General features: G+C 41.8%; 4 protein-coding genes across 18 annotated transcripts in view; 2 read left to right on the top strand and 2 right to left on the bottom strand.

Annotated features, from left to right (window-relative positions):
* Positions 1-14320: 14320 nt before the first annotated feature.
* On the bottom strand, positions 14321-57188 carry LOC112248888 (SEC14-like protein 2). 11 transcript variants are annotated; one of them, XM_024418288.2, is made up of 13 exons: positions 56666-57188; positions 56507-56586; positions 55719-55794; positions 44305-44348; positions 39605-39667; positions 39224-39412; positions 36369-36464; positions 34729-34789; positions 33756-33839; positions 33354-33460; positions 20087-20226; positions 17112-17281; positions 14321-16183 (listed from the first exon to the last, which is right to left on the bottom strand). In XM_024418288.2, exons 2-13 carry the CDS (start codon positions 56579-56581, stop codon positions 15999-16001), a joined length of 1290 nt encoding a protein of 429 aa, XP_024274056.1. In that variant the 5' UTR covers positions 56582-56586; positions 56666-57188; the 3' UTR covers positions 14321-15998. The 11 variants fall into 11 exon arrangements, with proteins under 11 accessions (XP_024274056.1, XP_024274058.1, XP_024274055.1 ...); XM_024418290.2 differs by having other exon boundaries at positions 56528-56586; XM_024418287.2 differs by having other exon boundaries at positions 56507-57188.
* Positions 57189-57527: 339 nt separating this feature from the next.
* rnf215 (ring finger protein 215) lies at positions 57528-65724 on the top strand. Of its 3 annotated transcripts, none has more exons than XM_024418284.2 (10): positions 57528-57922; positions 58197-58358; positions 59649-59720; positions 59972-60057; positions 60418-60472; positions 60631-60735; positions 60978-61091; positions 61261-61398; positions 62943-63045; positions 63241-65724. In XM_024418284.2, the coding sequence occupies exons 1-10, from the start codon at positions 57686-57688 to the stop codon at positions 63261-63263; spliced, it is 1095 nt and encodes a 364-aa protein (XP_024274052.1). In that variant the 5' UTR covers positions 57528-57685; the 3' UTR covers positions 63264-65724. The 3 variants fall into 3 exon arrangements, with proteins under 3 accessions (XP_024274052.1, XP_024274053.1, XP_024274051.1); XM_024418283.2 differs by having other exon boundaries at positions 57530-57922; positions 60975-61091; XM_024418285.2 differs by lacking the exon at positions 59649-59720 and having other exon boundaries at positions 57529-57922; positions 60975-61091.
* On the bottom strand, positions 64224-79611 carry ascc2 (activating signal cointegrator 1 complex subunit 2). 2 transcript variants are annotated; one of them, XM_024418281.2, is made up of 19 exons: positions 79469-79611; positions 78892-79032; positions 78397-78555; positions 78117-78290; positions 77711-77840; positions 77532-77599; positions 77208-77321; positions 76846-76958; positions 76566-76640; positions 74495-74599; positions 74248-74316; positions 73945-74019; positions 73494-73734; positions 70077-70273; positions 69763-69882; positions 69322-69549; positions 68987-69071; positions 66410-66504; positions 64224-66292 (listed from the first exon to the last, which is right to left on the bottom strand). In XM_024418281.2, the coding sequence occupies exons 2-19, from the start codon at positions 78976-78978 to the stop codon at positions 66115-66117; spliced, it is 2313 nt and encodes a 770-aa protein (XP_024274049.1). In that variant the 5' UTR covers positions 78979-79032; positions 79469-79611; the 3' UTR covers positions 64224-66114. The 2 variants fall into 2 exon arrangements, with proteins under 2 accessions (XP_024274049.1, XP_024274050.1); XM_024418282.2 differs by having other exon boundaries at positions 78892-79015; positions 79469-79552.
* A 9713-nt stretch (positions 79612-89324) lies between these two features.
* LOC112248885 (protein prenyltransferase alpha subunit repeat-containing protein 1) overlaps positions 89325-134871 on the top strand; it is a 115341-nt gene continuing 69794 nt past the window's right edge. The window contains exons 1-4 of one of the 2 annotated variants that reach the window (XM_024418280.2): positions 89325-89643; positions 92152-92321; positions 98834-98900; positions 104735-104839. In XM_024418280.2, coding sequence (XP_024274048.1) covers positions 89561-89643; positions 92152-92321; positions 98834-98900; positions 104735-104839 — 425 coding nt within the window. In that variant the 5' untranslated portion in view covers positions 89325-89560. The remainder of the gene's footprint in view (positions 89644-92151; positions 92322-98833; positions 98901-104734; positions 104840-134871) is intronic. The other variant, XM_042320813.1, reaches the window with a different exon arrangement.

Here is a 134871-nt window from a genome sequence, read left to right as displayed (position 1 = left end):
CAGCTTTTTTTGCAGACATATTCTAACTTAAACGGGTTAAATCTGCAGTTACAAGGAGGGAAACAGTCGCAGACAAGGTGGAGAAATGTGAGGCCTTTACTAGGAAGCTTGAGTTGTTCAATTTGGACTTGTCATCTGAAAGGCTACTGTACTTCAGCACACTGAAGAAAGAGGGACCAGGCATTGTCACAGAGGTGATGGAAGATTTCATCAAGCAGCTGAGGGACAACTTACCCACCAGATTTGAAGACTACAGCATGCCCAAGGATATCATTGTGTTGTACATGATCCTCTCACAGTACGCCCAGGTGGAGAATTCTCCTCCCATGCTAAGAAAACGATACCCTCGCTAGGTGAGGTTTTTAAAATGTAAATATAAACTTTATTTAACAAAATGCCTCCAGTTGCACATCAATACTGTAAATAAAAACACAGAATGTCTAAGGGGCTTTTATATAATTATAATGCAGGGTTAATAATAATAATACTTTTCACCCTTCCACTTGTTGAAGTTTTTTCTATCAATTGTATATTTGAGTTTAACAACAATGTTTGTTGTATTATTTGTTGTATGAGGTCTTGAGTTAGAAATGGAACACGTTAGAGTACTTAAGCATCGAATACATTGCAAATTGGGGGATTTTCACACCTGGCTATGAACAGTCTATTGTCCTGATAATAGGAAACATTGTTTGCATGATGGGCAACACCTGCTACACTCCCCTATGAAAACCTGTTTTCAAAATGCCTCCAGCTGTCCATCACTTCTGTAAATAAAAACACAGAATGTTTACATTCTTTATTGTAACCACAATGTCACAAATCATTTGTATCTACCGTTCCAATTACTTTTAGAATTTGGGATTTACAAATGTGCGCTGTGAGAATATCTAATAATAATAATCACTTTGTAAATAAGGATGCATTATGAAAGGAAAATGACATGCGCAAGAGACAGTGGTAATGTTTCCTTTTAGAGTCTATAATACTGTACATGGCGTCCAGGTCATTTTTGTTTCTCTCAGAATAACAACCTTAGTATAACAACAGTTTTAGTAAGTAATATGCTACAGTCCAGTTACAGCTTGTTCTGATCAAATAGAAAAAATAAATAAAAATGTTTCCATTGTTTATTTAGTGGCACCACAAATGTGAATTCATATTTACAAAACAATTTACCAAACAAAACACATTACAAAATTGTTTTGTTTTTATTTAAATAGGCAAGTCAGTTAAGAAGAAATTCTTATTTACAATGACGGCCTACCCTGGCAAAACCCAGATGATGCTGGGCCAATTGTGCACCGCCATATAGGACTCCCAATCACAGTCGGATGTGATACAGCCTGGATTCGAACCAGCGACTATAGTCTCTTACACTGAGATGCGGTACATTAGACCGCCTCGCCACAATATACTGTATATATTTGCGTCCTGCAGGCCCAGGCATGGATCAAAGCTGGAGAGTATTTGTATCTTTATTTTATTAAAGAAAGCATAAAGATGTTGATGAAGAAACCACATTTGCCTCGGGATCCATCCCAGTTGGTACTCTACGGAACCATGCATTTTTTCTCTGCAGCCTGTTGTTGTCCACTGATCTCCACGGATGGTTGTCGGCATGGTTGTATGCTCTGCAAAAACACATTCACGTTTTTAGTACACAATTAGCAATTCTATTACACAGTATGCCTGCACATTGATAGGCTATATAAAACCTTTTTTAAAGAAAATGCACTGAAACCAAAATACCTTTAGTTTTGGTGATCCTCTCAGCTCCTGCTCAATAATGGGTGGATGAATGGTTAATGTTGTATTCCAATGTATTGAATGAATGTATTAATTAGTCATTTACCATTCTCGGACGGGAAATGTTGTTCGCAGAGCTCACAATTCCATTTTCAAGTCCTTGTTTAAAAAATAACGATATTTTTGAGATTTAGTTTTCAAATATCCTAAACTCAGAGGTTGTAATCTGAATAAAGGAAAAAGTTGATTGTCCTGCCAATAGCCCATCATAGAAATGTTGTTTGCAGAATTCACAGCCTGCAACGCTTGTTTTCTCTCCCTGTTTTATCAAAATACTAAAATACTACTAATTTGACTTATTTATTTATATTTCACCTTTATTTAACCGGTAGGCTAGTTGAGAACAAGTTTTCAGTTACAACTGCGACCTGGCCAAGATCAAGCAAAGCAGTGTGACAAAAACAACAACACAGAGTTACACATGGAATAAACAAACATTCAGTCAATAATACAATAGAGAAAGTCTATATACAGTGTGTGCAAATGAGGTAGGATAAGGGGGGTGAGGCAATAAATAGGTCATCGTGGCGAAATTATTACAGTATGGCAAATTAGACACAGGGGTGGTAGATGTGCAGAAGATGAGTGTGCAAGTAGTGGTACTGGGGTTCAAAGGAGCAAAATAAATAAAATAAATAAAATATGGTGATTGGAAGTTGGATGGGCTATTTACAGATTGGCTATGTACAGGTGCAGTGATCTGTGATCTGCTCTGACAGCTGGTGCTTAAAACTAGTGAGGGAGATATGAGTTTCCAGCTTCAGTGATTTTTGCAGTTCGTTCCAGTCATTGGCAGCAGAGAACTGGAAGGAAATGCGGCCGAAGGAGGAATTGGCTTTGGGGGTGACCAGTGAAATATACCTTCTGGAGCGCGTGCTGCAGATGGGTGCTGCTATGGTGACCAGTGAGCTGATATAAGTCGGGGCTTTACCTAGCAATGACTTATAGATGACCTGGAGCCAGTGGGTTTGGCGACGAGTATGAAGCGAGGGCCAGCCAATGAGAGCATACAAGTCGCAGTGGTGGGTAGTATATGGGGCATTGGTGACAAAATGGATGGCACTGTGATAGACTGCATCCAATTTGCTGAGTAGAGTGTTGGAGGCTATTTTGTAAATGAAATCGCTGAAGTCAAAGATCGGTAGGATAGTCAGTTTTACAAGGGTATGTTTAGCAGCATGAGTGAAGGATGCTTTGTTACGAAATAGGAAGCCGATTGTAGATTTAATTTTGGATTGAAGATGCTTAATGTGAGTCTGGAAGGAGAGTTTACAGTCTAACCAGACACCTAGGTATTTATAGTTGTGCACGTATTCTAAGTCAGAGCCGTCCAGAGTAGTGATGCTGGACGGCCGGGCAGCGATCAGTTGAAGAGCATGCATTTAGTTTTGCTTGCATTTAAGAGCAGTTGGAGGCCACGGAAGGAGAGTTGTATGGCATTGAAGCTTGTCTGGATGTTAGTTAACACAGTGTCCAAAGAAGGGCCAGAAGTATACAGAATGGTGTCGTCTGCGTAGAGGTGGATCAGAGAATCACCAGCAGCAAGAGTGACATTATTGATGTATACAGAGAAAAGAGTCGGCCCGAGGATTGAGACCTGTGGCACCCCCATAGAGACTGCCAGAGGTCCGGACAACAGGCCCTCCGATTTGACACACTGAACTCTGTCTGAGAAGTAGTTGGTGAACCAAGCGAGGCAGTCATTTGAGAAAACAAAGCTGTTGAGTCTGCCGACAAGAATGTGGTGATTGACAGAGTCAAAAGCCTTGGCCAGGTCGATGAATACAGCTGCACAGTATTGTCTAGTATCGATGGCGGTTATGATGTCGTTTAGTACCTTGACCGTGGCTTAGGTGCACCCATGACCAGCTCGGAAACCGGATTGCATAGCGGAGAAGGTACGGTGGGATTCGAAATGGTCCGTGATCTGTTTGTTCATTTGGCTTTCAAAGACCTTAGAAAGGCAGGGTAGGATAGATATAGGTCTGTAGCAGTTTGGGTCTAGAGTGTCTCCCCCTTTGAAGAGGGGGATGACCGTGGCAGATTTTCAATCTTTGGGGATCTCAGACGACACGAAAGAGAGGTTGAACAAGCTAGTAATAGGGGTTGCTGATAATTTTAGGAAGAGAGGGTACAGATTGTCTAGCCCTGCTGATTTGTAGGGGTCCAGATTTTGCAGCTCTTTCAGAACATCAGCTATCTGGATTTGGGTGAAGGAGAAATGGGGAGGCTTGGGCAAGTTGCAGTGAGGGGTGCAGGGCTGTTAACCGGGGTAGGGGTAGCCATGTGGAAAGCAAGGCCAGCTGTAGAAATATGCCTATTGAAATTCTCAATTATCGCAGATTTATTGGTGGTGACAGTGTTTCCTAGACTTAGTGCAGTGGGCAGCAGGGAGGAGGTGCTGTTATCCTCCATGGACTCCATGGACTACAGTGTCCCAGAACTTTTTGGAGTTAGTGCTACAGGATGCAAATTTCTGTTTGAAAATCTAGCCTTAGATTTCCTAACTGCCTGTGTATATTGGTTCTTAACTTCCCTGAAAGTTGCATATCGTGGGGGCTATTCGATGCTAATGCAGTACGCCACAGGATGTTTTCGTTCTGGTCAAGGGCAGTCAGGTCTGGAGTGAACCAAGGGCAATATCTGTCCCTGGTTCAACATTATTTGAATGGGGCATGTTTATTTAAGATGGTGAGGAAATAACTTTTAAAGAATAACCAGCCATCCTCTTCTGACGGAATGAGGTCAATATCATTCCAGGATACCAAGGCCAGGTCAATTAGAAAGGCCTGCTTGCTGAAGTGTTTTAGGGAGTGTTTGACAGTGATGAGGGGTGGTCGCTTGACCGCAGACCCATTACGGACGCAGGCAATGAGGCAGTGATCGCTGAGATCCTGGTTGAAGACAGCAGAGGTGTATTTAGAGGGCAGGTTGGTTAGGATGATATCTATGAGGGTGCCCGTTTTTACAGATTTGGGGTTGTACCTGGTGGGTTCATTGATAATTTGTGTGAGATTGAGAGCATAAAACTTAGATTGTAGGATGGGACCGGGGTGTTAAGCATGTCCCAGTTTAGGTCACCTAACAGCTCTGAAGATAGATGGGGGCAATGAATTCGCATATGGTGTCCAGGGCTCAGCTGGGGGCAGAAGGTGGTCTATAGAAAGCGGCAACGGTAAGAGACTTGTTTCTGGAGAGGTGGATTTTTAAAAGTAGAAGCTCAAATTGTTTGGGCGCAGACCTGGATAGTTAGACAGAACTCTGCAGGTAATCCCTGCAGTAGATTGCAACTCTGCCCCCTTTGGCAGTTCTATCTTGTCGGAAAATTTCATAGTTAGGGACGGAAATTTCAGGGTTTTGGTGGTCTTCCTAAACCAGGATTCAGACACAGCTAGGACATCCGGGTTGGCAGAGTGTTCTAGGGCAGTGAATAGAACAAACTTAGGGAGGAGGCTTCTAATGTTAACATGCATGAAACCAAGGCTTTTACAGTTACAGAAGTCAACAAATGAGAGCGCCTGAGGAATGGGATTGGAGCTAGGCACTGCAGGGCCTGGATTAACCTCCACATCACCAGAGGAACAGAGGAGGAGTAGGATAAGGGTACGGCTAAAGGCTAAAAGAACTGGCTTGTACGTTCAGAACAGAGAGTAAAAGGAGCAGATTTCTGGGCACGGTAGAATAGATTCAAGGCATAATGTACAGACAAAGGTATGGTAGGATGTGAAACAGTGGGGGTAAACCTGTGTATAGTGACGATGAAAGAGATATTGTCTCTAAAATTATCATTTAAACCAGGTGATGTCACCGCTTGTGTGGGAGGTGGAAATAAAGTGTTAACTAAGACGTATTGAGCAAGGCTAGAGGCTCTACAGTGAAATAAGGCAATAATTACTAACCAAAACAGCAATGGACAAGGCATATTGACGTTAGGGAGAGGCATGCGTAGCCAAGTGATCGCAGGAGTCCAGTGAGTGGCTTCAGGCAGCTAGCCGGCCAGGACAAGCAAGCTAGCAGAAGGGCCTTTGAGGGACATCGCAACAGAAGAAAGTCTGTTGTGGCGCCCTCTTGCTGTGACGTCGGGAGACGGATCAGGAGGGCTCTGTGTGGTAAATGGGCCTAGCAAGGATAGCTCCAGGCTGATTGGTTCTTGCTTCAGGACAGAGACGTTAGCCACGAGTGGCCACTCGGACAGCAGCTAGCTAGTTGCGATGATCCAGGTGAGGGAAAAAAATTATTTAAAAAAAGGTTCAGCGCTTGCGGTAGGAATCCGGAGATATGGGGAAAATAGGTCTGATTTGCTCTGATTTGAGTCGTGCTGTGCAGACTGGCGAGAGTTGTCCGGGCTAAAGGTAGCTGATGACCGCTAGCAGTGGCTAGCTGACTACTAGTTAGTAGCTAGTTAGCTGGCTAGCTTCTGTTGGGGGGTTCCGGTTCAGAGGACGGATCAGCAGGGTTCCGTGTGGTAAACCAGGCCAATTGGCAAAATAGGTATAGTGGCCAAAGAATTTGTCCGATGGGCCTCTTAAGCTAACAGTCCGATGTGCTCTAGACAGCTAGCGGGCCACGGCTTGCAGGCTAGCGGGTGGGCATTCATGGGACGTCGCGACGGAGGAGTCAGTTGAAAAAACCCCTCGGGCGGAATTACATCGGTAGTCCAGTCGTGATGGGTCGGCAGGGGTCCAGGTAATGTAGCCCAAGGAGTGGCTCATGGGCCTCTTCGGCTAGCCGGGAGATGGCTAACTGATTACTAGCTAGTAGCCAGTTTGCTGGCTAGCTTTTGATGGGGTTTCTGGTTCTTAATTAAAATATAGAAATAGCACATCCGTACCACAATGTGTGAGGCGGGTTGCAGGAGAGTATATTCAGTCCATAGATGGAAAGTGATATTAAAATATATAAGGAAAAAACAATATTTACACGGGACAAGACAAAACACACATCTGACTGCTATGCCATCTTGGTTTGGTTACTTAAACAGGACTCTTAAAGAATTTAACTTAAATGTGAACTTCATTTTTTTTATCACAGAAACAATGAGAAAATATGTAAACATCTATAAATAATGAAATGTTAATTATATAAAGCGGACCGTGTCAGCCCGAGCCCGATCATCATCAAGAGATATGCTGGACCCTATGTCAGAGAAGGTGTTTTTAATGGACCACATGTCTATTGTCCTGCTAAGAAAACATGTTTTCAAAAGGCCTCCAGGGGGGCGGACAGAAGTTCCTTACATTTCCCCCCTTGTTAAAAAAAAAATGAGATTTTGGAGATTTCAAATAACCAAAAGTGAGCAATTGTAATCTGAAAAAGGCCAAAATAATAATTTATAAAGGCCAAAATATTTATTTTTGTTTTTAGAGGGGGAGAAACCAAAAGCCCAACGTGTCTATTTAGCAGGACAATATATATATATTTGTCATGGCTCGCAAGTGGCGCTGTGGTTTAAAGCACTGAATCTCATTGCAAGAGGCATCACTAGGTTTTTGTGAAACTTCCTCACACCGGACACTCTGAGTAGCTCGCTGATCAGTTGACTCTTGAAGTTTGCCCCTTGGTCTCTATGAATTCTCTCAGGAAATCCATGAACACATGAATATCTGTCCCACAGGATTCTTGCCACTTGCTTAGCTGATTGGTCTTTTGTGCAGGCGAACGCTTGAGCCATTCATCTAAAGTGGTCTGTTACCAACAACACGTCGATGGACTTGTTGCTTGAATCTTCGGCTGACCAAAAGTCAATGCAAACCAGCTGTTACGGTATAGTAGAGGTGATACTTTCTAGGGGGGACCCTACCCTCAGGCTCAACAGTTTGCTGACGATGCAAGGCTGGCAACCACAGACATAGTTCCTAGCATCAAGGTGCAGCCAGAATAATCTGTCTTGCTAAACTTAGGCTTCTGAACTGATCCTGATGACTGGTGTGGTTGTGGACACCCTTCAGGACTCCGGAATGACATATTGGAACCGTTTGGTCTTTGCAATCTGATCTCGAGACTCTATATAGTGTGCCGTTACTGACAATAAGCTATTTCCCAGCTTTTCAAATATCTGACGACTGTGACTAATTCCTTTGCTCTTTCTCTTCTGGAGGGTCTGCGGCATTTCTCCACATAGAACCAAACATGAGAGAGTGTCCTGTCATTGAGCTGCTCATCACAAGGCTCCTTCTCTGAGTAGGCAGTTAAGGTGCTTTGACCAGGAGGTATTAGTTGAGGCAGGTGTTGCACCATTTCCACAGCCCGTGTTCTGGCTCCAGATTCCCACTCATTGTGACTGACCACCCAAAGGCATCTTGGACTGAGGCGATTGACACTGCATGAACGTCGCTGAGGATATTCTCGTAGGACTCATGGAGCAGTCTGTGGCCAACACCTTTATGAAAGGGCATTTGACTCAGGGCATCAGAAACTACATTCTGAGGACCTGGTATATACTTGATGCCTAACTCCTAACCACACAACACTGCTCGCAACAGTTCAGTTTAGGCTTGGTTATTATGCGAGTAAGCGGATTGACGTCAATCCAAACAGTAAAGACATGGCCTCCACACACTCCACAAACCAACCTTCACAACATCCCTAACTTTACCCATCAACCTCTTCGTGATATCCTTCGCCTGATCAGGCTCATCACATCTTTGTTTTTTCAGGTATGCTTTTGTGATTTCAACCGACTCTTGAACTGTGAATCTGTCAGAGCTGTGACCTCTGAATACTTTGGTTTCTCTCTCAGACTTGACATGGACAGTCACTTGTGGAACTTCCTGGCTCACTGAACCAGCGACTGCTGTGTCTCTTGGTGATGTACTGTGGCGCTCACCACTCTTATCAATGGCTCCAACTGACATCAGTCTGGCTACTATGGAGACACCTATCTGCACTCCTAACTGGCCTACCATGTCACGGTATGGTGTTTGTGTCACTACTGGATGTGGACGTGTGTGGACCTCCCCTCAAAAACGTACCCATATTAGAACAACCTGGGCTCTGACCTAGCCCTGCACTCTTAGCACTATCAGATAATGACTGAGAAGTCCCCACTCTGCAACTGTGAAACCAACTGGACATTGCATTGCTCTCAGCATGCTCACCAAACCAAATACCCCTCCCTCTGACAATAGGAGTAGTGGAGTAATCATCTGACTCACTATCAGGTGTGAATTTGTAAGCCATGACATCAATATGAGATTAAACAAATCAAATGTAAAAGTTTTTTATTTTATTTAAAAAATAACCTCAATACTGTTGAAATGTATACAGGATGTGGGTCCCTATACCGGAATGGTTGAGCTAACGTGCACTAATGTGATCAGCATGACAGTTGTAAGTAACAGCAAACTTTCTAGGACATAGACATGTCTTAGATGGGCAGAAAGCTTAAATTATTGTTAATCTAACTGCACTGTCCAATTTACAGTAGCTATTACAGTGAAAAATACCATGCTATTGTTTGAGGAGAGTGCACAACAACAACTTTTATCACGGCAAGTGGTTTGATACATTCACCTCTGAAGGTAAATAATGTACTTACATTCAGTAATCTTGCTCTGATTTTTCATCCCGAGGGTCCCAGAGATAAAATGTAGCATAGTTTTGTTTGATAAAATCTATTTTTATACTCAAATGTAGGAACTGGGTTCTACAGTTTGAACCCCTGCTGTCTCTGGCTCCGCACCCACCCCACCCAGCCATCTAGATGTGTGAAAGTTAGTGTATAAGCTAATGATCCATAAATGTATGACATTCCTGGTAGTGTGTAAACTTAAATTTTGTATTACCATATCATTTTTTTAATGTTCTCTATAGTTATGTACTTGGAAATGTATCAATTGGCCAATTCGGCACATTTGGGCAGACTTGATACAAAATATTGTCCAGTATTGACATGCTTCACTGGATAAACTTTGCACACACACAGCTGCCATCATTAAAACCTGTTATGGCTGCAATCTCGATATCGGGATCGATATGACAACTACCAGTGAAAATAGAGGGCGCCAAATTCAAACCACAGAAATCTCATATTTACAATTCGTAAAACATACATGTGTCTTATATCATTTTAAAGCTATTCTCGTTGTTAATCCCACCAAAGTGTCTGATTTCAAATAGGCTTTTCAGCGAAAGCACTACAAACGATTATGTTAGGTCTCCACCAAACCACAATAAGCACAGCCATTTTCCAGCAAAATATAGAATTCACAAAAAGCATAAATAAAGATAAAATGAATCACTAAACTTGAAATATCTTCATCAGATGACACTCATAGGACTTCATGTTACACAATAAATGCATGTTTTGTTTGATAAAGTTCATATTTATATAAAAAAATCGGAGTTTACATTGGCGCGTTAGATTCACTAGTTCCAAAAACATCAAGTGATTTTGCAAAGCCACATCGTTTCAACAGAAATACTCATCATAAATGTAGATGATAATACAAGTTAAACACATGGAATTATAGATATACCTCTCCTTAATGCAACCGCTGTGTCAGATTTTTTTTTAAGTTCACGGAAAAATTAACCCATGCAATAATCTGAGACGGCACTCAGAACAGCAGCCAAATTAGCCTCCATGTTGGAGTCAACTGAAACCAGAAAATACATGATAAATGTTTCCTTACCTTTGATGAACTTCATCAGAATGCAGTCCTAGAAATCCCAAATCCACAATAAATGCTTGATTTGTTCGAAAATGTCCGTTATTTATGTCCAATTCGCTACTTTGGTTAGTGCGTTTGGTAAACAATTCCAAAGTCACAAAGCGCGTCCACTATAACGTGACGAAATGTCCAAAAGTTCCGTAACAGTCAGTAGAAACATGTCAAACGATGTACTGAATCAATCTTTAGAATGTTGTTTACATATATCTTGGATAACGTTCCAACCGGAGAATTAGAATGACTTCAGATGAGCGGTGGAACGCAAGTCCTTCCCCCCGCGAACGCGCCTGGTGAAAGCATGGTCCACTCATGGCTGTGGTGACTATTTCCTGTGTCAATCGACCCACCTTCACATTAGTGCCATCAGACAAAGTTCTATTGACTGCTGACATCTAGTGGAAGGCATAGGAAGTGAAAACTCATCCATATCTTTCTGTAATTTCAATGAGACCTTGGTTGAAAATCTGCCACCTCCAGAAAAAAAACAGAAAGTGGAATTTCTCAGATTTTTGCCTGCTAAATGAGTTCTGTTATACTCACATACATAATTCAAACAATTTTAGAAACTTCAGAGTGTTTTCTATCCAATACTAATAATAATATGCAAATATTAGCAACTATGACTGAGGAGCAGGCCGTTTGATATGGGCACCTTTCATCCAAGCTACTCAATACTGCCCCTGCAGCCATAAAAAGTTAATGGCGCCGCTGTTTAACGATCCCGTAACTAATTGTGCTATTGTGTGTGTTTTTTGGGGTTATTTGTAACTAAATTTGTACATAATGTTTCTGTCACAGTGTCTTATGTTCGAAAATAACTTATTGATATCAGGGCAGTGATTACTCACCCCGTTCTGAAGGAATTCCTCTTCTTCAATGAGTCGGACGGGAAGTATTTACTCCAGACACCCGACAAGGCCCTCATCCCTGTCAACGTACAATTCATCGATAATAAAATAGACAACCTACGAGCACGTATATCCTACCAACGGGACATTAAAAACTGTAATATCTTATGTTTCACCGAGTCATGGCTGAACAACAACATGATTAACATACAGTTGGCAGGTTTTATGCTTTTTCAGCAGGACAGAACAGCGGCCTCTGGTAACACAAGGGGCGGCGGACTATGTATATTTGTAAACAATAGCTGGTGCACAAAATCTAAGGAAATCTTGAGTTTTTGTTCACCTGAGGTAGAGTATCTAAGTTGTAGACCACATTATTTAACAAGAGAGTTTACATCTATATTTTTCGTAGCTGTCTATATACCACCGCAGACCGATGCTGGCACTAAGACCGCACTCAATGAGCTGTATACAGCCATAAGCAAACAGGAAAACGCTCATCAAGACGCGGAGCTGCTAGTGGCGGGGACTTTAATGCAGGGAAACTCAAATCAGCTTGCCCTAATTTCTTTCAGCATGTTAAATGTGCAACAAGAGGGAAAAAAACTCTAGACCACCTTGACTCCACACACAGAGACAGATACAAAGCTCTCCCTCGCGCTCCATTTGTCAAATCTGACCATAATTCTATCCTCCTGATTCCTGCTTACAAGCAAAAACTAAAGCAGGAAGCACCAGTGACTCGGTCAATAAGAAAGTGGTCAGATGAAGCAGATGCTAAACTACAGGACTATTTTGCTAGCACAGACTGGAATATGTTCCGGGATTCTTTCAATGGCATTGAGGAGTACACCACATAAGTCACTGGCTTCATCAATAAGTGCATTGATGACATCGTCCCCACAGTGACCGTACGTACATACACCAACCAGAAGCCATGGATTACAGGCAACATCTGCACTGAGCTCAAGGGTAGAACTGCTGCTTTCAAGGAGCGGGACAATAACACGGAATCTTATCAAAAATCCCGCTATGCCCTCCGATGAACCATCAAACAGGCAAAAGCGTCAATACAGGACTAAGATTGAATTGTACTAAACTGGCTCCGACACTAGTCGGATGTGGCAGGGCTTGCAAACTATTACGGACTACAAAGGGAAGCACAGCCGAGAGCTGCCCGGTGACACGACCTACCAGACAAGCAAAATTGCTTCTACGCTCGCTTCGAGGCCAGTAACAATGAAACATGCATGACAGCACCAGCTGTTCCTGGCGACTGTGTGATCACTCTCTCTGTAGCCGATGTAAGACCTTTAAACAGGTCAACATTCGCAAGGCCGCAGGGCCAGACGGATTACCAGGACGTGTACTACAAGCATGCGCTGACCAACTACAGTATCTTCACTGACATTATCAACCTGTCCCTGACTGAGTCTGTAATACCACCATAGTCCCTGTGCCCAATAACACTAAGGTAACCTGCCTAAATGACTACCAACCCATAGCACTCATGTCTGTAGCTATGAAATGCTTTGAAAGGCTGGTCATGGCTCACCTCAACACCATTATCCCAGAAACCCTAGACCCAATCAAATTTGCATACTGCCCCAACAGATCCACAGATAATGCAATCTCTATTGCACTCAACACTGCCCTTTCCCACCTGGACAAAAGGAACACCTACAGTTGAAGTCTACATACACCTTAGCCAAATACATTTAAACTCAGTTTTTCACAATTCCTGACATTTAATTCTAGTAATAATTCCCTGTCTTAGGTCAGTTAGTATCACCACTTTATTTTATGAATGTTAAATGTCAGAATAATAGTAAAGAAAATGATTAATTTTGAATTTATTTATTTCATCACATTCCCAGTGGGTCAGAGGTTTATAGACAACTCAATTAGCATTTGGTAGCATTACCATTAAATTGTTTAACTTGGGTCAAACATTTCGGGTAGCCTTCCACAAACTTCCCACAATAAGATGGGTGGATTTTGGCCCATTCCTCCTGACAGAGCTGGTGTAACGGAGTCAGGTTTGTAGGCCTCCTTGCTCGCACACGCCTTTTCAATTCTGCCTAAAAATGTTATATTGGATTGAGGTCAGGGTTTTGTGATGGCCACTCCAATACCTTGACTTTGTTGTCCTTAAGCCATTTTGCAACAAATTTAGAAGTATGCTTGGGGTCATTGTTCATTTGGAAGACCCATTGCAACCAAGCTTTAACTTCCTCACTGATGTCTTGAGATGTTACTTCAATATATCCACATAATTTTCCTCCCTCATGATGCCATCTATTTTGTGAAGTACAGCAAAGCACACCCACAAAATTATGCTGCCACCCCCGTAATTCACAGTTGGGATGGTGTTCTTCGCCTTGCAAGCATCCCCCTTTTTCCTCCAAACATAACAATGGTCATTATGGCCAAACAGTTCTATTTTTGTTTCATCAGACCAGAGGACTTTGCTCCAAAAAGTATGTGCAGTTGCAAACCATAGTCTGGCTTCTTTATGGCGGTTTTTGAGCAGTGGCTTCTTCCTTGCTGAGCGGCCTTTCAGGTTATGTCGATATAGGACTCGTTTTACTGTGAATATAGATACTTTTTTACTTGTTTCCTCCAGCATCTTCACAGAAGCGTCTAAAGCCATTACATAATTTTCTGAAATTTTCCAAGCTATTTAAAAGACAGTCAATTTAGTGTATGTAAACTTCCGACTTCAACTGTATATGTTCCTAATAAAAAAAATGCTTAGAAAACTAACTGTTAGACAATAGATACAACTACTGGAGAAAGACACAGACATACCTTTTACTTTTGTAGACTCAGGTACTGTCATGGCTCTAAAGTGCGATCATTTTGTACCATACTGTACGTCCAAGTACTTGTTTAGTTAGTATACTGTATATTCAGTCTCCAGGCTTAATTGTTACCACATCTGCATATAGGTTAGACAGAGAAAGAGAGACGGCTTGTGGACGAGATTCATTCAAGTTGATTCAAACATGTATATTATTTCCCCAATAGATTGGAACAGCTCAGATTGGTTTCTGTTACATTAGATATGCACTGACTACATGAATTCTACAAAAATAAATGACATGTTTCCAATTTTAACTAAAGAAAACATTGACAAATGTTCACAAAAAGATAACAATTTAAATGTTTCGGAGTGGGTACTGTTCCCCCTACTCATTACTAAAATACATAAAAGGTAACATAAATTATCTATTGAACAGTGAGCACAAACCAACGTCGAATAAAGCTATAATAGCTATCTACATTCCATGATTTTCACTGTGCAAAATACTTTATCCAGATGCTGGCAGAAGACGACTTCAATCAATAAGTACAGTTTACAGATGACATATAATAGAGCTTTTTGAGTGTTTCAACTGCCCATAAGGGCCAGTTCGTTGAGTGCTGCACATTCTTTAAACACACTGACGTATTTAAGGCAAGCATTTACACCATGTATGTCTTTTGTTGTTACATATAGATATACATGAAAAGGTTTGCAAAATTCCGGTAATTTGCCCAAAATTCCTAGGTTTTCTGGATTTCTCAGTTGGAGAATTCCCGGAATCAGGAGGGAATAAGCAGGAAATCCAGACCACTAACCAGGATTTCTGGAAATCCTGGGAATTTTGGGAAAGTTACTGGAATTTTGCAAATTGCAACACTATACAGGAAAACACTGGAGCTGAAGATTACACAACAAAATGGAATGTCATTCTACTGCAATAATGCTTAATGATACAGATTTTGGACAGTGGATATTAGCATTCTCAAAGATTTCTTGCCTTTTATGTTCTAACAATGAAAAGACAAAATATAGATTTGTTTTCCCTGAAAATAAAACTACCAGTATGTCAACATATTCATTTGAACAGAACTGTGTTGATTTTGAAAAGTAAAGGCATACTCAAAATGGCCTAATTTTGTCATGACTCATAAATCATGACAGAAAGAAGAAAGATTTAGAGCGAGAGGGTACATCTCAAAAGTATTTCCTTATTCCTTGCCTTTTGTGAAGAAGGTGAGGAATCAAGGACATGAGAAATCAAGGGAAAAACCTTGAAATTCACCCAGTGCTTGAGAGAGAAAAAGACAGGGTGATGCCCATAATGCGTTGTTGCCACGGAAAAGGGATTGTACTTGAACAGATGGTTATATAGAGGAGTGTTGACGAAATAAATATCTCCTGAGGTCTTGCTGCTCTGCTCTCAGCATTGCAAAATAATACACCCTGGACCATCAATGACATTCAGATATAATATACTTCCTGGTCTTAAAAATAAAATAGATTTTTAAAAGCCATATACTTATTGTAGAAAGTAAACCAGTTGTTTCAGTCTGTGTTTGAATACATCTCCTCTACTCCAGGAACCCTGAGTTGTGGACTTGTTTCTCTTCATTGTACATTCTAACTCTGGCCCAGAGCATTGCGTGTGGCTTGCAGATGTAGAAGTCTCAGCATCAGCAAGCTGCATGTAATGCACTGGACCAGAGCTACATACCTTCATTCGTGAGCAGCACAATGGCCCATTGTCAGATGAAGTACCTCAGTGCTGATCATTGGAGTCTATTTCAGTGGTTTCAGGTCTGACTTCACTGACCATGGCCGGGGCTGAGACTAGCTCTAGCTCAGTAACGTCTGTCACAATTAGCTGCTGGCCCCAGATTCTGACCCACCCTGGTTATTCGGAGACTGCGATTGGTTGCTGGCCTCCACTTGTGAGCCAGCCCGTTTTTTCGGAGACTGAGATTGGCCTGGGAGCAAGACCTCGATGGTGAAGCTGATGCGTTTGGACTGGAAGATACTGTAGGTGTTGTCGAACCGCAGCACATCTGAAGAAGAAAGAAAACAACATGGATGTCACCCCTTGTCCTCTTTGTGTGCTTGTATGCAAGGCCTGGTTCTTAATTGCCCAGTTTCTAGACCTGAGTGGAACCTGGGTCTAGCTTTATAACATGCACCCACCTTGCTAGTTATTTGCTGACCGTTCCTATGCTTGTTTGGTGACAATTTTCCCACGACCGAGCTTACATCCGCAATCGGTAGACAGTTGTCGTTTGCATCTCTGAGCAGTGCCCAAGTAAGAATTCAATCTAATTGATATCTGATACCCCCCTCCAAATCAAAATCAAACATGAATTCCATGTTGTGTTCTCACTTTGCACGCACACATCTGTGTTTCACATCTTTTTGTCTAGCTAATCAGCCTTGCAGACAGGAAGCAGACAAGAAGTAGAATAGAGTGTGTGCGCACAAACATTGGTTTTGATTTTGAGGTGGGGTGGTAGTATCTTACAATTTGAATAAATTATTTCCTGGACAACACTTGGAGATGCAAACAACGCATTCCTTATCAGAACGATCCACTGACCACGGATATACCCTCAGAAGTAGGAAAAGCGTCACCCAACAGGCAAAGACACAGGTCTGTAAAGTAGTCACACGGTGGGCTAGTGTTATACTGGTAGGCCGAGATCCAATCTCTGTCTAGTACCACTGGACTAGGTTCTTATGTGCCCCTACCCAAGTCTTCATGTGTCATTGTACCTCTGTTCTAGCCCACTGTAGGGCTTTTCACACTACTGAGACTAATCAAACCAAGCATTAAAGTTGATGGAACCATGAAAAAAAGGCAATGTGAAAAGAAAATACCCAAGCCAGCAGTTTGGTTTGGTTTGGGTTGGGATGGCACGATAGTGTGAAAGGGGTATAACGTTTAAAAATCGCTTATGTGTCTCTGTCTAGCTGTCCTGTACTCACAGACCCCAGGCTCGCTGCAGGTGAGAGAGCCGTCTTCGGGCACCAGGTGTGCGTTGTATCTCTGGCTGGGAACCACCTCCTGCATCTGCCCTGCATTCTGCCTCTCTCCTATCTTCCCCTTCATAAACACCCCAAAGCCGATGTCTGCCCCATCACTAGAAAACTGCCACCTGCATGGGGGGGAGATATTATATTACATAATTATATATCCCGACACACAGGATATAGAATTGTTCCGAGAGCCGATCCGTGACCCGCCAAATAACATTAATTTATTTAATCGTTTTTATGACTATTCATAGGCTACAGTGACTAGTCATAGGCTATTATTCCCCTCCCTGCATGAGTTAATGTATATGCATGTCTAATCAACATTTAGATAAAAGGAAACTATGCCATGAAACCATGCCAGAACGACATAATACATTTTTTTTACAATGAGATGTGGCACATTGACAACAAAAATTGCTCTGAAAAAGGGTCTTCTCATTAGCCTTCTTACCTGATGAAAGCCTATAGCCGACATAATAAAACAAGACCTTTACATTCAATATTGTTTAGATAATAAAACTGTTTAATTGAAAATCATATAAACAATTCCCAGAATCTAATATAGGATGCAAAACTACATTTAATTAGTAGGCTATAACCTAGGCCTGCTCAAACTTTCACCAACGCACTGGTTTAAACTTGATATAGCCAGCGTTATGGTCTAAATCAGAGGTTCTTAAACCTTTTCAGCCTGGGACCCAAATGAGAAATTCTGTGTTTTCCTGGGACCCAAGCTTAGCAAAATATGCAACTATACATAAATATTGGTATATTTCATTGCCCTTATGCCTAAAACAAATGCAATATAGACAAAAACAAATAACAATGAAATTAAATATACATATACATATATATTAATGTTTATTTTCCCCCTTTAAAAACACTCTTACTTATCTGTCTAGTTTGGAACTGTTTGCTGTTAAAATACAATAAATCATTTTCATTCTGAGCTGGAATAAACTGATTGATCACATCACACATATGAATAACAGAACACACACACACACAGGCTTTTTGATAGTGCAACTCTAAGCATCAGTACAGATGAACAATGATCAGGCCTACTGTACATCTTGCTGTAGAAATTGTTGAAAGAAAGTTTAGGTTGGAACTGTTGCTGTTAAAATATGTATTGTATGTTTTATTTTGAACTGGAATAAACTGATTGATCACATCACACAGACGTAGACCAGAAAACACACACACACAGTCCTATTGAGAGCATGTCTATTCTGGGCTCCGTTCTTGACAGTGCAATACTCAGGTCATGCTCAACCTTGAAACTGTTTCTGTACTTGTTTTAAGTGTGTCAGAGTTGAGAAACCTGACTCGCATAGGTATGTGGTGCCAAACTGGACCAGAACATCTACTGCTTTCTCAGTCAGGCAGGAGACAGCTGTGTTTGCCTCAAAAAGCATCTTGCTTCAATCAGTTTATTCCAGTTAAGAATACAAAAAATATGATTGTATTTTAACAGCAACAATTCCAACAGAGACCAGTTTTCAACAATCATTTATACAGTAAGATGTACATTTTTCATCTTCATTTGTACTGTTACTAGGGTTGCACTAGTAGCTAGCTTGCTTTGGCAAATGATAGCTATTAGCTGTGTACAAGGCCAGGGGATAGTTTGAAAGATAAACTCACATCTACTACTATGGAAGTTAGTTATTGCTCCCTTATTTCTACTTATCATCACCTGTTATAAAATGACAATGCCATGCTAGCTGACTTACTTTTCCACTGTCGTAGCACTGTTTCCTGAAGCATGCTACCCTGTTCTGAAAGAACTCCCTTGGTTTACCATCATGCTGTGGATGTTTGGTCAGGACGTGTCGTTTCATCACTAGGCACTTCTCCGCACAAAACACATTGTGGGCGCTCTTCGTTTTAAATTTCTATGAAAGAGAAACGCTCTCTGTATATGCGTTTCATGACAATTGAGCTCAGTCCGAACTTGTGGCTAGCATGAATCCATCTGATGACAGCGGTGAGTGATGGCGAATGGAAATGACAAGTCAGTGGCAGACAGCGCATCATCTGCTGCTGAACGACAGCGCTGCATCGCCTGTGTCGCGGAGTAATCTTCAATAAAACTGCAGAAAAAAAGATCAGGTAAACCGCGAAGCACACGGGCATCTCACTCTCACTCTAACGCAGCTGCCAAACTGAGCAGAGACCGCTGCTAAGCAGAGCGCGCACTTGGCCAAATCAATTCCAGTAATTAATGAAATAATTAGAAATTTACTCTGACACATCGCGATCCACCATTAACCTGTCCGCGACCCGACCCATAATTTAAGAAAGGCTGCAAATGAATGCCTGGAGTAGCTTAATAGTTAACTGATAATTGAATAAACTCAATTAGCCTATCGTAAACAAATACCTACGTTGGCCATTTTCACATGAGCTAAGCTAGCCAGGGAAAGTACACTTGGCAAAGTATTCTCGTGTGGGAGGACGAAACATACATTTCAGCACCACACAAATAATGGACAGTTCCCTGATCCACAGCGTGGTAGCGTCTGCCTCATCGCTCACAGAATGGAATTCGCAACACAACAAGTCCTGGGTCTGTAAACCATTTTTTATATTGATTTAAAATGTTTCGATCCGGATTATAATTGTTCTGAATCGCGAGCCGACCCGTGGGTTGAAAGAACGTTTTCATTTCACCCACCAACTGACATTTTTCCGGGTCAACCACGGGGAACCGTGGGTATCGGACTCGATGCAGGGCCACCCTGCACTGGAGTTAAGGAGGGTAATAAAGAGATAGAGAGAGAGAGAGGAAAATAAAGGTGGAGGGAGGTAAGGGAGGCCGAGATAGAACAGGACAAGTAGTGGGGTTACAGAGAGGTAAGACAGAGAAAGAGGGAGGGATAGAAAGAAAGAAATAGCGGTAGTAATATCGGTCCACTCACCTGAGCACACAGCCAGGGAAGAGGATCTCATATTCTAGCTGCTGTGAGGAGCCACGGCTGACTGTTAGACACTGTTCATAGTCCACCTTCACTGACTCACGAACATAGTAGGACGTAGGCACTGTCCCAGCATAGTGGATCTTGAATACACACATATAGACAGAGTAAGAGGATGGATGTTGTGGGGTTACAGTGGCTTGCGAAAGTATTCACCCCCCCTTGGCATTTTTCCTATTTTGTTGCCTTACAACCTGGAATTAGAATGGATTTTTTTTGTGGGGGGGGTTGTATCATTTGATTTACACAACACTTTGAAGATGCAAAATATTTGTTTTATTATGAATCAACCAAGAAATAAGACAAATAAAACGGAAAACTTGACTGTGCATAACTATTCACCCCCAAAGTCAATACTTTGTAGAGCCACCTTTTAGCAGCAATTACAGCTGTAATTCTCTTTGGATATGTCTCTATAAGCTTGGCACAACTAGCCACAGGGATTTCTGCCCATTCTTCAAGGCAAAACTGCTCCAGCTCCTTCAATTTGGATGGGTTTCGCTGGTGTACAGCAATCTTTAAGTCATACCACAAATTCTCAATTGGATTGAGGTCTGGGCTTTGACTAGGCCATTCCGATACATTTAAATGTTCCCCTTAAACCACTCAAGTGTTGCTTTAGCAGTATACTTAGGGTTATTGTCCTGCTGGAAGGTGAACCTCTGTCCCAGTCTCAAATTTCTGGAAGACTGAAACAGGTTTCCCTTAAGAATTTCCCTGTATTTAGCGCCATTCATCATTCCTTCAATTCTGACTAGTAGTTACCTAGTCCCTGTTGATGAAAAACATCCCCACAGCATGATGCTGCCACCACCATGCTTCACTGTGAAATGGTGTTCTCGGGGTGATGAGAGGTGTTGGGTCTGCGCCAGACATAGCGTTTTCCTTGATGGCCAAAAAGCTCAATTTTTGTCTCATCTGACCAGAGTACCTTGTTCCATATGTTTGGGGAGTCTCCCACGTGCCTTTTTAAGCAATGGATTTTTTTCTGGACACTCTTCCGTAAAGCCCAGCTCTTAGTGGTCCTATGGACAGATCCTCCAATCCCCACTGTGGAGCTTTGCAGCTCCTTCAGGGTTAACTTTGGTCTCTTTGTTGCCTCTCTGATTAATGCCCTCCTTGCCTGGCCTGTGAGTTTTGGTGGGCGGCCCTCTATTTGCAGGTTTGTTGTGGTGCCATATTCTTTCAATTTTTTTAATAATGGATTTAATGGTGCTCCATGGGATGTTCAAAGTTTCTGATATTTTTCATAACCCAACCCTGATCTATACTTCTCCACAACTTTGTCCCTGACCTGTTTGGAGAGCTCCTTGTTCTTCATGGTGCCGCTTGCTTGGTGGTGTTCCTTGCTTAGTGGTGTTGCAGACTCTGGGGCCTTTCAGAACAGGTGTGTGTATATATATATATATATATATATATATATATATACTGAGATCATGTGACACTTAAATAAAGTTCACCTATGTGCAATCTAACTAATTATGTGACTTCTGAAGGTAATTGGTTGCACCAGATCTTATTTAGGGGCTTCATAGCAAAGGGGGTGAATACATATGCACGCACCACTTTTCCATTACATTTTTGAATTTTTTGAAACAAGTAATTTCATTTCACTTCACCAATTTGGACTGTTTTGTGCATGTCCATTACATAAAATCCAAATAAAAATCTATTTAAATTACAGGTTGTATTTCAACAAAATAGGAAAAATACCATGGGGGTGAATACTTTTGCAAGGTACTGTAGCTGATAAAAATGCTATGAAAGTCAGCAGGACATTTTTTTTAGGGAAGAACTTACGAGGAAATAAAAAAGAAAGCTTTACTTTCTACAACTACGAATCTGCTGCGGTTACATGTTTTATCATAGGCTTTTTGAGCTTCACATACTTTCAGCTGAGAAATAAAAGTCCAGAGTATCAGCCTCAGAGTTTAATTTTGTAATTTATTTGCTATAACAACAACAAGACCAACCATTTTCTTTAGACCACCTTACTGGCTAATGATCTCATCTTCCTAAACAGTCTGAGCCCTCAGCTCAAGAAAACCAAGGATTTGAGAAATACTGACACACCAAACACAGACGGAAGTTAAAAATGCTGCTTGCAGCAGTAATTGAGAACCACCGGGGGGCAATAAGGGGTGATGTATTCCATTTGTGAGTGAAGGGAGAGAGAGATGGGATGGTTCACCTCAACCATAAGCAGAGGGCAATTAGCATTGGTCCACAGTCAAATCACACAAGACCATTCATTACATGTCTAGCATAACACAGCAAGCCATGGGAAATGTTGAGCTGAGGACAGCTGTAGACACAAACAGGACCTTGATCCAAATGCATTTGTGGCACTGTCAGCGGTAAAGGTGTTAAAAATGATCTTTAAAACTTGACTGACTGTTACATAATCTGCCTGTAGTTTACACACAGACCCAGTCAGATCTCCCTCTACAGCAAATAAGCTATAAATGTCAGATGAAACAGATCATTTTTTAATGTAATATCTACAGAGGCCCATTATCAGCAACCATCACTCCTGTGTTCCAATGACATGTTGTGTAGGCTAATCCAAGTTTATCGTTTTAAAAGGCTAATTGATCATTAGAAAACCCTTTTGCAATTATGTTAGCCCAGCTGAAAACTGTTGTTCTGATTAAAAAAAGCAATAAAACTGGCCTTCTTTAGACTAGTTGTGTATCTGGAGCATCAGTATTTGTAGGTTCGATTACAGGCTCAAAATGGCCAGAAACAAATAACTTTCTTCTGAAACTCGTCAGTCTATTCTGGTTCAGAGAAATTAAGGTTATTCCTCTAGCGCCTCTTCAACCTCAGGAGGCTGAAGAAATTTGGCTTGTCACCAAAACTCTTGACAAACTTTTACAGATACACAATCGAGAGCATCCTGTCGGGCCGTATCACAGCTTGTACGGAACTGCACCGCCCTCAACCGCAAGGCTCTCCAGAGGGTGCTGCGGTCTGCACAACGCATCACCGGGGGCAAACTACCTGCCCTCCATGACACCTACAGCACCCGATGTCACAGGAAGGCCATAAAGATCATCAAGGACACCAACCACCCGAGCCACTGCATGTTCACAACGCTACCATCCAGAAGGCGAGGTCAGTACAAGGTGCATCAAAGCTGGGACCGAGAGACAGAAGCTGTTTTTCAATCCCAAGCCCATCAGACTGCTAAACAGCAATCACTAACTCAGAGGCTGCTACCTACATTGAGACCCAATCACTGGCCACTTTAATAAATAGTTCACTAGTCACTTTAAACAATGGCACTTTAAATAATGCCACTAAAAATGTTTACATATCTTACATTACTCATATCACATGTATATACTGTATTTTATACCTTCTACTGCACCTTGCCTATGCCGCTCGGCCATCGCTCATCCATATACTTACAGTTGAAGTCGGAAGTTTATATACACCTTAGCCAAATACATTTAATCTCAGATTTTCCACAATTCCTGACATTAAATCCTAGTCAAATTTCCTGTCTTAGGCCAGTTAGGATCACCACTTTATTTTAAGAATGTGACATGTCAGAATAATAGTAGAGATAATGATTTCTTTCAGCTTTTATTTCTTTCATCACATTCCCAGTGGGTCAGAACTTTACATACACTCAATTAGTATTTGGTAGCATTGCTTTTAAATGGTTTAACTTGGGTCAAACGTAGCCTTTCACAAGCTTCCCACAATAAATTGGGTGAATTTTGGCCCATTCCTCCTGACACATCTAGTGTAATGGAGCCAGGTGTGTAGGCCTCCTTGCTCGCACACACTTTTTTCAGTTCTGCCCACACATTTTATATAGGATTGAGGTCAGGGCTTTGTGATGGCTACTTCAATACCTTGACTTTGTTGTCCTTAAGCCATTTTGCCACAACTTAGGAAGTATGCTTGTGGTCATTGTCCATTTGGAGACTCATTTGCGACCAAGCTTTAACTGGCCAGAAACAAATAACTTTCTTTTGAAACTCGTCAGTCTATTCTGGTTCGGAGAAATTAAGGTTATTCCTCTAGCGCCTCTTCAACCTCAGGAGGCTGAAGAAATGTCTGATGTCTTGAGATGTTGCTTCAATATATCCATATAATTATCATTCCTCCTGATGCCATCTATTTTGTGAAGTGCACCAGTCCCTCCTGCAACAAAGCACCCCCACAACATGATGCTGCCACCCCCGTGCTTCACAGTTGGGATGGTGTTCGTCGGCTTGCAAGCCTCCCCCCTTTTCCGCCAAACATAATGATGGTCATTATGGCCAAACAGTTTCATCAGACCAGAGGACATTTCTCCAAAAAGTACAATCTTTGTCCTTATGTGCAGTTGCAAACTGTAGTCTGTTTTTTTTATGGCGTTTTGGAGCAGTGGCTTCTTCCTTGCTGAGCACCTTTCAGGTTATGTCGATATAGGACTCGTTTTACTGTGGATATAGATACTTTTGTGCCTGTTTCCTCCAGCATCTTGACAAGGTCCTTTGCTGTTGCTCTGGGATTGATTTGCACTTTTTGCACCAAAGTACATTCATCTCTAGAAGACAGAACGTGTCTCCTTCCTGAACGGTATGATGTCTGCGTGGTCCCATGGTGTTTATACTTGCGTACTACTGTTTGGAAATTGCTCCCAAGGATGAACAAGACTTGTGGAGGTCTACAATTTTTTTTCTGAGGTCTTGGCTCATCACTTTTGTTTTTTCCATGATGTCAAGCAAAGAGACACTGGGTTTGAAGGTAGGCCTTGAAATACATCCACAGGTTTACCTCCAATTGACTCAAATTATGTCAATTAGCCTATCAGAAGCTTCTAAAGCCATGACAGCATTTTCTGGAATTTTCCAAGCTGTTTAAGGCACAGTCAACTTAGTGTTTGTAAACTTCTGATCCACTGGAATTGTGATACAATAACCTGTCTGTAAAGAATTGTTGGAAAAATTACTTGTGTCATGCACAAAGTAGATATCCTAACCGAGTTTGTTAACAAGAAATTTGTGGAGTGGTTGAAAAACGAGTTTTAATGACTCAAACCTAAGTGTGTGTAAACTTCCGACTTCAACTGTATACAATGAGTGTACAAAACACAAGGAACACAGGAGTTTTGCCCGCAGAACAGCCTCAATTCATCAGGGCATGGATTCTATAAGGTGTCAAAAGCATTTCACAGCATTTCGCTGGCCAATGTTGACTCCAATGCTTCCCACAGTTGTGTCAAGTTGGCTGGGTGTCCTTTGGGTGGTGGACCACACACACAGGAAACTGTTGAGTGAAAAACCCAGCAGCATTGCAGTTCTTGACAAATCGACACTGGCACCTACTACCATACCCCATTCAAAGGCACCTAAATCTTTTGTCTTGCCCATTCACCCTCTGAATGGTACACAAGTCATAGCTCAATTGTCTCAAGGCTTGAAAATCCTTCTTTAACCCATCTCCTCCCCTTCATCTACACTGATTGAAATGGATTTAACATGTGACATCAATAAGGGAGCATAACCTTCACCTGAATTCACCTGGTCAGTCTATGTCACAGAAAGAGGTGTTCCTAATGTTTTGTACACTCAGTGTATATTCAAAGTTTTGTCACAGACTGTATTTAACACCAAGGATTTATTTTACAATGAAATTGGCCCCAACTCCCAACTGTTCACCGTGTACCCTAAATCAGGTAGTCACATTCTTTCATATGATGTGGGAGTGCCCTGCTGCAGTTAAATGCTTCTGGCAAAAAAGTTACACAATTCATTTTGAAGTGCATGAATGTAAATATTCAATGCTTTCCATCTACTATGTTACTTAACGATGATAGCTCCTTGAATCTCTTAATCAATCAGAGATGATTACCGTTGGCAGGTGACACTGCCACAAAAAAAAGTTGTTGGCTCATAGATGGCAATCACCTCACTCTCTCCCAATTCACCAGTGGATACAGTTACTATTAGAAGTTGTAACATTAGAAATATCAACAGGGAGAATGAATGGTGCTAGTCAAGGAACAATTGAGGCCTGGACAAATATACTTAAATCTGTAAAGAATAACCTAAGCTAAAGCCCAACATATAGAAATAAACAATCTATAAAGCCCAACAAATACACACATACAAATATACACTCTACATGACCAAAAGTACGTGGACACCTGCTCGTCAATCATCTTATTCCAAAATCATGTGCATTATTATGGAGTTGGTCCCCTCTTTGCTGCTATAACAGCCTCTACTCTTCTGGGAAGGCTTTCCACTAGATGTTGGAACATTGTGGCAGGGATTTGCTTCAATTCAGCCACATTAGTGATGTCGGGCACTGATGTTGGGCGATTAGGCCTGGCTCGCAATTCATCCCAAAGGTGTTCGATGGAGTTGAGGTCAGGGCTCTTTGTAGGCCAGGCAAGTTCTTCCACACCAATCTCGACAAACCATTTCTGTATGGACCTCATTTCGTGCACGGGGAGCATTGTCATGCTGAAAAAGGAAAGGGCCTTCCCCAAACTGATGGCAAAAAGTTATAAGCACAGACTTGTCTAGAATGTCATTCTATGCTGTAGCGTAAAACTTTTCCTTAACTGGAACAAAGGGGCCTAGGCCGAACCATGAAAAACAGCCCCAGAACATTATTCCTCATCCACCAAACTTTACACTTGGCACTATGCATTCGGGCAGGTAGCGTTCTCCTGGCATCCGCCAAACCCAGATTGTCTGTTGGACTGCCAGATGGTGAAGTGTGATTCAGAACTCCAGAAAATGTTTCCACTGCTCCAGAGTCCAATGGGAACGAACTATACACCACTCTAGCCGACGCTTGGCATTGCGCATGGTGAATTTAGGCTTATGTGCGGCTACTCGGCCATGGATACCCATTTCACGAAGCTCCCGAAGAACAGTTATTGCGCTGACATTGCTTCCAGAGGAAGTTTGGAACTTGGTAGTGAGTGTTGCAACCGAGTTAATATTGTGAGTAATTGTTCAGAGTTAAAGAAACAATTGTAAAGTAAAAAAAAAAAAAGTTTGTTCATGGGCATGGTGGTTACGCAAATTCATGGGGGGAAAAGAGAGACCAGTCATAATACTGGAGTAAATGGTTGGGCTCCCGAGAGGCACAGCGGTCTAAGACACTGCATCTCAGTGCAAGAGGTGTCATTACAGCCCTTGGTTCAAATCCAGGTTGTATCCCATAGGGTGGCGAACAATTGGCCTAGGGTCATCCGGGTTTGGCCGAGGTAAGCCGTCATTGTAAATAAGAATTTGTTCTTAACTGACTTGCCTAGTTACAGTTAAAAAATTGTTAGACTTGGCAAGAGGAATGCCGTCGTGTCTATGTGCAGTGCAGGCGAGAGAACACTGCTTTGATTACAATGGGCCAAAATTAGACCTGTCTCTTTAGTGAATATTAATCTTAAAATAGTAGACATTAATGAGTGTGAAGCAAATAGTGAATATCCAATGGATATTGGTTATAGTATATGCAGTAAAGGTTGGGGTGGATTACAACACAAGTGATTCAAAGAGTGGAGGACAGTAGACTCTCTGTAAACAGAAATTATCATGTTTTGTTTTGTCTGTAATTAAAACTTTGTGTTGCTGATTAAGATTTAGCATACTGAAAACTAACGAAATGTACATTTTCTCTTCCAGGATAGGATAGGGTGTTCATATCTCTCCCTTTGAAATATTTCCGAGGCTGTTGTCTTGGGAGAGCAGTTAGTGAAATTCTGCACTTCTATTAAGTATAAAGTTACCTGGATCCGGCCGTAAAAGGAGATCACAATTAAGTAGGTCTGGCCATTTGTTTGTTTTTGCCCAACGTTTTACCACGCACACCAGCACACAAACCACCTGTTATGAATATTTTTTTGTGGTGTTGCGTGGGGTCTTATTATTTGGTTTTAGTTGGTATTTCACTAGTTAGTAAGGATGCACCTTAAAGGGCACACAAAGAACATTTTCTACAGTGGTTCGTCCTTTAACTTCTTGGATATAGGGGGCGCTCTTTTAATTTATGGATAAAAAAACGTGCCCGTTTTAAGCGCAATATTTTGTCACGAAAAGATGCTCGACTATGCATATAATTGGCAGCTTTGGAAAGAAAACACTCTAAGGTTTCCAAAACTGCAAAGATATTATCTGTGAGTGCCACAGAACTCATTCTACAGGCGAAACCAAGATGATACTTTAACCAGGAAATGGGCAGAATTTTCGAAGCTCTGTTTTCTATTGTCTCCTTATATGGCTGTGAATGCGCCGGGAATGAGCCTGCCCTTCCTATCGTTTCTCCAAGGTGTCTGCAGCATTGTGACGTATTTGTAGGCATATCATTGGAAGATTGGCCATAAGAGACTACATTTACCACGGGTCCGCCCGGTGTCCTTTGTGTAAATTGGTGCGTAATCTTCAGCTGCAGGCATTTTCTCCTGGGATTCAGAGGGGAAAGCACACTTCCACGAACGATATATCATCGAAGAGATATGTGAAAAACATCTTGAGGATTGGTTCTAAACAACGTTTGCCATGTTTGTCGATATTATGGAGTTAATTTGGAAAAAAGTTCTGCGTTTTGAAGACTGAATTTTCGTTTTTTTTTGGTAGCCAAACGTGACGCACCAAACGGAGCAATTTCTCCTAAACAAATAATCTTTCAGGAAAAACGGAGCATTTGCTATCTAACTGAGAGTCTCCTCATTGAAAACATCTGAAGTTCTTCAAAGGTAATGATTTTATTTGAATGATTTTCTGGTTTTTGTAAAAATGTTGTCTGCTGATGCTAACGCTAAATGCTACGCTAGCCGCGCTAGCTGTTACACAAATGCTTATTTTGCAATGGTTGAGAAGCATATTTTGAAAATCTGAGATGACAGTGTTGTTAACAAAAGGCTAAGCTTGAGAGCTAGCATATTAATTTCATTTCATTTGCGATTTTCATGAATAGTTAACGTTGTGTTATGCTAATGAGCTGCGGGGATAATTACACTCCTGGATACAGGTTTTTTTCGTAGCTAAATGTGACGCACCAAACGGAGCGATTTCTCTTAAACAAATAATCTTTCAGGAAAAACTGAGCATTTGCTATCTAACTGAGGGTCTCCTCATTGAAAACATCTGAAGTTCTTCAAAGGTAATGATTTTATTTGAATGATTTTCTGGTTTTTGTAAAATTGTTGTCTGCTGATGCTAACGCTAAATGCTACGCTAGCCGCGCTAGCTGTTACACAAATGCTTATTTTGCAATGGTTGAGAAGCATATTTTGAAAATCTGAGATGACAGTGTTGTTAACAAAAGGCTAAGCTTGAGAGCTAGCATATTAATTTCATTTCATTTGCGATTTTCATGAATAGTTAACGTTGCGTTATGGTAATGAGCTTGAGGCTGTATTCACGATCCCGGATCCGGGATGGCTTGACGCAACAGGTTAAAAGTTGCAGCGTACTGCGGCATAGGTTGCATGGTGCCGCATAGTTCTATGGCACGTTATTTAAGTGCCAAACACTAGTATCATTAATGCTAGTTAGTGCAAGTTTGACCACCAGAGGGCATCTTTGAGAAGCATTTGATAGGATTCATTAGCGGCTGTACTAGAGAATTTTAAACCTTGTTTTGTAAGAACATAGTATATGGGACTAATTTTAAGAAATTTTGCTTAATTAATTTTATTAATATTATGGTGTTTCTATTAAAACGAAAAACCTGGGTTTCTGTTAGGATGGAACGAAAAATATGGATGGAATGTGACGGTCGGGAGTAGGCTACAGTACTGGGCTATTTAGCTAAAGAATCCCCGTGCCGTGCATTGAAGATGAAACGTGGCTGGGTCTTTCAGCATGACAATGATCCCAAACACACCGCCCGGGCAACGAAGGAGTGGCTTCGTAAGAAGCATTTCAAGGTCCTGGAGTGGCCTAGCCAGTCTCCAGATCTCAACCCCATAGAAAATCTTTGGAGGGAGTTGAAAGTCTGTGTGGCCCAGCAACAGCGCCAAAACATCACTGCTCTAGAGGAGCTCTGCATGGAGGAATGGGCCAAAATACCAGCAACAGTGTGTGAAAACCTTGTGAAGACTTACAGAAAACGTTTGACCTCTGTCATTGCCAACAAAGGGTATATAACAAAGTATTGAGAAACTTTTGTTATTGACCAAATACTTATTTTCCACCATAATTTGCAAATAATTTCATTAAAAATCCTACAATGTGATTTTCCAGAGAAAAAAAACAAACATTTTATCTGTCATAGTTGAAGTGTACCTATGATTAAAATTACAGGCCTCTCTCATCTTTTTAAGTGGGAGAACTTGCACAATTGGTGGCTGACTAAATACTTTTTTGCCCCACTGTAAGTGGTCTAGCAGTAGTAATGAGTGTGTTATGGTTTAGATGGAATGATCTATGTGCAAATGTATTTGTGGCCGGAGGCAAAGTACAACGATGGCCTGTCTCAGAGACAGAATGTTCCCATAAGGGAGATAGGAGTCATATGATAGCGCTTATACCATAGATTGTGAACTATTGCCCTATAATACTGTCTTCTAGCTTTCATGATATTCACTTGAGTAGAAATGGGTCGCTTATTCTCAAATAGCTGTTTGTTTATGAGTCCAGGTAATTAACAATGGACTGAGGCAAAGTGCAATAATCTATACTACTGATAAGAAGACCGGGAGATGTGTGGAGGAGTACGAAAGGTTCTGGACTCAGGATGGGAGGATAACGCCACCTGCCTAGACACAGAGATTCATTGTACATCCTAGACAATGGAGGGGGGCTTGTCTGGGGAAACAGAGGGCCAAAGTGAGGATGACATCGCGTGGGAACACCTCCTGTAAAACCTGCAGCCTGATGGGGGAAGTCTGGGTACAAGCATGAGGAGGTATTTTGAGCCTTCATTTTTGTGGACCCCAGCAGAACAGTATCCAAAGGTACAGTTTTTGCCATATATGATTATGCATAGCTTAACGCATTACTAACACTTGTCATATATTGTGTTTTCTTTTCAAGTATTTTGCTTTCAATCTCTTAGGAACCGGAAGGAGGAAGAGAAAGTCAAAATCTCCAGCTGAAATGTCATTATCAGTTGTACAACAGGAGGGGTAATGGCAGACAGGGGGGAGTAAAAGTGTGCATAGTGTGATTATAGGTTTGAGGCCAGGGCTTTATGCCATGAAAGCAGATTACATAGTCAGAGGCCATAAGTCTGAGGTGTAAACATCCAAATCAACTGAGAATATGAATTATGTTTTCTTTTCTGTTTATTTCTAAGTCATTTCTAAGTTTTTTTTTTAATTTTTATTATTTATCTTTTTACCTTTATTTTACTAGGTAAGTCAGTTAAGAGTTAATTCTTATTTTCAATGACGGCCTAGGAACAGTGGGTTAACTGCCTGTTCAGGGGCAGAACAACAGATTTGTACCTTGTCAGCTCGGGGATATGAACTTGCAACCTTTCGGTTACTAGTCCAACGCTCTAACCACTAGGCTACCCTAATTGTTGAACAGTATGGAGATACTATTAAAAAAAGAGGGACTGTTGGATTGTAGCTTGAAATATACTTATTCCTGTTACCATAATAGAACTTATTGATTATTTGTCATGTATAAGGAATGTATATGTTGGGGTCAATGAAGGGTGGATAAGAATTTGGTTTATGGAAATTTACTGAGTGAGACAAGGGGGAAGTGCAGAAAGTTCATTATTTGTTCGTAAGGAGGGAGGCAAAGGGCAACAGTCTAGTTAGTCTCTGATAAGGCAGGCCGGCTGTGGAACAAGGGACGAGTGAGGAATTCGACTCGAGGTCAAGTCAACAGATGAAGTGAGAAGAAACCTTGGGGAGGGGGACCCACCACAATGACTCTCCTACTACAGTCCTACCTCATATACATACACTTCCACACCCACGAAGGTTCTAGCATCAGGCAGGGCCATGACTACCCCAGTGAGAGGAACCAATAAGTTCCTGCCTAGCAACAGGGATGTATTGGCTGTCTAGATGTGTAAGGAGTTGACCCTGCCTAGTAGGAGGTTATATGTGCTTGTGTACCTTGCAGCTGTATGACCCAGTGGGTGAATAAACTAGGGTTTGAGCTTTTTCTAGTCGTCCGTTTGAGTTTTTCTCTGTTTGTTCAGAACCTAACAGATGGCATCTGACCAAATTACGCAATAATTTAGTTCTGGGTTAACCGAGATTACCAACTAAGTCCCTGATCTAAACACTCCATAGAACCCCATAGGATAGCTACTGATAAAAGCTGAAGTTCCTGTTCAATCCTGTGTTGAAAGACTAAATTACTCAGTTGAGTAAAATGGAATCATGAAGTTAGGGAGAATTTCAGTCCGTGGAATCTTAGTCTTCCGGAAGATTTCAAAAGGTCATTTCCTGGGTCTCATTTGGGATGACAAAGACCTGTCCTCCTACTCCTCCTGCTCCTCTCCAGGTTAGGAAGACATCTCTACCTATGCATCTACAGAGACATCAGAGCAAGGGTCAGTTTCCTAGGTAAGAACATTTCAAATGCATCTAGACTCAACTGTCATGGTATTTACTGGCAGGTAGATGACTACAGAGCCATTGAGAGGTTGTAGCTGGCTGGCAGCAAGGTCATTTGTGGCAAGGCAGAATTGAACTGAAGAGCAAAAATAAGCAGATCCATGATATATCCATGCGGCATTGTCTTCGAAAAATACCCAATCAGCAGACTGTAACTGTTGAAGCAGACTCTAAGGAAGCCATCTGGAACTCCTATAACATCTCAATGACGAGAAGGAATAAAAAGACTCGAGACTCATTGTGAATTGTTTCATGGTAATATATAGCCCAATCTCAATGTATCACACATACAAAGTCCAACAGTCTGACAGAGAATCCTCATCTAATTCCACTGGCCCCACTAGTAGCAGGATGTATCTTAGGAACGTTATTAGCCCTGCCTGCAGCATCTTGTGGTTGCAGGCAGCAAAGAAAAGCTGCTCTCATCTCACAGCATGGCTTCAATATTGCAGCATGTTGAGTCCTTCCTACTGCAAAAGCCCCTAGGCAGATGTGGAGCAACTAGTAATAGGTGGCACTGCAAGCCCTAAATGTTGTCGCCATGTATAATTTAATTTTTCTCCTAAATCTACTGAAGAGCAGCAATGACTACAGCATTGGACATCTCTCGTCTCATTTCGGGGGGGGGTCATGAAAAAAGCAACCCACTTCCTGGTGGTGTGAGCTCACCTTGGTCCTACAGCGAGAGTCCCCGTCTGGGTCGGTGAGTTTCCCTCCGTACGCAGCAGGAAGCTGCTCTGGGTCTATGTAGTTCAGCAACACCTCCTGCCAGTTGGCTGCAGAACAGACAGGTAAAGAGAGAGAGACTGATATTGCCATTTTACGTTTGAGTTATTTAGCAGACACTCTTATCCAGAGCGACTTATAGTGAGTGCATTCATTACCTTTACTGACCTGAAGGGTTAAACTGGGTAGAGTTAGAGACGATGCAACCATATACTGTATGTATTCACAGCGTATGGAATGTTCCTACTGTAATAGAAATGCCATGCATAGAGCTGACATGATTCAGCATTCTGGAACAGTATATTTTTATGGGAACATTCAAATGGAAATACGGAAGTGTCTTACCACCCAGGACAATGATCTTGTTGCGGGTGATCTCACTAAGGAAGTGCTTGACGAGGTTGTAGGCCACGGGGAAGAGCTTGGGGGCTAAGGAGTGGGAAAAGAGAGAACAAGTGTGATACAATGCTGTCTAAATAATGTTTGAGAGATGTGAGACACACAACATAAGTAAGTTTACTACTGTCACGCCCTGACCGTAGATTGCTTTGTATGTTTCTATTTTTAGTTTGGTCAGGGTGTGATATGGGTGGGTATTCTATGTTTGTATTTCTATGTGTTTGGCCTGGTATGGTTCCCAATCAGAGGCAGCTGTCAATCGTTGTCTCTGATTGAGAACCATACTTAGGCAGCCTGGTTTCACCGTTGAGTTGTGGGTAGTTTGTTTTCTGTTTTGTGTGTATCACCTGACAGAACTGTTTCGTTCTCGTTATTTTGTTTAGTGTTCAGTTTTGATTAAATTAACAACATGAACACTTACCAAGCTGCGTTTTGGTCTACTCCTTCTTCCACCTACGACGATCGTTACAACTACTGGGATACTAAGGGGTAACATGTCCCTCTGGAATCCTTAATTGGTGAAATTGCCACCTCCGTTTGGGATATTACAACAACAAAGAATTTACTGCAAACATGATGATGGTTCTTTTCCCTCGGACATCATTGCACGCGTAGTAAAACAGCAGAATATGTACTGCATTTTTTATATATTTTTTTTATAAATACTGCCGGACGTTCCTCTTCTCCGTTTCATCAACAAAACCAAAATAATAACAAAGGTGGTGGGGCAAACAGTGGCTCTGTTTCCCCAAATGCAGATTCGATGTTTAAAGAGTTGTGTCCATTATTCATGGTTTCTTTAGGATCTATCTTTTTCAAATGTACAAAGAAACGATAGCATGGTTGGTCTTCTCCAGATCATTTCTCCACATCCAAATATAATAGATTGATATGACAAAAAAGTGGTGGTGAAACTTACCTTTAATGACAAATAGTCTCTTGAGGCCCTCAGGGTAGTTGTCCTCAAACATGGTCAGGATCTGTAAGGATACAACACTTTGATCACACAGTATCATCTCAGATCACCCCCCTCTATTGATTCAACAGAACTCTCTCTGTGTGTGTGTGTGTTGTCATGACGTTGGCCTCTTTGGGTATAGCAACCCCATCCCCCTCTCCCTGCCTCCCCCTTGCCTCCTTCAACTAGGCTGCTGTGGTCCGAGGTAGTAAATTGCTGAAAGGATCTCATGGACACATAGTAGAGAGAGAGTAAACTTTCATAGAGGACAAAGGAAATCCTTCCACCTCACAGAACATGAGGTACGAACAAATTTCATGTTCCAGGGAGAGTATATAAGATCGGTGAAGAATCCAGCTACGAACTGGTTCGTTTGTCACAACTTGGGAAAGCTCATGGGAGACTGTGTAGCCACATTACCGTAACGCTGTTTGTATAATAGCCTCAGATATGAGGTTTACATCTATTTGTTGTATAAGATGAATGAGTGCGTATGATACTGTTTGTATAATTGTGTAATATGATTTTGGACTGTTTAATGAAGAAAAATACAATTCCCTTTTGATTTGAACTAAATCAGAGGACCGCCCCTGAGCCCAGTTAGGGTCAGACATCCTGGGACAGCCTTTTCTGCCATTCCCAATAAAAACCCCACTCGGGTTTTCGATCAGCAGACCGAGCTTACCTCAATTACGAGATGGCTAAAGGTTGCAGACCATGTTTTTCTCCATTAGGAGGGGAACAAAGGTTGTAGACCATTGCTGAATCTTTTAACCATACCACGTGGTTAAACTCTTAAGACTATCGATACCGACAGAATAAGAACAAGTCTTTGATATTGATTACTAGTCTGCAGCTAGGAATTCGGCATCATTGAACGCTTAGAACGACAACCACCGAAACATCCATCCTATAACGAATGTCACTCTGAACAATCCCCTCTAACCACAACCGAGAGAGAGAGGGAGAGAGACAGACAATTCTACAAAAGAAATTAACTTTTCACCAGTGATCAAGACGACACAGAGCGTAAATATATATATTGATTGCAATTGTTCCCGACTGAGTGAGCGTTCATGTGCAAAGGATTAGCATTTCAATTGTTATAGTTATCACTTTGTAGTGACTTCTTAGTCGACCCCCAGTTCCCCTTTTATTTAACAAGCCGCCATGCCGGTTTAGCCCACTAGGGCTTTATTTTCCTATCATTACATTTACCTTGTTTGTTTGTTTATGCATTTCTGTGAATTATTTAGTTAGTAATAAATAAATGATTTAAGACAATTGATGTATGGATGACTCATAGTGAAGACTGGGTTCGTGCAGATAACCAACAATTTACGACGTTTGGAATGAGATTAACGTGAGGTAAAGTAAATAATTCATTCATTCAAAAACTAATTGATCAGATAAAATATCTGAAAAGTTATTTTAGGAAATGATAACTTTGTAATCTGAAAATTTTTCCTTGGTGCCCCGACTTCCTAATTAATTAGTTACGTGATTAATCAGTTGATCGCGTAGTAACTAATTACAGAGAATCTTTGATAAAAACTATCAGTCTTCAGTTCATGATAGTAAAGCCACGACATTTAGTATACCTCTCCGTAAGTCTCGATGGCAGGCTTCCACAAATGTTTGAGACCCAGCCCCTCACAGTCATAGATCATAGTGATGGCTTCCACATGCCTCCCGAGCTGGAGGAGAGAGCGAGACAGATGGACATGGAGAGACAAAGAGAGAGGGAGGAAAAGAGAGAGAGCGATGAGAAGGAAGGCAGAAAACAAAGTGAAAAAGTGGAAGGGAGAGGAAAAGTGTTAATAAATGTACACTACATGACCAAAAGTACATGGACAAAAAAAGATGTTGGCTCTTGAAGATGATGGCAATCACCTCACTCTCTCCCAATTCACCAGTGGATACCTTTACTATTAGAAGGTATAACATTGGAAACATCGACAGTGAGAGAGAATGGTGCTAGTCAAGGAACAACTGAGCCTAGACAAATATACTTGACTCTAAAGGATAACCTAAGCTAAAGCCCAATAGATACAAATAAACAATATATAAATCCCAACAAATACAAACATAAAACAAATATATATATACAGTTGAAGTCAGAAGTCAGATTATTTCACTTGTAATTCACTGTATCACAATTCCAGTGGGTCAGAAGTTTACAAATACTAAGTTGACTGTGCCTTTAAACAGCTTGGAAAATTCCAGAAAAGGATGTCATGGCTTTAGGAGCTTCTGATAGGCTAATTGACATCATTTGAGTCAATTGGAGGTGTACCTGTGGATGTATTTCAAGACCTACCTTCAAACTCAGTGCCTCTTTGCTTTGACATCATGGGAAAAACAAAAGAAATGAGCCAAGAACTCAGAAAAAACATTGTGGACCTCCACAAGTCTGGATCATCCTTAGGAGCAATTTCCAAACGGCTGAAGGTACCATGTTCATCTGTACAAACAATAGCATGCAAGTATAAACACAGTGGGACCTCGCAGCCATCATACCGCTCAGGAAGAAGACGCGTTCTGTCTCCTAGAGATACGTACTTTGGAGTGAATAGAGCAAATCAATCCCAAAACAACAGCAAAGGGCCGTGGGAAGATGCTGGAGTTAAACAATTTAAAGACAATGCTACCAAATACTAATTGAGTGTATGTAAACTTCTGACCCACTGGGAATGTGATGAAAGAAATAAAAGCTGAAATAAATCATTCTCTATACTATTATTCTGACATTCCATATTCTTAAAATAAGGTGGTGATCCTAACTGACCTAAGACAGGGAATGTTTACTAGGATTAAATGTCAGGAATTGTGAAAAACTGAGTTTAAATGTAAAAACCCTTTTGCAATTATGTTAGCACAGCTGAAAACTGTTGTAGTGATTAAAGAAGCAATACAACTAGCCATCTTCAGACTAGTTCAGTATCTGGAGCATCAGCATTTGTGGGTTTGATTACAGGCTCAAAATGGCCAGAAACAAATAACTTTCTTATATTGTTCTGAGAAATGAAGGCTATTCCATGCGAGAAATTGCCAAGAAACTGAAGATCTTGTTCAACGCTATGTACTACTCCCTTCAGAACAGCGCAAACTGGCTCTAATCAGAATAGAAAGAGGAATGGGAGGCCCCAGTGCACAACTGAGCAAGAGGACAAGTACATTAGAGTGTCTAGTTTGAGAAACAGACGCCTCACAAGTTCTCAACTGGCAGCTTCATTAAATGGTACCCGCAAAACACCAGTCTCAACATCAACAGTGAAGAGGCGACTCCAGGGTGCTGGCCTTCTAGGCAGAGTTGCAAAGAAAAAGCCATATCAGATGTTTTGTGCACGGGGGCATTGTCATGCTGAAACAGGAAAGGGCCTTCCCCAAACTGATGGCACAAAGTTATAAGCACAGACTTGTCTAGAATGTCATTGTATGCTGTAGCGTAAAAAAATCCCTTAACTTGAACAAAGGGGCCTAGCCCGAACCATGACAAACAGCCCCAGACCATTATTCCTCCTCCACCAAACTTTACAGTTGGCACTATGCATTCGGACAGGTACCGTTCTCCTGGCATCCGCCAAACCCAGATTTGTCCTTCGGACTGCCAGATGGTGAAGCATTATTCATCACTCCAGAGAACGTGTTTCCACTGCTCCAGAGTCCAATGGCGGCGAGCTTTACACCACTCCAGCCGCTGCTTGGCATTGCGCATGGTGATCCTATGCTTGTGTGTGGCTGCTCAGCCATGAAAACCCATTTCATAAAGCTCCCTACAAACAGTTATTGTGCTGATGTTGCTTCCAGAGGCAGTTTGGAACTCTGTAGTGAGTGTTGCAAAAGAGGACAGACGATTTTTATGAGTTACGTGCTTCAGCACTCGGCGGCCCCGTTCTGTGAGCTTGTGTAGCCTACCACTTCACGGCTGAGCTGTTGTTGCTCCAAGACGTTTCCACTTCACAATAACAGCACTTACAGTTGACCGGGGCAGCTCTAGCAGGGAAGAAATTTGACAAACTGACGTGTTGTAAAGGAGCCATCCTATGACGGTGCCACGTTGAAAGTCACTGAGCTCTTCAGTAAGGCCATTGTACTGTCAATGTTTGTCTATGGAGATTGCATGACTGTGTGCTCGATTTTACACACCTGTCAGTAATGGGTGTGGCTGAAATAGCCTAATTGTCTATATATAGTGTATGTCAGATCTGTGACCATAGGTAGGGTATTCAACAAGGATGACAAAGATTCTATAGGAACACTTCATTAGTGGTAGAGAATCTCAGTAAGGTTGGTGCCAGGGGTTTTTCCTGGTCTTGTCAAACATACTGTATATTCATGTAAAACTCCTGACCCTCCACATGTAGTACTGAAAACCATAGATAGTGGCAACATTGATTTAAATGGGAATCCCCATTCTAATAATTATATTTATATGAATGAAACCTCCCCATACCCTCTCAGACTGCAGATCACACTCCTTCTGCAGCATCTCACAGTCTCTGATCTTAGACTTGATGAAGTCCTGTTTAGAGGCAGACAGGAAGAGGCCCTTGGGGTCCACAGGGCCGATGACATCCCACCAGATGGGGCTTCCCTCCCGGTCGAACCCGCACATCCCACCAGACAGGTACTTCTCAATAACCTGGACACAAATGCAATGGAAACACACTATTAACACCATGGTAACAGACTAATAACATGGCACTATTATACAGTCAAAGTTAAACTATTTCAGTATTTAGGCCTATTTGATATTTTAATAATCGAAAAAGATTAAAAAATATATACTCTGCTAATAGGTCAATTGAATAAGTGTAATAACAGACTGTCATACCTCTGGAGGCTGCCATTCTGTGGTGATTGTGTCTGCTTTCATGTGTTTCCTGAAGTCAAGGTGCTGGAAATAAAGCATGACAGAACATGAATGGCTCCAATAGTTTTACATGTAATGGATTGAAATATCTCTCTCACGCACACAAACACTCTGTGTCAGGAGAACAGTGACTATAGTGAGTTAAGTGGATCAGTAGGTTTAGACTGCCAGTGTGACAATAACCTGCATAAATTCCCCATCAGCATAAAGGGGATAATACACTACACACTTCAAGAAATGATAGAGCTGAGCGATTAACTGACCTTTCGTCATTTAAGGGGTTATTAAACAACTAATTGACCGTCATTGGTTCAATTACTTGAATTCCATTTAGTTATGTGGTTTTTTGCGAGCCCATTGCGCCATTTCTCTAGAGAAAAATGGATCCATTCGCGAGAAAAATCAAGTCAAGGACAATGTGGGACACTGGGCTGAAAGGACTTGTAGTTTTCATTAAACAAATATTAAACCTAGTATGAGTCTGCAGAAATGCAGTAATGAACTACAATGACCACATTCCATTGTGAAAGTTTTTTCTGGCTCAGACAGATGGATTAAAGAGGAAGAGGCAAAGTGAGAAGCTTCATTCTTGACAAATTATATCTAAAATAAGCACAATGTAATTCTATGGGCTTATTTTGGAACTAAGCTTGTTGCCTTCCTTCCTGCCTTTGGGACAACGACTCCCATTGTTAGCGTGGAGACATGAGCATCTCGTCATTACATACAGATCTCGGGACGGAAACACTTTTACGTCTGCTAAATTAGGTAAAATAAACAGACTGCAATGAGGGTGGAATGTACACAACAAACAACGAGAGGGACGGAGAAAGTTCGCGAAAGTATGCATTATCTACTTTGAAGAACTAGTCAAATTAAACAGGAGCAAAAAAAGAAATGTCCCTTTTTCAGGACCCTGTCTTTCAAAGATAATTCGTAAAAATCCAAATAACTTCACAGATCTTCATTGTAAAGGGTTTAAACACGGTTTCCCATGCTTGTTCAATGAAACATGAACAATTAATGAACATGCACATGTGGAACGGTCGTTATGACACCAACAGCTTACAGAGGGTAGGCAATTAAGGTCACAGTTATGAAAACTTAGGACAGTAAAGAGGCCTTTCTACGGACTCTGAAAAACACCAAAAGAAAGATGCCCAGGGTCCCTGCTCATCTGCGTGAACGTGCCTTAGGCATGATGCAAGGAGGCATGAGGACTGCAGATGTGGCCAGGGCAAATAAATTGCAATGTCCGTACTGTGAGACGCCTAAGGCAGCGCTACAGGGATACAGGACGGACAGCTGATCGTCCTCGCAGTGGCAGACCACGTGTAACAACACCTGCACAGGATCGGTACATCTGAACATCACACCTGCGGGACAGGTACAGGATGGCAACAACAACTGCCCAAGTTACACCAGGAATGCACAATCCCTCCATCAGTGCTCAGATTGTCAGCAAAAGGCAGAGAGAGGCTGGACTGAGGGCTTGTAGGCCTGTCAACCATGTCCCCTATGGGCACAAACCCACCGTCGCTGGACCAGACAGGACTGGCAAAAAGAGCTCTTCACTGAAGAGTTGCGGTTTTGTCTCATGGTCTGACTCGCGTTTAACGTCGAAGGAATGAGCTTTACACAGAGGCCGGTACTCTGGAGCGGGATCGATTTGGAGGTGGAGGGTCCGTCATGGTCTGGGGCGGTGTGTCACAGCATCATCGGACTGAGCTTGTTGTCATTGCAGGCAATCTCAACGCTGTGCGTTACAGGGAAGACATTCTCCTCCCTCATGTGGTACCCTTCCTGCAGGCTGATCCTGACATGACCCACCAGCATGACAATGCCACCAGCCATACTGCTCGTTCTGTGCGTGATTTCCTGCAAGACAGGAATGTCAGTGTTCTGCCATGGCCAGCGAAGAGCCAGGATCTCAATCCCATTGAGCACGTCTGGGACCTGTTGGATCGGAGGGGGGGGGCTAGTGCCATTCCCCCCAGAAATGTCTGGGAACCTGCAGGTGCCTTGGAGGAAGAGTGGGGGAAAATCTCACAGCAAGAACTGGCAAATCTGGTGCAGCCAATGAGGAGGAGATGCACTGCAGTAATTAATGCAGCTGGTGGCCACACCAGATACTGACTGTTACTTTTTATTTTGACCCCCCTTTGTTCAGGGACACATTATTCCATTTATGTTAGTCACATGTCTGTGGAACTTGTTCAGTTTTAGTCTCAGTTGTTGAATCTTATGTTCATCCAACATTTTACAGATGTTAAGTTTGCTGAAAATAAACACAGTTGACAGTAAGAGGACATTTCTTTTTTTGCTTAGTTTATTTTGTCAGACAGCTCTGCAGCATACTTAGGCAGGTTAGCTAAATAGGATGACTAAAGACAGTACAGTATGGGGAGCACATAACAATAGATGACCTGGCTAGATGGATGGTTGACTGCAAGGCTACTACCTGAGCAGAGATGAGATTATTACTTTAAGGAATGAAAAATAATAAAGTCATCAAATAAAAATAAAGTAATATACACAACTGAAAAATGTCCAATATTTTGGCAATTGAATGTTCACTATTGTTGGCTTTGAAATGTACATTAAAAAGCTCTAAAATCATTGTAACATCATTATTTTCATCACACATTTTTTTTCATAATTGAAAGCCGTGATATTATTTAAATAATTAACACGAAACTGAACCAACCTCAAAAAGCAGTAATCACTCAGAACTAAGAAATGGGCCATGGCTTCTGAACCCGGCATACAGCACTACTCTGGGCCTGTATTTTCAGAGTAAGAGTGTTGACATCAGTTCCTGACATCAGCCTTTTCGATTATTACAGTTGATAAAAAACTTATACAGTGCCTTCAGAAAGTATTCATACCCCTTAACTTTTCCCAGATTTTGTTGTTACAGCCTGAAAATGTATTGAAAAAGAAATACAGAATAATCTAATTTACATATGCTACCGGTCAAAAGTTTTAGAACACCTAATCATTCAAGAGTTTTTCTTTATTTTTACTATATTCTACATTGTAGAATAATAGAAAACATCAAAACTATAAAATAACACATATGGAATCATGTAGTAACCAAAACAGTGTTAAACAAATCAAAATATATTTTATATTTGAGATTCTTCAAATAGCTATCCTTTGCCTTGATGACAGCTTTGCACACTCTTGTCACTCTCTCAACCAGCTTCACCTGGAATGCTTTTCCAACAGTCTTGAAGGAGTTCCCACATATGCTGAGCACTTGTTGGCTTCTTTTCCTTCACTCTGCGATCTGACTCATCCCAAACTATCTAAATTTGGTTGAGGTCAGGGGATTGTGGAGGCCAGATCATCTGATGCAGCACTCCATCACTCTCCTTCTTGGTATATATCCCTTACACAGCCTGGAGGTGTGTTGGGTCTGAAAAACAAATGATAGTCCCACTAAGTCCAAACCAGATGGGATGGCGTATCACTGCAGAATGCGGTAGCAGTGATGCTGGTTAAGTGTGCCTTGAATTCTAAATAAATCACAGACAGTGTCACCAGCAAAGCACCCCCACACCATAACACCTCATCCATGCTTTACGGTGGGAAATACACATGCGGAGATAATCCGTTAACCCACACCACGTCTCAAAGACACGGTGGTTGGAACCTGTCATCCAGGCAAAGGGGGGCTATTTGAAGAATCTCAAATATAAAATATATTTTGATTTGTTTAACACTTTTTTGGTTACTACATGATTCCATATGTGTTATTTCATAGTTTTGATGTCTTCACTATTATTCTACAATGTAGAATATAGTAAAAATATAGAAAGTCCCTTGAATGAGTAGGTGTTCTAAATCTTAGTGTTAGTATTCACATCCTTGAGTCAGCACTTTTTGGCACCAATTATAGCTGTGACTCTTTCTGGGTAAGTCTCTAAGAGCTTTACACACCTGGATTGGGCAACATTTGGGCTCAACTTGGCCAAATGGCACAATTTACCCCAAAGAAACCATTATGACTAAATTAGCCCACACAGCTACAAGGATGCATTTTCATATTAGGTTAAAGACCTCATGCTATATTTAGGACCCCAACTGAAGTATATAAAACAGTCTTAAACCAATCTACTTGGTTTAGATATTAGCATCATGAAACATATAACACAACAAATGAAATGGACTTTGTGAAAATCCATTTTTTGGACCTAAATTGCTTACCACTTCTATGTGGTTTCTTCCTTCACAGATGCCATTAAATTATGACATCTTCCTAAATATTTGGTCACATGATTAATGTTGTGTTTCCTAGAAACAAGGGGTGGCTCAATTAGCCCTTTGGCATTAATTACCCCACTCTCCCCTACAGTAGCATTCGTGGCTTGGCAAAGGTGTTTAATCAAATGAATGTGATGGATGTATTTCAGTTTTTTAAGCAGCACTTTCATGTGACGCAATCCACTCTTTGAAAGCGCCTGTATTGTATTGTGGTTAGGCTACATTCCTGATATTTCCCACATGCTTTTCCCCACAGTATTTCAGATTACTGGCTAGATAAACCGTTGGTCACACCAGGGGTACTCTAATGGCAGCAATGAAAATATACAACAGAACTAGTCATATATGTTTCAATAGCAACATAGGAAAGGAGAGGGGGAGTGTTAGCCTACCTTTCGAAGCATGGCTTCTGACTTATTGACATTGAAGTTCCTGGCTGTGAGGGGAGAGAAAAGGGGAGAGAGAGAAGAAATGGAGAGAGAGAGTGGGTGTGAATAATATCCATGGCGCCATGGTTATAGATCAGAGCTGACAGTGATTTTGCGTTTGTGTGTATGCTGTTATTTAACATGTAACATATGAAGGACATTCTATTTGAGAAACACGGAGCATTTTGTCCTCCACAACTAACATTCTAAACATGAACATTAGATAACTAACCACAAGCAAACAAGCAGGAAATGACCCCAAGTCCCCTTTTCATTCATAGGAAGAGTCTTCAGTTTTACATCTGACCGGTGAGACACGGCCTGCGTCCCAAATGGCACTCTTTTCAGTCAGCCATGTGACTGTGCAATTTTTATTTAATCTCCCTCTATAAATCTGGACATGACTAATTTCTTCCTCACTCCAGGTGTCAGTAAATGAGCAGGGTAGGGCTGGTGGTTTCACCATAACAACAGACTGTAGCTAGCCTCCATTAGGGCTCTTTATGGAGATTAGAGCAGCCAGTTGCCTGACTGAGAGGCTTTCTTCCACTGTGTGTCAACACCTTACATCAGACTTCCCCTGTATAGTAGCAGCCACCGTACGGTACTGACCCAGAAGGGAGAGAGAACACTATAAGCAGCTTATCTAATACTCTAATAGCTAAGGTGATTAAGTGGCCAGCTGACAGCAGTGGTCAGTCAGTGGCTCTGTCCCAAAACCCCCCTCCTATTATAGACCAGATTTGCCCTAACGACCTAGGGGTAGCTTGCTACTCAATGTAATAAAGTAATGGCTTTTCAAATAAGTTACCTTACAAAGTTATGTTGGCTGACAATTTGTTAGTTACGCTGTCCTTAAAAAATTCACCCAAGGCTGAAAAACAGCTTAAGAACGATGGCTAACTGGAACAGCAAATTGATGGAATCAAACAATCACAGGGCCTGTTTTGACTGGAGTGATGCTTAGAATTCCATAAAAAATGTAACCCTTTTTATTTTCCCACTAGTCTGTTCATAGGACGAAACTGGAAAAAAACAACTTGTGTAGAAAGTAAACATCCGTAACCTCGATGCTGTCAACTGTGCTAATTGTCTGTGTAATGAAAAAGTAGGGAAAAATAAAAACTTCTGACTATTTCTTGTCTAGCGATTGATGACAAATGAACTCGCTGCCCAGACTTACATAATTATATAGAGGAGATTCTGCTGATTAAAACGGTGCCCGTGTAACAACCAGCCTCGAAGCATCGTTACCCATCGCTCCACATAAGCCACAGCCTTGCAGAGCAAGGGTAACAACTACTTCAAGGTCTCAGAGCGAGTGACGTCACCGATTGAAACGCTATTAGCGCGTACCCCGCTGACTAGCTAGCCATTTCACACCGGTTACACATAGGCTTCATTAATGTCATTCAGACTTGAATTTGATACAACAACTATGATAGCTGAGGTTCATAGATTGGAATAAATATTAGTTCAGAACCTAACGTTTTAGGGTCCATACACAGATCTGCTACACACTGTAGCTAGCTACACATCCATAGGCATACAGTTATTTGTTTCCTCCACTACACAATAAGCAAATAAATAGTTAGCTATGTTACTTCAGCTGCATTGCAAGGCAAGCTTACACAATTGTACATTCAATTTGCAGTAAATGCTTTAGCTAGGTAGATTCTTTACATCTACTGTTTCACAAGACGGACAGCCTGTTTTGCTGGTTTTCTCAGGAGTCCCTAAAACATTAAACAACACGAATTACAAATTCATTCTCCTAACACTGGCTAATGTTAGCTAGTCAGATAACTTGCAAAATAGCAATTTTTGTAAATCTTCATGACAAAAAAATATGCACAAACGTTTGTCTCTACATTAACTAACATATTCCTATCAATTGTAAATTTTTTGCTTGACTCGTTATGACGTTGCAACAACTTACATTTGGTTCCACCGTAATGTTTTGTTAGCCATCTTTGTTAAAGAACGCCACCAAGCACGGGTGGCTCGCGTCAAAATCCGTCATTGGAACCACTCGATATCATTGGTCATATAAAAACCTTGGGACCCAAATGCATAATGAGTGCTCTGACTCCCCCTTGTTGTGTTCTGGAGCAATGGTAGGGGTCAAAATCATCTTGCGAGGTTAACGGCACTGAGCCTTTTTCTAAAATGTTTTATAAGTTGGAGAACACATTGGGGGGGGGGGGGATCTTAGACCATTCCTCCATACAGAATCCTTCTAGATACTTCATATCCTTCGTCTACACTTATGGACAGCCCTCTTAAATTCAAACCGCAATTTCTTTATGGACTTTGGATGTGTGCTTGGGGTTATTGTCTTACTGGAAGATCCACTTGCGGCCAACTTTCAGTCTTTATGTCAGGGGCAACCAGGTTTTTGGATAATATATCCTGGTACTGGGTAAAGTTCATGATGCTGTTGACCTTAACAAGGGCCCCAGGACCAGAGAAAGCTAAATATCCGTATAGCATCAAAGATCCACCACCATATTTTACAATAGGTATAGGGTTATTTACGACACATGCATTCTCATTTTGATGCCAAACCCACAACGTGTGCATACGACAACTGCACTGCCCGGGTACGGCAACTGCACCACCTGCAACCGCAGGGCTCTCCAGAGGGTGGTGCGGTCTGCCCAACGCATCACCAGGGGCACACTGCTTACCCTCCAGGACAACTACAGCACCCGATGTCACAGGAAGGCCAAAAAGATCATCAAGGACATCAACCACCCGAGCCATAGCCTGTTCACCATGCTATCATCCAGAAGGCGAGGTCAGTACAGATGCATCAAAGTTGAGACCAAGAGACTGAAAAACAGCCTCTGTCTCAAGGTCCTCAGGCTGTTAAATAGCCATCACTAGCCGGCTACCACCTGGTTACTCAACCCTGCACCTTAGAGGCTGCTGCCCTATGTACATAGACATAGAATCACTGGTCACTTTAATAATGGAACACTAGCCACTTTAATAATGTTTATATACTGTTTTACTCATTTCACATGTATATACTGTATTCTAGTCAATGACACTCCGACATTGCTCATCCTAATATTTATATATTTCTTAATTATATTCCTTACTTTTAGATTTGATCTGTATCGTTGTGAATTGTTAGATACTACTGGAGCTAGGAACACAAGCGTTCCGCAACACCAGCAATAACGTCTGGTAAATATGTATTTGTGACCAATACAATTTGATTTGATTAGAAAGAGTCCTATTTTCATGTCATCCAAAAATATGTAAACGCCTTGAGTTTGCTAAACGGCATTGGCCCTTGAATTGGAACCGGTGCTTTGGTCAGATTACATAAAAATAGAGCCTTCACTAGTCTTGGGCACTTGTATATAATAACACCAAGCACACATATACACATATAAAAATCCACAAAGACATTGTTAATTCGCCAGAAAATCTAAATTTTGCAACGGCCATCTCATTCTCCAGAATTGAAAACCTGTGGTTTAAATTGAAGAGGACAGTCCATATGCACAGGATTCTGTATGGAGAAATGGTCTAAGATCCCTCCCAATGTGTTCTCCAACTCATAAAACATTTTAGAAAAAGGCTCAGTGCCGTTATCCTCGCAAGATGAGGTATTGAAAGGTATTGAAAACAGGGATGTCAATCATTTTGACAAAAATAGTATTACTTTTTAAACTAAATATCTTCCTCTGAGCAATTGTATTAGTATAAAATAATATAATTTCACAAAAAAATGTAGTATACAATTTAGCTCAGTATTTGGAATTATTTATTTAATACAGTAATTTTTGCTCATCTTTATCAAGGGTGTCAATAATTTCGGACCCCACTGTACATGTGTCACAATAGTAATAATATTACTTGTATTTTTTTTTTTAAACGAGCACCTTATGTACTGTATACGCACCAAAACCCTGTTGGTTTGATAAGTCGCATTAAACCACTCATATCGATTAGGGGTGAAAATCAGGTTGTATGCGCTGCTAAAACTAACACAACTAAAAAAAACACACAGAAATTGGAAATATTGTTACCATCACTGGTTAGAGGACAACTTACTAAAGACAGTCAGCTACATTTTTGAGTGGTGCATTTTGATTTGGGGGTCGCGAAAATGAAACGCAACACTGATTTGTCAATTACTAATATTGATATTGCGTTGAAATCAATAGAACAAGATGGGTGGAGTCAGTTTGCACATCCTGTTCAAACTAACACTACTGAAAAAACACACAGAATCTGGGAATAAAATGTATATCACGGCTTAGAGGGCACCTTGTAGAAGACAGCCAGCTACATTTTGGATTGTTGCATTTTGTTTCAAGTGGGTTGCCAACGCGGAAAGGTAAACGCAACACTATTTTGTTATTCACTTATATCGATATCACATTGAAATCAATAGAGAGATGGCAAACATTTGGGTTGTATGCGCTGTTTAAACTAACACTATTCAAAGGACACTGAATCTGAGAATATTTTTTTACATCAGTGGTTAGAAGATAATTTGCTGAAGGCAGTGGTCAATATTTTTGAATCTCAGATGGAGATTCTGAGAGGCTGTTGAAATGGGGAAGGAACAAATCAGTTGCTTTGTTATTTAACTTCAATGAATCACATCACGACCCGACATAGGATATCAACACTGACTAGGGCTTGCTGTTATTTGAGAGATAGTTTGATTCTCAAATCTGTGTATTGGTGTGAGGCCAGCGACATTTATAAAGACCACCCCGATTTCTACGTGCCATTTGAGTTCGAAAATGACAGGAAGACTTCGAAGTCCTGCAACCCCCAGCATGTATGACAAAATCAACAGTACAAAACCAAATATATTGTTCTGTTTTAAGCATTTCATCTTGTGTCATTGTGCTGACTATAAACTTTTCTACTAACATCACCAATCTGAGGTAAAAAGGATGTCTAAATCCTCCCAAACCGATATGGTCAAAACATGAGCTTGTGTAATGTAGTGAAGTCAAGGAAAGTAGCGTAAAATAAACGTATTAAATATGGCTAAAATAATTCTATATTTTAATTTAGGATAATAGTAAATTAAGCAAACTCACAGATTTGTACAATAATCACATATATTTCCCACTAGTTTAACCATTTAAGAGTAAAAATGTTTTTGTTATGCACAATTTAACCGGGAGCAGCCCATTCATTCACCCTCTCTACACTGAGAGGATGGTTGCCAAATTCAAACATGTCGACTCAGTCTAACCAATTAAAGGTCAACTCCGCTTTTCTCAAATTTCAAACAGAAATGGGGTGGGTCACTGCTAGGGCTGCGGCGGTCATGAAATTTTGTCAGCCGGTGATTATCATGCAAATAACTGTCGGTCTCACGGTAATTGACCGTTAATTAACATAAACATGTCTAGCATCTCTTGGCTTCCATGCATAGCCTACAAGCCACTGATGCAGACTATTGGATCATCTACATTTTAAAAAGTATAATAAATCAATTTAATATAGCCTACACCATCACAATAAATCCATTATTTGTTTTAGACAGGTATAAATAAACATGATCTGAAGAAAATGTTGCCTATTTCACTGGAACAAAATAGCATATTCCGAGTTGTCCTTATGCTAGGCCCTGATCTGGCTATGCCATAGGGCTGTGGGCTACACTAGTTAATTTAGCAGACAAGATTTGCTTAGAATTCTGTGGCGTTATTGTATAGTATTTTATTGTATGAAGAATACAATAAACATAGCTAAATAAAATAGAAAGGATATTTTCTCCAAACGATTTCCGAGGAAAGTCTGTGTTAAAGAAACCGGCCCTCCTATATGCTTAATTTAGTGTTATTTACACTACATTAGGTGTGATACAAATGTTAGATTTTTATTACATTCTAAGGCTGCATGATGCGACTTTGAAAAAAGTAATGCTTCTTGTGCAGGCTGCACACACTTCATCAGTCTCGCATTCACAATTTGACAAGTACTTGATAATATTCTCACCCATTAGACTATTCTTAATTTAATCTGGTCTTTAAATATAGTCTATGGGTGAAATTCTTTTTGATTTAGAATGGCCCACAAAAAAAACGTTATCCGTAGCCTACACTTGAATAGTGAATGGAGGTTACGCGCAGTTACGTTTTTAATATGCAAGCATAGGCAGCACATCCATAAGGCAAGGGAAAGCTTTTCCTAAAGTAAATTGAATTATATTTCTGAAATTATATAGCGTTATTAGCCTACTCCTGTCTACACAGAAATAAATAAAATAATTCAAAATAGGATACTAAAGCATGATTTGGCCACAGAGGATCATTAGCTCATTTCAAAAAATGTTTTTATTGTGGATGGTTTTAAATTGTATTGCCTACAGTCGGAAGGAAAAGCAGCGCTCGCAATTTGGGCAGATTATTGTTGAGTTGCAACTGTCTGTTATTGCTGTAAAGAAAATACAATGAAAAGACTAATCTGTCTTTATTAAGTTATCAAAATTCTCAACTTAACAGTATAGCCTCTCTTATTGGCACCAGCAGAGAGCATCTGTAATATCCCCAGTGAGTGCGAACTGCGCAAATTCACTATTTATAATTGTTGTGTCAGTGCTACTAGTTTTTTTTTTTACAATCATTTTGTCCACCAGTTTATTTGCACCTCCCCTTCTCGTAGGCCTATTATATGAGCATTGTTGTTTTTATGTATCTGTTTGTGAGTGTCAGCAGTCGGCTACACTGTAATTTGTCGTATTAAAAATCAAATCAAATTTTATTTGTCACATACACATGGTTAGCAAATGTTAATGCGAGTGTAGCGAAATGCTTGTAGCGAGTGTAGCGAAATGCTTGTGATTCTGCTAATGTCTCCAGTCATATAAAGTATAGTAGAATTACATGAAATGTGTTTATAAAATACCACATTTTTTCCCATGTGAAGAAAGAAGAAACGGAATTAGCCTAGGCCTTCTCTATGCTATTGTTGCTCAGCCATGCAGTGAACAGTCTTTTTTTGCGAACAGTGATTTAGTTATATTTGTAGGCAAACTTATGACTATTCAATCTACTCATCACATTACGAATAGTAGGCAATCTTACATAAGTTTGCAAATGTGATGATGCATGGAATGCTTTCTTATAAAGGTGCATTTTTATGGTGAAAATGTGCCTCCTCAAACTTGAAACTCACACACCTTTGTATGCCATGTTGTAAAGTGGATTATTGTGCTTAATTTAAGAATTTAGCAACATTAAGAATTGATAATAAATATAGCAGCACAAGAAAGCTTGGATCCTCTTTTAAATAGTGGCCAGTCAAAACTCTGTTTTCACATGCGAGTGCGCAATGACACATCTTTCAATGTGCTCTCTAACCGTGTTACAGGGGTCCTAGGTCTATATGTTACATTTGGAGTTATTTGGACACTTTAGTTGTGATACAAACCTTATCAAAACATAGGCCTATGGGCTAGGTTACATGATGTGTGCGACTATGACTAGAAAAAGTTGCGCAAAAATATGTATGTGCTGTTTCTTGCCTTACTTCACAGGCTGGGCATCATTCACAACTGATAATACATAATTCACAATTCAAGTGATAATATTGTCACCCATCAGACTGTTCTTAATTTAATCTGGTCTTTACATATACTAATAATATACAGTGCATTTGGAAAGTATTCAGACCCCTTGACTTTTTTCAATTTGTTACGTTACAGCCTGATTCAAAAATGGTTAAAATTGTTTTTTCCCCCCCCTCATCAATCTACACACACTACCCCATAATGACAAAGCAAAAACAGGTTTTTAGAAATTTTGGCAAATGTATTAAAAATAAAAAACAGAAATCCATTCAGCCACAAGATCATTAGTGAGGTCGGGCACTGATGTTTGGCGATTAGGCCTGGCTCGCAGTCAGTGTTCCTATTCATCCCAAAGGTGTTCGATGGGGTTGAGGTCAGGGCACTGTGCAGGCCAGTCAAGTTGTTCCACACCAATCTCGACAAACCATTTCTGTATGGACCTCGCTTTGCGCACAAAGGCATTATCATACTGAAACAGGAATGGGCCTTCCCCAAACTGTTGCCACAAAGTTGGAAGCACAGAATCATCTAGAATGTCATTGTATGCTGTAGTGTTAAGATTTCCCCTCGCTGGAACTAACAGGCCTAGCCCAAACCATGAAAAAGCCCCAGACCATTATTCCTCCTCCACCAAACTTTACAGTTAGCACTATGCATTGGGGCAGGTAGCGTTCTCCTGACATCCTCCAAACCCAGATTCGTCCATCGGACTGCCAGATGGTGAAGCGTGATTCATCACAAAGAAAACACGTTTCCACTGCTCCAGAGTCCAATGGCGGCAAGCTTTACTCCAGCAGATGCGCATGGTGATCTTAGGCTTGTGTGCGGATGCCCGGCCATGAAAACACATTTCATGAAGCTCCCGACGAACAGTTCTTGTGCTGACATTGCTTCCAGAGGCAGTTTGGAACTCGGTAGTGAGTGTTGTAACTGATGACAGATGATTTTTACGCACTACACGCTTCAGCACTCAGTGGTCCCGTTCTGTGAGCTTGTGTGGCCTACCACTTCGCAGCTGAGCTATTGTTCCTCCTAGATGTTTCCACTTCAAAATAACAGGGAAGCTCTAGCAGGGCAGAAATTTGACGGACTGACTTGTTGGAAAGGTGGACTCCTATGACGGTGCCGCATTGAAAGTCACTGAGCTCTTCAGTAAGGCCATTCTACTACCAATGTTTGTCTATGGAGATTGCATGGCTGTGTGCCCGATTTTAAACACCTGTCAGCAACGGGTATGGCTGAAAAAGCCGAATCCACTAATTTGAAGGTCTATTGAATGTTCCCTCCAATTTTTGGGGGACACTGAGCAAATGTTTGGTCTTGTGAGTGAAAACCTGAACATTGTGAGAATTTTGTGCACAGTGAACACTGTGTCTGTACCCTTACAGTTTTAGACAGGAGCCAATAGTCAATATATATATATTATATTTGTACTTTTAGCCATTTTCTCCCCAATTTTGTGTCTCATCGCTGCAACTCCCCTACGGACTCGGGAGAGGCGAAGATCGAGAGCCATGCATCCTCTGAAACATGACCCTGCCAAGCTACACTGCTTCTGACACAGTGCTTGCTTAACCCGGACGCCAGCCGCACCAATGTGTCGGAGGGAACACCGTCCAGCTGGCGACCGAAGTCAGCTTGCAGGTGCCGGCCCGCCACAAGGAGTCATTAGAGCGCGACGGGACAAGGAAATCCCGGCCGGTGAAACCCTCCCTTAACCCGGACGATGCTGGGCCAATTGTATGCCGCCTCATGGGTCTCCCAGTCACGGCCGGCTGTGACACCGCCTGGGATCGAACCCGGGGTTGTAGTGACACCTCACTGCAATGCAGTGCCTTAGACCGCTGAACCACTCAGGAGGCCCGTATTGTTGCTATTTGAACATAATGTAGGCTTACCAACAAAACCAATTAAGCAAATCCCATAACATTTTCACATGGACATAGGTTTTAATTTCTATGATATAGCCTACAGTAGACTATACTGTATGAGGTGTTCAATGCAGGCCTACATTGCATTTAAAAAAATGTTTTTACATTATGATGGGCTTGACATTAATTAACGATTTACTTGTTCTGTAACTGGGCCAAATAGGTGACTGTAAATTGTAGCAGGAACTCCCCATTGTTGACCTATACCTATCTATTACTGGACTAATAACTCGCTAACTAGCAAAGAACAACAAATGCGCTCTGATCTGATCTGAAAAGCGCAGTCACTTGTGGGTGAAAGACCGCTCAGGTGGGTGAAAGAACACTCTTGGGCTCCCTCTGCCAATAGAATTCTACTCCACTGCGCTATGGCCCTGCCTACAACAAAATCACAGACTCAATCTCATTTGTTTTGGTTTGTTGCATTGGCTGATATGTTGATTCGATCACAGAAAAAACATTGATCTATATAGTGCAAACAAATGGGCGAACTCAGTGAAATTCAATCTCTTCTTCTGAACGGCAGTCCTGGAACATCCACATACTTTTGTATATATAGTCTAGCTAGTTCGTTAGCTAAGCTAGTCACGGTAGCTAGCCAGTAACTCTTCCAGTATGTGTAGACATCATTTCAAAGGATTTGTTTTTGGACTGAAGCTGTAAAGATCAGTAAGAAATTGCACTTCTGTAGCCAAATATCTTATTCATAAATATGCTTGGTTTATAAGCAATAAATGACCTGATATGATGGTGCATTGATCAGTTATACAGTTTAAAGCCGTTATTTTTGTGCTTTTGCCTAGTGGTTAGAGAGTTGGACTAGGAACCGGAAGGTTGCAAGTTCAAACCCCCGAGCAGACAAGGTACTAATCTGTCGTTCTGCCCCTGAACAGGCAGTTCCCACTAACCCAATATTCCTAGGCCGTCATTGAAAATAAGAATTTGTTCTTAACTGACTTGCCTGGTTAAATAAAGGTCAAATTAAAAAACATTTCTATGCAGTGAGTGCAGCTCTGATTATTAGACTAGATCTTTATGATCTGCCAAGGATCAACACATAGTAACAAGCTCTTTCTAATTACAGATGGAATAGGAAGAGTTATAGATGAAAACCTGAAAGGCACAGACCATCAGTGGAAGGGCTAAGCGTATGTTAAGCTGCCATAACTAATAATGCATGAGTCACTGTTTTACAGGTTTAATGCAATTAGCCCTAGATTAGTCCTAGATTATAAGGATTCAGAGAGCCTACGTGAGTCCAATCTATTCCAATGTAGAACAAGGCATTCTCTCGCCTGCCTCTCACTCGCTGTGTTACTACAACCTGTCACTCCACTAATCAACGCTAGACCAAAGACCTCTCTCTTTCTCTCAGGCCCTGTAACTGTCATTTGCAACTGTGTGAAGAATTTTAACGAAAGCTCTAACACTGTTCATGTCCATGTTAACCAGCTATTAGCCAAGTATTCAAAAGTTATTACAGTTATATACCAGTTATAAAGATAGCCCTCTCTCTCAAACCTTACAAACACCTTCCACCTCCAACCGCACACAACTGAAAGCATTTACTGTAGCTATGCAGGTGTTGTTCTCATGGTCAGTAACCATTCCAAAACCAGTTGATAACTTCTCTATTTGCCAAACCATTGAGTTTTAACAGTTGAATTGTTCGGTTGAAGCTGAAATATCTGTTGCTGTGTAACAACGTATCCATCAAAGATGATAATCACCGTCTTCAGAAGCCTATCTAGCCGAGCTAGACTGGACTGGAGAGTCTGACCATACCCAGGCATGGTCTTAACGGCCTTGCAGCTCTCCTATCAGAACAGATAATTCCAGTTCCAAGCACCCCGTGGTGAAGCAACAGGCGGTTAATTAGTCTGCCTTACCTCTGAGCCAGCGCAACAGGAAGTGGTCATGCTGAGCAGGAAGTAGTGGAAGAACATCCTGAATCCTCTCTCGAAACTGCACAAGGATAAAAACCGGGTGGCAGAGAGAGACAGAGAAAGGGGGGCAGCGAGAGAGAGAGAAAGAGAGCGAGAGGGCCAAAAGGGGTATAGGTGTATTAGTGAGGATGCACATATGGGTTTAGTGGTAAACATGGAAGCAAGCATGTGAAATGAATTGTTATAAGCCACATGAAAGCTTCAGACTTCTGTGTGGAAGTTAATCTCTTAAAACAAAGCACATTGGTCACAGTAAGTTCAATACGTTTTTCCACTCACATCTCAAATAGTAATATATTTTAGGAAATTAAACTAAAATCATACACTAGAACCAAACCTTTCAAGGGATACATATACTAAATTCTATACAGTAAATTGCAATTACATAAATAATTAATTATTAATAACATGATAATTCATATAATAATAGGCCTAGGGTAGATTTTTTTACCCAGTTAGGTGGTTCCATTATTTTAATCACCTATCAACTTTACAGACCCGTATTACAGAGAAACCTCCGAAGGAAAAGCTTGATAAAATGCATAAATAGGTTACAGCGTATTGTAGCCATGACATGTTTCTACATATAATCATATATTGTAACGTTAATTGCAGACAACACTGTCTGTATGCGTGTGGTGGAAAAAGATAGGAAGGTTCAAAGTTCCAAAAGCATCAATGACTGTCGGATCGTCAGGTCAAACATAAATAAATGCGACAGAGATACAGACATGTACAGTACAGCAATTCACCTCCTCCAATGCCTCAGCCTGCTTCGGACTTAGGTCGCCAACCCTGCCACTCATCACGTCTGTTAAAGCAAAACAAGATACAATGGCAGTTTTTATTCCGTTAATGGCAGTTGAAGACCCGAAGAGGATGCCACGCACTTTTCTGCCCTCGTCGCTGGACTGATCCCACTGTGTGAAGCTGTTCTACGAGGGCAATGTTATCCTCTTCATCCCTGTCAGTCAAGTCGTAAAAAGCAATGACCGTATCAAAGACAGTACACTGTGGAGATAGGCTAAAACTGCTTCTTCAGTATAAATCCCAGAGCACACTTGTAGGCGACGTTGGCTCACTAAACTCATGCGTAGAAACAGGCCATGGTCAACAACGGTCGTCTCGTGCCGAACTACGCATGTGCAGGCCGTCAAATCAACGGCACTCCGTCGATATAACGTTGTTTTTGACGAAAATGAAAACGTTTCAGTTTGTCACTTTCACGAGCTTGGAGTACTAACATGCCCAACTACTTAAGACATCGGATCTAATCTAGGTTGTATCTTTAGATTTTGAGAAAATTACCAGCTAAGGAATAATATTTAATTTATATCATTGACTTCTCAAACCCCAAACCCCAGACTGGTCTGTTTCTCAACCGTTCCCGGAAGTCTTGCGAATTTGCGTCTCTGGGTTTAGAAACTCTAAAAGCGTAAACACGAGAGGACACGCCCATTTAAAGGGCCAGTATCCCAACCTGATCCAGCACATTTCGCAGTGGGTTCATTCAAAAATAACAATAAAACATACCAACACAAGTTGTTTTTATGCAACACAATAAAACTTGGGTTTGCATCAAAAAAATAAACATTAACAGCTACACACCATGCAGTATCAGTCCACACCTTGCATTTGGGCCTGGAAACAAGCACAATACACAACTTTTTTATTATTGTTATATATTCACTAAAACAAGCATTTTCTAAATTTCCCAGTAGATGGCAGATTTGCAAGCAAACGTTAACTCACATCTCAGCTTCCTGTTCTACAGGAAGTAGTGTTCTTGCTTACATTTTTGGGGTCCAAGCCAAAAAGTACAGTAACTTAGTTGGTTCTGTAAAATAATCGTTGACAGTTGATAAGATTATTTATTTTATAATATTTTTAATTTACGCGTTTCTTCGGCCATGTCTGCAAGCTGCTGCTATTTTACCGTGGTGTTTCTTGTCTCGGCTCCTTCGTTCTTGTCGTGTCTGCTAGTTACGGGCGCTCAGGTCGCCTTGGTCGAGGTTCTGCTGAGAGAACGTCCAGATGTCAGCACCGTTCTACAAGGCGAGGTGCTCGAAGCGAACTGGGAAAGCAGCAGCGTACCCAAAAAACACAATCAACAACAAGAGCATGATCTCGAAGGGGACCTCATATTAGTGAGTGATGTTACAGCTAGCTAGGCTCTGCTATGTAAAACCACTGGATTTGTGTGTGCAACATGATATGGATATAAACATTAGTTACTGAGAAAATAACATATACAGTGCATATATACAGTACTCTATATTGTCTAGCAATAGCTTAAAATGTGTTATTTTCACCATTGCATGTTGAATCATCAAGCATGCAATGTCTGCATAGGATAAGTCTATGATATTACCCAGTAACAATCATATAACGACCCCAGTGTTTCCAATTGCCATTGTTCAGGTGCAGGATGAGGAGCCGCAGGTGAGCCGGGATGAAGGTGGGGGTGTCCAAGCCAAAGACCAGGAGCCCTGGATAGGTGTGGTGCCTGTCAAAGTGGAGGAGAGCAAAGCTTCCACTGCTGGGAACAGCCAGGAATCCTTTGCTGCTGCCGTTGTCAATAAAGTGAGTTCAGGGAGGAAACAAGACAAAAAAAGACCATGATTTGGGGGATTTTCGCAAAATGTAATCCATAGAATGATTCTTTGAAGGAAGGATTGTTGACATATATTTGACATTTGTATCTAAAAGCATAATTGAAAAATAATTTATCCAAGTTTCTGGCATTACCTAGGCTTCCTTTAAGACTCCATGATCTGTAGGTGCTACAAAGCAACATTTTATTTCATATTAAGCTTTACTGCTTGTTCTGTAATATGAGTAGTATTTTGATTTAAATACAATTTTTGTACATTCATTTATTTAAAAAATGTAAACATGAATATTGAAAATATAAAATTTTGAGTTGGTAACTTAAAAAATATATACATTGTTGAACATAATATGAACATAATATGCTCAGTGTTTCCCAACTATGACCCCTGGGTGTACTTGGTCTATCTCTAGGGGGTACTTGAGAAGACTTATGAGACCATAGGCCTACTGGTAAATTGCTTAAAAATCATTCTTTAACCTGTCTCCTCCCCTTCATCTACACTGATTGAAGTGGATTTAGCGAGTGACATCAATAAGGGATCATACAGTAGCTTTCACCTGGTCAGTCTGTCATGGAAAGAGCAGGTGTTCTTAATGTTTTGTATACATCAACATTCCTTCCTCCAAAGGATGATTTTATGGATTCAATTTAGTGATAATCCCCCAAATCTTTTTTTGGCCTGGTTTTGTGAGGAATCACTCACATGGGCATGGGAAGAACAGTCAGTCTACTGTTTTGTTGAATAATTTGTATATTTGGTGAAATAAGTAGTGACACACAACAAACTATACCGTGATCAGTGAGAGATGAATAACTGTCTGAATGTTGTATCTGTTCTTCAGCACCACAGAGTTTCACCTATGGTTGCAAAGGGAGGGTATATTAAAGGAAATTTACCAGGGAACTACCAGATTTTTTGAAATCCAGGATTTTATCATTGTAATCTATCACATGACATTTAATGGGCCTTTTGGGTACTTTGTACAGGTGTCTGTAATTATCTCTGGCCCTCTGTGTGGCCTTATCACATGTTAATATGAAATTATTAAACAAAGATGATTTTCAAATTTAAAAAATAGAATGGCAATGCTGTAAAATGTTAACCTAAATATAAATCTTTAACTTAGTGAATAGATAGTAGGAGGGTTTCAGCATGAAATATGATTTAAATATTTTTTACACACTTTTAACACATGCAAATATATCAGTGTGGGTAAAGTAAGTCTGAAGTAAGTATAACCACTATCTCTCTTTGTTAGATGAAACGAGCCTTGGTCCTGGGGGCTTCTGCACTCATCATCCTAGCCCTCAATCAGAACACTATCAGAGAGGTAAAAGTCATTTTCTTACACACTGGCTGTGTTAGTGCTGGGCTGGAGCAAAAGCCTGCACACCCTGTAGCTCTCCTGGACCAGGGTTGGTATCCACCACTATAGAGCATAACACCAATGTTGCTCGATAATTGTCAGCTGTTAGAGTAACCACTCCTCTACTACTGCTTTACAGTATAACCCCCATAGAGATAGACCATATATCATTGTTCTATGATAACTACTATTCTCTCCTGTAATTCTCTTTCTAGATGGATCTGTCCCAAGTCCTCTCTAAGCCAGTCATTGTCATCCAGACATCAGAAAATGTTACCAAGCTTATCGGAGCACTCCTCAGGTACCACAGTGATGGAAAACTAAACAATACTAGTCTACACAAGGATCCCTCTCTGTGTATATATTTCACTAGGCAAGTCAGTTAAGAACAAATTCTTATTTACAATGACGGCCTACACCGGGCCAAACCCGGACGACGATGGGCCAATTGTGCGCCGCCCTATGGGACTCCCAATCACGGCCAGTTGTTATTCAGCCTGGAATCTAACCAGGATGTCTGTAGTGACGCCTCTAGCACTGAGATGCGGTGCCTTAGACCGCTGCGCCACTCGGGAGTATAGCTTTGATTGTATGAATATACTATAGCATACTGACTAATATAGAGACACTGAGTGAGTTAACTCTATGGTTTATTTCATAGGGGCCTTCATGCTACTGTGAAAATCACATACAAGACTATTCTACAGGACAACTTGGTAAGATCATGTTTTTTTGCCATAAACTTTATCACCTTAGAGAACAGCAAAATAGTCAGTGGACATTTCCAGTTTTCTATGCATTGTATCACTCTACTGTCCAGCTCATGTTATTACTTTGGATGTGTGTAAAAACCTCCTCTCCGGTGGTATTGTAGGGGGCCACCCTGACGTTGTGGTCCACGTGCGGTCTCTCCAGAGGCGGTCTGTATGGAGAGTGGCAGGGGGTCATCTGCACCGGAGAGACCAACTCGCAGGTCCAGGTGTGAACACCATGGCATACATTCAGATGAATAGGGACAACAAAATAAATAATAAATGACGTTGCAACCAACTATAATCTGAATTTTACGCTACAACTCCTCACAGGCTAGATCTAACAAATCACTGATCAGTGCAACTCATAGCTTTTTCCTATATCTCTGTTGTGTGACAAACATAAACAAATGATTTAGAGGTAGGTTAACATTCGTGCTCGGTCCTGTTATGTGTTGTCCTCCAGAAGTACCTGCATCAGCTGTGGAACACGGTCCTACTGGTGGCTCTGATCCTCTGTACAGGGGTCATAGTTCAGGCTCGATGGCAGTACCAGGACAACCAACTCAATGACGACCTGGAGGTAGAGTTGAACCATTTTCCTCTTTTAATCATTCAGCAATTAGCAGACACACTAATCTAGAACAAATTTAAGTAAACAGACACTGAACGACAGTATTTCAATGAGATGCTTTAAAATTAATAATGTAGAAACATCCACCATAATATTCATGACTTAATCATTCCTACAGTTACCAAAACAGGACATCCTGAAGAGACTGTCTTCCCTGAAGACCAGGATGTACCGGCAGCCCAAACCGTGGTGTGACCCAGCGCAGCTAGAGACAGACAACTGTGCTGTCTGTCTGGAACAGTTCAACAACAACCAGGTCAGACTGACTGACTCCTGAGGGTTATACTACAAAGCAGGATCAAAGAGTTAACCAGCTAACTTGTCTAAATATTCTTAAATAGCATTGTTGTTTTTTACTGCTAAGCTTGACTTGGGCATGGTCAAATTGACTCGACAACAAAAAACTCATATATAAGATTATCTTAACACTAGAACCGATGGGCCTCGAGGGACCCCCCCTTTCAAGTTAATGAGCAGTCATTTTGACTGCAACATTCTAACAGTGTAATTAATACATTTCATATATGCTATCGCAAAAATAATAATTTGGTTGTGTTTATGAAGGTCTTAGGTAACATTAGATTACCATTTTATTAAAATGTAAAATAATAAAGTAGCATTTTCATTATTTTGTTACTGTAGGCTATATGTAAAAACAAAAAAACACAAATTCAAGTGTAAAATCAATTTTATTCGTGGAGTGCCTTAGTTACAACTATGAAACGGAAAGCTTGTGTTGGAATGCGGTAACAGCTTATTTTTATTACGTCAAAATAAAATAAATACCCCAACGTCCAAGACTCACGGTCAGCAAGACGCACGGTCAGTATCCTATACATCATTATAAGAGCAGTGTTCTTGATAAATAGCGAAAGTCGGCACAAAAGCAATAATTGCATTATAATTAATGTGTCGATATGACAGCAGTCAAAAATAGTCAATTGTCAGCTGGTGAGTGTGTTGCCTATTCTGCTTTTTTGCTTGAGATGTAGGGCCTGCTCTCTTTGTGATGACATTTTGTGCTGATAATCGTCCCATAGCATTGTCACCGGCTTGTTCTATCCACGCGGTGCTGTCCCTTCCTCTCTCCTGTCATTTTAATTTGTTGGTGGCGCGGGCACCTGCTCAGTGCGCACCGGTCTGGCTTTTTTGCACTTAGGCCTTGGAGGTTTAGGCTGAGGCTCAGAATCAAGAAGAATAATCATCAGAGATGTCATTTCTGTGTCGATTTCATTCAGATTGTAGTGACGCTGTAGTAACGCTAATTGTAGTAACGCTAACGCAGCATGTGCATCTATTCATCTTGGTCTTCTTGCCATTGTAAAATGTGCACGCCCTCACTGTGTACTCCAAAAAGGCCAGAGTAGACTGATAAGACTGTTTGGATTCGATGGACTGATATAGTGTATGTATCATTTTGACATTTTTGTTTGTGATATTAAGATTCTAACAGCGACAGTGTGTTTTAAAGACTTATTTAGGAAAAGTCAAAGATGAAGGGGGCATATTTAAAAATATATATTAGCAGTCCAAATTACTGCTTTAGTGATTCCAGCATTAATGAACCAGAAAATCAACAGTTATTTCAGGCTCTTTGTTTTTTGTTGTTAGCTGCCGTTAACGCGTTGATCCTGCTTTGTAGTATAGTCCTCTGGAACAACTCAGAAACACACACAAACATGTCATATGTTACATAGAAAGTAAGATGTATAACACATAGAAATTCTGTAAATTCTACTTTTAGACACAAGATTGTTAGTAGTATGCTAACTCACCTGGTGGTGTGTGACTGTGTTGCAGTGTCTTCGCGTGCTGCCCTGCCTCCATGAGTTCCACAGGGACTGTGTGGATCCGTGGTTGCTCCTGCAGCACACCTGTCCTCTGTGTAAACGCAGCATACTCAGTAAGTTATAGACCTGCCCCCTGTGTAAACACAGCATACTTAGTCAGATCTCTACTTGCCTGTACACTTAAGTGCAACTTTATTTGCCATATGGAATTAACACATTTGAAATCTAATGTAGCGTTGGTGATTGTATTTGGTACCCGGGTTAATCAGCTATTCCCTTTGACTGTCATCTTTCCCTTCCATCCACAGGTAACCTCTGTAGAGACAGCTAATGGTAGCCTTGGCTCAACTCCTCACCCCACTGACCAGGGCCCAGTTTTTAAAAACTTTTAATCTGTATCAGAATTTCGATTCTGTAATCCCCATTTTTGCTATCCAGGTTCAGATCAATCTGGCTGTTTTTGAGCCAGTTTTCAGAAAAAAATCAGGATCATTCTGATCCAGATAACACAATGTCAAGATCACAGAATTTGGATTTTCAGTGTTTTGAACAGGCCTAAATCTTGCCATCTACTGGACAAATTGTGGTACCACTTCTACACTGTCATAGGGTAATAGAGATGAGCGAACTACATGAATGGGGGATCAAGATAATCCCAGTTTTTGGCATCAAAACTATCCTAATCAGTATCTTTTAGAGTTTTGGCATGATTTTAAAAATGACATGATTAAAGGTCAGATTGGATTACCAAATCCTTATCCGGAGGATCATAATCACATTTTTCAGTTACACTTTTGTAATAATTTTTAATCCTGTCCGATTCCGGAATCCGATCAGATAACTTCTGAAAAGCTGGGCCCAGAACATTGGGATCAAGTTGTCTTGTAGTCTGTCGTGACTAGTTTTCAGTAGCAGTTCCAGACCTCACCTCTTCCTCCTGCACTGGATTGTGGTCAGGGTAGCTTCTCCCAGCAGCTGGCCTTCTTATTGGACAATGTTGACCTCTGACCTTTTGTGGACAGCCAATCCTGAAGCAACTTCAGTTATGTGGTACTGTAAAACAAATGTTACCGTACCGGTGTTGAAACAAACAGTACTTTCTTCCTAGGATAACATACTGTACAATGACGTTACTCTATTCTCTCCCACCCACCTCTCTCTCGCTGTATGTGTGATAGAGTACTGGTGCCTCATGGTGAAAGTGTCTTTACATGTGGAGAATTCTAGAAGGGCATTCTAATGTTCTGTGAATCTGGTGGAATTCCATGTATGTTCTTTACAGGGAAATGAATTAAGTCCAAGGCATTTTAATGTGAAAAAATAAGATATAGCTAGGTATATTTGCATGGATGTTAAATGCAACATGGTACAAAGCATGGATAACAGTGTGTTGCTAACCGTCATCAAAACACATCTGGTCATGTGGGGCCCATATTCCACCATATCACAGGGTCAGTATAATCTCAAAAGTTCATTTAAATTTGTGTAGATGGACTAATTTCATTGACTATTGTGTACTCAGTCCAATTTCAAAGTTTGTGTTAATTCTGAATTAATATGAATAAGGGCAGGGATTAATTATGTAGGGGTAAGAATTAAATTGTTACCCCTACATTTGTTAAACTCTGTAGAGAGACTGCTCTGTGAGGTAAATACCAGATAACCAGAGTAGCTGTACAGAGACAGACACAGCATGTTACAAACACAGCCGCACTTAGTGTACTACTTGACAGTACTTATGTTATATTAATCCTTTGCAGTCCTTAAATTATTTTATTATAAACCAGTGACCTTGTAGAACTGAAAAAGACTTTACCTTGGCTGACCAATGTGTATAGTATGGAAAGGTCAAATGGAGTCACTTGTAATCACACTTCAACCACTTTCACTCAACCACATCCCATCATTGTAAATAAGAATTTTTCTTATCTGACTTGCCTATAGATAAAAGGTTAAATAAATTACATTTTAAATCTAGCAACACCTTATAGGGAAATGGTAAGAAGCATTTAGAGTATTCACATCAGCTAATCACTAGAGAAATATAGCTGCAGTTTCCATCTTTCACCATCCTATGGTATTATGTTGCCACTAGAACACTTTAAAGTCAACGTTCAGTTCCCACAGAAATACTCCATTGGAAAAGCTCTAACCACAGTATTAAATGTATTTATTATTTTGTTTGTTTTTAAAGAGAACTTCAAAAAGCAAATTGTATTTTTTTTTTGTACAAAAATGCTCTTATAGATCTTTCTATAGGATTCTCTTGTTATAAAGTAGTTGTGCATGGCGAGTCAGAAGCCTCTAGAAGCTGTTCGATGTCTGTCTGAGGGACATTCGGCCTCTTAGGCTGCACTTCCAAACACACACACACACACACACACACACAACTGTTGTTATAGCAGCTCACTTTTTGGGTTGAGGCTGAACCATGGTGGGTGGGGGGGATTGGCTGGGTGAGGAGATATTAACTACCACAGACACTCTTACTTCGTTCAGACATTGCACACACACACTGCCACCCCTGGTCCTGGCCTGCCTGTCATTTTGATGTCTAGTCCTGTATTTAACTGACATTCATTGTTCTTCTAGATCCAGCAGACAGTGGTTTCAGTCTGACAGTCAGGCCGGTCGCACTGGTTCTCTCGTCCTATTGGAGTCTCCTCGCTCTCATTTTACTCATATGTTCCTTGTTCATTTGATGACCATGTCAAAGCTAATGATTCCATCACTCCAAATCTTAATAAATGGATTTGTTACATGGCAAAAATAAATCTCTTGTCATTCAGTCAGCACTTTGGTTTAACTGAATCAATCTACAATATTGGACTAAACAACTGAAACTAAACCATTCAAATGTGTCTCTAAACATTCCACCAACAGGCCACTTGGCAACCAAAGTTCTGTTATGGAACTAATCATTGGTGTCCCTTTGCGATAGAAAATGGAAAACTAGAATGTCTTTGCTAAAAGAGAACAGAAAAAGGCCTATAAAAATGGCCTGGTCGGTGAATCCTGGTAGAAAGAATCTGACTGATGAAGAGGATTCTGGGAGGGGACATCAATCAGGGCTCATGACCTTTGAGCCCAGATGATCTTTCTCTCTCCTTCCTTTCCACGTCCTTTCCACGTCGTCCCGTCTTGTCCACTAGGTCAGTTGGTTGTCTCCATGGCAACACCTATCAGGAGGGGATCATTCCTTTGTTCCTCTTGCGGTCGGACATAGCCCTGCGGTTGTGGTTGGCTCCCCTGCTCTTGTGGGCCTCCTTCTTGCGTCGGTCCAGAAGGGTCTCTGTTGACTGGCCCTGGCCTTTAGGTTTACCCACCACATCTCTCTCTCTGGCAGGCTCCGGACGGTACCTAGGAGGAGGCGGAGAGGGGTTCAAATGGGAAATGCACACATTTCTCATAAGCTAACCTCAATTTAGGATGTCTTACATTGTAAGACATGTAGCAGAACTTAGTGTGTCTCCGTACCCCTTCCTGTGTTGCATGGTAGCTCTCCTGGCCTCTGCCCTCTCTCTTAGCAGAGCTGGGTCCTGAACAAACTGGTCTCTCTTCACAGCGTCTTCCTGAGAAGGATACAACACATATGATACAACATTAATGATACAACACATACTGATCCATCTAAACAGCTTAACCTAGATATAAGAATAACACTACAGCATAGCCACTGGTTCAACTTTGTCAAACCTAATATAAATCATCTGGATATCAAGACATGGTACATAGACAGCCTTAGGTAGCTAGTAATCTTGTGGGCAAGATTTTAAACAGCGCCATACAATAAATAGATAACACTTACCATGCCCATACTGTTGATCATAATAAGGCAAGCAACCGTATAGTTAGAATAATAAAGAACAGGAATCAAGGGTGGTATTTGAAGAAAGTGGCAGGTATTGCTATTAACTTACATCACAGAGAAGTCCATAGCGGTTCGTGTGAACCAGCATTGTTCTATACAAGTTGTCATGACTTGCCAGTCCTGAAATGGAGATCAGGGTGCCCTCTCCTGGGGCTGTTGGCCAGTTTTATGATGGTTGTAAATACCTTCCCTTGCCAAGCAGTATGGAGGGAAAGACATTACGAATTTTGGCAGGAGACGGTCCTTTGTTCTACTACCTCCCCCAAATTGGAGAATTAAACAATATTTCAATTTGAGAATGTGGAAATGGTCAGTGGAGAACAAAACAAATTCAACATGAGGGTTATTTTTAATGTTGTGACATGAAAGATGGTAGAACCACATAACGGTACCTCTGTCTACAGAGGTGTGCATCTGAATTTGTATAAAATGAATGATTAAGTGTCAGAATACTTTTGAAAAGACAGAAAATAGATTTGTCTTCTAAATGAGAAAATAGTTTTATAAAAATTAGTTTATGGACGTAGCCTAGGGATGAGAACACCGACAACCTCTGAAGCATTCTAACAAGATCAACTGAGAACTACTGTACAGCGTACTTCAAAGTATCCAATCTTACCACCAGCACGACCAGGAGCTCTACCTAAGGACATGGTGATCTCTGGTGGCCAAACCAGAGTCATACACCCAACATCTCCGTGACCAAAGGATTTGGACGTTCAAGGACAGCTCAATCGTAAATATATAAATTGCATTCTCTTTTTTTCCCCAAATGAACGGCTATCAGTGCTTAAGATTTTGTATTTTCGTGAGCGAAGCTTCTCAATGTCCAATAGAGTAACTCCTTTGTCCCCCCCCCTCTGAATTCCCCACCGTGTTATAACCAAAATGTCCTGTTTTGATAGTCTTCTAGAGACTATTTATTGTATAATATTAGTGTGTATTCTGTAATTGTTTAATTAGTTAGTAAATAAATGAGCCAATTTGTGTATCGCTGATTCATCAATAAAGTAGGGTTCGTGCAGACTACAAGAAATTACGACGTTCAGAATGACTGATGAGGTAATAATATATTAATACGTGACCAATCGATAAGCTTTGAAAATATCTGGAAATAGTTACATTTTCCTGTGGTGCCCCAACTTCTTAATTAATGTTACATGATTAGTTTAATCAAGTAATAATAACTACACAGAATTGATTTGATATAACAGTCATCACATTAATGAAAAGTCCACGTCACGACAGTGGTCACCAACCTTTTCTGAGTGAAGATCACATTTGCAGTCAAAAAGCAAACCGAGCTCTACCGCTCAGATTTTTTGATTTTTTTCCAAGTCTGTTATTTTTACTATAATCATGTATTATTATTATTTTTTATTTTTTAAATTGAGTTCCCATCCTGACGTCAGAAGTCTGAGATTTCAGAGTTTCCAGTTGTTTTAGTTTTGGCATTAGTCTCAGTGGAGGAAGTGAGAAAGCAGCAGAGGGTCTGCCTTTCACAGTCCCTGCTCTCTCCTTCCTTTCTTCCGGTAAGATTGACTAGAGAGATGGACAGTCTTCCACCTGATGGCGAAACTTGAAACCGCATCTGCCTCATGCACAAATTCATGTTTTTTCTATGACCAGAGAAAGTGAAATACTCCTCAATATTAAAAAAAGACATGACGAGCTGCTAATAAATAATAAAAACACAGGGCTAATCATTGCAGCTTCAGCGCAAGTGGAAGTAGGGATAAGCGTGTTTTATGTTTTGTAATAGTGTTAAATAAAAACAGTGTTGACAGTGCTGAATAAAAACCTAAGACATGAACCAACACAAAACAAATAGCAGCTCTTTGCTGTGTTCTTTGACAGTCTCTCTGGGCATTGTTTTAAATGTTTGCTGGGGTCGTGGAAGCTGTATGCTTCCAGATCTCCCAGTCCGCCGGGTAGGTGGAGTTTGTCTTTTCAGACAAATTAAATGGTTCAAAATAGGAACACTTTGCCAACCCAGTGTGCAGGGCTTCTGAATCAAATTCACCTACTACCAACACCACAACACGAATAAAAAATGAATGAGCGCAAGCCTTTATCGTAGGCTTTTCTACAGAAATGTTTGGTGCTCGACTAGGAATGCTTTGAAGATCGACCGGTCGGTGACCACTGTTCTATACAGTACAATCCATTTCTATACAACCTACCTTCTCGTCCTCTTCCTCCTCTATGTTCTCCTCCTGCATCTGTGGTCTGCCTCCCTGCCGTAGGACCTGAGGGATGGTGAACGGCCTGTGGAAGGGAGAGAGAGGATGTGTCAATAAATAAAGAGTATTCATAAAGCCCTTTTTACATAAATGTGGTACAAGAGTTGTCAAAGTGTTTTCATTAACCAGAGCTCGATCTCAAAGGCAAGCAGTAGCACCTTGGCAAGAGGGAAGAAACCTTGAGACTGAGCAACCAAACTCAGATGGGAGGCTCTAGTCTAAATCAGCATAATGACTAGCTAAAATCTTAATTAGTAAACAGGTGTGTATGTTACCTGCGGTTGAGCAGGTTGGAGTCTCCGTCCAGATCATTGGCTCCTACTTGGTTGATGTCATATGTGTCATCATACTCATCATCATAATCGTTCAGATTGTCGATGGCTCCTGATTCGCTGGGAGTCACGATGACCTCATCTACCACAGTCTCATAGGTCAGGTAGCGTTCCTTCTGCTCTGCTATGTGCTGCTTGTCATTAAGCAGGTCCCGCACACTTTCTCCTTTCCTGAAGAGAAACAACAGACAGATATACAAAGATTATAGATCACACAGTTACAGAGGTCAGGCTTTATTGTACAGTTCACTATTGACCTGGTATTTATCTAAAAATGACTTGGGATTTTTTACATTTTGGGTGTGGTTTGGCGTGACAAGACAGGAAATGGTCTGTGACAGAGTCATCATCTTGGCCACAATTAAATAGTCGATAGTTTCTCACCTCCGGCCCTTCCAGACGCGAGTCATGTCCACCTGGTCTCTGTTGAAGACATCAAACTCATCATCGTCAAACACGTTGGACCTGGTGCTGAGTACAGGAGGAAGCTCCTCCTTTACCGGCCTGGAGAGAGAGGCGAACATCACCATTAATACCTTTTTCAGACTACCCAACCGGTGCTGGCTCTGTCATTTTCCATTCACATTGTTATTTCCAGCACAGTTCCCACAACTATGGTGGATGCGTAACCAGGCCAGCGCAGCACGACTCAGCTTGTGTATCTTTGTTTGTCTACACACAGACACCCCTCTCCATACCTGGGCATGGCTCTATCCAGTTTGTCCAGGTCAGGGTGTAGTCTGTCCTCTAGGATGTAGTTAATGACCAATTCAGAGCTATAGTTGTACTGGTGGAGACAGGCCAGTAGAAATCCCTCTCCCAGGTCTGGTAGCAGGTCTCTGATGTGGGTTAACAGAGACTCCAGCTCCCCCGCACTAATCGTACACGCAGCACCCTGGATAACATAACACATATTAGACACGGACACACACTATTACAACAGCATCTACACCGGACTGAAGCTACTGTGTATGGTCTCATATAGGATAGGTAAGCTCTCAAAATGATTTGGTTATATTTGTGTATTATTTTGCCTGCTAAAATTACAAATCTGGAGGTCATACCTGCAAACATAAGCAACCATTTAAATGTAAACAGTTGCGTATCAGCCAATTAAAATAGTTAATTTACTTGCACGTGACAGAACACTAAATTGTAGCTGGTCCCATCAGATAACATCGCACACATTAGCCCTAAACTAGCCACACCAGGTGGCAGTGATTATATCCTGGAACAAGTTCTGCATCAGCCAATTAAAATCGTTGATGTAGTTGGACGAGTTCCAAAAACTTGCTCACGGAAGCGTCCTTAACATACCCACAACAGCATGTCCTGATCATCAAAGCAACGATATTTGACTAACTGGTCAAATTGCGCTCTGTGTAAAAAGTGCCTAGTCCACATAATCGTTGCAGATTGTGGCATGAGTTCCAATCTCACGAGTCCTCACATTTGAAATGTAGATTTACATGTATTGTGTTAGTGTGTTGAAAAGGGACGTAGCCAACAGCTTGAAAATTAAGATTGCATTTATTATTAAGGAGCTCTCTTCAGCCTTGCACACAAACACTAATAATCATATAAGCATAGGCTTTATTACATGGAGGTGTCCTCTAGGTAGGCCTAAAACATTATATATGCATTTTTAATCATCTGCTTTGTCACATATGCATTACTTGACTCGAGGAGGATGAGCATTAAAGTGTACAGTAGGATTATACACTCACTGGCCAGTTTATTAGGTACACCACCCAGTTTAAGAAAATGTATCACTCCTACAGGCAGTGAGTCATGTGGCTTGCAATATAAAGCAGGCAGATAGGCAGGCATTGAGGCTTTCAGTTACTGTTAGATTTAACGTTAGAATGAGCAAAACAAGTGACCTAATCGACTTTGAACGAGGTATGATCGTTGGTGCCAGGCACACCGGATCCAGTATCTCAGAAATGACTGCCCTCCTGGGCTTTTCACACACGACAGCGTCTAGGATTTCTGAGAGTGGTGCAACAAACAGCTCGTTGATGAAAGAGGTCGAAAGAGAATGGCAAGAACTGTGCAAGCTAACAGGCGGGCAAATAACGGCGCAGTACAACAGTGGTGTGTAGAACAGCATCTCGGAATGCATAACTCGTCGAGCCTTGTCACAGATGGGCTACTGTAGCAGGCGACCACACCGGGTTCCACTCCTATCAGCTAAAACCAAGAAGAAGTGGCTTCAGGGGCACGCAATCACCAACACTGGACAATTGAGAAGTGTAAAAACGTTGCCTGGTCCAGCGAATCCCAGTTCCTGTTGCGTTATGCTGACGGCAGAGTCAGGGTTTGACGTAAGCAGCAGGAGTCCCACCCTGCCTCGTGTCAACGGCACAGGCTGGTGTACCACCATCCAATCTGCAGCAACTGCGTGATGCCATTGTGTCACCATGGACCAACATCCCTGTGGAATGTTTCTGACTTGTAGAATCCATGCCCCAAATAATTAAGGATGCTCTGAAGGCAAAGGGGGTTCCGACCCTATGCTCTATGGGGGTACCTAATAAACTGTGTAGGTTGCACTCTCATTATCATCCTACAGATGGCGGTATTGTTTTTTTTATTATTTTCATTATCCTGAGTCCAGAGGACTCGAATCAGAGGACACTTGGCTGTGATTTTTTTTCTTCTTATCTAACTATGATTAGCATGTTCTGTATGCTACTATAGGAACTCCAATCAACATAGCTATAGTTTACATTAGTTAACATCAGATAGTGTCCTCCTTATGCTACAACCTAATGCATATGGGACTTTGAATGGTACACCTCAATTCATGAACAACTGGCCGGTGAGCCACCCATAGAGCGATTACGCCCTCTCCTGGCGAGGAGACAGTGTGGGCAACCCTGGTCCTGGAATGGCACAGGAACTTCATGTATTTGATTTAACCCATCTGAAAGACCAGATGTGTTGATTTTAGGCAATCACTGATCAATTAGCTCAAGTTGGTCTTGAGTGGTGCCTAGTTGGAACAAAATCCTGCAGTACCTGCAGTACTCCAGGAACAGGGTTGCCTACCCGTGGTGCAGGCTATCCTTAGTCTGTTAAATTATTATGTAGGCTTCACTTACATAGGCCTGCAACGTTTTATAGGCTATTCATGATTATATTCATCCACTTCAATACATGCGTTTTGAATCCTATTTTTTCCTCAACAAGAAAGCTTAATGCGAGGGGGTCTTGAACCTATAGTTAAAGTGCACTATCGATTTCGAGAGAACCGCTTAGAAGCGATGGTGATAATGGTAGCCTACATGACTGCTATTTGACAAATGCATATGGCTCTTAATTTGTTTTGTTTTACGCTGTATGAGTGGGACAGCGGTCTAAGGCTCTGCATCTTAGTGCTAGGGGCGTCACTACAGACCCTGGTTCGATTTCAGGCTGTATCACAACTGGCTGTGATTGGGAGTCCCATCGGGCGTCGCGCAATTGGCCCAGGGTTTGGCTGGGGTAGGCAGTCATTGTAAATAAGAATTTGTTCTTAACTGACTTACCTAATTAAATAAAGTTGAAATAAATACAGAAAATAAATTAACATAGATGTTGTAAGGACCTCATTTATCTTTTTTCCATAAAAGCACAAAAACTTGAGATTTTCTCATATGCTAGGAGCCTAGTCAAGGATGCATCAATGCAATATTGGCACACAACATTTTGTTACAGACCAACGTAACAAAAGTAAACCTTTCATTTGTAGGTTTAAAATATACCCCGTGGTCAGGGTCGACCTATTTTAAGAAATGCCATTGGTTGGCGCATATAAAGTCTAAGATCTTTGATAGGCTGATGAAGAATATGTTCCAAGATATAATCACTGCCACCTGGTGAGGTTAGCATAAAGCTAATATATGCCATGTTATCTGATGGGACCAGCTACAATTTAGCGTTCTGTCACGTGCAAGTAAATAGACTATTTGAATTGGCCAATATGCATTACTAGTCGGAGAGAAACGGTTTAAATTGAAATGGTCATTTCTGTTCGCAAGTATGGTCCCGTTATTTTGGCGGTTTAACTAACAAACTACAACACAGCTCACCCCACTTGCCAAAACTGGTATCTCCTATTCAGAACTCACGTTGTCTCCTTTATGGGGCGTATCCCACATGGCCTCTGCTCCTCTGGGGGTCTCCCCTCCTTCCCCTGGCTCTCTGATCCCCATCTCTCCCCCCCAGGCCCCTGCCCCAACCTCTACTTCCTTGCCACTCAGCCCGGCAGAGGAGTGTGTCTGCTGGGGTCTGTCCTGGTTTCTCCTCCGGCCGATGCTGTCCCAGGCATCCTCCACCCCCTGGAGCAGATATGATGTCCTAGTCTCATCTCTGACAGGGAGAGAGGGTTAAGGAAAGACAACAGGCAGTGCTGGAGGAAAGGGTGGTGGAGGTATGTTAATATCACTGCTCTAGGTTGGGTGGATGGATACGTTTCTTCCAATGAGGGGGATGTGTATGTTTCCAAGACTGAGTGGCTGACTGGTGGACTCATTGAGGAACATGTGTCTGAGTGTGTGAGACCATGTGGAGGAAGGATACAGGAGAGGAAAGGCCTGCTGTAGAAGACTGATATCATCAGCTATGGGGAACTGCTCATCGTAGTCTAATAGGAACCTGAGACAGACAGCAACAAGGATGGCATAAACAAACATCCTTTATCTCCTCAATGGACAACCTCCAATCAGTTACACAGCATTCCTAACAGCAGTTATCATACAAAAACTCTAGTATTAATTAGGTCAGGAATGCAATGGTCAAAAATATTGATTGATTGAAGACATTTATGGCCCTTCAAAAAGGAAATTCTTCACATATCAGGATTCAAACAAGTATGCACTGTACCTCTTCTCTGGTAGGAAAGTAGTGAAATGCTGCAGGAGTTCCTCCACAAATGTCTGAATGTTCTCTGAGCTAAAAACAAATGAACAACAATGTTCAAAGGCTGCAGGAAGGCTATGAGCAAATATGATCACCACACTAAAAGAAAATATGAATTTTAGGGATCCCCATTCCAGCATGAAGGTTTGGTAGGTGGATGAAGAAAGGATGAAAAAGAGAATAGAAAGATATAAAGGCATTTTATTCTGACCCCTCTAGTATGGGCTGTAGGCAGGTGTGTTGTAGCAACAGGTGTGCCATCTCCACCATCCTCCTCCGGGCGTGACACACCCTCCTCCACAGGTCCTCCTGGAGACTGGCAGGGGGCACGGGAGGGAGTCAGACACTCACACAAGTGCGTACACACACACGGATACAAAAAAGAACAGGCGCGGTCCATACATGCACAGTACATACACACACAGAACATACAGTTGAAGTCAGAAGGTCACATACACCTTAGCCAAATACATTTAAACTCAGATTTTCACAATTCCTGACATTTAATCCTTGTAAAAATTCCCTGTGTTAGGATCACCACTTTATTTTAAGAATGTGAAATGTCAGAATAATAGTAAGAGAGAAGGATTTATTTCAGCATCACAGTCCCAGTGGGTCAGAAGTTTGCATGCACTCAATGAGTATTTGGTAGCATTGCCTTTAAATTGTTTAACTTGGGTCTAACTTGGGTCAAACGTTTTGGGAATTTTGGCCCATTCCTCTTGACAGAGCTTGTGTAACGGAGTCAGGTCTGTAGGCCTACTTGCTTGCACACACTTTTCAGTTCTGTCCACAAATGTTCTATTGAGGTCAGGTCTTTGTAATGGCCACTCCAATACCTTGACTTTGTTGTCCTTAAGCCATTTTGCCACAACTTTGGAAGTATGCTTGGGGTCATTGTCCATTTGGAACACCCATTTGCGACCAAGCTTTAACTTCCTGACTGATGTCGCGTCAATACATCCACATCATTTTCCTCCATCATGATGCCATCTATTTTGTGAAGTGCACCAGTCCCTCCTGCAGCAAAGCACCCCCACAACATGATGCTGCCACTCCCGTGCTTCACGTTTGGGATAGTGTTAGTCGGCTTGTAAGCCTCCCCCTTTTTCCTCCAAACATAACAATGGTCATTATGGCTCAACAGTTCTATTTTTGTATCATCAGACCAGAGGAAATTTCTCCAAAAAGTACAATCTTTGTCCCCATGTGCAGTTGCAAACCATAGTCTGGCTTTTTTATGGTGGTTTTGGAGCAGTGGCTTCTTCCTTGATGAGCAGTATGACGGCTGAGTGGTCCCATGGTGTTTATACTTGCGTACTATTGTTTGTACAGATGAACGTGGTACCTTCAGGCATTTGGAAATTGCTTCCAAGGATGAACCAAACTTGGAGGTCTACATTTTTTTCTGAGGTCTTGGCTGATTTATTTTGATTTTCCCATGATGTCAAGCAAAGAGGCACTGAGTTTGAAGGTAAGCCTTGAAATACATCCACAGGTACACCTCCAGTTGACTCAAATGACGTCAATTAGCCTATCAGAAGCTTCTAAAGCCATGACATAATTTTCTGGAATTTTCCAAGCCGTTTAAAGGCACAGTCAACTTAGTGTATGTAAACTTCTGACCCACTGGAATTGTGATACAGTGAATTATAAGTTAAATAATCTGTCTATAAACAATTGTTGGAAAAATTACTTGTGTCATGCACAAAGTAGATGTCCTTACCGACTTGCCAAAACTATAGTTTGCTAACAAGAAATTTGTGGAGTGGTTGAAAAACTAGTTTTAATGACTCCAATCTATGTATGTAAACCTCCGACTTCAACTGTAGACAGTTCATGCACAGTACCCACACACACATACATGATTAATCAGGTTGTAATACACTATTAAATGGTATATACAGCCATGTGTGCATTGCCTTTATAAGCCAGAATGTTTAATAAAATTACATTTAAACTTGATCTACCGGTTGTCGGTGCATTTTGTCCTTCTGCTGCTTGAAAACTGAGACAAAATATCCACAGAATAGTGTTATTCAGACGACTTTCAGTACATTCAGACTTTCAAAAAGTTTGGTAAACAACACTTTCCTGTGGATACTCCATCTCCAACTCCTACCGCCAAAAGAACCAACCGGGAAAGTAACCTCAAATATAATTTTATTTGTAGAGACTAAGTCTTTTTTTACAGCAACTTCTTTTAGACTGATATCCATGAGGTAAGCATGGTAACAGTCTGATGTTCAGGCAAAAGCACACATCTACGAACAGAGACACACCTGTCGTCATCAAAGTTTCTTTTCCTCACAGCCTTCTCTATGTCAGGCACAGCCACCTCGTAGAATGAGGCTAGTCTAAGAAGAATAAGAAGGTAAAAGTTAGAGCAAAAAAGTATATCAATTCTGACAAATGCAATATTGAAATAAACAAATGTTCCACCACCGTGGAAACAGTGTAGTTGAATACTGATTGTTCTTGGCTGTATATGTTTATCAAATAAAATAATTCAAACTGTTGAGGAAACTGAGTGGAAGGTGTGTGTGCGAGCGCACACGCTACCTGTTGAGGAAGCTGTGACAGTGAAAGGTGGAGCAGGCAGCAGGGAAGATGTCCAGGAAGGCCTGGATGGTGGTACAGGTGTCACACAGATACAGCACCAAATCCACTAGGTCCTGGAAGAGGAGGCATAACCAGTCACTCCTGTACTAGGAGAATGTCAACTCATTGAGGAGATGGAAGAGGTTTCACACCTATCACAACAATCAGTTAAAACAAACCCGTGACTCATTGAAGAGATTTTAAACTACAGCTGGCATGTTTTAAAGACACCAATATCTGACACGCAGTGGACTTTACTTTATAACTGTGGTCTATCTAGTCGGTCATGGTGTAAAATGCATCAGCAGTATGTTTATCATAACCTGTTGACTCATGGTCATGGCGGTGGGTCGGCCGGATGAGCTGAGCTTCAGAGGCTCGATGGCAGTGGCTCCTTCACACTGGAGACCACACTTAGCAAGGATAGTGTCTAACACCTTTGGGAGAGACAAAGGGCAAGTCTGAAATGGCACCCTATTATCTACAAAGTGCACTCCTTAAAAGTTGCAGGCTGAGATGTCTTAAAATGCCGTGACACTAAATTTGAATTGAGGTAAAATTTCAGCATCACCTAGATTATTTTCAAAGAGCACAAAATGGGAGAAAGCCTTTTGAAATGGAGTGTATTGAATGATTGTGCTTCTTACCTGTAGGACTGAGAGAACAGCCTCATCCAGGTCTCCATAGTAACACGGCTGCTGGGTGAAGATGTTTTCTGGAAGATAAACAAGACATTGATGTCATTAATTGAGAAAAAAAATCTGTTCTAGATCCATTTGAGCAGGTAAAGTGCTCCACCTGAGAAAGGGTCCATTGCTGAGCTCACCTATCATCTTATGGAGCAGCTGGGCATTTCCTTTCCCAAACAGAACACACAGGTCCAGGATCTTGGGAATGTCGAACAGGAAGTTGTTGTAAATGATCTCTCCGAACACAGTCGGAGTTATAAAGCTCTCCTGAGAGAGAAGAGAAAACAGGATATAACAGTTATGTTCAGTCAGACAATTCTCCTCTCAATACAAGAGTCGGACGGAGAAGAATTAATGTTCCAAAAATTCTTTGCCTCTAACAGAGGTTAAATATAACTTGTCTCTAACGCCGTCTAAACATGACCTTTAAATGTGAGCCAAGTTATCTGGACGTGCATAAGACAGTTTCTCCATTCAACAACACTACATCATTGCCTTATCAGAAACAGACAGACCCCCAGAATACCTAGAAAGCAGCGGTACCTTGGACTCCTTGTGCGTGGCCATTCTGAGGAAGGTCATAAAGACGGCTCGGTGGATGCAGCGCTGCATGTCAGCAACAGCCGGGGAGGAGGGCAAGGAGGAGGGGTCTAATCCCCGAGGGGAGTGGCGTAGGTAGGAATCCAGACACTTCTGCAATGACTCATCAAATACCACCTGGGGGGGGTGTTAATGATGAACACAATGGGTTTAGGTTCTTCTTGGTTAGGTCAAAACCTCCCGTCTCCACATCATATGGTGTATGACAGCCACAGTGACTGACCTGGCACCAGAACTTATCATGTCGCAGGGCCAGCAGCCAGTCCAGGTCCTCAGTGATGAACTTGCCATGCTCCAGGTACTCCTCCACCTGAGCAGGGGAGCTGTCCTCGGGAGGGGGCTTATAAGTCACAAAACACCGCTCCTCCTTCCTGTCTGGATGCTGCCATGGCAACACAAGGACAGTGGGCAATGGTTCAGAGACATCATCAGACATAGGCAAACACACTGATATATAGCTTAACTTCTACAGTTGAGGGAAACATATACTAGAGTGGAGTTATGATGAGAAAACAACTAGGACAGTAAAATAGGTCTGATGAACTGGCACATAACCAAAGGGAATTTACAGACTTCGATGATAGCTTACAGTAGCAAACTCTAACTAATGCAGATAACAAACCACAACGCAGTTCGTTTGTGATATGACAACCACAGCTATGGACATGATGTACACGAGGAAGTAGTGTCAGATGGTTTTTAATGTTGGCTGTCTTACCAGGGCTGGCAGGGTGCGCTCCTTTCCCAGAGGCCCAGTAGCCTCTGTCACCTGTTGCTCATCAAGAGGTATCATTGCACACGCCATCGTTTCTCTTCACTCTTTCAAGTTCAAGTTGATTCTTCTAATAGAGAGAACTTACTGTATGCAATGGATAGAACACACATCCAACTAGTTAGTTAACCTACCTGCTAGTTAAATTAGACGACTCCCAGTTTAGGTAACAGCTGGGTTAAATCAAAATCGATTAAGCTAACTAAGCTAGGTACAACCGTTAAGTATGAGTCATTGATGTTACCTAACTAGGCAACACCGGTGTGTAGTTTGCCGATGACAGAATGTGCATTAATAATTTAGGAAGTGGCTACAACAAATCAACGTGGCACTGGCAAAGAAAGACGTAACTAGTCAGCTAATTGCAGACAGTTAGCTAGCATGAGCTTCTCAGCTTGCCAATCAGACAGCTGAGCCACACAAGTGCTGGCAAGGAAGCTTAACCACAACGCGTTAGTTAAACTAATCGAATTGTGTTAGCTATTTTATCATCATATGTAATTGTCAATAACGATAAACTCACCTCTTATTTTATATAATGTTTGGCTCTTTCAAGCCATTACGAGCCTAGCCACTGTTCTGTTTCGCGAATGAGGCGAGCCGGAAGTGCCCAAGCACTTTTACATTGCACGCTGCGCACGCGCAGCTCAATGTCCGTTTGGGTGACGCAAATGATGGACACCCTGGGAGGGATAGCAGAGAGGAAGAATCTTTGTGCTTGATAGCTAAGTTAGCCATTTATGAGCCCTTCATGGATTCTTCAGAAATATTTCATATGCGAACGTCATGCATAATAAAGGAGGCAAATTATGAACGATGAGTTGTGCAACATTTGTCAAAGCATCCACCCAGCACAGCCAGAAGAGGACTGGCCACCCCTCAGAGCCTGGTTCTTCTCTAGGTTTCTTTCTAGGTTCCTTCCTTTCTAGGGAGTCTTTCCTAGCCACCGTACTTCTTCTACACCTGCATTGCTTTCTGTTTGGGGTTTTAGACTGGGTTTCTGTACAGCACTTTGAGATATCAGCTGATGTAAAGAAGGGCTATATGAATACATTTGATTTGATTTGTTGGGTCATTGTCCTGTTGAAAAACAAATGATCGCCCCATTAAGCGCAAACCAGATGGGATGGCGTATCGCAGCAGAATGCTGTCGTAGGCATGCTGGTTAAGTGTGCCTTGAATTCTAAATAAATCATTGACAGTGTCACCAGCAAAGCACCCCACACCATCGCACCTCCTCCACACGTGGAGATCATCCGTTCACCTACTCTGCGTCATACAAAGAGACGGGGGTTGGAACCAAAAAATCTAAAATTTGGACTTATCAGATCAAAGCACAAATTCCCACCTGTCTAATGTACATTGCTTGTGTTTCTTGGCCCAAGCAAGTCTCTTCTTATTGCTGGTGTCTTATAGTAGTGGTTTCTTTGCAACATTTTGACAATGAAGGCCTGATTCAAGTGGTCTCCTCTGAACAGTTGATGTTGAGATGTGTCTGTTACTTAAACTCTGTGAAGCATTTATTTGGGCTGCAATTTCTGAGGCTGGTAACTCCAATTAATTTATCCTCTGCAGCAGAGGTAACTCTGGGTCTTCCCTTCCTGTGGAGGTCCTCATGAGAGCCAGTTTCATCATAGCGCTTGATGGTTTTTGCGACTGCACTTGAAGAAACTTTCAAAGTTCTTGAATTATTCCGAATTGTCTTATTTGAGCTGTTCTTGCCATAATATGGACTTGGTCAAATAAGGCTTTCTTCTGTATACCACCCATACCTTGTCACAACACAACAGTTTGCCTCAAACGCATTAAGGAAAGAAATTCCACAAATTAACTTTTAACATGGCACTTTTAACATTCCTAAGTTAATTTAAATGCATTCCGCATTCATGAAGCTGGTTGAGAGAATACCAAGAGTTTGCAAAGCTGTCAAGGGAAAGGTTGCTACTTTGAAGAAGCTCAAATATAAAATATATTTTAATTTGTTTAAAACTTTTCTGGTTACTACATAATTCCATATGTTATTTCATAGTTTTAATGTCTTCAATATTATTCTACGATGTAGAAAATAGTAAAAATAAAGAAAAACCCTTGAATGCGTAGGTGTGTCCAAACTTTGAAATGGTACTGTGTGATACATATTATACATATATATATATAAACTCTTCACTCGTCCTTCAAAGATAATTCGTAAAAATCCAAATAACTTCACAGATCTTCATTATAAAGGGTTTAAATACAGTTTCCCATGCTTGTTCAATGAACCATGAACAATTAATGAACATGCACCTGTGGAACGGTCATTAAGACACTAACAGCTTACAGACGGTAGGAAATTAAGGTCACAGTTATGAAAACTTAGGACACTAAAGAGGCCTTTCTACTGACTCTGAAAAACACCAACAGAAAGATGCCCAGGGTCCCTGCTCATCTGCGTGAACTTGCATGCTGCAAGGAGGCATGAGGACTGCAGATGTGGCCAGGGCAATAAATTGCAATGCCCATATTGTGAGATTCCTAAGACAGTGCTACAGGGAGACAGGTCGGACCTGTACTCTGGAGCGGGATCGATTTGGTGGTGGTCTGTCATGGTCTGGGACAGTATGTCACAGCATTATCGGACTGACCTTGTTGTCATTGCAGGCAATCTCAATGCTGTGCGTTACAGGGGAGACATCCTCCTCCCTCATGTGGTACCCTTCCTGCAGGCTCATCCCGACATGACCCTCCAGCATGACAATGCCACCAGCTCGTTCTGTGCGTGATTTCCTGCAAGACAGGAATGGTAGTGTTCTGCCATGGCCAGCGAAGAGCCAGGATTTCAATCCCATTAAGCACGTCTGGGACCTGTTGGATCTGAGGGGAGGGCTAGGGCCATTCCCCCCAGAAATGTCCTGGAACTTGCAGGTGCCTTGGTGGAAGAGTGGGGTAACATCTCACTGCAAGAACTGGCAAATCTGGTGCAGTCCATGAAGAGGAGATGCACTGCAGTACTTAATGCAGCTGGTGGCCACACCAGATACTGACTGTTACTTTTGATTTTGACCCCAACCCCCCTTTGTTCAGTGACACATTATTCCATTTCTGTTATTCACATGTCTGTGGAACTTGTTCAGTTTATGTCTCAGTTGTTGAATCTTGTTCTGTTCATCCAAATATTTACACATGTTAAGTTTTCTGACAATAAACGCAGTTGACAGTGAGAGGACTTCTTTTTTTGCTGAGTTTGTTTATATAAAACCTTATATCCTCTAATTTTTATTTGGATTTCAAACTGTATGTAGACTCACCTAGCTCATGGAGGATCTCCTCACAGAGTATAGCCACAAAGGTGCTGATGCCATGGAACGTTGAGGCAGTGAATGATGCTCCGATGGCTAGCCCGTCAATTAAGTTATGGAGACCGTCACTCAGCATGATCATCCAGGCCAGCGTACCAATGTCAGAATACTCCATACCCTTTAGCCAATAGCAGCATCCTTTGCTGTTCCCTCCACCCAGGCTCTGAGAGTCCTGTTGGAGAGGAGGAGAGGTGTGAGGAATGGAGGGAGGAAGTGGAAGGGTGAGAGAGTGTGAGAAAGTGTGTGTATGACAAAAACTGTATCCCTTCTAGACAAAACCTGATCAGCCTACTCAGTAACACCCACAGAACACAACTCTGTAAAGTTTACACAAATGTTGACGTCTTACTATTAGCTCAAATTGCTGGACTTTGACTGTGGGAAGTCATCCTATTATTTGCTACATTTATTATTTTATTTTATTTAACCTTTATTTACCTAGGCAAGTCAGTTAAGAACAAATTCTTATTTACAATGATGGCCGATATGAGGTTTATTTGATCGAATAGAAGTTTCGTAATGCTTAAATTGTTACGAGTATACTGTTACACGTGACATCCCGGCAACTTTGAGAAAAAAACACTTATATCGGAGTTATCTCGAGATGGCTATGCATATTCATGTCATGAGGCTAGTAGCATCGATTCTCTCTCGATTGAGTATCCTAGTATGAGTCATAATACCCATAAAACCTACCGCGCAACCATTTTTACACAATTCATTTTTCCGTATGGGATTTTAGAATGACTTCTTATAGACCTTTCTGTGTTACAAACATTGCCGCATGAGGGCGATGTATGTAAATCGGTGACAGACAAGGAGGAGTTCTAATAGAACGACAGAAAAAAAGCCTCTATTTCAAATCAAATCAAAGTTTATTTGTCACGTGTGCCGAATACAACAGGTGTAGACCTTACAGTGAAATGCTTACTTACAGGCTCTAACCAATAGTGCAAAAAAGGCATGAGGTCAACAGTAAAAAGACAGGTTATATACAGTAGCGAGGCTATAAAAGTAGCGAGGCTACAAACAGACACAGGTTAGTCAGGCTGATTGAGGTAGTATGTTCATGTTGATATGGTTAAAGTGACTATGCATATATGATGAACAGAGAGTAGCAGTAGCATAAAAGAGGGATTGGCGGGTGGTGGGTGGGACACAATGCAGATAGCCCGGTTAGCCAATGTGCGGGAGCACGGGTTGGTCAACCCAATTGAGGTAGTATGTTCATGAATGTATAATTAAAGTGACTATGCATATATGATAAACAGAGAGTAGCAGCAGCGTAAAAAGAGGGGTTGGGTGGGGGGGAGGCACACAATGCAAATAGACCGGGTAGCCATTTGACTACCCGTTCAGGAGTCTTATGGCTTGGGGGTAAAAAGTGTTGAGAAGCAATTTTGTCCTAGATTTGGCACTCCGGTACCGCTTGCCATGCAGTAGTAGAGAGAACAGTCTGTGGCTGGGGTCTTTGACAATTTTTAGGGCCTTCCTCAGACACCGCCTGGTGTAGAGGTCCTGGATGGCAATCATTTTAGCCCCAGTGATGTACTGGGCCGTACGCACTACCCTCTGTACTACCCTTGCTTACTGGAAAATACTATTTTAAAAATTAATGGAAGAGGCAAGTGGAAGGGGGAAAAGACAGCACTGCTCTGAGACAAGCATGGGGACTGGTCTTGATAAATCGATTTGATTTTTATTTTCACTAAATCTCAGTTTCGGTATTGGTTAGGCTACAATTAGGGTGTGGAAATGTTATGCTTTTCGTACTGTAGCCTACTACCGACCTTCACGTTTTACAGCGCCAACCCTGAGGGTTTAGTTTTTCTTGGTTTTTAAACACCATAATATTAATCAAATGAATTAAGCTACATTTCTTAATCAATCCCATATACTATATTCTTACATAAAAAGGTTTTAAATTCTCTAGTACAGCCAATATTGAAGAGATATCAAATGCTTCTCAAAAATGCCCTCTGGTGGTCAAACTAGCATTATTGGCAACAATGGCTGACAAGTAAATAACTGCAATTTGTGCTGCTGTATGACACAACTTTTAAAGGAACAACCACTGTAGTAAGGTGTTCCCATACCGGTAAGTAAGGCACACTGTATATTACACCAAGCATGTTAACTGTAGGGTGTGATTGCATTGAAGGTTGACCGCCTACTCTGTGTGTGCATTAACGACAGGGGGGAGATATATCATGGGAGGTCTTGCAGATACCTGGTTTGAAGTTCATTGTTCTGTCCTAGTCAGATGGTTCCTTAGCCAATAGCCTCCTGTCCATTCATCATCCAAGTCAGATGTGTCCCCATTGTGAGTGTGTTCTTCCACATCACTGACTCTTGACTGTCTGTTTCTCTGCATAGATCACTTCTTTGGTGCTGGTTTAGGAGCGGTGGTGGAGGTTCAACCGGTAAGTAATTCACAAGTAGTAACAAGTTTCGGTGCAGTGTTCTGGTTTTATGCCTGTCTCCAACCTCGGAATGAACTATGTCTACCAGATTGTCTGCAAACTGTTCCTTCCTTCCCAGTATGATTTTAGCTTCCCGGGCCCTCTCGGCTCACTGAGGTGCCTAACCAGAACTCGGTCTCCAGGTTACAGAACTGCCCCTTTCATCTTCCGGTCTCTCTCTCCCAACAAGCCAAACAACAAGTCCACTGGAAGGTGTGGTTGATGACCGTAGAGCAGATAGTAGGGTTAGTAACCAATGGACTCATGCCGGGTGAAGTTGAATGCATGTACAATTTGTGGAAGATGGTCCTTCCATCTCTCCTTCTCTTTGTCTGCCAGCATTCGCAACATCTGTAGCAAGGTGCGGTTAAATCTCTCAGCTGGCTTATCTTGGGGATGGTATGGTGATGTTCTGGAATGGCCATCCCCTGATAGCTGCTGGAACAGGACATTTTCAAACTCCTGACCCTGATCATTATGCAGTTTCAAGGGGTATCCAAATCGGGGTAGGAAGTCATTAAAGGTAAGCTCTGCTGCAGTCCGTCTGGACTTGTTCTTTGTCTGGTAAGCTTGAGCAAATCTGGTAAATTAATGATCAACCACCACCAGGATGTACTCAGTACCTCCTTGGCTGGTCTCCAGATGTAAGTAATCCATACAGACGAGCTCCAGGGGTGAGCTAGATATGATGCTACCCATAGGTGCTCGCACATGCATGACAGGTTTCTTCAGCTTTATGCACTGACATTTCCTTGTGACATAGTTCTCGATATATGGCCAGTAGAACCTCTCGCAAGGTGGAGTACTCTTTTGGTACCAATGTGTCCCATGTCATCATGGAGATGTTTAAGGGCTACCGGTCTGTACCTTACAGGAAGGACGAGCTGTTGGTCGGTCTATATAGGAGCCCATTCTCCAGGTGCAGTTTGCTCCACTCATAGAATATCTTCCTTGTGACCCAGTTCACCACTTTTCTCATTTCATCAGTAACTACTGTAGCAGTCTCCTTAAGCTTTACAATCTCTCCAATGGCTGGATCTTCACGCGGTGCTTTCACCAGCTCGTCATGACCTATCATTGGCAGAAGTGCACTGGGCTGATGACTGGAGTCTACAGAGGAGATTGTGGAGGGCAGTGATCCAGGCCACATCCTTCCTCTGGGCCGCTTGGCTCCCTTCCCTCTTTGCACGCACAAAGTCCTGTTACAGCTCCTCAGTGCATTCTGTCACATATTGATTGATGTCCATGGAGATACAAGACAATGTATCCACATCTATATTTATTTTTCCAGGCCTGTACTTAATGTTGAACCGGAAATCTGACAGTTCTCCAACCCAGCGGTGGCCGACAGCATTAAGCTTTGCGGTGCTCATGACTTAGGTTAGTGGGTTGTTATCTGTATAAATGGTGAAGTACGGGGTGTAGCATAGGTAGTCCCTAAACTTTTCACACACTGCCCATTTTAGAGCAAGGAACTCAAGCTTTCCGCTGTGCAAATTGTAGTTCCTCTCAGCTGGTGTTAATTTTCTTGATCCATACCCGATTACTCTCAACTTCCCATCCTGCTGCTGATAAAGGATGGCTTCGAGTCCCTTCTTTGAAGTGTCGTTATGCAGTACAAGTGATAAATGAAAGTTAGGGTATGCCCCGGATTTCTGAACTAAAGATCACTGATGTTTTTTTCAGTTGATTTTTGAGTACAGTACCAACATTGAGGTTTTTCACTAGTTACCACAGCCACAAAGTCAAAACGGTCTTTGTGGCTTTTTGGCAGTGGTGGGCCGTCAGGGCCAGCAAGGCCTTCTCTGCTGGCCTAAACATCATCAGAATATAATTTTAAAACATATATATTTTCCCACAAATATATATTTAATTATTCCCCAGAGAGTACTCTTAATTTCATAGCTTTCCTCTTGGTTGCACTGCTTCCAGCCCCAGGTTGAGATTTGGAGGGCTGGTCTTTATGTTAGATCTTTTATCCAATCATATTCAGCCATCATGTGTTGCCAGGGGTCTAAAATCTGTCCTCAGGCCTTCAGAATCAACAGTGCGGGCGCTTGTAGCTTAAAGTGAATGGAAATGAAAATTTAGTGTCAACCAATCAGCTTTAGAGTTGGCTATTGTACGTCTGCTGGCTGGCTCCAGTGTTACACAGGAGCCAGCTAGCAGGCGTAGTGCGTGCACGTCTTTTGATTGGATTACCAATATTGAGAGGCAGGTCCTATGGGCAGGTCTATGCAGAACCTCAGAACTAGGAATCTGAATTTGATAAACAAATGAATTTGCTACTACTAAGCTGTTTTTTCAACCCACAATGGCGGAAGGAGGAGAAGATATCGATTTGGTCGAGGATATAATTATAACGCCATTCTCAAGACGAACTTTTCAAGAAAAGTTAGACATTGTAAGGAGAGGTCGCCCGACGCCGACAAGGGGTTCGTTTCCCACTTTCAATGTTCCAACTACGAGCGCTATCAATGGCTCACAGGCTCCGAGAAGCACTGCAATCTGTACTGCTGGGAATGCCTATTATTACAATTGATCGAGAGAGGCGCAGGTTCAGTCAAATCTACGATGACACAGCGCGCATCTCAAGTTCACCCAGCGCACGCAGAAGCCCAGCACAAGGAGACCCTCGCACATACTACCAACAACTCCACAGCAATATTCTGGACAACATTCTTTGCCAGATACGAAACAGGTTTCAAGACCACGAAAAATTAATGTTTCTCCCCCTCCTGGACCCCCAGCACTTTCAGACCTACCGGAAAAAAATTCTCGCAAACAGCCTTCTCCAACTTAACAGAGAGTCACTGAACACTGTTCGACCTATCCAAGCTAAAAACAGAACTGACTGTAATGTATGCTATGACTGATTTTGAAGGGAAAAGTCCCTCTGATCTCCTTAAGCAGAAATATCTGAATGAGGACATGGGGCAACTTTACACATTGGCATGTGTGACAGTGACCATCCCTGTGTCCACGGCTTCTGTCGAGCAGTCATTCTCGGCCTTAAAGCGAATCAAAACGTATTCCAGAAATGCTACTGGACAGACTCGGCTTTCAGCATTAGCCTCCATGTAGATAGAAAAGGACTTATTGGTGGAACTAAAACGCACAGATAGACTGTACAACAGTCATTGAAGTCTTCTTGCGGAAAAAAAGGAGGATGGATTTTGGTGAGTGCAAATACAATGCATTTGATTTTTTATTAAATATGTATGTATGTTTCAAATTTTATTTCGTTAATATTACATAGCCTATATATTAGCTAAATAAAATGGCAAATAGCCTATGTTACAAATTATTTGTTTTCTTAATTTTATTTTCACTGAATAGTTATGTGTCTTTATCATCACGGTGAAACTGCTTTGGGTGCGACGCAACGCCTGGTTATACTGCGTTTCTGTCTAAATGTATAGTGTCCAGAGCCAAATCAAATCAAAATCAAATCAAATTTTATTTGTCACATACACATGGTTAGCAGATGTTAATGCGAGTGTAGCGAAATGCTTGTGCTTCTAGTTCCGACAATGCAGTAATAACCAACAAGTAATCTAACTAACAATTCCAAAACTACTGTCTTATACACAGTGTAAGGGGATAAAGAATATGTACATAAGGATATATGAATGAGTGATGGTACAGAGCAGCATAGGCAAGATACAGTAGCTGATATCGAGTACAGTATATACATATGAGATGAGTATGTAAACAAAGTGGCATAGTTAAAGTGGCTAGTGATACATGTATTACATAAGGATGCAGTCGATGATATAGAGTACAGTATATGTGTATGCATATGAGATGAATAATGTAGGGTAAGTAACATTATATAAGGTAGCATTGTTTATATATTTACATCATTTCCCATCAATTCCCATTATTAAAGTGGCTGGAGTTGAGTCAGTGTCATTGTCAGTGTGTTGGCAGCAGCCACTCAATGTTAGTGGTGGCTGTTTAACAGTCTGATGGCCTTGAGATAGAAGCTGTTTTTCAGTCTCTCGGTCCCAGCTTTGATGCACCTGTACTGACCTCGCCTTCTGGATGATAGCGGGGTGAACAGGCAGTGGCTCGGGTGGTTGATGTCCTTGATGATCTTTATGGCCTTCCTGTAACATCGGGTGGTGTAGGTGTCCTGGAGGGCAGGTAGTTTGCCCCGGTGATGCGTTGTGCAGACCTCACTACCCTCTGGAGAGCCTTACGGTTGAGGGCGGAGCAGTTGCCGTACCAGGCGGTGATACAGCCCGCCAGGATGCTCTCGATTGTGCATCTGTAGAAGTTTGTGAGTGCTTTTGGTGACAAGCCGAATTTCTTCAGCCTCCTGAGGTTGAAGAGGCGCTGCTGCGCCTTCTTCACGATGCTGTCTGTGTGAGTGGACCAATTCAGTTTGTCTGTGATGTGTATGCCGAGGAACTTAAAACCAGCCATGGCATCATAATGATGGTAATAAGAGGTGGATTAATTCGGGTGGGACTGTGTAGGACCTCACTGAAGGCCCAGGCCCCAGGCACGCCACTGCTTTTTGGTCTTGGTTTAAAGTCAGGCGTAAGGCTAGCAGTGTGGTTAAGGTTAGGTTTAAAATCAGATTTTAAGAAGATACATTGTAGAAATAGGCGGGGTTTATGACTTTGTGTCTGGTATCTAGTGACGGCCCGCCCTGGTGTGGCAGAGTTGGCGTAAGAATTGTTGCTACAATGTTACCATGGTGAAACTTGTTTTAAACATGTTCATCAAAGATTTTTGCCTAGTGTGTTCATTTTTAATGACCCGAATGAACGTGAGAGATTTCATTGACGTCATCAGTGCACAAAAATGGCAGAGTCGGAGGAGGAGGATGTCTTGGTCCAGAGAGTTGTCAAAGATATCAATAACGCCTTCAAGAGAAATCCCAATATGTACGTAGCATTATCCAATTTATCGTAAATAACGAGTACGATTAGCTAGCTACAAGATAACAGCAAACTAATCATGGCATGATGCTCGAACGAGATGGCTATCATTTGCTGCTTTATTAGCAAGCTAACGAACGTTAGCTATCTAACCATCACAGTTTGTTGTCCAGCAAGCAAGCAAACATTCAGGATAAAAAGCAATCTGCAGAGCCCGGAGGGTAGCCTAGTTTGTGTATTTGCATACATTTAGCCATACGTTGCAGAGGATATATCTTTGACTGTGCAGCGGAATTCGTTTGCCACTTAGTAGCTAGCTACTATTCATTAGCCAAAAAAAGGCTAGCTACTTGATTTGCATAAAAAGTTGACCCAGCCTTGTTATTCCCAGCTCTGGAATGGCATGCATAAATCACGTGATCAGAAAGTGTTTGTTTTGACCACAAATTAAAGTATATAGCCAGCTAAATAGTGTTGGAACAGTCTGCGGCTCGCGACTCTCCCTCTCGCATGTAACGTCATAGCCTGTTGTGGGAGTGACATTTCCAGATTTTTTTTTACACCTTTATTTATCTAGGCAAGTCATTTAAGAACAAATTCTTATTTTTAATGACGGCCTATGAAAAGTGGGTTAACTGCCTTGTTCAGGGGCAGAACGACAGATTTGTATCTTGTCAGCTCGGGGATTCGATTTTGCAACCTTTCGGTTACAAGTTCAACGCGCTAACCACTAGGCTACCTATACGCAAAGTTCTGACACCTTTGTATCCAAAATGTGTCTTCACTATACTGAACAAAAATATAAACACAACATGCAACAATTTCATAGATTTTACTGAGTTGCAGTTCATACAAGGAAATAAGTCAATTGAAATGAATTAAATCGGTCGTTATCTATGGATTTCACATGATTGGGCAGGGGCACAGCCATGGGTGGGCCTGGGAGGGCATAGGCCGACCCCCACTTGGGAGCCAGGCCCACCAAATTGGAAATTGTTTTCCCCCACAAAATAGCTTTATTGCAGACATAAATACTTGTCAGATTTTTGTGCATATGGAACATTTCTAGGGTGTTTTATTTCAGCTAATTAAACATGGGACCAACACTTTGCATGTTGTATTTATATTTTTATTGAGATTAGTTGTCATCCCTCACCCTAGCGTTGACTGATGAGTTTGGCTCTGTGATTCATATATGTTTTATCTATCATCTTATCTCAGAAACCTGTCAAGTTTCACACCTGCTGTTTCGATTCCAATGGGGATCTACTCTGGTGATGACATAGCTACTACGCTTTTCAAGTTGTTAGCTAATCATATCCAATAATGATCATTTTATTACTTGGTAATATTTTTTATATATTGTTATAATAACATGGTAAATAATGCCTTGTTGGGCTTAGAAGAGTGTCAGCTCGCTAGATGTATTCTGTTTAGAAGCTTCTCCGACTGAGTGTTCTAAATTAGAACTGGCCTACATTCTGTAGCTCATTTAAGAACAGGGTGTGAATGCTTCAACTTGATGCTGAGTAGGCCAGATCTTTTCCCTTTCATTTGCATCTCCATGTTTTGGTAGCCAACTCATAACCACCAGCCTATTTTGAGAGATATCAAAAGAGGCTTCGCAGTACAAGGCACAATGGAATGTAAAATATAACTTTTCATATAAAATTGATTTGATGCACATTTCAGTTCCAGTTTATCAGAAGTAGAACATACACAGACCTGTCTGAACTTATTTGAACTGAGTACATTTCTACTTAATAAATTGAAGGCATTTTTACAGGGCAAAACATCCTTCAATAAAAATAATATCTAAGCCTGATTAGTAGTGTTTGTATAGGCTCAATCCCTCTGGTGATGTGAGTGACCTGTGCTGAGCGCTATGCTGTGCTGTGTGCATACACACACCAGGGTTCCATACCAACAATTTCCCCACTAGGTTTTTCAGTTGGTGGCATCCATCTAAAAAAAATATAGAGCAAACATGCCACTCTGACATGTAGAATAAGGAATCACTCCAGTTCTATTTGTGACATTTCTATCTGAAACATTCCAATCCATTTTGCTTACTGAACATGGCCCTGCTGCAAAGGGGACTGTATGTGTGTGCGCGCACCGCAGTTTGAGGCAAACCAGTTATGTTGTGTGCTCAGTGAGGCGTAGACTCTCTGGAGATGCACTTGTGCAAACTAGGCTTCTCTCTACAAGGCTTGTGCCCCGTACTCCAGACCAGTGTTGTATTGGGCATCTAAAGTGTGCTCCTGCTCCTTCAACTAGAGACATTTAGGCTAAGTACAAGGGTCCCTACTCCATAAGCCAGGCAGTGAATAAAGCCCACCATCAGACAGGGGTTCTGTTGAGTCTAGAGGTTAAAAGGTTATGTATGTGTGAGCATGCATGTTAGAGAGCATGGGTATCAGAGAACGTGTGTATGTGTTTGTGTAGTTGTTGTGTTAGAGCAATGAGCATGCAGGTTCACACTCTCTCTCTCCTCCCCCCTCCCCTTCCTAGTGATGAGATAGGTCTGATCCTGTGTCCTGAGGCCAGGTACAACCGCAGCCCCATCGTCTTGGTAGAGAACAAGTTGGGGGTGGAGAGCTGGTGTGTCAAGTTCCTGCTACCCTATGTCCACAACAAACTACTGCTCTACAGGCAGCGCAAACAGTGGCTGGACAGGGAAGGTAAGAAGAAGAATTATTTATTCTTTATCCATTTTCCTTAGTCCACTGAGACACGCACACCCCAGGGCTCGAAATTAAGGGTGTCCTGTAGGGCTGGGCGATATGACGATATAATATTGTGTGACGATAGACGTTTTTCTATCGTTTCATATTATGCTGTATCGTTTATTTAATTGTGTCGCAAATCACACTCTTTACTGCAATATTTTTTATCAATTGGATAATGCTTTGCGTGCCGTGTGGAAGGAAATTTGCAACACAAACAAACACGGAGGAGAGTGAACGTTACACAGAGCACAGAGACACAGACCTCATACCTAAAAGAGGGGCTACTTAGGTCGCATGGATGTGGTTTGGGTATGAAAAGTCTGACAAGGACCAGAAAACCATCCTCTGCAAAATATGCCACAGGCTGGTCCCGACAACAGGCTCAAACACCACTAACCTCCTTTACCACCTACGCAAGAATCATGTGAAACAATACAGCGAGAGTCTACGGATGAGACCCAAAAAAGTACAGTCGAGTGCTCAAAACAAACCCCCAACTTGAATCTTGTGAAACCCGAACCCTCTAAGAGGGTTCAAATACAACTTTTGAATGAGTGAAGCTTTTAGAGAGAGGTTTAGTACTTTTATATTTAATAATCTCAACCCACCCAATTCATATTCATTATATAGATAGGATATAGATAGGCTCGTTTTATTTTGTCTGGTTTAGCGTTCCAGATAAAGCAAAATATTTTTTGCTCATATGATTTGAAAAATGAATCAGCAGGAGTAAGCAGCGCCATAAGTAAGTGAGTAAACTGAGATATGACTAAGGAGTTAATCAGGGCAATTTTTCCATAAATAGACAGGTGTTTACCTCTTCATGGTTGCAGGATCTTGTCTGTTTTTACAAGTTTTCTATTGAAATTTATTGTGGAGCATATTTATATCTTTTGTGATATGAATACCGAGTATGTCTACTCACCATCAGCCCATTTTATAGGTAAGCTGCAGGGTAATGTAAAAGTTGTATTTTTTAAGGATCCAATAGTTAAAAATAAGTTGTCCTCCAGTAAACTTTGATTAAATTTCCAATATCCCCGTCCATGTGGAAAATCTATAAGAGTTATGTGAATGCCAATTAGATGGTGATCCGGTTGCATTCTGTCTCCTATTAAAACTTTTTAAACCTTTGATGCAAGAGCGAAAGAGACAAGAAAGTAGTCAAGACGACTAGCTTGATTATGTCTCCTCCATGGAAGGAGATTACAATTTACATCTGCAAAGACATGGCCCCAATTTACACGGTCGAGAAACAGGGGTTTCGTGAGTTGGTGCTAACACTCTACCCAAGGTACCAAATGCAAATTGATATGTGACAGGTATTAATTGACATGCAAAACAGTCAATCTCTCAAAATATATATTTTAGGCCTATATTTATTTTGTTTGCAACTATAGTTGAAGTGTTTTCTATTTACCTTTTTAGATTTTATACATTATTATAAATTTGCACCAAGGCTCTAAATAAAAGGATAAATAATCAAATATGACTAAGTACCTTTTATTTGTTGAGTATAATTCAAAATGTAATAAGAAATAGGCCTTTACATGTGGTCATTTTATACAAACTATTTATTAATTGAATTTACAGAAAATGCGCTATATCGTGATATGAAATGATCTATATCGGGATATGAGATTTTGTCCATATCGCCCAGCCCTAGTGTCCCGTCATCCGGGGGATGATTAAAAATATATGTCTGGGACTGTTTAAAACACACGTTGGAACAGTTGCGGGATGATAGAGCAGAAAAATATCAAATGCATAAAACAGTGGTTCCATACTAAAATGTTTAAATACAAAGATGAGGCTGATGAAACAGATCACATTATTGTGCCTTAATACTTTTGGACAGTAGAAGAGGAAATGCTGGTATCAATGGCATATCAGGAAATCTTTGCTTTTTTTCTATGGTCGGATTTTGGCTGTACATTATTAAAAGCACGGTGTTCACAAACGAGGTGTTCACAAACAAGAGGTGGTCAGGTACTGATGTTGGGCGATTAGGCCTGGCTCGCTTTTACTTTTCTTTTGAAAGATAGTGAATGTCTAACATCAAACCGTGAGATTGAAATAGCTAGAAAGAAGAATAAAAGACTGATGCAATGAGACAATATACAGTGCATTCGGAAAGCATTCAGGCCCCTTGACTTTTTTCAATTTTGTTATATTACAGCCTTATTCTAAAATGTATAAATAAATGTTTTCCCTCATCAATATACACACACAATATCCCATAAAGACAAAGCAAAAACAAATATGAGGGGACTCAGCAGAGGTTCAAACAAGTAAAAAGCCAGCGTGGCCTAATTTCTTCAGAGCAGCTAAGAATTCTAGTTAACATTTCAAAACAGTACTGACTGAAGCTTTCTAGAGAATGTCATTTAAAAAGCAGCCTCTGAGATCATAAGGAATACGTTTTGTTGCATGAAGAATTTATATCAAGAAATCTGGTCGTTTTTGTCTGTCTAGCTGATAGGGAGTGAGCGGGCGGAGTGGGTCTATTTACAGGACTTTGTTATTGCAGCCACACGTAGCTTACACACAATAGGGCCGGGATGATACTAGTATTGCAATATTTTTTCCATGGCAAAACTTAAAACATGAAGTAGACCGAAAGCTTTGGTCCTTTCTAAACCTGCTGTAATAAATAAATGTGACTCTGGATGACAGCATAATGTTTGTTTCCAAGATTAGGTCTGTTTTCCTGAAGAAGTAAAATTCGCTTCATGTTTTATTTACTTACCACGATACTAATGAGTATCACGATACTGCTATCGTCCTGGCCCTAATACACAACACAGCTGGTGGAAGCTGGAGTCATTGGTTGGTGTCCATACCTCACATTCCAAGCGGTGGTAAAGTCTGAGTTGAGCAGCAGCAGAGTGCAAGTAATGTCCACCAGAGCTGGAAGAGGGAGAGACAGAGACAGGTTAGCATATCAAGTGATTATTTGAAGTACAATTAAAGCTGTCTATAATGCCCATTTGTCTTGGCAAAATACATTCTGGCCGTCCAAAGGGTAACGAAAGGACCAGACCAACTGAAAATTTTGACACATCCCCAAAGCTCATCTATATGATTAAACCTAGAGCCCGACCGATAAATCGGCTAACCGATATTATCGTGCGATATTAGCCTTTCACATATTCCACAGATAAAGCACCGATATTGTGTACATAGAATGAACAAATATGTCTGCTCATACATGTCACGCTGTAGAATGATAGGAGACAGGCGCAGGAATACGTAATAGTTTTTTAAATTTCTCCACCTAAAATAAAGTACATCATGAAAACGACCGGGACGAAGCCCAAAACAAACACGTGTGTGTGTGTGTGTATATATAAAAACACAGGGATGCAACCCAAACAAAAGAGCGAGGCGTAAACCTCTAAATAATACACAGGACTAGACCCGTAATAACAAGTGCACAATAACACATAGCACGAAAGCCGATACAACAGAGCAAAGGTACTCACAAGACCAACGGACTTGGGGACAATAATCGACAAGGACAGTGGGGAACAGAGGGCACATACAGTTGAAGTTGGAAGTTTACATACACCTAAGCCAAATACATTTAAACTCAGTTTTTCACTACTCCTGACATTTAATCCGTGTAAAAATTCATTTTTTTAGGTCAGTTAGGATCACCACATTGTTTTAAGAATGTGAAATGTCAAAATAATAGTAGAGAGAGTGATTTATTTCAGCTTTTATTTCTTTCTTCACATTCCCAGTGGGTCAGAAGTTTACATACAATCAATTAGTATTTGGTAGCACAGCTGTTGTAACTGAGTCAGGTTTGTAGGCCTCCTTGCTCACGCATGTTTTTTCAGTTCTGCTCACACATTTTCTATAGGGTTGAGGTCAGGGCTTGTGTGATGAGTGATGGCCACTCCAAAACCTTGACTTTATTGTTCTTAGCCATTTTGCCACAACTTTGGAAGTATGCTTGGGGTCATTGTCCATTTGGAAGATCCATTTGCGACCAAGCTTTAACTTTCTGACCGATGTCTTGAGATGTTGCTTCAATTTATCCACGTAATTTTCCTCCCTCAGGATGCCATCTATTATGTGAAGTGCACCAGTCCCTCCTGCAGCAAAGCACCCCACAACATGAGGCTGCCTCCCCCGTGCTTCACGGTTGGGATGGTGTTCTTCGGCTTGCAAGCCTCCCCCTTTTTCCTCCAAACATAACAATGGTCATTTATCACCAAAAAGTTCTATTTTTGTTTCATCAGACCAGAGGACATTTCTCCAAGAAGTACGGTCTTTGTCCCCATGTGCAGTTGCAAACCGTAGTCTGGCTTTTTTATGGCGGTTTTGGAGCAGTGGCTTCTTCCTTGCTGAGCGGCCTTTCAGGTTATGTCGATATAGGACTCATTTTACTGTGGATATAGATACTTTTGTACCTGTTGTTTCCTCCAACATCTTCACAAGGTCCTTTGCTGTTGTTCTGGGATGATTTGCACTTTTTGCACCAAAGTACGTTCATACTTGCATACTATTGTTTGTACAGATGAACGGGGTACCTTCAGGCATTATGACATTTCTCCCAAGAATGAACCAGACTTGTGGAGGTCTACAGTTTTTTTTTCTGAGGTCTTTGCTGATTTATTTTGATTTTCCCATGATGTCAAGCAAAGAGGCACTGAGTTTGAAGATATGCCTTGAAAAACATCCAAAGGTACACCTCCAACGGACTCAAATGATGTCAATTAGCCTGTCAGAAGCTTCCAAAGCCATGACATCATTTTTCTGGACTTTTCCAAGCTGTATGTACACTTCTTACCCACTGGGAATGTGATGAAATACTGTAATTTAAAGCTGAAATAAATAATTCTCTCAACTATTATTCTGACATTTCACATTCTTAAAATAAAGTGGTGATCCTAACTGACTTAATTCAGGGAATTTTTACAAGGATTAAATATCAGGAGTTGTAAAAAACTGAGTTTAAATGTTTTTGGCTTTGGTGTATGTAAACTTCCAACTTCAACTGTTTGTGCCCTCTGTTCCCCATTGTCCTTGTCGATTATTGTCCCCATGTCCGTTGGTCTTGTGAGTCCCTTTTTGTCGTGGTAATTTCCTGTATCACTAAATGAGGAGAGTTTACAAATCACACACCAGTCAGAGTTATACTTAAACTTCATCTTTAATGATTTGACCTTCACCATAGCCCTTTGACTCTCAGATCAATTCAGTTTCTATAATGAATTCTGAGAGTGCCTATAAGAGAATTCCAAGATCTTTTATAGCCAAGAAACACCCCTCTCAACTTACATGACGAACCACACATCTTAGGAATAGTTCACAAAGAATGACTTTTACTTGAGAGAGGAGTATCCCATAGCCAGATAGCATTAGCTATAAATTATCGTTCAGTTTGGTCTCTAAGACAAGGTTCTATTCTCGTTCCCAGTACTTTATAGTACCAAAACATTACCTCATCCAATGGCATATATCAATTGTCAACTTTAGATACTCCCATCTGAAGAACAGCCCCTCCTGGACAAGCTCACTGAAGGGAGTGAGCCTCTAGGTCATGTACTATGAAAGATAAGTGCAACATTAGAGGGGTTCCAGACACGGCCATACTCCTCCCCCCAATGGGAAAAGGAGGGAGTGACTGGCGTACAGACATTGTGAAGCCCTTCACATGGTTTAACAGATACATTCACATATGAAGACAATGTTCAAACCTGACCTCTCCCCTCTCTGGGCCCCAAGTGACTTTTCCCTAGCTGAGAAGGGAAAAATGCAACTGACAACAGTATAGTCCAAAAGGAGACATTCTAATGACAAGCATCTCACATAAGCATATTATGAAAATAAATAAAACATCTTATTTATCTATGTTACCCAACTAATTCTGATTCATCCACAACACTTCGCTCTGTTGTATCGGCTTTCGTGCTATGTGTTATTGTGCACTTGTTATTACGGGTCTAGTCCTGTGTATTATTTAGAGGTTTACATCTCACTCTTTTGTTTGGGTTGCATCCCTGTGTTTTTATATATACACACACACACACGTGTTTGTTTTGGGCTTCGTCCCCGTCGTTTTCATGACATACTTTATTTTAGGTGGAGAAATAAAAAAAAAACTATTATGTATTCCTGCGCCTGTCTCCTATCATTCTACAGCGTGACATGTATGAGCAGACATATTTGTTCATTCTATGTACACAATATCGGTGCTTTATCTGTAGAATATGTGAAAGGCTAATTTTGCCGATAATATTGGTTAACCGATTTATCGGTTGGCTCTAGTTTTAATCATATAGATGAGCTTTGGGGATGTGTCCAAATTTTCAGTTGGTCTGGTCCTTTTGTTACCCTTTTGGACAGCCAGAATGTATTTTGCTGAGAAAAATGGGCATTATAGACAGCTTTAATTGTACTTCAAATAATCACTTGATATGCTAACCTGTCTCTGTCTCTCCCTCTTCCAGCTCTGGTGGACATTACTTGCACTCTGCTGCTGCTCAACTCAGACTTTACCACCGCTTGGAATGTGAGGTATGGACACCAACCAATGACTCCAGCTTCCACCAGCTGTGTTGTGTATTAGGTCCAGGACGATAGCAGTATCGTAAAACTCGTTAGTATTGGAAACAAACATTATTTTGTCATCCAGAGTCACATTTATTTATTTTCCAAGTTATAGCATGCAATATTTTACATACAGCAGGTTTAGAAAGGACCAAAGCTTTCGTTCTGCTTCATGTTTGAATTTTTGTCATGGAAAAAATATTGCTATACTAGTATCATGCCGGCCCTATTGTGTGTAAGCTACGTGTGTATATATGTTGTGGCTGCAATAACAAAGTCCTGTAAATAGACCCACTCCGCCCGCTCACTCCCTATCAGCTAGACAGACAAAAACTACCAGATTCCTTGATATAAATTCTTCATGCAACAAAACGTATTCCTTATGATCTCAGAGGCTGCTTTTTAAATGACATTCTCTAGAAAGCTTCAGTCAGTACTGTTTTGAAACGTTAACTAGAATTCTTAGCTGCTCTGAAGAAATTAGGCCACGCTGGCTTTTTACTTGTTTGAACCTCCGCTTAGTCCCCTCATATTTGTTTTTGCTTTGTCTTTATGGGGTATTGTGTGTGTATATTGATGAGGGAAAATATTTATTTATACATTTTAGAATAAGGCTGTAATATAACAAAATGTGAAAAAAGTCAAGGGGCCTGAATACTTTCCCGAATGCACTGTATATTATCTCATTGCATCAGTCTTTTATTCTTCTTTCTAGCTATTTCAATCTCACGGTTTGATGTTAGACATTCACTATCTTTCAAAAGAAAAGGAAAAGCCACACACTCGGGTAGCTTTGATGCAATCATTTCTTAACACTAATTACAATAATTTATTTATCAACGTTTCGATAGCAAGCTGTCTTCATCAAAGTTTCAAGAGATTCAGTCTCCAATAGAGCCAGACTGATAAATCGGTTGACGGATATAATCAGCCGATATTAGCCTTTCACAAAAAAAATGATATCAGTCTTTATTCCACAGATAAAGCACCGATATTATATACATAGAATAAACAAATACGTCTGCTCATTTGCAGTAATGTTTTGAAAATGTCAATGGTTGCCTGACATCATTCAGCCCTAGGTCACAACGTGAGCGAGAGTAGGCATGGTAGTTTCACGGTGAATAGCTTGTCACAGCCAGTGTATATGAATAAGTAAATAATTAGAAGAACACTTCACCAAGCAAGCAGCCCTGTCCTCATCACTAAGGCCATGTGTTTGCATTCATGATAAGTAGCTAACGTTTGCTAGCTAAATAAATTAGAACGTGTGACTAAAACCAGTGGGGCAAGCATTTGCCTGCATAAATGTTTTCAGTCATCCGCGCATGCCATTTTACAATGTAATGTACGTATGGTTTCTGTGAGAAAACATTGTTGTAAATGAACAGCTAGCTTGTACTTGTCATAACTTACTCTCATTGCGAGGTTGCCATAAAGTGTTTGTTTACATGACCTTTGACTATTGTAAACACTGTAGTATATCTACTCAAGACAAATGCGGACACCTAGCGGTGAGATTAGGAACAGCACATTACTGCATTTCAATGCTTATTTGTGAACAGTGCAGTTGAAAGAAAGTTTAATTTATTCAGCCAGACACCCCTTGTGGCGGTTTAGCACAAACACTTTTGCATTATAGTGTAATTTAGACTAAAGTCATTAGCCACTGTTCAAAATGACTGGGCATCACTCGACTTTTGGCCACCAATGCTGCGGCGTCTGTAGAACTTTCATAACAATAACAACGAAACAGAGTGATTGAGCTGCAACCCATGAATTCGGAGTTGAGATAACCATGTGTAACAGTATTGCTTCTTTCCCTCTTCTTGCCCCAACCTGGGCTTGAACCAGTAACCCTCTGAACTAGAGTTGGGCGATATTCCGAAAGCATTGTCTACCGACGATGATTGACGGCCTTCGTCAATGGTGACGACATTGTGATGTGACAGACAATGGTCTATTTGAACTTAACGTAGTCTCGCAGTGCACAGCGGGGTAGCACACAAGTGACATTCCCGAGTAATCTGTCTATTTCTATTTGCTGTAGCCTATTTCAATAAATATGTTTTCTACAGAACGCTAAGAGAGGAATGTAGGCCAGACAAAGCGGAGAATCCTACCAAAGTGTACAGTCAGAAAAGATTGTTTCTCTCTCTCTGTTGGATGTATGGGCCTTAGGCTATAGCCTTAAAAAATGTAGAACATAAATATCTTGTCTAGCTGTTTTTAAAAACTTGGCCTATATTCCATTCTCTCTCCATTTGATAGGCTATGAGTGACTTTGGGCTATTGGCTACGCTTCCATCGTTTTGTGCATGGCCCTCTTCCAATAAAACAATGAATCTAACGGAGTTACATCTCAAAACCTTATTTGAATAGCCTTAAAACGTAAGGTAGCCAGGGGACTAATAATGAGAGAGAACAATGTCAATAGCCTATAATAAAATCGAATGACAAGTTTAATCAAGTTTAAGCTTATTTAGAAATAAATTATCCATGGGGGCCAGACAAATTCAGCCAGTAACATATCCTCCTACTAAAGCCGATCATAAAAGCTTTAAGACAAGTTAAAGGTTGCAATATGCAGAAGTTGCTGTGCCATTTCCTGGTTGCTAATATTCTAATAGTTTTCCTAATTTCAGTTTATGTGACAAAACAAGCAAGTGTAGAGAATCATTGTACCATCTAAACCGCTGTGAAATATATGTTCAATAACCAAAAATATAGAATTTTCAACTGTTTGAAGCTGATGTACAAAACCGAAGGTAAAAGACTGAAAAACAAACTTAAGAACGGGAAGCATAAAAACAGTGCACATATAACAGATCTACCTCTTCTTAGACTTACTTTCAATGATAATGACAGATCTATAACTCACATTTCCTTGTGAATTTGTTCGGGTTGCCCAAAATGTTACAAATTGCAGCTTTAAAGCTATGAACAGTAACTTATTTCCCAAATATTCTAGTTTAAGAAAGTGTTGTCCTAAAGTTGCACGTTTAAAGTCTATAGCCTCGGCATAGGCTATTCTCAACCACAGCTGTATATGAGAGAGAACAAACAATAATATTTATTTACTATTATTTTAAGAGGCAAAAAAATAAATGATCCAGTTATTACCTACTAACTATCTAGCCATTTCACATTGGCTAAATATGCATGCTTAGCTAACGCGTAAATCATTCATTAACGTAAGTCGGATTTTTTACATACACTTAGGTTGGAGTCATTAAAAATCGTTTTTCAACCACTCCACAAATTTCTTGTTAACAAACTATAGTTTTGGCAAGTCGGTTAGGTTATCTACTTTGTGCATGACACAAGTAATTATTCCAACAATTGTTTACAGACAGATTATTTCAATTCTAATTCACTGTATCACAATTCCAGTGGGTCAGGAGTTTACATACACTAAATTGACTGTGCCTTTTAAACAGCTTGGAAAATCCCAGAAAATTATGTCATGGCTTTAGAAGCTTCTGATAAGCTAATTGACATAATTTGAGTCAATTGGATGTGTAACTGTGGATGTATTTCAAGGCATACCTTCAAACTCAGTGCCTCTTTGCTTGACATCATGGGAAAATCAAAAGAAATCAGCCAAGACTTCAGAAAAAAATTGTAGACCTCAAGTCTGGTTCAAAATTGGGAGCAATTCCAAATACCTGAAGGTACCACGTTCATCTGTACAAACAATAGTACCCAAGTATAAACACCATGGGACCACGTAGCTGTCGTACCGCTCAGGAAGGAGATGCGTTCTGTCTCCAAGAGATGAACGTACTTTGGTGTGAAAAGTGCAAATCAATCCCAGAACAAAGCAAAGAACCTTGTGAAGATGCTGGAGGAAACAGGTAGAACAGTATCTATATCCACAGGTAGAAAAGTATCTATATCCACAGTTAAACAAGTCCTATATCGACATAACCTGAAAGGTCGCTCAGCAAGGAAAAAGCCACTGCTCCAAAACTGCCATAAAAAAGCCAGATTACGGTTTGCAACTGCACATGGGGACAAAGTTTGTACTTTTTGGTCTGATGAAACAAAACTAGAACTGTTTGGCCGTATTGACCATTTTTATGTTTGGAGGAAAAGGGGGAGGCTTGCAAGCCGAAGAACACCTTCCCAACCGTGAAGCACGGGGTGGCAGCATCATGTTGTGAGGATGCTTTGCTGCAGGAGGGACTGGTGCACTTTGCAAAATAGATGGCATCATGAGGGAGGAAATTTATGTGGATATATTGAAGCAACATCTCAAGACATAAGTCAAGCAGTTAAAGCTTGGTCGCAAATGGGGATTCCAAATGGACAATGACCCCAAGCATACTTCCAAAGTTGTGGCAAAATGGCGTAAGGACAAAGTCAAGGTATTGGAGTGGCCATTACAATGCTCTGACCTCAATCCTTTAGAACATTTGTGGGCAGAACTGAAAAAGCGTGTGTGAGCAAAGAGGCCTACAAACCTGACTCAGTTACACCAGATCTGTCAGGAGGAATGGGCCAAAATTCACCCGACTTATTATGGGAAGCTTGTGGAAGGCTACCGGAAACGTTTGACCCAAGTTAAATAATTTAAAGGCAATGCTACCAAATACTAATTGAGTGTATGTAAACATCTGACCCACTGGGAATGTGATGAAAGAAATAAAGGCTGAAATAAATAATTCTCTCATTATTCCGACATTTCACATTCTTAAAATAAAGTGGTGATCCTAACTGACCTTAGACAGGGAATTTTTACTAGGTTTAAATATCAGGAGTTGTGAAAAACTGAGTTTAAATGTATTTGGCTAAGGTGTATGTAAACTTCCGACTTCAACTGTGAACTTTCACAGTGAATGCTTTTATTTTTACGTTTCGTACGATTTAATTGAATATCGCCAAATGCATTCTAAAAAAATATTGTGCCTATTTTAATGCAAACCTTGCTGTTAATAGATCATAATGCAGCATACAACTGAGCTAAACATTGGTAAATGACAAGTTCACTTTGTCATTCATAGCCTAAAACGCATATCAAGTGCAAATGCGCTGTTTAGCCCACATCTGAAGGCTGGGAGGTATTTAGGATGTCTCCTACTGTGGATCGCTAAAATATCCTAATGATTATGATTACACTTCCTTCATTCAAATATTATGGCGACACTTGGAAACTAAGCTCAAGTTTTCAGTGTGGCCTGTTATCGTCCAGACTTGTTGAAAAATCTCCAGGCTTTCGTCATAGCTGTCAATTCTTTGAAAAATAAAAAAATTCTTACAGGTGGTGGTTTGGGAAAAAAAAAAAAAATCCCGTCCGAATCGTTTTCTGGGGTAATAAATACATAACCAACGTTCTCTTGTAATATTAGTCCCTTGCGAATAGGGCTGAAGACAACAAACACCCTGGTCAAATCATTCTGTCATACAAAATACGTATCCAACTGTCAAGGTCACATACCTAATCGTTGCCTGGTATATTTCATTAAGCCCTAGCCGCTTTCAAACATTTGCTCATTTGGCAGATAATAAAAAAAGTAGTCAGCACTACTATGGTGTAGGCTATTTAGCCTGTGAATGTGTTTGCTTGTACATTGAGTGTCTTTGAGGGTCTAACTTGCCTAACTTTGATCAATTCAAACTTGCCTAACTTTGATCAACTTATTTTTCCTGTGAGTTTTTGTGTTTCATAAAACAAAAACAAGTATGCAAATAGCATGCAAACAAATGTGCCCAATGCAGTAACATAACATTCACATCCGGTAGGGAACATTGAGATTGACAGTCATTGAATAGTTCCTCTCTTCTGTCTGTTTTGGCAGGAAGGAGCTGCTGCAATGTGGCGCCCTAAATCCAGAGAGAGACCTGTACCTGGGAAAACTGGCCCTCACCAAGTTCCCCAAGAGCCCCGAGACATGGATACACAGGTAGGACTGGAGAGGGGTGTGTGTGTGTGGTGTGTGCCTGCGCGTGTGTCCACATTCAATATTTAAAAATATTAAACTGTAACTGGCGGTTTTACGATGCATGTTTAGTCACCAGTGGACCAAAATAAAACGATGGCATTTATAGGTTCCACTGTAAATCCTCACACACTTCAACACAACACACATTCAAACACGTCACATGCACATACACACGGTTAAACGGGTCCAATCATTACTGCCTCCACTGAGTCCCTTCTCGGCTCTAAACCAGGCAACAGAATAAATCTTTGAAATATTATTGATGAGGTAAAGTTATACAATTTACCACCACTAACCCAAGCTGGGAGGGAAGAAGGGATGGAGAGAATTAATGAGGGATTAAGAGAGAAGGAAAGTAAGAGTGTGGGTTGGAGAGAAAAGGGGGGGGGAGAGAAACAGAGGAAGGCACAGAAGGAGTGAGAGAGTGGGGATATCTTTCTTGCGAGATGGACGGTCTAACCTATTTCCCACAGTTTAACCCCCCACCCCCCGTTCCCCACACCGTCATGTTAGATCAGGACCAAGCCCACGCCTGTAGGCCGTAGGATCACATCCCATTAGAAAGACACCCTGCGTGCCCCAAGGGACCCTAGGAAATTATGGTCACATGATTGTCACTGGCATGACACTGGTTTCATTCAGTATATTGTAGAAGGAGGGGGAAAAGGGAGGAAGGATGAGGGGTTAGAGGTAGAAAGCAGGTAGAAACAGAGAGAGGGAGAGAGAGGGACAATTACACACACTTACACACATAACACATACACACAGTTGAAGTCGGAAGTTTACATTCACCTTAGCCAAATACATTTAAACTCAGTTTCAGAATTCCTGACATTTAATCCTTGTAGAAATTCCCTGTCGTTAGGTCAGTTAGGATCACCTCTTTATTTTAAGAATGTGAAATGTCAGAATAATAGTGTAGAGAATGATTTATTTCAGCTTTTATTTATTTCATCACATTCCCAGTGGGTCAGAAGTTTACATACTCAATTAGTTCTTGGTAGCAATGCCATTAAATTGTTTAACTTGGGTCAAACGTTTTGGGTAGCCTTCCACAAGCTTCCCATAATAAGTTGGGTGCATTTTGGCCCATTCCTCCTGACAGAGCTGGTGTAACAGAGTCAGGTTTTAATTTTTTATTTATTTAACCAGGTAGGCTAGTTGAGAACAAGTTCTCATTTACAACTGCGACCTGGCCAAGATAAAGCACAGCAGATTGACACATACAACAACACAGAATTACACATGAAATAAACACACATACAGTCAATAATACAGTATAAACAAGTCTATATACGATGTGAGCAAATGAGGTGAGATAAGGGAGGTAAAGGCAAAAAAAAGGCCATGGTGGCAAAGTAAATACAATATAGCAATTAAACACTGGAATGGTAGATCTGCAAGTAGAGATACTGGGGTGCAAAGGAGCCAGATAAATACAGTATGGGGATGAGGTAGTTGGAAGGGCTGTTTACAGATGGGCTATGTACAGGTGCAGTGATCTGTGAGATGCTCTGACAGCTGGTGCGTAAAGTTAGTGAGGGAGATATGAGTCTCCAGCTTCAGTGATTTTTGCAGTTTGTTCCAGTCATTGGCAGCAGAGAACTGGAAGGAAAGGCGGCCAAAGGAGGAATTGGCTTTGGGAGTGACCAGTGAGATATACCTACTGCAGCGCGTGCTACGGGTAGGTGCTGCTATGGTGAACATTGAGCTGAGATGAGGCGGGGCCTTACCTAGCAGAGACTTGTAGATGACCTAGAGCCAGTGGGTTTGGCGACGGGTAATGAAGCGAGGGCCAGCCAACGACAGCGTACAGGTCGCAGTGGTGGGTAGTATATGGGGCTTTGGTGACAAAACGGATGGCACTGTGATAGACTGAATCCAATTGGTTGAGTAGAGTGATGGAGGCTATTTTATAAATGACATCGTCGAGGATCGGTAGGATGGTCAGTTTTACGAGGGTATGTTTGGTAGCATGAGTGAAGGATGCTTTGTTGCGAAATAGGAAGCCGATTCTAGATGTCATTTTGGATTGGAGATGCTTAATGTGAGTCTGGAAGGAGATTTACAGTCTAACATACACCTAGGTATTTGTAGTTTTCCACATATTCTAAGTCAGAACCGTCCAGAGTAGTGATGCTGTGATCGGTTGAAGAGCATGCATTTAGTTTTACTTGCATTTAAGAGCAGTTGGAGGCCACGGAAGGAGAGTTGTATGGCATTGAAGCTCGTCTGGAGGTTAGTTAACACAGTGTCCAAAGAAGGGCCGGAAGTATACAGAATGGTGTCGTCTGTGTAGAGGTTGATCAGAGAATCACCAGCAGCAAGAGCGACATCATTGATGTATACAGAGAAGCGAGTCGGCCTGAAAATTGATCCCTGTGGCACCCCCATAGAGACCCCCATAGAGGTCCGGACAACAGGCCTTCCAATTTGACACACTGAGCTCTATCAGAGAAGTAGTTGGTGAACCAGGCGAGGCAATCATTTGAGAAACCAAGGCTGTTGAGTCTGCCAATAAGAATGTGGTGATTGACAGAGTCGAAAGCCTTGGCAAGGTCGATGAATACAGCTGCACAGTAATGTCTCTTATCGATAGCGGTTATGATAGGACCTTGAGCGTGGCTGAGGTGCACCCATGACCTGCTCTGAAACCAGATTGCATAGCAGAGAAGGTACGGTGGGATTTGAAATGGTCGGTAATCTGTTTGTTAACTTGGCTTTCGAAGGCCTTAGAAAGGCAGGGTAGGATAGATATAGGTCTGTAGCAGTTTGGGTCTAGAGTGTCTCCTCCTTTGAAGAGGGGGATGACCGTGGCAGCTTTCCCAATCTTTGGGAATCTCAGACAATACGAACGAGAGGTTGAACAGGCTGGTAATAGGGGTTGCAACAATTTCGGCAGGTACTTTTAGAAAGAGAGGATCCAGATTGTCTAGCCCAGCTGATTGTAGGGGTCCAGATTTTGCAGCTCTTTCAGAACATCAGCTATCTGGATTTGGGTGAAGGAGAAATGGGGGAGGCTTGGGTGAGTTGCTGTGGGGAGTGCAGGGCTTTTGACCGGGGTGGAAAGCATGGCCAGCAGTAGAAAAATGCCTATTGAAATGTTCTATTATCGTGGAAAGAGCTAGCCTTAGCTTTTCTAACTACCTGTGTAGCTGTGTTTACCTGTGTTTTTTAGAGAGAGAGACTTGTGAACCCTTTGGGGGGAAGAACACTTTGGGGTGGAGAAAGAGGGGGAGAGACTTGTGAACCCTTTGGGGGGAGAGAGAAAGAGAGAGAGACACTTGTAAACCTTCTGAGAGAGAGACCTGTGAACCCTTTGAGAAAGAGTTTACGTTCTCACGTTCACTCTCTCCCAAAGGGTTCTCCCCCCCAACGGTTCACAAGTGAACGTGAGAATGTGAACCCGCCCCTTGGCCGGCAGCGGGGTGCTAGAGGTGGTTAGCGTTCCCTGGATTGGACAGGGCACTATAGATACTTCAGGTTATCTCGGTATAACCAGGACCGCTCGCGTAGCCCTGCCTCTCTTTCTATATCGATACGTTGTCCGCGGAGGAACTTCCGGCGCCGACAGAGATGGCCGCCTCGCTTCGCGTTCCTAGGAAACTATGCAGTTTTTTGTTTTTTTTACGTGTTATCTCTTACATTAGTACCCCAGGTCATCTTAGGTTTCATTACATACAGTCGAGAAGAACTACTGAATATAAGATCAGCGTCAACTCACCATCAGTACGACCAAGAATATGATTTTCACGAAGCGGATCCTGTGTTCTGCCTTTCAACCAGGACAACGGAATGGATCGCAGCCGGCGACCCAAAAAACGATGCCGTAAAAGAGGGAAACGAGGCGGTCTTCTGGTCAGACTCCGGAGACAGGCACATCGTGCACCACTCCCTAGCATTCTTCTCGCCAATGTCCAGTCTCTTGACAACAAGGTTGATGAAATCCGAGCAAGGGTAGCATTCCAGAGGGACATCAGAGACTGTAACGTTCTTTGCTTCACGGAAACATGGCTCACTGGAGAGACGCTATCGGAGGTGGTGCAGCCAGCGGGTTTCTCCACGCATCGCGCGGACAGAAACAAACATCTTTCTGGTAAGAAGAGGGGCGGGGGCGTATGCCTTATGGCTAACGAGACGTGGTGTGATCACAGAAATATACAGGAAGTCAAATCCTTCTGTTCACCTGATTTAGAATTCCTCACAATCAAATGTAGACCGCATTATCTACCAAGAGAATTCTCTTCGATTATAATCACAGCCGTATATATTCCCCCCCAAGCAGACACATCGATGGCTCTGAACGAACTTTATTTGACTCTTTGCAAACTGGAATCTCTACATCCTGAGGCTGCATTCATTGTAGCTGGGGATTTTAACAAGGCTAATCTGAAAACAAGACTCCCTAAATTGTATCAGCATATCGATTGCGCAACTAGGGCTGAAAAAACCTTGGATCATTGTTACTCTAACTTCCGCGACGCATATAAGGCCCTGCCCCGCCCTCCTTTCGGAAAAGCTGACCACGACTCCATTTTGCTGATCCATGCCTACAGACAGAAACTAAAACAAGAAGCTCCCACGCTGAGGTCTGTCCAACGCTGGTCCGACCAAGCTGATTCCACACTCCAAGACTGCTTCCATCATGTGGACTGGGATATGTTTCGTATTGCGTCAGATAACAGCATTGACGAATACGCTGATTCGGTGTGCGAGTTCATTAGAACGTGCGTTGAAGATGTCGTTCCCATAGCAACGATTAAAGCATTCCCTAACCAGAAACCGTGGATTGATGGCAGCATTCGCATGAAACTGAAAGCGCGAACCACCGCTTTTAATCAGGGCAAGGTGACTGGTAACATGACCGAATACAAACAGTGCAGCTATTCCCTCCGCAAGGCTATCAAACAAGCTAAGCGTCAGTATAGAGACAAAGTAGAATCTCAATTCAACGGCTCAGACGCAAGAGGTATGTGGCAGGGTCTACAGTCAATCACGGACTACAAGAAGAAAACCAGCCCAGTCACGGACCAGGATGTCTTGCTCCCAGGCAGACTAAATAACTTTTTTGCCCGCTTTGAGGACAATACAGTGCCACTGACACGGCCTGCAACGAAAACATGCGGACTCTCCTTCACTGCAGCCGAGGTGAGTAAAACATTTAAACGTGTTAACCCTCGCAAGGCTGCAGGCCCAGACGGCATCCCAAATCAAATCAAATCAAATTTTATTTGTCACATACACATGGTTAGCAGATGTTAATGCGAGTGTAGCGAAATGCTTGTGCTTCTAGTTCCGACAATGCAGTAATAACGAACAAGTAATCTAACAACAATTCCAAAAAAACTACTGTCTTATACACAGTGTAAGGGGATAAAGAATATGTACATAAGGATATATGAATGAATGAGTGATGGTACAGAGCAGCATAGGCAAGATACAGTAGATGATATCGAGTACAGTATATACATATGAGATAAGTATGTAAACCAAGTGGCATAGTTAAGTGGCTAGTGATACATGTATTACATAAGGATGCAGTCGATGATATAGAGTACAGTATCAACGTATGCATATGAGATTAACAATGTAGGGTAAGTAACATTATATAAGGTAGCATTGTTTAAAGTGGCTAGTGATATATTTACATCATTTCCCATCAATTCCCATGATTAAAGTGGCTGGAGTGGAGTCAGTGTCATTGACAGTGTGTTGGCAGTAGCCACTCAATGTTAGTGGTGGCTGTTTAACAGTCTGATGGCCTTGAGATAGAAGCTGTTTTTCAGTCTCTCGGTCCCAGCTTTGATGCACCTGTACTGACCTCGCCTTCTGGATGACAGCGGGGTGAACAGGCAGTGGCTCGGGTGGTTGATGTCCTTGATGATCTTTATGGCCTTCCTGTAGCATCGGGTGGTGTAGGTGTCCTGGAGGGCAGGTAGTTTGCCCCGGTGATGCGTTGTGCAGACCTCACTACCCTCTGGAGAGCCTTACGGTTGAGGGCGGTGCAGTTGCCATACCAGGCGGTGATACAGCCCGCCAGGATGCTCTCGATTGTGCATCTGTAGAAGTTTGTGAGTGCTTTTGGTGACAAGCCAAATTTTTCAGCCTCCTGAGGTTGAAGAGGCACTGCTGCGCCTTCCTCACGATGCTGTCTGTGTGAGTGGACCAATTCAGTTTGTCTGTGATGTGTATGCCGAGGAACTTAAAACTCTGCTACCCTCTCCACTACTGTTCCATCGATGTGGATGGGGGTGTTCCCTCTGCTGTTTCCTGAAGTCCACAATCATCTCCTTAGTTTTGTTGACGTTGAGTGTGAGGTTATTTTCCTGACACCACACTCCGAGGGCCCTCACCTCCTCCCTGTAGGCCATCTCGTCGTTGTTGGTAATCAAGCCTACCACTGTTGTGTCGTCCGCAAACTTGATGATTGAGTTGGAGGCGTGCATGGCCACGCAGTCGTGGGTGAACAGGGAGTACAGGAGAGGGCTCAGAACGCACCCTTGTGGGGCCCCAGTGTTGAGGATCAGCGGGGAGGAGATGTTGTTGCCTACCCTCACCACCTGGGGGCGGCCCGTCAGGAAGTCCAGTACCCAGTTGCACAGGGCGGGGTCGAGACCCAGGGTCTCGAGCTTGATGACGAGCTTGGAGGGTACTATGGTGTTGAATGCCGAGCTGTAGTCGATGAACAGCATTCTCACATAGGTATTCCTCTTGTCCAGATGGGTTAGGGCAGTGTGCAGTGTGGTTGAGATTGCATCGTCTGTGGACCTATTTGGGCGGTAAGCAAATTGGAGTGGGTCAAGGGTGTCAGGTAGGGTGGAGGTGATATGGTCCTTGACTAGTCTCTCAAAGCACTTCATGATGACGGATGTGAGTGCTACGGGGCGGTAGTCGTTTAGCTCAGTTACCTTAGCTTTCTTGGGAACAGGAACAATGGTGGCCCTCTTGAAGCATGTGGGAACAGCAGACTGGTATAGGGATTGATTGAATATGTCCGTAAACACACCGGCCAGCTGGTCTGCGCATGCTCTGAGGGCGCGGCTGGGGATGCCGTCTGGGCCTGCAGCCTTGCGAGGGTTAACACGTTTAAATGTCTTACTCACTTCGGCTGCAGTGAAGGAGAGACCGCATGTTTCCGTTGCAGGCCGTGTCAGTGGCACTGTATTGTCCTCAAAGCGGGCAAAAAGTTATTTAGTCTGCCTGGGAGCAAGACATCCTGGTCCGTGACTGGGCTGGGTTTCTTCCTGTAGTCCGTGATTGACTGTAGACCCTGCCACATGCCTCTTGTGTCTGAGCCGTTGAATTGAGATTCTACTTTGTCTCTGTACTGGCGCTTAGCTTGTTTGATAGCCTTGCGGAGGGAATAGCTGCACTGTTTGTATTCAGTCATGTTACCAGACACCTTGCCCTGATTAAAAGCAGTGGTTCGTGCCTTCAGTTTCACACGAATGCTGCCATCAATCCATGGTTTCTGGTTAGGGAATGTTTTAATCGTTGCTATGGGAACGACATCTTCAACGCACGTTCTAATGAACTCGCACACCGTATCAGCGTATTCGTCAATGTTGTTGTCTGACGCAATACGAAACATCTCCCAGTCCACGTGATGGAAGCAGTCTTGGAGTGTGGAGTCAGCTTGGTCAGACCAGCATTGGACAGACCTCAGCGTGGGAGCTTCTTGTTTTAGTTTCTGTCTGTAGGCAGGGATCAACAAAATGGAGTCGTGGTCAGCTTTTCCGAAAGGGGGGCGGGGCAGGGCCTTATATGCGTCGCGGAAGTTAGAGTAACAATGATCCAGGGTCTTTCCACCCCTGGTTGCGCAATCGATATGCTGATAAAATTTAGGGAGTCTTGTTTTCAGATTAGCCTTGTTAAAATCCCCAGCTACAATGAATGCAGCCTCCTGATAAATCGTTTCCAGTTTGCAGAGAGTTAAATAAAGTTCGTTCAGAGCCATCGATGTGTCTGCTTGGGGGGGGATATATACGGCTGTGATTATAATCGAAGAGAATTCTCTTGGTAGATAATGCGGTCTACATTTGATTGTGAGGAATCCTAAATCAGGTGAACAGAAGGATTTGAGTTCCTGTATGTTTCTTTCATCACACCATGTCACGTTGGCCATAAGGCATACGCCCCCGCCCGTCTTCTTACCAGAAAGATGTTTGTTTCTGTCGGCGCGATGCGTGGAGAAACCCGCTGGCTGCACCGCTTCGGATTGCGTCTCTCCAGTTAGCCATGTTTCCGTGAAGCAGAGAACGTTACAGTCTCTGATGTCCCTCTGGAATGCTACCCTTGCTCGGATTTCATCAACCTTGTTGTCAAGAGACTGGACATTGGCAAGAAGAATGCTAGGGAGTGGTGCACGGTGTGCCCGTCTCCGGAGTCTGACCAGAAGACCGCTTCGTTTCCCTCTTTTTCTGAGGCGTTTTTTTTTTGGTCGCTGCATGTGATCCACACACTGGTTGTAAGGCAGAACACAGGATCCGCATCGCGAAAAACATATTCTTGGTCGTACTGATGGTGAGTTGACGCTGATCTTATATTCAGTAGTTCTTCTCGGCTGTATGTAATGAAACCTAAGATGACCTGGGGTACTAGTGTAAGAAATAACACGTAAAAAAACAAAAAACTGCATAGTTTCCTAGGAACGCGAAGCGAGGCGGCCATCTCTGTCGGCGCCAGCCGCGCCCTCAGAGCATGCGCAGACCAGCTGGCCGGTGTGTTCACGGACATATTCAATCAATCCCTATACCAGTCTGCTGTTCCCACATGCTTCAAGAGGGCCACCATTGTTCCTGTTCCCAAGAAAGCTAAGGTAACTGAGCTAAACGACTACCGCCCCGTAGCACTCACTTCCGTCATCATGAAGTGCTTTGAGAGACTAGTCAAGGACCATATCACCTCCACCCTACCTGACACCCTAGACCCACTCCAATTTGCTTACCGCCCAAATAGGTCCACAGATGATGCAATCTCAACCACACTGCACACTGCCCTAACCCATCTGGACAAGAGGAATACCTATGTGAGAATGCTGTTCATCGACTACAGCTCGGCATTCAACACCATAGTACCCTCCAAGCTCGTCATCAAGCTCGAGACCCTGGGTCTCGACCCCGCCCTGTGCAACTGGGTACTGGACTTCGTGACGGGCCGCCCCAGGTGGTGAGGGTAGGCAACAACATCTCCATCCCGCTGATCCTCAACACCGGGGCCCCACAAGGGTGCTTTCTGAGCCCTCTCCTGTAATCCCTGTTCACCCACGACTGCGTGGCCACGCACGCCTCCAACTCAATCATCAAGTTTGCGGACGACACAACAGTGGTAGGCTTGATTACCAACAACGACGAGACGGCCTACAGGGAGGAGGTGAGGGCCCTCGGAGTGTGGTGTCAGGAAAATAACCTCACACTCAACGTCAACAAAACTAAGGAGATGATTGTGGACTTCAGGAAACAGCAGAGGGAACACCCCCCTATCCACATCGATGGAACAGTAGTGGAGAGGGTAGTAAGTTTTAAGTTCCTCGGCATACACATCACAGACAAACTGAATTGGTCCACTCACACAGACAGCATCGTGAAGAAGGCGCAGCAGCGCCTCTTCAACCTCAGGAGGCTGAAGAAATTTGGCTTGTCACCAAAAGCACTCACAAACTTCAGATGCACAATCGAGAGCATCCTGGCGGGCTGTATCACCGCCTGGTACGGCAACTGCTCCGCCCACAACCGTAAGGCTCTCCAGAGGGTAGTGAGGTCTGCACAACGCATCACCGGGGGCAAACTACCTGCCCTCCAGGACACCTACACCACCCGATGTTACAGGAAGGCCATAAAGATCATCAAGGACAACAACCACCCGAGCCACTGCCTGTTCACCCCGCTATCATCCAGAAGGCGAGGTCAGTACAGGTGCATCAAAGCTGGGACCGAGAGACTGAAAAACAGCTTCTATCTCAAGGCCATCAGACTGTTAAACAGCCACCACTAACATTGAGTGGCTGCTGCCAACACACAGCTCTAGCTGGGATGTGTGAACCCCACGTTTATCCTCTAGACTCTTTGTTTCACCACTAATTGATCCTTGAGTTGTTATTAAGCACTAGTCCTACCAGTCTCTCTATGATTTCCATCAGGTTGAGTATTTCCCTTCTGTGATGTATCTAGTTTAAAGTGTGAAGACCTTTAGTCAACTTAGTCTCACTACTCTGCCCGTCGGCTATGTATCGCTTGGATAATAAAACTTAGATCGATAAGACAATTAATGAATCACTACTGGACACACCTTCCTCCTTGTCTTTTAATGGTAACTCACTTTGTCGTAGAGTATTGGTCTCCGTTTCCAGTGTCCCGGTAGAGGGGAGTGTCAGAGTTGTTATCTCCCGTGCCATTAACTGTCTTGGGAGGGCGTTTTACTTGAGACAAAATAAGGCTACCGTTTATTTTTGGAAACACTCTGTTTTTTGTCTTTTACAATCAAACACATTTCAAAATACACAATTTGTTACTTGGTCACACACAGCGTTAATCAAAAACATGCAAATGCCTTAATGCTCTATAAAGCCTGGTACAATGATAACACTTATCTCTATATTAATGCTTATAATAGCTCTTTAATTACCTTTGAGAGATGACGGGGAGACCCACGTTATCAGGAGCAGAGTTTCAATCGGTCAGAGTTGGCTGAGAATTTAGTCTATGTATAGATACTCTCCCCACGGAGGAATCTTTGGTTTGACTAAATTTAGATAGATTCGAGTTAGACTGGAGGGACGAGAGATTCTCAGCTGAGCTACCGCAGTGTCAGTGGCGATAAGTCCCGGCCAGAATGTTGAGCTCAATCGGTTAAGATATTATTGCATCAAGATAAACCAAGCAACGGGTCAGATGGCGACTTGAACAACTGTTCAATAGCTAAATGTCAAGAGCCCAAGTTCCAGCAAGTTAGAATCTTTAAGTAATTTGAGTCAGGTGGCAATTACCCGAAGTCAAATGGTTGTCTAAATGAATTCAGAATTCAAGAAGTCAGTGCCAAAATAATGGCAATTTCCCCTTTTATACCTTTTGTTTCTCTGCACCGGATCCGCTGCTCGTCCCAGACTAAACAATTATCTCGAGTCGATCTTTCCTTAAGCATATCGAGTCACCCTTTCCGGTAGCAGAGAGGGTGATGGCACATCTTACAACAGGAAATACTTTTCTCACAGTGCATATATGGGCCTCTGTTTATGACAGAGCCTATTACTCTAGCAACAATGATTCTAACAGTTTTTCCCATTCCTCAGAGGTGTCGTTGAGGGTTGGAGCAGGAGTTTCTTGGTACCAGGAGGTTGAGTTAGGAGGTGAGCTGGTGGCATACTCAGGTGATTGTGTCCAGTTCAGATGTTTCTGGAGGCTCAAAAACGGGTGGGGATAGAGGGGGGAAAAGGGACACAGGGGAGATCCCTTTGGTGTTTCACCACAGTTTTCATGTCTTTATTGAACACACCGTGTAAACATTCACAGTGCAGAGTGGGTAAAGTATGTGAACCCTTGGATTAATAACTGGTTGACCCTCCTTTGGAAACAATAACCTCAACCAAACGTTTTCTGTAGTTGCGGATCAGACCTGCACAACGATCAGGAGGAATTTTGGACCGTTCCTTTTTACAAAACTGTTTCAGTTACACAATATTCTTGGGATGTCTGGGGTGAACCCCTCTCTTGAGGTCATGCCACTGCATCTCAATTGGGTTGACAGGACTCTGACTGGTCCACTCAAGAAGCTGTATTTCTGTTGAAGCCATTCTGTTGTTGATTTACTTCAGTGTTTTGGGTTGTTGTCCTGTTGCATCACCAAACTTCTGTTGACCTTCAATTGGCTGACAGATAGTCTTACATTCTCCTGCAAAAAGTATTGATGAACATGGGAATTAATTTTTCCAACGATGATAGCAAGCTGTCCAGGCCCTGAGGCAGCAAAGCAGACCCAAACCATGATGCTCCCTCCACCATACTTTACAGTTGGGATGATGTTTTGATGTTGGGGTGCTGTGCCTTTTTTTTCTCCACACAGTGTTGTGTGTTCTTTAGTTTAACTTTAGTTTAATCTGTCCACAGAATATTTTGGAACATCCAGGTGCTCTTTTGCGAACTTCATATTTTTGGGGGACAGCAGTGGCTTCTTCCGTGGTATCCTCCCATGAACACCATTCTTGTTTAGTGTTTTACGTGTCATAGACTCGTCAACAGAGATGTTCGCATGTTCCAGAGATTTCTGTAAGTCTTTAGCTGACACTAGGATTCTTCTTAACCTCATTGAGCATTCTGCACTCTGCTCTTGCATTCATCTTTGTAGGACGGCCTCCTAGGGAGAGTAGCAACAGTGCTGAACTTTCTCCATTCATTGACAAGTTGTCTTACCATGGACTGATGAACATCAACTCATTGATTGGACTCCAGGTAAACTGACTCCTGACTCCAATGAGCTTTTGGAGAAGTCATTAGCCTATGGGGTTCACATACTTTTTCCAACCTACACTGTGAATTTTTAAATTATGTATTTAATATAGACAAGAAAAATACAATAATTTGTGTGTTATTAGTTTAAGCATACTGTGTTTGTCAATTCTTGTGAATTAGATGAAGGTGAGGTCAAATGTTATGACCAATTTCTGCAGAAATCCAGGTAATTCCAAAGGGTTAGATAGATGGATAGATTATTGCATTTTGTGCTTGTCTACCAGAGAGTGGAGGTTCCATTTGGGGATTCTAGAAGCAGTTTGTTTATATCCTGTAGCATGTGAATAGGGATTATTATGTCACACTGAGACATGGTCACGGTGAATGGTGGTTCTACAGCCTGAATTTTAAATTATATATTTTTTTGTCACCGGCCTACACACAATACCCCATAAGTAAAATTATGTTTTTAATTTTTTTTTTTAAACAAATTAATTAAAGATGAAAAACTGAAACGTCTTCAGTCACTAAGTATTCAACCCCTTTGTTATGGCAAGCATAAATAGGTCCAGGAGTAAAAATGTCACATAAGTTGCATGGACTCACTGTGTGCAAACGTTGTGTTTATGCTTTTTGAATGACTACCTCATCTCTGTGCCCCACACATACAATTATCTATAAGGTCCCTCAGTTGATCAGTGCCTCGCAAAGAGGGGCACCTGTTGGTAGTTGGGTAACAAATTACAAAAAAACAGACATGTAATATCCCTTTGAGCACGTGTCAAACTCATTCCACAGAGAGCCAAGGGTCTGTGTATTTTTGCTCCACCCTTGTACTTGATTGATGAAATAAGTTAACAACATTGTAGTTACTCCACAATACTAACCTAATTGACAGAGAGAAAAGGAAGCCTGTACAGAATAAAAAATATTCCAAAACATGCATCTAAAGGCACTAAAGTAGTACTGCAAAAATGCTATGATGAAACTGGATCTGAGGACCACAGAAAAGGAAAACCCAGAGTTACCTCTGCTACAGAGGGTAAGTTCATTAGAGTTACCAACTGGAAATTGCAGCCCAAATAAATGCAGTAACATCGTAACATCAATTGTTCAGAGGAGACTGCGTGAGTCAGGCCTTCATGGTCGAATTGTTGCAACGAAACCATTACGAAAGGACACAAATGAGAAGAAGAGACTTGCTTGGGCCAAGAAACACAAACAATGGACATTAGACATTAGATTTTTGTTTCCAACCGCCGTGTCTTTATGAGACGCAGAGTATTTTGTATTTATTATGGATCCCCATTAGCTGCTGCCTTGGCAGGGCTCTGGCAAAATTAAGCCTGTTATACAATTTTAAAAACATTAACAGTACATTTATTACAGAATTCACAACACACTAAGTGTGTGCCCTCAGGTCCATACTCCACTACCACATATCTACATCACAAAATCCATGTGTACGTATGTGTGTGTGTGTGTGTGCGTGTGTCTATGCCTATGTTTGTGTTACTTCACAGTCTCCGCTGTTCCATAATGGGTATTTTTACCTGCTTTTTAAATCTGATTCTACTGCTTGCATCAGTTACCTGATGTGGAATAGAGTTCCATGTAGTCATGGCTCTATGTAGTACTGTGCGCCTCCCATAGTCTGTTTTGGACTTGGGGACTGTGAAGAGACCTCTGGTGGCATGTCTTGTATGCATGGGTGTCCGAGCTTTGTGCTAGTATTTTAAACAGATAGCTTGGTACCTTCAGCTTGTAACGGTTTTCTAGTGGTGATGAAGGAGAGTCGGACCAAACTGCAGCGTGTCGATTGAGATTCATGTTTAATCAAACAAAGAAACACAAACACTACACAAAACAATAAACGTAATCGAAACCGAAACAGCCTATCTAGTGCAAACTAACCGAGAGTACACATAGGACACTAAGGACAATCACCCACGACAAACTCAAAGAATATGGCTGCCTAAATATGGTTCCCAATCAGAGACAACGATAAGCACCTGCCTCTGATTGAGAACCACTCCAGACAGCCATAGACTTTGCTAGATAACCCACTAAGCTACAATCCCAATACCACCACCAAAACCCCAAGACAAACACACCACAATTACAAAAACCCCATGCCACACCCTGGCCTGACCAAATACATAAAGATAAACACAAAATACTTTGACCAGGGCGTGACACAGCTTGTCAACGCCTCTTACAAAACAAGTAATGAGGAAGTCAATCTCTCTTCCACTTTGAGCCATGAGAGATTGACATGCATATCATTAATGTTAGCTCTCCGTATACTTTTATGGACCAACCGTGCTGCCCTGTTCTGAGCCACCAGCAATTTTCCCAAGTCCGTCTTTGTGAACAGTAGTCCAGGTGCAACAAAACCAGGGCCTGTAGCACTTGTCTTGTTGATAGTGTTGTTAACTTCTTTGGGGTATCCCCCCTTCTTCTCAATTTCCGGCCAAATGCATACCCTAATCTAACTGCCTGTAGCTCAGGCCGAGAAGCAAGGATATGCATATTCTTGGTATAATTTGAAAGGAAACACTCTGAATTTTGTGGAAAAGTTAATTGAATGTATGAGAATATAACACAATAGATCAATAGAGCGAGCTACATGACATTGAGCATGAAGTCACCCAGGTGTCCCACACAAATGTACCCAAGTGGCCGAATTGGTACAATGATACATTTTGAAGGAAAGAACTATATACATAAATGCTTTTCTAACACACCCCCCCAAAAAAATATATACAAACAATATTTTAAAAATAATAATAATTAAACATAAACAAATAACAAGGGTAAATATTTACACATTTTCTATTTACAATATTGGGAAGACCCTCAGTCCTCTACACAATATTGTGCTGCTGGTGCCATGACCCATAGCAGTCTCTTTCTGCTGTAAAGCAGAGGCTTACTGAACAGGTGGTGCAGGTGAGGGGGCATTTCCTGTGACAAAGGGCACAACGACGTCTCCCTACTGTGCCCTTTTTGCCCTGAGGCACATTCATGCCTGCAGAGATTAATCTGGGCAGGTGAACACCACTGGTTGGAGCAGAAGGGACAGAGGCAGGTGGGACAGAAGGTGCTGCAGTGGACTTGCTGTAGCTAGCAAGCTCCTGGATGAGCAGCTTCCTGAAGGCTAGCTGCGAGATGGGGGGCTGTCCACAGCTCTTGGCCATTTCCTTCTGGAGGATGAAGGCATTCACCACAGCAATGTCAATGAAATGATAGAAAAATGTCTTGTACCATTTCATGGTCTTGTGGACAACATTGTAGTATCATATCAGTGCATCTGACAGGTCCACACCTTTCATGCCCTTGTTATAGTCCTTCACAACAGCTGGAATGGGAAAAAATGTTTGTGGTCCATCCCCTTGCTACCGTCCTTCACACGCCTGACGACGTGATCGCCACTGAAGGACTTGTGGATAGTTGTGCACATGACCAACTCTCTGGCATCCATCCACTTTACAAAGAGCAGGCCATCTTCACGAATCCATCGCATGGTACCCCGCTCAGCCCGCTTAGGCATGTCGTTCACCTTTGTTTTTGGAAAGTCCACTCTGTTGGCCCAAATGGTGCCACAAGCCCACACATCCCGCTTCCTCAGCTCTGTAAACAGGGTAGGGCTTTTGTAGAAGTTGTCCACAAGCAGTTTGTAGCCCTTCCCCAGCAGTTGAAAATCCAATAATTCCATAACGGAATCATAACTCAGTCCATTACCGGTAGCAAAACTGTTTTTCCAAACTGTTAAACCAAAAAATTGCAAGTGTAGGCACACACAGAATCAGCCAAAACAAACCGTTTGTAACCCCATTTGGTTGGTCTGTTACGCATGTATTGTTTGAGGCTGATTCTGGCCTTTGAGGCTACCATCCCCTCATCGATGGACAGGTTCTGGGCAGGCTGAAAATAGGTCTTGCAGGCCTCAACGATGTTGGGCTAGAGAGGTTTGATTTTGCAGAGCCTATCAAACCTTGGTGTGCCTCTCTTCTTGTCATTCTCCCCATCAACTTCTGGGTCACTGATGTGAAGGGTCACAGATAGTCAGAAACCGTTTACAAGACATGACAACTTCACCAGCCCCATGTAAATGACAATTGAAAAGTAGCAGAAAAGGTCTGACATGGAAATGGTCTTCCATGCCTCTTTTTTTCCTGCCTGCTTCTTAGCCCCGTACTCATTGGTGTTCGACACCAGGGAATCAACAACTGACAAGTTGAAAAACAATTAAAAGTTGAAGGGGGCTGTGCTTTGCAGTCATGTCTAGTTGAGGTCCTGGCTGCCTTTTGGGTCTAAAAACTGGTGGATTTGGTTCCACATCATCTTCTAACACAAAGTGCCAACAACTCTCTGGGCCTCTGTCTGCAGGTTTCTCTCTTCCCCACCACCTCTTCTTTGTCACTGACTTCACACCTCTAGATGGCCAGGTAGGTGTGGAGCCGGAGACAGCGGGGATCCGGCTGGATGAACCAGCTTCAGAGGGAGATGGACACCTAGATATTGCAGGCTCATAATCAGAATCACTGCCACTGTGAAAGATATATTTTTTTAAATCAGTAACAATACTTTCACGTATGAGCCCTGTATCAACACGTAAAATAAAGATATATATATATATATATATATATATATATATATATATATATATATATATATATAGAGTACAGGGAACATAATCACTATGGTGAAGTGCTGTTCCATTCCATGTTTGTCAAATAAAAATAAATAAATATATAACACACACACACACACACACACAGTATAGCCAATGTGTACTTTACGCATTTCATTACTGTTGATATTTTTATATATTGCAAATAAAAGAAGAAAATCTATTTTAAAAAACTCAAATGAATAATATTTGATATTATTAATTTCAAACAACGACATTAGCATTAGAACTTACCAGTCCAGCATGGCATTCTCGCCGTGCAGAAACATGTCTTCCGCCAGGGAGTCAAAACTAGCTTTCCTGAAAGATTCATCTTCCTGGAGCAATTCGGTCTCGCTTTCTCTATCAATATCCTCTATCATTTGGGTTAAATCTGTATACCTAGACTTTGTTTTAGCTTTTCCTGATTTATTCGCCAATATTTAAATATATAAACTTGCTGAAAATGCTATTGACTATGTACTGCTATGCGTAACACTCGTGGCTCCTTCAAGTAGGATTTGCAATGGCGAATGAACCTCTTTTACGCCAGAGTTTATGACAAAGGCTGGTCTTCGAACGTATAACCATTACATGTTGCCGTTTACCTCAGCACATTGGCTATCTTCCAAGCTAGATTTCAAGATGATCAGTGGCCATTGGGCCAAAATACAGTCAATCAACGATAGACCAGTCCTTCCATTGGTGCGCAATGAGGTCATTGATTGGTGTCTTCAAATCGGTTTGTTTCGGTCAATACGTCCCCGGAAAAAGAACCATCAAGTATGGTTGTGTTAGTAACAACCAGAGCATTGCAATGAAACCAACCATGACTGGATAAACGTTTGTTTTGTGTGTGTAATTACCATGAACGCTTCGTCCAAAGATGAGATGGAAATTACGACGCAACAGCTTTACAAATGTTTCGTGTTAGGCTATAAAAAGGAATGTTATCAAACATAACGAACATTCACTGTGTAGTTAAGACACTTGGCATTGCCACCTGAGGAAGATCTTCAAAGGTAAGCAATTTATTTTATTGTTATTTCTGACTTTTGTGACGCTAATGCTTGGTTGGAAGATGCTAGTAATACTTGTGTGTGCGGGGCGCTGTCCTCAGAAAATCACATGGTTTGCTTTCACAGTAAAGCCTTTTTGAAATCTGACACAGCGGCTGGATTAATAAGACGTTCATCTTTTAAATGGTGTAAGATACATGTATATACAAGAATGTTTAATATAACAAATGGCGTATTTAGGATGTTAGCACTCTGCAGTTTCACCGGATGTTGGCCTGGTGGGACGTTAGCGTCTCACCTACCCTAGAGAGGTTAAGAAGGCAGAGGTGCGCTTTATTATGGGCAGACTTCTCCCCATCTTAGCTACTGTTGTATCAATATGTTTTGACCATGACCGTTTACAATCCAGGGTTACTCCAAGCAGTTTAGTCACCTCAACTTGCTCAATTTCCACATTATTCATTATGAGATGTAGTTGAGGTTTAGGGTTTAGTGAATGATTTGTCCCAAATATAATGCTTTTAGTTTTTGAAATATTTAGGACTAACTTATTCCTTGCTACACATTCTGAAACGAACTGCAGCTCTTTGTGTTGCAGTCATTTCAGTCGCTGTAGTAGCTGACGTGTATAGTGTTGAGTCAGCCACATACATAGACACACTGGCCTTACTCAAAGTCCGTGGCATGTTGTTAGTAAAGATTGAAAAAAGCAAGAGGCCTAAACAGCTACCCTGGATAATTCCTACTTCTTTACCTGCATTATGTTGAAGAGGTTTCCATTAAATAACACCCTCTATGTTCTGTTAGACAAGTAACTCTTTTTCCACATTATAGCAAGGGGTGTAAAGCCATAACCCATATGTTTTTCCAGCAGCAGACTATGATCGAAAATGTCAAAAGCTGCACTGAAGTCTAACAAGACAGCCCCCACAATAATGTTATCATCAATTTCTCTCAGCCAATCATCAGTCATTTGTGTAAGTGCCGTGCTCGTTGAGTGTCCTTACCTATATGCGTGCTGAAAGTCTGTTGTCAATTTGTTTACTCTGAAATAACATTGTATCTGGTCAAACACATTTTTTCCCTAGAAGTTTACTAAGGGTTGGTAACAGGATGATTGGTTGGCTATTTGAGCCAGTAAAGGTGGCTTTACTATTCTTTGGGAGTAGAATGACTAGCTTCCCTCCAGGCCTGAGGGCAAATAGGAGTGGCAATTATTGTCCGCTATTATCCTCAGTAATTTTCAAACCAGATTGTCAGACCCTGTGGCTTGTCATTGTTGATAGACAACAATCATTTCCCCACCTCTTCCACACGGATTTTACGGAATTCAATAGTACAATTCTTGTCTTTCATAATTTGGTCAGATATATTTGGATGTGTAGTGTCAGCATTTGTTGCTGGCATGTCATCCCTAAGTTTGCTTATCTTTCTAATGAAAAAGTAATTCGAATAGTTGGCAATATCAGTGGGTTTTGTGATAAATGAGCCATCTGATCCAATGAATGATGGAGCTGAGTTGTCTTTTTTTCCCAAAAATGTAATTTAAGGTGCTCCTAGGCTTTTTACAATCATTCTTTATATAATTTATTTTTATTTATTTCTTAATTTGCAGTACGTTTGCCAATCAGTTGGGCTGCCAGACTTATTTGCCATACATTTGCCTCATCCCTCTCAACCATACAATTTTTCAATTCCTCATCAATCCAAGGGGATTGAACAGTTTTTTACAGTAATTTTCTTAATGGGTGTGTGCTTATTAGTAACTGGAATTAGCGATTTCATAAATGTGTCCAGTGCAGCATCTGGTTGCTCCTTATTACACACCACAGACCAGCAAATATTCTTTACTTCATCAACATATGAAACACTACAAAACTTATTGTGTGACCTCTTATACACTATATTAGGTCCAGCCTTTGGATCTTTGGTTTTCCTTGATATGGCTATTATATTGTGATCACTACATCCTATGGATTTGGATACTGTTTTAAAGCACATTTCTGCAGCATTAGTTAAGATGTGATCAATACATGTTGATGATTTAATTCCTGTTCCTTGAGTAGGTGAATCCAAAATAGGTGACCTACGTTTTGAATCCAAAATAGGTGACCTACGTGATTCGTGTAGATCCGATGAGAAAAGTTTGAGTGGGGGCGGGGGGTGATGCGCGTTTGGAGCAATACTGGCTGTATCCAAGGCTCAGCCAATCATTCACACAACAACAGAATGCAGCACGCGACTAAAGAGGGAAGAGACTACCAACTTGCTAGTTACAGCATCAGCGCACGCTTTGGAAAGAGTGGAAAAGTGGAAAAGCAGTTTGCCAGTTACAGCAGCAGCGCACACTTTGGAAAAAGTGGAAAAGCAGTTTGCCAGTTGCAGCAGCAGCAGCATGTCCCCTGACGAGAACGAAGAGGTCATTTAGAAGTCTGCCGACGGATACGACGGAGGTGAGGAGGTGTACTTCATGAGCTGATCAAATTATTTAGTTTATGGTGTGAAAATCTGCTGGCTAACAAAGTCAGACAGCTAGCTTTAGCTAGTTAAAGTTACAACATCAGATGAGCTAACGTTAGATATAGTATTAATTGGTATACGACTCTTAATGTTCCTCAAGCTATAACATTGTTAGTTGCTCACTGGACACTGATGGAAATCTGAGTGAAATATTAACTCGATAGCTAGCTAACGACCTTACTACTATCTATGAATTGTTAGATTACTTGTTAGATATTACTGCACTGTTTGAACTAGAAGCACAAGCATTTCTCTACACTCGCAATAATGTCTGCTAACCATGTCCATATGACCAATAAAATTAGATTTTATGTTTTCCCTCTAGTTTTCAGAATGAAAGAATTAGGTGAAGATACGACATTGTTTAACAAGTGTATTCAGGGATTAAGTGTAGCTGGAGCTGGGCCTGGTTTAAGCTGGATGTCACTATAGAGTAGAGGTCGACCGATTTATGATTTTTCAACGCCGATACCGATTATTGGAGGACCAAGAAAAGCTGATACCGATTAATCGACCAATTTTTGTTTTATTTATTTGTAATAATGACAATTACAACAATACTGAATGAACACTTATTTTAACTTAATATAATACATCAATAAAAATAAATTTAGCCTCAATAAATAATGAAACATGTTCAATTTGGTTTAAATAATGCAAAAACAAAGTGTTGGAGAAGTAAAAGTGCAGTATGTGCACAATATGATCAATATTCCAAGGTAAGATGTTTTAGGTTGTAGTTAATATAGTATTTATAGGACTATTTCTCTCTACCATTTGTATGTCTTATACCTTTGACTATTGGATGTTCTTATAGGCACAATAGTATTGCCAGTGTAACAGTATAGCTTCCGTCCCTCTCCTCACCCCTACCTGGGCTCAAACCAGGAACACATCGACAACAGCCACACTCGAAGCAGCGTTACCCATCACTCCACAAAAGCCGCGGGGAATTACTACTCCAAGTCTCAGAGCGAGTGACGTTTGAAACGCTATTAGCGCGCACCTCGCTAACTAGCTAGCCATTTCACATCGGTTACACCAGCCATTAGGCTGATGGGCTTGAAGTCATAAACAGCGCTGTGCTTGCGAAGAGATGCTGGCAAAACGCACGAAAGTGCTGTTTGAATGAATGCTTATGAGCCTGCTGCTGCCTACCATCGCTCAGTCAGACTGCTCTATTAAATATCATAGACTTAATTATAACATAACACACAGAAATACGAGCCTTTGGTCATTAATATGGTCAAATCCTTTCATTTTGGGAAAAAAAAGTTTATTTCAGTAAAATACGGAACCATTCGGTATTTTATCTAACGGGTGGCATCCCTAAGTCTAAATATTCTTGTTACATTGCACAACCTTCAATGTTATGTCATAATTACGTAAAATTCTGGCAAATTAATTCGCAATGAGCCAAGCTGCCCAAACTGTTGCATATACCCTGACTCTGCATGCAATGAATGCAAGGGAAGTGACATAATTTCACCTGGTTACTATTGCCTGGTACCCTGGATTTCTTTTAGCTAAATATGCAGGTTTAAAAATATATACTTCTGTGTATTGATTTTAAGAAAGGCATTGGTGTTTATGGTTAGGTACACATTGGAGCAATGATACGCACCGCATCAATTATATGCAACGCAGGACACGCTAGATAAACTAGTAATATCATCAACCATGTGTAGTTATAACTAGTGATTATGATTGATTGATTGTTTTTTATAAGATAAGTTTAACCCTAGCTAGCAACATACCTTGGCTTCTACTGCATTCGCGTAACAGGCAGGCTCCTCGTGGAATGCAATGAGAGGCAGGTGGTTAGAGCGTTGGACTAGTTAACTGTAAGTTTGCAAGAATGGATCCCCCGAGCTGACAAGGTGAAAATCTATCGTTCTGCCCCTGAACAAGGCAGTTAACCCACCGTTCCTAGGCCGTCCGTGATAATAAGGATGTGTTCTTAACTGACTTGCCTAGTTAAATAAAGGCCTAAAAAAATATATTAAAAAAAATAGGCAAAATCGGCGCCCAAAAATACAGATTTCCGATTGTTATGAAAACGTGAAATCGGCCCTAATTAATTGCCCATCCCGATGAATTGGTCAACCTCTACTATAGAGGTGAAAGGAACACCACACACTTTCCCTCTTTCTCAGTTTTTCAATAAGGTCGATAAAAAGGGGTATGCCAGGTGTACTCTGCCTGAAATAGATCATTTATGCCAACAAAGGGTCTCATGCTCTTCTGGCACATTGTAGAACAGCACAGGTAGACTGTGTACAACGTAATAACGTGCAGTGTAGCCCAGATACTGCCCACCACCAGCACCATTCCACCAGGGGCCAGAGAAGATTAGGGAACAAGAGGCTCAGCTTCCTGTGCCCACTGTCGACCGCATAGCAAATGTAGAGGTACGTGTGTTAGGTCATTAGCATCACTATTTGAGAACCTTTAGTGTAGGTGAAATAAACACTTTTGAGCAATTTACACTTGTGTCTTCTAGGTGTTGTGACATGACTATCATTAATGCGATGACATGCTATTTATTGAATAATTAACTGTGTAATTATTACATGATTAAATTAATCGTGTAACAATTAACTCATTAGTAACCTGGGGCCCCGCGGGAAAAGTTTGTTTAATGAGTTACTGTTTTCCGAATTAACTCAAATATCAATCTCTATCATAGCAGTCAATAATTTCCTTATATCAGTCTCATTCTGAATGTCGCATAATCCGTTAAATCTGCACAAACCCTAGTCTACTTGATGGCTCAGCGATACACAAATTGGTTTAATTATTTACTAACTAAATAATCACACAGAATTATATAAACACAGAGGATAGATTATACGTTCATTACTAACATAATGCAATAAAAAGTCCCTAGTGTACTAAACCGATATGACAGCTTGTTACACAATGAAAAGGGGTGGGAAAAGAAAGAGCGGGAGAAGGAGAGACAAATTAATTAAACTATCGTACGTACAGTTGAATAATACGCTCATCGTCAGTATGGATATTTGGCAGCCTACCAACCGCTCATTCGGATTTGGAAATGCAATGTACATTATTACGCTTGTATGTCTGTCTTTTTCTGTTGAAATTGCCCGATCCTTGGAACAGTCTAGGCAACAAATTAAATTGGATGGCTTTCTTTAAATTTTTTAGCTGTGAGTTAGGTTCACATTAACCACTTTATTTTGCACACAGAGACTGATCATGTAGATCATATTCTATTCTTGATCATATGTTGTTTAATTAGTTGAAACCTGCATTTCACCCTGCAGGGATTTTTTGCATGTTTCAGTGCAAAACAAAAGTGCCACCTTTTTGGTCCCTCACCAGTTTGCATCCCTGATATTTATGCTTGTATGTCTGTCGTCTTTCTCTGTTGAAATCGCCCGATCCGTCTGTTACGAAAAATTTGACAAAGTCTCTGGTTGTGTAAGTCTCTGGTTGTCCACCAAAGATCACCATGTCCTTACGACAGTAGCAACCCTGCCACCGCTCCACGTTTTCTGGTCTAATGTCAATTTCGTTAGGAGTCCTTTATAAGCACTCTGAAAAAAGGGTGTTCCATCCTTTTGGCAGGTCTGTGCTCATGTGGGCATGGTTAATGACTGGGTAAAACTTTACATGCAACACAATTATCTCATTTCGAAGGCTAAAATCACATTTCATCTTCTCACAAATAGTTTCATATTTAATTATCGAAGTTTTACAACATTTAGATGTAACTCTGACATACATTGGAAACTCTTAGTTACAATGTTTCCATTATAACTTCTTTAATGATATCACCAAACAATAAATGCTTACATGATTGTTCTTTAAGTCCCTCCTGACCATTTCCCACATTCTTTGTGTTAGGAATGTTGTTTCATTATCCACTTTTGGATGTTGTAATTTTAGCGGGAAGAATCTGCTTGTAACAAAGGGTTATTTCCCCTCAATACTGCATGGCCAGGGAGAGACAGTTCCTGCAAGGTATTTATGACCGTCATAAAACTGGCCAACTCCCCCAGGAGAGGGGGGTCTTGAGAAACGTTTGTTTAGTCGGCACCTTTGATCCAGGAGAGCAAGTCATGACATAGGCTGTGGTCCTTGGTGTCCTAGCAGAGCATTCCCTCCCCTTTGCTATTGCTCCAGTAATTGCTGAGCTAGTGCAACATCTTGCCGTTGACAAGGTGGCTTTGGAGAGGATGAAGCTCTCGTGAACAGCGGCATCCGACAAGATGGTCAATGGCCTAGGGCGGACCTTCTCCGAAAGGACCTTCTCATACCTGAGGTTTCCTTTTTCTTTGAACTTGGATGAGAGCACATCTAACAGCAACAAAAAGGTTGTTCTCATATTTAATTATTGTTATCTTATCAATTTGGCATTCTATTCACTCTATTTGCACTACTTGTATCTTGTTTTAATCTTATCTTACACTTTTGGAGAGCTCAAGTAGAACGCATTTAATTGTCCAGTCAACATCTGTTTACTGTGCATTTGACAAAATAACTGATTTGGTTTGGTTTGATTTTTGAAGGTCCTCTCCATGCTGGTAAGCTACTACCATGATGACATGGGAAAGGTGGTGGTGGAGTACTTGGGGTCCCTGGAGGTCATAAAGGTGAATGCCGTCAGCTTGGACAGCGTGCTCTGCGACTTCTTCAACCATAACATTCTTGTAGCGTCATGAGAGGTAGCAAGACCGGCATCGAGACAAGGATCCTTCCAACCCTGCTCGACATTGATGGAGTCTCCTGTCATCACATCCACAATGCAGCAAAGAAGTTTGCAGAGCCCTTCGACCACCACCTTGAGCAGCTCTTCAATGATCAGTACACTGATCATCAGCGGTCTCCAGATCAAGTAAAAACAAGTATATTTTAAAGTTTGGAATTTACTTATCACTCAATGAATTACATCTTTATTCATGAATTCATCATACTGAATTTATTCCAAATCTATTGTGTTTATGTGCGTTCCTAAATTACAAAGAACAATAAAGGGGCAGTGTATGGAATTTTATAATTTCATAGTCTCTCTCTTTTTGTCAAGTGATGCACCTCAAGGTTATATGCCCGTACCTGAACATCCCTGCCTCCAATCCTCAGAGGTTTGTGCCCCATCGCTGGCTGTCTGCATATGATGTCAGCATTTCAACACACAGAATGCTGTTACTATGGATTCCCGAGCAACGAAGACCAGGATCTGTAATAGGACACACTGGAACACATTTATAAAAAACACCACGTGAGCGAGAAGGCACAAGCGCGGATCAAGTCTTTGCACGAGGACCTCAACAGAAAAGGTGAACATCATCACTAGTTCTATGTTCAAATGTTATTAGCCACATGCGTCAAATACAATAGGTGCAGACCTTACAGTGAAATGCTTACTTACAAGCAATTAAAGAGCAGCAGTAAAATAGCAATAATGAACCCATTGTACAGCATTCTGTGCTTCAACACCTGCATTGCTTGCTGTTTGGGGTTTTAGGCTGGGTTTCTGTACAGCACTTTGAGATATCAGCTGATATAGTCTGGGTAGCCATTTTATTGATGTTCGGGAGTCTTATGGCTTGGGGGTAGAAGCTGTTTAGAAGCCTCTTGGACCTAGACTTGGCGCTCGGGCACCGCTTACCGTGCGGTAGCAGAGAGAACAGTCTATGACTAGGGTGGCTGGAGTCTTTAACCATTTTTATGGCCTTCTTCTGACACCGCCTGTTATAGAGGTCATGGATGGCAGAAAGCTTGGCCCCAGTGATGTACTGGGCCGTACGCATTACCCTCTGTAGTGCCTTGCTGTTGGAGGCCGAGCAGTTGCCATACCAGGCAGTGATGCAACCCCTCAGGATGCTTTCGATGGTGCAGCTGTAGAACCTTATGAGGATCTGAGGACCCATGGCAAATATTTTCAGTCTCCTGGGGGGGAATAGGCTTTGTGCCCTCTTCATGACTGTCTTGGTGTGCTTGGACCATGTTAGTTTGTTGGTGATGTGGACACCAAGGAACTTGAAGCTCTCAACCTACTCCACTACAGCCCAGTTGATGAGAATGGGGGGAGTTCTCTGTCCTCCTTTTCCTGTAGTCCACAATCATCTCCTTTGTCTTGATCACGTTGAGGGAGAGGTTGTTGTCCTGGCACCACACGGCCAGGTCTCTGACCACCTCCTTATAGGATGTCTCGTCGTTTTTGGTGATCAAGCCTACCACTGTTGTGTCATCAGCAAACTTAATGATGGTGTTGGAGTCTTGCCTGGCCGTCCAGTCATGAGTGAACAGGGAGTACAGGAGGGGACTGGGCACGCACCCCTGAGGGGCCCCTGTGGTGAGGATCAGTGTGGCAGATGTGTTGTTACCTACCTGGTGGCAGCCCGTCAGGAAGTCCAAGATCCAGTTGCAGAGGGAGGTGTTTAGTCCCAGGGTCCTTTGCTTTTTGATGCGCTTTGAGGTCACTATGGTGTTGAACTCTGAGCTGTAGTCAATGAATAGCATTCTCACATAGGTTCCTTTTCTCCAGGTGGGAAAGGAGTGCAATGGAGATTGCATCATCTGTTACGCTGTTATGCAAATTTGAGTTGGTCTAGTGTTTCTGGGAAAATGGTGTTGATGTGAGCCATGTCCAGCCTTTCAAAGCACTTCATGGCTACAGACGTGAGTGCTACGGGTCGGTAGTCATTTAGGCAGGTTACCTTAGTGTTCTTGTGCACAGGGACTATGGTGGTCTGCTGGAAACATGTTGGTATTACAGACTCGGACAGGGAGAGGTTGAAAATGTCAATGAAGGCTGCCAGTTGGTCATCCTGCGGCATTGTGAATGTTGACCTGTTTAAAGTCTTACTCACATCTGCCACGGAGAGCTTGATCACACAGTCGTCCAGAACAGCTGGTGCTTTCATGCATGTCAAATCAAATCAAATTTATTTATATAGCCCTTCGTACATCAGCTGATATCTCAAAGTGCTGTACAGAAACTCAGCCTAAAACCCCAAACAGCAAGCAATGCAGGTGTAGAAGCATATTTTAGTGTTATTTGCCTTGAAGCTAGCATAGAAGTAGTTTTGCTCGACTGGTAGGCTCGTGTCACTGGGAAGCTCTCGGCTGTGCTTCCCTTTGTGGTCTGTAATGGAAAAATGTACCTTATTTACACTTAACTTACTGATTCTGTTTTCACAGGTATGACAAATCAAGGAAAAGACAGAAAGAAGAGTGACCAGGAAGGTGTGGCATGAGGGCACTACAACTGACCTACAACTCAGCATTTACGTGGGTGTACTGCCTATCCTGATGGAACACGTAATGGTTTCCCAGGTGGGTATTTTCTATCTGCGACTGTTGGTTACACTTGTATATATAATGTTGTATTTTACAACAGTTTGTTTTACATTCACAGGGTAGCCAGACGTTGGTACATATGCTCCACGACAAGCAGCTTGAAACCGTTCAATGCTGAATACATCACTAAAGTGTCACCCAAGACTATGGGAGTGATGGTACTTAAGGAGAAGATGCATGTGGGGCAGGAATCAGATGGATTCAGAACGAACCAGGAATCCTAATCATGCTGTTAGTACCCTACAATTGAATTACATTTAATACTTTATCTTTTTTTCTCATTGTTTCAAAACAGTTTTGTGGTGTTCTATATTTCAGCTGCTGAAGTCTTTCATGGAGAAGGTCACCAAAGCCTTGCAAAGTCACACACTGAGGTCACTGTCTGCTCTGGACCCGATTTTGAGAGGCAGGTAGCGATCCAGTTGAAGAAGCTGAGCGCAATGTTGGGCCACCTCTCACCTGCCAACAGTGATCTCCACTAAGAGATCATGCGATACAACATTGATTCATGCCTGGCCAGCTTCACGGAGGGAGATGAAATGGAGGAGTGGTGGGCTCATGTCTTGGCCCAGACACTGTATCCAGCCCTGGGTAATGTGGTAAAAGGTGCCCTCTCTGTCTTTCATGGTCCCAGGGTGGAATCTTTATTTAGCTGGATGAACGACATCATTGATACATGAAGCACCAACATGAACATCTCAACTTTCAATGCAATACAGACTGTGAAGTACACCCTGCAGACCAGGCAGAAGACCGCAGTGGAGATGTTTAAACGGGAGGATGCAAGGTTTGGAGAGGTGGACTGAAGGCTCTGCAGAAACATCATGTCTGCAGGAACAGTAGACAAGACCCAGTGGCAGCGGAGTCTGCTGGAAGCCCGAAGATGACATCTCGGGTATGGCTGTCAGCCATCTGGAAGTGCTCAGGAGAGCAAGACGGCGGCAGCTGAAGAGGACAAGAGGGCAAGGCTCAAGCATGCCGCAAAACAGAGCAAGCGGGCACTTGAAATTCTTGTCCGGGTTATGAAAAAGAAGTAGGGGCAAACCCTCTACCCAGCCCTCTCCTTCCCTCCAGTCCTCTCCTTCCCTCCAGTCCTCTCCCTTTGTCAAATAAATCTCACATTGTTACTGGCTTAGGACGCAGCATCCGAGGCCTGTTTTCTGCCACCATTTACCTTAATTTGATGGGCTATGTTTTTATGTTTGCAATTCAGATATTTTTTTTAAGAAAGTGTTGTGAAAATGTATGTGGGTATAGGAAAGAGTTCTATTTGGGTTTCGTTTAACTTTCCCTCAGAAATGTTCAGATCTGTTGGAACGTGCAGCATCAGAGGGACTTGTTCCTGAAAACTGGATCAATGAGTTAACTAGCTAAATTTCCAGATTATCTTGAAATAACTCCTTCCTTTGAGAAAATATTGACCTAAACTGTATGTGGTATTATATTGACTCGACTACATAAACCAGTATAAAATATTAATGTATTGTTTATTTTGTGGACTTGAGTGTCATGTGCAGTAAAGTATGGCAACAAATAACATTGGATTGTTTTCCTTGAAATGTTTAGCTATGAGTTAGGTTCACATTAACCACTTTTTATTTTACACACAGAGACTGACCATGTAGATCATATTCTTTGTTGTTTAATTAGTACACAGTTAAGCTGCATTTCAAGAAGGGATTCAGCGTGAAAGGCACTAGAAATTTGAATTTTAAAGCCGATTTACAATAAAAAAATCCCCTTAGCAGGGATGTTTTGTGTATTTCAGTGCAAAGAAAATGGGTCACCTTTTTGGGCCCTCACCAGTTTGCATCCCTGCCACTGTGAAGCATGGAGAAGGAGTTGTGATGGTTGTGGGGGTGCTTTGCTGGTGACACTGTCAGTGATTCATTTAGGATTCAAGGCACACTTAACTAGCATGGTTACCACAGCATTCTGCAGCGAAACGCCATCCCATCTGGTTTGCGCTTAGTGGGACTATTATTTGTTTTTCAACAGGACAAT

This window comes from Oncorhynchus tshawytscha, linkage group LG04 (genome assembly GCF_018296145.1).
Source record: "Oncorhynchus tshawytscha isolate Ot180627B linkage group LG04, Otsh_v2.0, whole genome shotgun sequence".
NCBI lineage: Eukaryota > Metazoa > Chordata > Actinopteri > Salmoniformes > Salmonidae > Oncorhynchus > Oncorhynchus tshawytscha.
This window is presented reverse-complemented; position numbering and strand designations above follow the sequence as displayed.

Bases quoted from the DNA above. Each gene is read 5' to 3' on its own strand.
- LOC112248888 (XM_024418287.2), bottom strand. From the start codon at position 56,581: ATGAGTGGCAGGGTTGGCGACCTAAGTCCGAAGCAGGCTGAGGCATTG. The intron at 39,668-44,304 runs GTAGGCTAACAC...CTTTATTTCCAG, and splicing joins CAGAAGCCATGCTTCGAAAG to CACCTTGACTTCAGGAAACA. The intron at 33,840-34,728 runs GTAAGTTTCACC...CCCACTCCTTAG, and splicing joins GAGACTATTTGTCATTAAAG to CCCCCAAGCTCTTCCCCGTG.
- rnf215 (XM_024418283.2), top strand. From the start codon at position 57,686: ATGTCTGCAAGCTGCTGCTATTTTACCGTGGTGTTTCTTGTCTCGGCT. The intron at 60,736-60,974 runs GTGTGAACACCA...GTTGTCCTCCAG, and splicing joins AGACCAACTCGCAGGTCCAG to AAGTACCTGCATCAGCTGTG. The intron at 63,046-63,240 runs GTAAGTTATAGA...TTCCATCCACAG, and splicing joins GTGTAAACGCAGCATACTCA to GTAACCTCTGTAGAGACAGC.
- ascc2 (XM_024418281.2), bottom strand. From the start codon at position 78,978: ATGGCGTGTGCAATGATACCTCTTGATGAGCAACAGGTGACAGAGGCT. The intron at 69,883-70,076 runs GTATGGAGAGGG...CTCTCTCTCCAG, and splicing joins CTGGATAGAGCCATGCCCAG to GCCGGTAAAGGAGGAGCTTC. The intron at 66,293-66,409 runs GTACGGAGACAC...GCCTCCTCCTAG, and splicing joins ACCATGCAACACAGGAAGGG to GTACCGTCCGGAGCCTGCCA.